This window comes from Centrocercus urophasianus, unplaced genomic scaffold, assembly GCF_019232065.1.
Source record: "Centrocercus urophasianus isolate 14NV4802_14NV808 unplaced genomic scaffold, USGS_Curo_1.0 seq_24, whole genome shotgun sequence".
NCBI classification, from domain to species: Eukaryota; Metazoa; Chordata; class Aves; order Galliformes; family Phasianidae; genus Centrocercus; species Centrocercus urophasianus.
Genome location: NW_024884800.1, coordinates 12,972,335 through 13,112,534, shown reverse-complemented (window position 1 = coordinate 13,112,534; position 140,200 = coordinate 12,972,335). Strand labels below are relative to the sequence as shown.

Below are 140,200 nucleotides of genomic sequence, written 5' to 3'. Positions count from 1 at the left end.
CAATTTGTGATTGAGTAAACAGACTAGAGTTTAAATCATAATAAAAACAATGTCCTCCTATATACGACATGCATGCTGTGATTCATCTGCATGGTTGAGGGAAGAACATGGAAAATCACATGGGTACAACAAAATTCTGCTATTTTCTGAGGTGATAATTTTCACAGCTTATATAGACATGTTCTTGTGTAACTGCCTTTTGATCCACCATGGAACAAAACTATGAGAACTTTTTTATGTATTAATCTAGTGCCATAATCCAAGAATTACATGCAATTTATCTGGGCTGAGGAGGAGCTTCTCCTGAGGTCTCATAAGAAATCCCCTTAGAAAGGAAGCAAGATGAGTCTCACAAGCAGGCAACCAAGGGCAGGCAGACAGCTGTGTACTCACTACAGAACCATGACCAAATAAAGCCCACCTTGTAATTCAGTAGGATTGCAACAAAGTACTCAGAAAGACACGCTCACATACACTGGCATGGTCTAGAAAGAGGTCTCACAAGCTGGGGACAACACGGCCTTTCAAACACAGTCCCTGAAGCTGTTGCCAGCAGCCTTTAGCCTGCCAGTGGAAGGTATTCTGAGCCCCATCATCACATGCTCTTCTAGGCTGCTTCGTACTGATGATTCAGCGTTGCTTCAGAACTCCTCGGTTTGCCAGCACAGACACAGGACTTGCTCCTCATCCCTGCAGCACACAGTTTTCCTGTGCTCCAAGACAGCATAGCCCAGACTGTGCACGTGGCCAGATTGGTGCTGTGCTGACCAGCAGCATCTCACCCAAGGCCCCTCACAGCTGCAGAGAGGACACAGCTGTGCTGCAGCAGGGTAGGACTGCTCATGACATGGCTGCCAATGACTACAAGGGATTGTTATCTAGAAGCAAGCACTGATTTTCTCTTCTCCACCCAACCCTGACTCAGGAGAGTTCCTCTTAGGGAAGGACTCTCTTCACAAAGAAGGACATGACAGCACAGTCATCTTCACTCCAGATTTGGGCTGTTTTGTACTGAGGCTGTTTTCATGCCTGTCAGAACTGCTACAACTGCACAGTGTCAGGGCAGCTTTGCCCAACTCACGACTTCACACCACAGACACCAGTCACCTTGCAATCACCTTGCACTGCCAGGTTCTTGTGTCCCACCAGAGTTACGCTCATCTATTATTCACCTAAATGCACAGGGCAATTTGTTAATAAAACATCAGGTGGTTTCCAGCAGAGATTCTCCTTAAAGCCTACGTGTTTATTCTACTCTTTAATTTAGGCTGCTCTGTAGAGAGGACCCCAAGAGGCAGAACTTGAAAACTAACCAAGCACACAAACAGCTTCCAGAGTTGCATATCCAGTTAAGGTCTGATTCTGCTCAACAGCAGCACTTTCAGTACCCAAAGGGCGGCTGTAAGAAAGGAGGAGGCAGTTTAGCAGATCTGTCGAGGTAGTGTAGGAATGGAATGTTGTTTCTGCATTAGATATTGAAAAGGGGAAACTGATCTGAAGAAGCAGAGCACAATGTATTTGTATTTTGTAGCTTGTCCTTAGAAATAGCTGATGTGAAAAAGTAAAAATACCATATGTTTTAGTGGCAGATTTTAAAATATAGTTGCTGAATTATGTGATAATTCTTGCTTGCAAAACTGCAATAGTTTTTAAATGTTGTGAATAGTAGGGGTATACTATTATAGACTAGTAAGGCTATTCTGTATAGATAAGAGATAGGAAGAGATAAGTGTATCATAATAGGGCATAGAAGATGTAATGCTGTTTTCGGTGAGCACTCCTGCTTGCAGGACGCCTGCCACTGCAATTGTGAATAAAATGTTTTCATCAGAGATACCATCCTGATAAATTATTTGGATGTTTCCAACATTAGGACAAGAAGAAATGGTTCCAAAATAAAAGAGGAGAGATTTAGACTGGAGATAAGGAAGAAGCTTTTTACAATAAGGGCGGTGAGGCACTGGCACAGGTTGCCCAGGGAGGTGGTGGAATGTCCTGGAGACACTCAAGGTCAGGCTGGACAGGCTGTGAGCACCTGATGGAGCTGTAGGTGTCCCTGCTCACTGCAGGGTGGTTGGACTGATAGCAAACAAGCGTCCCTTCCAACACAAACAGCTCTGTGATTCTAAGGGGCTGTGCTTTGCCTCGGACTGCAGCTCCCGGAAAAGCTCCGTGGCCACTCCAGGGTCTCAGTGCAAGTGTACAGGATTTATCCTCTAATTGCATTAACCACAGAATGTCCAAATCTTCAGAAATAAAGGACTTGATTTTACATTAAGAAACACTTATGATTTAAACAGAATTTGGGGGAAAGAAAAAACAAGTCAACACCGTCACTCCCTGAATTCCCTTCTAAAACAAGAGCTGAGACAGGTGTTTGCAATTATTCTTTGGGTAGGTCCATCATGGAGGAAACGGAGCCTGAAGCAGAGCAGAGGAAAATGGCTCCAGGACAGGCACAGCGTGAGGGAAAGTCCACAGCGCTTGACTGAATGGACATCAGCGGATCACCCGTGAGCCCCTCAGAGCACAGCCGCAGCACGGTGCCGGGCCCTGCGAGGAAACAAAGGCACAGTCTCCACAGAGACGCTCCCGCATTGCCTCGCAGCCGCTGCAGGCAGGCGCAGCACCGCGCACCTCCCCGCCGGGGCCCAGAGCACCCGGGAGCGGCTCGGGCGCGCGGCTCGCTCCTCCTTCCCCCGCTGCTCTCTCCACCGCCGCTCGCTAGGTGGCAGCCTCGCCCGACGGTCGCGGCCGTTCCTCAAGCCAGGCGCTCTCCTTCCCGCCTCGGGCGCCGCCCGCCGCCATCTTCCTCTGAGGCTCGCCCTTTAGCCGGAGGGCGCAGCGCGGACCGAGTTTGGGGGATTCGCCGCTTTGGCCCGTCTCGCGGAGAGCCGGGTGTCCTCCTGCAGCTTTGTGTTGAGGGAGGAAAGCGGCTCGGGGAGTGGCGATGAGCAGCTGGGTCCGCGTCCCCCCGTGCCCTTGGGCACGTCCTTCGGCCTTCGCATGGCCGCGTTGATGAGGCGCTCATCAAAGCACACGGCGTTGACGCCGCGCGCAGCCCTTTGCTGCTTGTGTAGGCAGGCGGCAGACAGGCTGAAAAACGCACATGAAGAGGAAACTCCCTGAGGCTCACAGTGAACACAGGATTCCCTTCTCTTTGAGTTGCCGTTGGTATTCTGAGCGTTGTGTAAACATTAAATATTTAAAACATTGCCTGTAGCGTTCTTGTTTCTCGGAGGGATTTGGATAAAGCCGTTGCTGACTCAGGGTCATGAGAACTTCTCTCGGATGGAACCGTTTTCCATTCCCTGTGCAGCTGAGACTTCCAGGAGCAATGCACCTCTGCAGTGGGATCAATTCATAGCCTCGTTTAACAGCAGGAGTTGGAAGGGGCTTTGGTCAGTTCCCACATCACTTATGGTCTCTGGGATGCTGCTGTGGAAGCACCATGTATAGGTTGAGCCATATATCGGTTTCATCACATCAGCCACGATGATAGGTAAAATACAAGGCGCCACGTTAAGGTGGAGTCTGACGATAGGTGGAACAAGCTATCTGCTGGAAATGGTTCCAAGCCTGTGCTCGTCAGATCCCAGCTATGCAGCTCATCTCACGTGCTGATAATGCAGCAGCTACCTTAGTTTCACATGTAAAACTCTTGGTTATTCATCCCCACCAGCACCTGAAGTAAGAAATTCCAAGTCCACTTTAGGCATCTGCCCTGTTTTGGCTCTGGCCCTAGGTGATGCTGCGGGTCACACAGAATGCTGTGGCTGTGTCAGTTGAAACCAGGTCTCCTGTGTCATAGCCCAGTGCACACTGTAATTACTCTTATTCTAGTGCAATTGCCCAATAGTTTTACTGACAACTGATTTAATGTTCTGATCAGCTGCAGAACATCTTGAGTCATTTAGATTTCAAGATTGAGGATATTCCGAGGAGACTTGTTTTTCTGTATCTAAATCTCCATCTCTAGTGTAATGGAATAAGCAATGACAGGGATGCTGTTCTTGTCCATGTGTGCCTGGGAATCTGTCCCAGACCTGCTCTGTCATGAAGTGGTAGCATAAACAATGTATCTTATAGAAAGAGCTGTGAGAAGGGCACAGGAGGACACGTTTCCCCTCATTTTTCTGGCACATAACTACACTGCCTCCCCTCTCTGTCCCATTTCGCACCCAAAGGACAACCCATTCATTTGCAGAGCTACAAAAGCTTGGCCTCATCTCACTGCATTTCACTCATCTTCCTGTTGTATGTGCACAGTAATACATGGGTGGGCGACCTCATTTGAGAGCTGATTTCATTATAAATCAAGTGTGTTCCTCCCCGCACATATCTCATAGTTATCTTCTTCCCTGATGAGGACTTCTTAATTAAAGCATGAACAATTTGTGATAGAACAGCATTTTCCAAAGATTTTCTTTCCTGGGCAAAAAGTCATTGTTCTCCAAAGACTAGGCTGGTAAACTATTTATCATGACTCTGTTAATGCATCCTGTTCTAGTTGTTGTTCAGCTTTCTAAGCACTATTGCAAGAATCATATTTTACTGGCTGGTCATAGATTTGGCTTGAACAGATGCAGTATTCCTACTTTGTAGGATTTTTTTCCTCTTTCTCTGTCAGGCTGCTGTACTGTATTAATACAAGCTCGGGTTAGCTTTACTGCCATACTTTACAACAAAACTGAAGCCATATATATCACCAAATTACATCTTTGCCCTGTTCCTGTTCCCAGGGAAGGGCAGTTGTATTTCCTGTTCCACCAGCAACTCCAGGAGATCATACTGTCTGTGGGGAGAAAGTCACTGATTGCTCCAGTGCGCTCTACCAAACCTTGGCAGTCTTACAGTGTCCCAAGAACACCCAGCCATGCAATGCCCTCATGCTGCCTTTGGGATCCAAGCTGGTGCTGCAGATCTGTACAGCTCAGCTCCCTGCACCACGTCCCACTGTCTGGTGCACACTGGAGGCTTTTAATCCTGCTTCCTACATCCACATTTTTTAAGCTTTTAAGGCAACTAGAGCTGCAGGTCAGCCTAATGGAACTGATAAAACACTGATATAATTGAAGTATTGCCACTGGGAAGTTCAGACCACTAATGTGTTTTTGCAGCTCTGTGGAGGACCTCCCTGTGGTGATGAATGCTCTTATCATTCGGATATCTCTGCTTTTGAAGGTGGACAAACACTGATTGATATGTTGTCTGAAGACCAGCAAACAGCAGGCCTGCAGTAGTAACGCCTGAGAGAATTTTTCAAAATTGCAAAATTTTATGACACACAGTAAAAGATCTGAGAAAGTGACCAGACTCATAATTTGTTGCCCAGGGCTCAAGAAGACCAAGATTTGAACACAGGCACAAAGCGTCATTTCCAGCGATCAAAAATCCTTCTCTGATTGACCCTCAGCCTCCACACTCTGTTAGAAGCAGTGAAGCTGCTGTGAAAAATTGGTGCTGTGTAAGTGGCAGCCTGAGTGCCACTGAACTGTTGTCAGGGACCTTCAGGAATAACGTTTTCTCCAGAGCTCCAGTTGCAATCCTAGCTGTCATTCTTGTGGTAACTAGAAGAACGGAGGTTTAATGATCTTGATGGCATTTCCCATGGCTGCATGTGGGTGCTAAAAGCATACTCTGCACACTTAAAGTAGAAGATGACACGTGCACCAGGGATAGAGCACAGTCGTCAGAAGAAACAACTCAAATCTGTTTCAAACAGCTGTTCAGCTGCCAGCATCCATTTGGGTGCACTGACTGGGAAGACCTATGCTTAAAATATATCAGCTTCCAGCAAAAGTGACTTATTTTTACACGTTTAGCATCCTTTACTGGCTCCTGTGTTTTCACTGTTTTATACCACATTGATGGTCCAGCTAGACACTGTCCTGAGCAAAACAGGAGAATGTCCTTGGGAGAAGATGCTTCTTTGCAATGACAAACCACTCCAGTAAAACCCAGCTATAGCTGGTGGCCTAGAAACTGGAGTTTGGATGAGAGCCAGGGGTGAGAGAGGCCAAGGGGAGTGGATGTCACTATAGGGCTAGCGCTGTGTCTCCTAAAAAGGGGAAATTTAGACTGGATATTTTATATGTTATTTTTTGCAATAAGGGCAATGAAGCACTGGCACATGTTGTCCAGAGACATGGTGGGTGCCCAGTCCCTGGAGACACTCAAGGTCAGGCTGGACACGGCTCTGAGAGCCTGATCAAGCTGTAGGTGTCCTTGTCCATTGCAGGGGAGCTGGAGTGATGATTTTCAAAGGTCCCTACCAAGTCATATGTTTCTATGATTCTACAGTGAGAGGTGCTTTGCAGGCTCCAGTTGTCCCACTGCTTGGACTGTGAGCATGTCACTGGTGTTCCTGATGGCTGCTTGCTCCATCCAGAGGTAAAATGTGTCTTGCAAAATCTTTCGTGCTCTTCACCTCAAGGCAGATCAATAGAATTTGAGGTACTCAGTGCCTTATTACACTCCAGTATAAACTCAAAGAGCAACGTAAACTGAACAAAAATGTTTGCATCACATATATGTGCTTCTTGCAGGTTTTGGAGGAATGGAGACACCCTGTGAAGTGGGATTTTTCTGGCATCTGAGGGGAACAGTTTTATGTAAAACATTGATGAGAACTTTGAAATTTGGTAGACCTACTTCTGAATAAAAATACAGATTAAAGATGAGTGATTGGTGTTATTTTCAGTCAGATATGTGTATATGGTGATTAAAACCATACAGCGTGTAACATTACTCCTACCCTCTCAAATGCACAGTTGATGTTGTAAGATTTAACACAAGGGCTCCAACTGTAATTCAGAGCATCACACAGAGACTGAGTGGGTGTTAGTCATGTTAACAATATTGCAAATACAGGGCTGAAAGCCTACAAATTTCAAGCCATTGGAGTTCTCTTACTTATTTTGGAACTGTAAAATTCAGTATTGCTGACCTGGTGCCTTAAAAAAAAAGAAAACCGAAAACAATATGGACTTGTTTTCTGGGTGGTTCACATCTGTTTGCAAGTGTGCAAGACCTGCATCATGGTAAAGGTGATGCTTTCATGGAAAACTATCCTTTTGAAGTTTCAGTGCACTTGGGAGAAAGACTGGGGCAGCAGAGCAGATGGCTGCTGTGGAAAACAAGGAACAGATCTGAGACTACCAAAGGAACTGTGCAGAGGATTTAGATTTGTTGACTCTTTTGAAGGTGGTTTATTTCCAGAAGAGATAAGATTATACTTCGCCACATAACAATGGAGCCAGAGAGTTGATGCTACAACCCTGTTCAGCATTTCATAGAGCTAAGCTGCCACAGCCCAGTTCTATTCCTCTTGGTCTGGCTGCCATATTTTGGGCTGGAATTTAAGGCCAGCAACCACAGAAAACTTGGATCATGTGCAGCTGGCAAGCCTGACAGGCAAAAAGTGTGTTTTCTTTGATTAGAACCATACTGTACAGCAAGCAATGGCTGAGCATCAAGTAATGGGGATTAGGTCTAGAGACCAGCCAGAGGTTTTCCAAGTGGGCCAAAATGTTTGTTTCTGTCCAAACAACTGACACCACGTAGGGCCAACATGCTTAGACCTACAGCTCTTGGAAACAAACACTATTTTGCTGCTCTGATGAGACTTTACATTCAGAAATACCTGACACGCATTTCTATATAAACCTGGGCTGATGTAACAGGAAGGCTGGACATCAGAAACTTAATTTTGTTCTTATTTATATGGCTGTTAATCTGGAATAATCCATACGTGTTGGTGGGATTTATATTAAGACAGCAGCAGCATTTCCACAGGTTTCCAGCGCCAGCTGTTGGTACACACTGTGCCCATATGGATTTCCAGTGACTACCTGTAGGCTCTGAAGTAGCTGTGATAGATGCACACAGTGGTGTGAGGGTTGATAACCTGCCATTTCCAGAATATTTTCCATAGGCACAAACACTAACTCTTATGGTTTTTTACTGATCTCATCTAATAAGCAGCTCCTCAAAAAGACAATAGAGTGTTTTGTTGGTACACAAAAAGACAGCAGAGTATTTTTTCCAGTACTTGTTCTGCCTTTCTGTTAACATTTGCTTCAGTTTCAATTCATGCACATTCAAATAAAGGCTGTTTTTCTTCTACTTGTTTTATTCTGGGAACTTTTTTTAGTGTGGTCTTTCACTGCAAACAGTGCTGTACTGTATGTGCTTTTTCTGTTCAGGCATGCCAAGATAATGACAAATGGGTGCCAGTAACTAGCCGCGTGGAGTGACATATTGGTAGCCCCAGTGCTGTCTGCTGCTTGGCATAGGGTCTCCTCTGGATCCAGACGGCAAAGAGCACAGCCCTCTTTGGACTGAAATGTGGTGACCACAGAAAAGGAAAGAATAAAGGGCTCCATCTGAGCGTGTCTCTTTGGGAAGAATTGGAGCTCTTTCGTCGCTGCCTGTTCTACAGCACGGATGAACAGAGGTGACTCAACCACCTTTACTTTTAATTCTGCAGGTGTCAAGTTGATAAAACACAAAGTGATTTGCACTATATAAGTAAATGCAGAGGTCTAAGCCTTATTTTTCAGGCTTACAAAGAAAAATGTCATTGTCTTCATTGTGGTTCTGATGAGGTAGCTGTGAAAACAGAACTTGAGACATTTTTTAAGCTTGTGTAGAAATACAGAACAAACACAGCATCTCAAATCTTACAAAGCCTCCCAAAGTGAACCGGGGACCAAAAACCCCATGCTGCTGAAACCTTGTTGCTAAGGAAGAGGTCAGGCTAAGGGCCAGATCCTGCTGGTTTGAATCCACAGTTTTGACTGAAGTGCTGCACATAAGGAAGAAGTTGCCCTTGGCTTCTGCAGATCTCCTACACTGGGTCCCTTTAGTGAGAAGGATGGGTCCTTTACAGCTCAAGGCTGTTTCAGACAGACAGATGTGGGTCATAATTAATTTAAGACAGTCACATTTCGTTGGTCTTTTTTCTGCATTTGTGCAAGTACAACCGGGATTCATTTGGGAAAGTCGACAAAGAAAACCGAACAAGTACCCCTGTAATTTGTAAGACATAGTGAACACACACTATGCAAATAAAAGCATCAGAAAGGTTTTGTCGGCCTAAATATTGAAACCAAATTTTATTTCTTGAAAATGACATTACACACATCTTGCAAATGTACATTTAGATGAGAAAACAATGAGTAACAAATATTGAGAGCAAAGCTAGAAAGTGGACAGGTTCTCTGCTGCATGGCATTGCATTACAAGAATACTCAGACCTGGGATGGTTCTTACAAGTGGTAAAAACAGTTCACAACACCTCACAAAAATGGATTTTTTTTTCTAGAAAGTCAAATCTTCTAACAAAAGGAAATTCTGCTAAGGGAGAAGAGGGGAATAAATGCATGGATCAAGGTAGACTTTGTGGTTTTGAGGCAGGGTTTTGCGGGGGATTTTTAAGTCCATTTCTTAAAAAATCCATCTTTATCTGTGACCCCCTGTCTTTTTCTAGCCTTTATTTCCTGTCCTCATCTGCCAACAGAACCACGGCTATACAATAATAGGCCCTGTGTACTCAACCCAGAGCTTGGGAGTGTGGAGAAGGAGCTGCCTGCAGAACCCATAACAACATAATTCCTATATATCATCCACTATCTCCCCTCTGCTGTGTATCCAGGAAAATCAAAAAGTGCGTGCAAACTCTGCAAATCAGGGGCCGTGGGACAAGTCCCATGTCAAACAACCAGGTGTGGAAGCCACGGCCAGTAGCCCACGTGCCACATGCCTCAGCTGCAATGGATCATCAAGATCTCATTGTTCACCCGTGGTGCAAACTTCCAAGGATTAACTTGTTCCCCAGTTCAAGCAGAGGCAACAGGTGATTGTTCTCCATCTGTTTTATCTTGAAAGAGTCTAACCAAAGTGCCAAGGCAGAGCGCAGTGAGAAGTTCCCCAAGAGAATCTGTTGAGAACTGCTTTTCAAACCTCATTGTATATCACTTTATTTATGCCCAAATCTGTACTTGACAACCACGAGAGAGACAAAGATAGAATAGAGAGAGAGGGGGAGAATCTTTCCAGGAGGAAAGGAAAAGCTAATTAAGTGAAGTACAAGACCATGCATTTACTCTCAAAAGCTTGTTCACAAGCAAGCTAACATTTCTAACACTACAACCACTCATCTACATCTGTTTGCTAAGTAATCGAGTTCTACCTACAACTAGGGAGCAGAAGGGTTTTTTCTTTTCTTCCCCCTCCCTTTAAAACGTCAATAAAAATGTTTTCTGTACAAGTTGAATGGCACAAAAGGTGGTCAAAATGCTAAATAACTCACCACAAATGGAGAATGCAAAATTAGTTCAAAACATGCATGGACTGTGTACAGGTAAGCAAGGAATCATTGGCATAAAGCTGCAATATATTACAAGATGATACAATTGAGATCTTTTGGCATAACCTCTGCTTGTTCCATCCCTTTAAGAGAACTTCACATGAAAATCTGGAGTAAAGGGAACTCAAGTTATATACCCAAGCAGAAGGTTAGCTATGGGCAACACTGTTTGAAGAGGAAAGCATTTCCCCTCCCCTTCCACTTACTCCCCCAGAGTACAAAAGTCAACATAATGCTATGTGTAGCATTGCTGCAGGCTTGCCAAAAAGAAAGTTTAGACACATCTGTTTTAGGAGAACAAATGCATCATTTAAATTAATAGCTCTTTGTACAGTGACATTAAATACCTTACTATTTAAATGAAATATGAAAACGAAATTTACCAATCCAAGAAAACAGTAACTCAACCCTTACCACCCATGTGTCCTCCAAGGTTATGTACACAGAGTTTAAAGTATACCAGCTAAACTTTAAACCCAGCTGCCCCTCCAACCCCCACCCACTGAATGGCAATAGAAAATACACTGTGGTCTCTCAGTCATACTATATTGCAGCTTTGTTGTTAATGATGAAATCATACAAACTCGATGAATGACCTAAGACAGTAATCCGTGATCAGGTTCCAGTTCAGCTGCATCTCCCTCCCTCCAAACCACCTGTGGGCAGACTGGCAGCTCACAGAGAGCTGCAGAGTGCAGGGCTATGAGTGAAGGCAGGTCACGCTCTTCACAGAAGACTGGCATGAAGAACGCTGGCTTATTTGATGAGAGCCACTTACCTTAGCTTGAAATTGTATTTGTCATTAAGAAAATAGGCAAAGGCTAGTAACAGCAAAGTCAACAAGCTGATACTCCTGTCCTGTGCTTCTAGACTAGACGGTGTCATAGAATACAGAATATCAAGGAGGGGAGTTTGTACAGGGAATAGATTCATCTACATTGGCATTTAGAAGACCCTGGATGTCTTCTAAATTGATCATCACAGCTGTACTAGTACTGCCACGGTGGTAAAACTGCTTGGATCACATGTAATTTAAATAAGAAGCAAACTAACAACAATTTTACATGTCAGAATTCAGCATGTAATTATAACTCACAGGCTTTCTTGTTCTTACATTCAATACTTCTGCTTCACCTTATCTCTAAACACCAATTAACAGTGCAATTAGTTCCCTAGACATTCTTCTTAAGGAGACACATTGTTAGATATCACACTAAATCTGGAAAAAGCTCTTCTGATGTAAAGAATGAAAAAAAAAAGAGAAAAAAAGCTGTTCTGCAACCTATCAGTGACTCTGGTCAGCACGACAGGGAGACAGAACATCACTCCATTCCAACTGCCACCTGCAAAGAGAAGAGTACTAAAGATCCATCTATACCTGCTGTGCAGAGGGTGGAAGCTGCTGGAGAAAGGCAGCCATGTTGGAATTTCCCAAAATGAAACAAAAACACAAAAACACTGAATGTTTCATAGGGATTCTCTGAAGGTAAAATTCTTCAGTTCTAGAACTGGGCCTGGAACCCAGCTAGGGCTCCATTTGGCTCATTACAGACATTTCTTCAGTATGATTCTACACATGGGTTCCTCAGAAAACTGGGCATTCGGAATGAGGATTTGGTTTGGGTCCACCCTTTCCAAGTGCCACCAACATGTTTCACCCTGACTTCATGTATCAGGCAAATCACTTTGCTCTGCAGCCACCTCACTGCTCAAATGTGACTCACATTAATATAACTTTCCTATATATAACTTAGGCATGTGTTAATTGCAAATAGAGATGGAAGAACCAGCTTGAATAAAATCAAAAGCAGCCATGAGCTTAGGTAAGTCACCTAAAACAGAACAGAACCTTCCTTTTATGTTCAGAGACATTTGGTAATACTTTTCTCTAAAAGCTGAGCCAACCATAAGCCTCTATTCTGCTTGGCACTGGATGGGATTAGGGTAGAAAAATACCAAAATAAATAGAAATGCTATTTTCTATAAGCCTGTCGGGCTTAGGGCATGTCTTGGTGGACTGAGGTGAGAAGGCAAGGTAGACTCTCTAGGACCAGAAAATGTAGAAGAGACCTTGATTTGCTATGCTGCTTGCTTCATTTTCAATCTTAAATGTTTTAAGATAATTAAACATGTGACATTATTTTAGCTTTATCATCAATTACAATAAAATTATCGAAAATATCTCCTATACATAACTTTCCATTAGAGGTTTATAAAAGAGATCACTTTCTAGCTGGGATAAATGTGATTTTTTCTGCAAAGTCTGCAGTTGTCAGCCAGGAAACTGAATCTGCACTTACCTAATGCATCACACAGTAATTACTAACAGTAATGAATCTCTGACATAGGAGACCAACCTTGGACCAAATGGATTCAATACCCATAATTACAGAGGAGCTTCTGCCTGTTTTAAACAATGAAGAATTAGGAGCTTTGGGTTTTGCTTGCTTACACTGAGTGTCAGAGAATCTACAGAAACCAAGAGCTGCAATCCTTATGAAAAAAAAAAATTGAAAGTCTGAGAACAAGCAGCAAAAAAACGTATTCAAATAAATCGCCTCTTCTGCCTTTTAGCATTAAATTCACCAGTATTGTAACTCCACTGAATTTAAAAGAAAGATTATCATGAGAAAATCAGTGTTGAACAGGGATCCTCTTGTTCACCATGGCCTTTCTACTGATTTATTGAATGCAACAGCTTTCGCATGTGTGGCTAGGGATTTCATGGACAAGATCATCATCAGCCCTTCTGCCTGCACAGCAATTCACGGTAACCTCTTCCAGAAGCCTGTCTGGACTTATCACCTTGGTGCAGCAGGGTTGATAGTTCTTCCAGTTTGCTGCACTCCACGGGAAGGGCCAGGAGGTTCCGAGTTGCCCTCATTATCCTTTCATACATGTCTTGCAATTCCCCAGTGTGCCAGACCTGCACTTTCCTGAGCCAGTGCATGCTGATGAAATTCTATTTCTGATCTAAAGGAAGGAATAAAAATAAAACCAAACTGTAGCTTGATGCTGTCATTCAGCGAAGAGCTGGATTTTCCCTTCACCCTTTTAGAGATGACACAGACATCCATATGCCAGCAGGAGAGCAAAACAGGGGCAGACAAAGAATTTCAAACCAAGTTCTTCAGCCTGAGGCCAAGCGTGACCTTATTTCTGCCAGTGGGAGCGGGACACATGCTGTTGTGGCAGATAGCCTGCATCCTAGCTCAGATACCTGCAGGGGCAATAACACTCTCAACATGCAGCCAGAAACCCCTGCTGCTTTTCCATCCAGACCCAAGCTGTAGATCCACAGCTTGCACTACCCCTTTTATTTCTCCTTGGAGTTTCTTGGCACTCATCTTTCTTTGTTCCCACACATCAATGCTGTTGATGTTTTCAGCGCACTGCCTCATGCTCTCCCTTCCATACGATTTTCTGTGATGTTCACGCTCATTTCATCACTCAGTAAAGATCTTGCAACAAATGCCCCCTACCATTCCTCTTGGAAACAAGTCTCTTTTCTTTGTTTACTGCGACAATAGCCATCATGGCATCTTTCTCCAGCAGTGCAGTTTTTTTTTTTTCAGTCGACAGACTCTAATTGCTGCAAAGATTTGTTAATTCCCTTTGGGAATCCTCCTGCTTCAATTGTTTGAGTGGCAAACTGTCAGACCTAGGCAAGCTCTAAACTGGCCAGTGAGTTACAGTTCACTGAGTGATAGAGCAAGAGCCAGAATAAGTTTGTTAAGCAATGAAGATTGAAAGGCAATTCTTTCCCATGAACACTTTCTGAACAAGCAAGCTTTCAACAACAGACCCACTGTTTTCTTGGTAGAAGGCCTCTGAAATCATTAGACTTACTCATTATTTAAAAATACATGGCCTCATTTTCAGACGGTAACCTGCGTTGCCCCCTGACACATACATGTACAGGTAACAAAAAGAGGGGCAGTTGGGGACTGTGTTCAGGCCAGATGTGGCAGCTCCAGATGAGAGAACTTGGTTGTTGGATGTGGCCTTGTGCTTAGAGGCACTGCTGGCTCCCCAATTGGTTTGGGGGAACTAGAAGTGGTGTGTCTGTTTTTCACCATTACTAAAATAATGAAGCATTTTTACATCTTGGTTTTTGGAGACTCCTGAAAAGTCGGGAGTTCCTCACTTGTCTAAGAGAGTGCACCATAATCTGCTTTTATAAGGCTTTCAAACTTCAGTAATAATGAATAAATCTTAAGAGCTAGCTCTTCTATAGCTCTGTATATCAGCTGATCTCAAAGCAGTTTATGGATAAAGATGAGTGTTATGGTCAGCTCTTTATGCACTGGGACAGTGTGGCACAGGGAGAACTGATCGGCTCACAGTTATACTAAAGACCAGTAGCTCTGAATTCCCACTGTTACGTTCACTAGGTTTGGTTCTCGTTTGCTCAGAAATTCACCTACTGGATGAACATTGGTGTCAGTGTTTCTGACCTTCTTTAAACAGTGTCCTGATGAAGGGATAGTGGTCTGTGACCCTAAAGCTCTGCATCTTCCCCAGAGGTAGTACTCCTACTCTGCCCTACAATTAGGAATCTGTTAGAGCAGCTATGCAATGACATTGCTGGAAAAAAAGCCTTTCCATCCCTCCACTTACTGTCTCTGAGCATCTCCCAAACAATAGGGATACTAACTTTTTTTTTTTTTTTGGTCAGCTTAGTCCCAGACCCGTGAACATCAAACAACTCAAACCTTTCCAGAGGGAAAAAAAAAAAATAACAACAGCAAAATAACACAGGGGTGGATGGACATGTCAATTCAGACTTTAAACTGGAGGCACCTAGGAGAGATACTAGATCTCAAGTCGGGGCAAAGAGGGAGGGTGAAGAATACCTGAATAACAGGGTTGATAGCTGACGCAGCAAGACCCAGCCCAGCCAACCTATTAATATTTAGTGGCTGCACTGTAAGACATAGAACTCAGTTTAACATTTCTTGAGATACTGCAGAGAGGCCTGCTCAGGTTCATAGGAATGGGACAGAGGCATCAACCAGAAGATGTCTGTGATCCTGGAGACAGTCACTTTCTAGAGCTGACTGCATAAAAGCAAGATGGGCTGATCATCTCAAGAGGCTCAAAAGCTAATCTGTCCTGCCCACTTTTGTCAAGGCCATTTAATCTAGGCCTTGTTGGATACGTGTAGTCCTGCTACTGAAGCCCAACACATGTTGGAAGGCACTTAAAGACTTAACCTGCTTTGCCTCAATAAACCAAAGTGGTGATGATTCAGCTGGATCTCCTCTAGAATCTTGTATAACATGCTAATCCTGTTGGCTGAGCTGCATCGTACTTTATCTACCTTAGCAGAAAAAGATATTTATTCTGTGCCATCCATTTGCTTCTACAACCAACATCACCAGTCCCAAATACCATTCTAATTTGCTTCTGTCAGTAACCAGAAAAATAATTTTGAGCCTAAATTACTATTAAAGAAAATATGTTTTTCTGTCTTGGTTGTGATCAGCACCTTCTGTGTGGTAAATACACCTCTATATAGCTTTTCTTTTGTGTATTGTCTTAGCTTGTGGAGAACTTTCTCGACTAACTTTGTACCTCTTTTACTTGGCTATCTTTTCCTCCTTTATCTAAAAACAATTGTTACTTTAGTGTTGCCAAAGATATCTCTCCAATTGCCTTGAATGGATGTGGGGTGCCACCGAGGTCATAGCAAAATACACATGCTTTTACTATGATAAAAAAGGCTCATACTTGCAAAATCCACAGCATACCCCTGCAGAGAAGGTGGAACTTCCAGGGATAACTGTCACTGGAATGGTGCTTTATTTTAGGGAGTCAGCTTGGTTTTACAGAGCAATTTCAAAAGGTTTTCTTTGCGTTTCCAATAAGATCAGCAGTCAGTGCAAAGACATGGAAAAGGAAACACAAGGCAGCCTAGAAAATATCAGTATCCACATCAATAAGTGGGAACTAACAAATTTATACCAGTATTTCCTATTAGAAATGCTTGGGTGTAACACTGTTTTGCTGTTAGCCAAAATTATGAGTCCTGTCTCTTTATTTTATTTTCAAGAGCACTATTCAGGGAAATGAGAGAAGTAACAGCTAGACTATGTGTGATTCTTTGCAAGCATATATGTATGCTAGCTAAATGAGAAAGAGAGATGTGGAAGTTCTTTTCTAAGCGGAATTATTCTTCTGTTGCCTATGAAAATAGGCTTTTCAGATTCTGATAATACTGTAAATAATATGCAGATGTGGGAAACACAGACAACAGAAGACAAAAGCTAATTCCATCTCCTGATGCAAAGTGGACCAAGGTAGAATTTCATTACCAAACTCTTCCAAAATTACTTCAAGGGGTAGAGTACTGGTTGGCTATCTAGTAGGTGGAAATGAACTAATTCCAAATCTGACATCAGATGGAGATTTAACTCAAAAGGTTCAGAATATAAATGCTTTACAAGTGACAAAACTCCCAAGGCTCAAGAACTTTGCTGCACAGCCCTGATATTCTACAGTTGAGACTGCTGTGGAAAGGTATGAAGACTAAATACGTTGGTCTTTCTATGGCTGAAGGATATTGCTCTAATTCCTTACTAATGATTATATGTGGAAATAGTTTTTTTTATATAATTTAATACGCAAATTTGCTAAAATATACTTGGTACTGAATAAGTAAAGGTGGATTTCAAAGAAACAAAGCTCTGTACCAGATTAAGAATCTCTCAAATTTGCTTTTAAATACTGAATTGTTTTAAATCAATATAGTGTTAATGATTCAATTAGTTTCTGAAAACACTAAAGGCAGCCTCATGGGGGAAATCAGATAGGGTTTTTACAGCAGAATTAATATGGCAAATCCTCACATCCTGCAGTGCTTTTTTTATGTGCCTGCAAATGTAGAAAATATATAAAACGTAAACTCTGGAGTGTATAACAGAATTGCAGTCACTTGCTCCAGGATCTCATAAGGTCTGGAATTACTACAGCACAGTGAAACTAATTCCTAATTCATTCTAATTCAGGAAAGCTTTCTGGCCAAACCCAGACTTACATCTCATGAAAAATCAACAGGAGTAAAGCACGTGTGAAAATATAAGCATACTTCTTTGCTGAATCAAGGCTGTTCCTCTATTTAAATGATACCTGTGCATTATTTCTCTTGGTAATCAAATCTATGTTAGGCATCTACAAAGCCAAAAATACCTAGTGTTGAATGTACAGTACATCCACATGCATTTCTGTACAAGACCTCATGCAGTAATAGCATTAATGCAGACTTAACAATATGTTACAGCTGAAATGCTCACTGACTTCTACTGCCTAAGCAGTTCTACCTAGAAAACTGCTTTTTAAAACTTTGAGTTGGACCTCATACCCTGTTTTCTTTGTGGCTTTTGCAGGTTCGAATGGCTATTCTTCCCACTGAAGATTTTTTCTTCTTCTTTTAGGCCTTTTCAGGTTCCCTTGGTACTGCCCTGAAGAAATTACTGGGCTCAGCCTCACCCAAGGATGATCCTAGTGCAAAAAAAAACTCCTAAGGAAGTACTTGCAGGATGAGGTTTTAGGTATATCACTAAGTACAGCACAGGAGGAAGGCCTAACTGATTTATTAGCATACTCTACAAGGAAGATCATATTTAAATAACCACTACTGTGGCAGGAAGGAAAGGAATCACCTCTCAACAACAACCTTCACCACCATCCATCCAAAGGTTTATTTGACCTTTGGCATCCTGCTTTGTCTCATACAAACTGAATTTGTGGGTACTGGATGGAAGCATATCTCTGACTCCTTTAACATCATCAGCAACTCTAGCACTTCAGTCTGCTTATGGGCATCACAGAATTAGGTATTCCTGGTGAAAAAGTGGTGAGAGTCTGAGGCTGAATTGCAAGAGAACCTAGATCTAATTTTATGGCTGGTCTCCTTGGTCTCCTTCAGATTTACATCAACAGAACAGAGAAGAGGGTAAAAGCAAGCCAAATATATCTCGCTAGAGCTTTTACTAAGATAAATGTTCTAATTAACAATATTGTTGGCATAACCATGGCCTTTGCTATCCTGATGCTTAAGAAAGCCCTGTTTTCTCAAGACTAGTCTCTACAGTAGCACCTAGTAGATTAAACAGCCAAAAATTAGCATCCACAGCCAAATCTGCACCCGGAACAGTTCAGTACTTTCTGTTAGAGGATCTGAAAGCACTTTACAAATGCTAACCAACATTTGGATTCACAACCCCCAGTGAGGTAGAACAGTGTTATCCACACAGGGATGGGTAGACCTATTGAGGCACAGTGTTACTAGCAGACCTGCTCCCCTTCAGACACTAAATCAGTGCCAAAAGACTGAATGAAGGTTTCCTGACTACACCTATGCTTCGTCCACAGTACTTTCCCCTATACTTCACAGCTTCAACATGAGCCTCTAGCCTTCTGAACTGAAACCAGGTTTCTATGTACAATAGGTGAAATGTTCATTTAGCAGTCACATAGTCAGCAAATTACTCAATTAAATGAAGTTATTTGTGGGCACAAATGATTTCTTTCACAAAACTCTGTGTAAAAGATCATGCACTAAGACTACAGGGTGCAAAACTGGTGCATAATTCTGACCCCTTGGCAATTCCCAATTCTGTCCTCTCTCAGATGCATCTTCTTAAAGTTGCATTATTTGTATCATCACATGAACCTCTAAAGACATAGCCTGCACAGATTGTTTCGTATCAGCAGTGCAAGCAAACAAAACATGGAGTGGCTTTCTGAACAACCCAGCATTCATATAGCATCAAACATCACATTATAATTCATTCTAATCACAAGGGGTTGCAAGAGAATAAGGAATAGGTGTATATGTTGAAACAAAGGCAAATAGAGCAAGAAAGAAATATTTGATTGCACAGATTTCCTTTAGGTAAAGTTCCGTAATAATCAGTTTCATCAAAAGCTTGTTCCATGAGAAAGAGAGGCAATGCCAGCTAGCCTATCACAAAATTGCGGCGTAGTAAAAACCACCAGCCCTGCGTGAGTAGATGAACTTTGCATTCCATAGGAGTCATTACTGATTAATAAAAGCAAAACGTTTCTCTAAATACAATAAGTTTGTTTTTGTCAGATAGAAGAGTTTCTTAAAATATGGGTTTTCAAACACACAAAGTTTCATTTGTTATAGAAGTAGAGAATCTGGCCATAGTTATGAATACAGAAGTGTAAAAAAACAAATACATATCTTAAACATTACAAAAACTATCAAAACATTCAATATTTTGAACTGACTTTTTTTTTCCCCTACAAGTGTCTGTTCTGGCAGTGATGACAAGATTTCTAAACTGATTCGTTGTTATTACTGTTCTGCAGTTGGTGGGGTTTTTTTTGTTCATTTTTCTGAATGTGTTTTTTTAAACAAAACAAAATTACCAGCTTTTATAAAAAAGAAGGAGCTTGAATCTTTACTCCAAAACACAGATACAAGGTTTTCCTTTATAAAAAGTGTATTGATTTTTTGCTATAAAAAGTGACCTGTAGGATGTCAGACCTGAAAACAAATTCTCACAGTGTTTTCAGTGTTGGCTGTTCACAAGGCATTACTTTTAAAAACAGAGATAGAGAGATACCATAGGGTGGTTGTAAAAGTTTGTTACCAGCTAGCAGTGTTCCTGGACCATATGTGAATCTGTTCAACTCTAGACAACTCAACTGACTTACATTATTTTGCTTAATTATTTAACAACTCCCAATATTTGAATATCTGAAAAATCACTATTGCACTAACCTTACTTAGCATCTCATGTTATCATTCCTAATCTTGTCCAAGCTTTTGCTGACATATTAAGCATCGAACTAATAAGTCATTTCCCTTCCTGCCCTGTAACAACAAAAACAGTACTAGTTAGTATGCAAGTGCTAAAATCAGGGCTGCAAATGAGGAACAAGCAAGAGTTGGCAGTTTGGAGGTAAAGAGTTGTCAGAATTTGTCAGCAACAGATTGATTCACACACTTCTGGGGGAGCTTTCCATTGCTGTCATAGGAAAATTACATATTTGCAGAAGAAGAAATAATAGAAGAATATGGGAAGTGCACAGGATCAGTGGCATAACGGCCCAAAATTGCTGGCAATGTCCATTTTGCATCCCTAAAACTCTGCTTAAAAGAATGGTATCCCTCTATCTCTATAGACTGGTAGGTGTTGATTTGTGGTAGAGAGGATAAATCACAGAAAAAAAATGACATATAACTGTGTGTCCTTTGTCTGATTTGAAAGCACCAGTCACCTATCTGCTTAGTTTGGCAGAAGTACTCTACTGTATCTTAAACATAGCTTGCAGTACGGACTATTAACGTCATGTCGCTTTACATGGAATCTCCAAGGGAATCAGAGTCATCCAAAGACAGAGGCAGATACAAGTCCTGTAGGAAGAAAGAAAAAAATGTTAACTCACACAATCAGTTTTCACCTTTGGTCATGCAAAAGGAGACAGTTGGATGGGTCCAGTTCTGTGCACCTCATAGGGATGGGGTGGAACTCTCATGCACTGGTTATTGGATGGTTGCCTGGTTACTTTGAGGCTAAAATAAGGTCCATTGCAGAGTGGAGGAATGTGCACCTTGGTACCAAAAGAAAGATGACTGTTCGGTGACAAGTTTGAGAAGAAATTTTTTATCACTTCTGGACCAGTGCATCCATTGCAGAACATGCATGAAAGAGCAGAAACTTTCCTTAAAGAGATCTTTCTGAACTTAAGTCTAATGAGTATTACCTTCATTTGACAGCTACCCTTAGGACAGATCTCTAGGAAAATCACCTCCCGTGATGTATACTTTATTTTAAGCCATTTTTGATCATTCAGAAAGCTGTTCAGAAGTTAAAAACATAATGCCTAGTTCATTTTTTGGACAAAATACTGAATACAAAGCCTTCCCAGGGCCTCTTTCTGAGTAACCATTTTATTTTGCTACTTTGAAGTCCTGCATGGATCTAGGTATACAAACCGTCTTAAGGACTAAAGCTCTCTTTGGGCTTTTATGAACTCTGACCCCCACATGGAATAACTGAGCAACATGAAGCAAAGCACAAATACACAGAAAGGGAGTTCACAAGCATCTTGACAGAAGAGGAGGGGAAAAAAAAGAGAAGTGATTTCATTTTAAGTGGGAAATTGCTCCTGGGAGGAAAACAACAATGCGTGAATGATCAGGAAACCTAAAATGCTACATTCACATTTTCTGATTGGCTTGAATTAGTGGAGAAGTTTGTAGCTGCCTTTAGCAGTCACCTTCTATTACGAATGTTCTAGGGCCTTCACTGGGAAAGTCATAAGTCAGCTAACTGAAAACATACATAAAACATAGCAGAAGGTGAGATTTACTTGTCTTCACCAGAAAACCAATCCTCAACTCCAAAGCCCTACATAAGATAGTGTTTGGAAGGTATTTTAGGTCCTTGGCTGCTGAAGCAACGAATGCAGTTTATAGCATTAATTTCATCGAAACACACACAAGCAACTGCCGAGAGCAGACTATGGGCCAGATCCTGTTCTCAAATAAAAGTTAAGAATACATTTGGAACCACTGTGCTACACTGGTGCATTTCCTTAGACTTTAAACTGAGCGACTGAGACCAGAGTGAAGTCCTGAGAAAAACACTGATTTCATCTGATTTAGCTATACCTCTGTTAAAGGACATGAAAACAAAGATGAATGACTACAGGATTTTCATATCTTGGAAATATTTTAAAGATCTGATTTTTGAGAAGCCAAATTCCACCCCAGGCTTCCCCAGTACCATTCAGTCCCATCTCCAATGTGGTTCAAAGTCTTACATACCAGAGTTATAATCCAAAGCTCATTGGACTTTCAGGAATACTTCACAGAGACTTTGCTACGCTTTCTTCCACCAACTAACAACAGCAGTCCAGCTACCACTCTTCTCTTTGAGATAAACCATAATCTTCCAGCAAAATCAGTTCCACTTGTGCAGTCAAGTCCACAGGAGATGACATGTGGCTAGCTAGCTGACTGCAAAACCTCACCATCATTAGAATTGTTTAATGAGGCTTCCAGTCTTCTACAATTTCAAGAGAATGCTTTCAATATCATATTTGGGCTGAGGTACATTCTGATTACTAAAGCAGAAATCCCACTGACCTTCACTCATACTTAAATTTACAAGCAAATTCCACTTTTATATCAAGCAAAAACTGTTCAAGGAAGAGAACAGCAACGCTATAGCTATTAGAGAAATGAGAAAGCCCACAGAAATGGTAAAGTGGATTCAGTATAATAATAACAGAACCATGAAAAGCTGTGCTACTTCTATACAGTTCAAATAAATCAATACATGAATAAACTATGAGACACCACAAAATTACTCATCTCTACTAGGATGCCAGGCTATATGTTAGATGCTCTGGATGTCACCAGGAAAAGTTACTGTATCAGAATACAATTACTACACTGGGAATAGAAAAACCACATTTCCTGCAAAACAGAACATTGCCTTAAATCATTTTAAAAATCCCTGAGAAGCTGCATTAAGGTGATGTCTTGGAGCTTCAGTTACATTTGCATTTCTCTGCTGTTTAATGAACTAGACTTGCCAACACCTATGGCTTTTCAAGAGATGAGCACTGAAATGAAGTTATCCATGACTTGTGAGCTTTTCCAAATGATACAAATTTAGGCCTAAGTTATTTTTTCTGATCCACACAGATAATCTTCAGCACACATTAATAACTCCAACAGGAGGAACAGTTCCATGACTGACTGTTCTTATCTTGCTATAGGCCAAAGTGGCAGTTCTTTCAGGTAACAAGAAAAATTCTCCACTGTTTCACTTGAAGATGTGTTTCAAGAAAATAAAGACTTCTTTAAAGTGCCTTGCACATTCAAGCAGACTAAGGAAGAAACAGATGTAGTAAGGTATAAGAAACATAATACCTTGTGCTTACGGAGGCTCCCTGGGCTGGTAGGTGTGGAGATGGGGGACTGCTTGGATTTGGGTGTAGACAGCTGACTGCTCGAGGTCCCATTTGCTGTCAGAAAACAAGACACAAGCTAGCAGTCAGACAAGAAAAAGGAAGATCATTTCTCTTCTTTGGGGAGATGGAAGACATCCAAACAGTCAATATAGAAACACTATAGTTTATTCATGCGAGACAGGAGGGGAAAAAAAAAACAAATGAACAACGTAACTATTCATCCAACTTAAGGCTTTCAGCTGTTCAGAATAGTTGGCTGTAAAAGACAGTGAAATACAAAATACATTGAAGAAGCAATATTTTACATTGCAAATATTTATCAAATTGATCCATGATATACATCAACAAAAAAACAGAAAGACAATTTCTGTGCTTTCAAACAGTTTAACACAATTGAAACCACATGGAAAAAGCATAAGAGGAAGCCAGAGGCTGCAGATATCCTGGATCCTACATAAGAAATGTTAAATGTCAAAGACACATATTAGAAATTCAACAAACAGCTGTCTGGAATGGCCTGGATGGATGTGGCAGAGATTAAATGAGTAGAAGAGCCCTTCTGAAGCACTGGTGTAACTTGGTGGGATCTCTTCACCTTGGTACCACTACTTGACACCAGAGCTGACCCTGCCACTCCTCCGCTGTCTGCACCAGCTTGTGAAGAAATGAGCACGGTCCATCAGGGGAGGAACGGGAAAATTGCATCAAGTGAAAATCCTCTTTCAAAGACCAAAATCTGGCCTTTAGGGGTGCTCTGTTTGTTCACTTTGTTTTGAAGAAAGCATAGCTAACCTCCATGGTTCTATTAAAAAACCAGTCCATTTAAGCTAAACAGCTCTACGAAGGGTTATTCCTTGGGGCCTAGTGGTCAAAGTGAAGAAGTGGAGGTCTGTCTCAGTCAGCTATTATCGACGTGCTGCACTAAAAAGGAACCGAAGTAAAGAGGGTATTTCACAGAAAAGTGAAGACAAACAAGATGTTATCAAGACAAATGATTATTTTGCTACCATCGATGTCCTCTGAAGAAAGCTAATGTCTTTGATAATTTCAAAGTGTCATGCTACATATTTCATAAAGACAGACTTGCTCCTAGAGAACTTCATCTGCTGCACATCAACTCCAGGGATACAGACCCTGCTCTTGTTACCAGGGCTGTAATCAAGTAGCTCCTTCGGCACAAGCAGTATTTCCTGAGGGAGGGAAATTCCAACTCATGCTGTCTGTGTCTAAGTATATCATTTTCTCTGGTCTTTTCTTTTTGCAATCCAATCTGCAGCAAGCCAGAAACCTTATGAGCATTAAACTACACATCTCAGTCAAGTGTACAGAAGTGACATTTGGAAACCTACTCCAGATGTTAACATATTCAGCACAAGCCACAAAACTAAACACCAAATACTCTGTTGTTTCCTTAAATGGCAATGATGCTGCCTACCTTCCAGATAAGTCTACGTGTCCCTACCGCTTTAAAGAAAGTATTTTTAATTGTGTAGATATTTCACACAGAAAGACAAGCCTATAATGGTCTTACTGTGCCGATTGCTAATTTCCCATTACCTCTGTGTATTATTACTCCAGCTGCAATGGCACATGCACAGGAAGATAGATGATTTCCACGTATAGGACTCACACTTTCAATTGTAATCACTGAATGTGTAATTACATACTTGCAATTAAACAAGCATTGGAGTGTAAGAAATGTATAAATATCATGCAGTAACAATGCTGTGTGCAAGTGTCGTATTTTAAAGAGTGAGATCAGAAAGAACTGATAGAAGTGTAACATCAGAAAGCGGGGCAGCAATAGGAACCTGCACCCACCTTGCAGCCTCTCATCATGTCCACTGTCACAGAAAGTGGACACAAGAATCAGGACATCTCTGAAGTGTTGGCTGGGAAGCCATCCTGAGTGGAGAAAGGTGAGCTAAGTCTCAGTGTGCAGCCCTGGCCTTAGTGATTCTATTGCATTTAATTCTTAAAAACAAAAGCAAATGCCCAACCTCCAGATCTACAGACATGCACAGCAGCCAGTGAGGCTAAAACATGTCTGGCCTTTATATCAGGACTTTTTTCAGAGTCTGGTCCCAACCAAGCAGACATATGTTTAACCTCAAGTGCGTTACTTTGGGGAACTGCTATATGGACACCGTTAAGCATAAGCTCTATTAATCACCTCCAGCACCCAATGACAGAACCTGGCTTGGCCTTGGGTTCAGACTCAGCTGGAGGTGCTCAACATGCTTACTCTTCCTATAAGAAAAGCTCCATCTTTTGTAGAACATTCAGTATGTAAAAAAATAAATAAATCACTGGAGCCAGGGCCAAATGGGTGTTTCATATACATCATGTGTTATGTTCCTTCTTCCTTCTCCACCCATGGGCAATTACACATTGGAATTGAGATATCTTTTGGCCACTACAGCTATAGACTTCCTGCTAAAACTTCTGGCTTCATTAAATCAAGTTTTTTCTCATTGTGAAAATATTCCTGAGAGACTAAAATCTATAACTTATAATTTTTTTAAACTCATTTGTGGTTGGCTCTTATGTCCTTGGTATCTACCTCATTATTCCCTGCTTTAATGCTCTGCTATCTTCCTGTGAGAAGGAGGGAAGCAGTGAAGGTTGTTAGTATACTGGTGCAAAAGCAGAAATCACACATCTGATTTTAAATAAGTGTAAAGAAATGTGCTGTCAGTCAAGGGACAAAGGAAGAGCTACAGGCATGTTAAAGCAGCTCAGATTTAACTGAAGCTTTGTGAAGTGAGACCTCTGTCTTCATATCCATTGCTTCTGTGTTTTAGGCACTAACGGGGAGAAACAGTTTTTTCTCCATTGCAAATGCACTTCATCAAGAAAACAGATATTCCTTAAAAGATGTTAGAAATAATGACTTATAGATAATTGGTTTATAGTTTGACCGTTCACCTACGTGTTCTACCCAGGCCATCCTCGTTCGGACGGAAGAAAAATTAGTTATAGAACCCCAGAAACTGTGACACGTTGTACCCTGAGCTGCCACATGGCACTTTTCACTTTGCTCTAGTTCTCTAAAGTGAATTGTCCTTGAGCTTGGAGGGGAAAAAAGTGGAGTTCACTATTTGCCATATAATGAAGGCAATTCAGAAAAAGAGCAAGTACTGTAGGTTTTCTACTGAATATAATGTGGGCTATAGTAGTACTAATATGATCTGTATTAGCTGGAATCCATCTCTACTTTCTAAAATCCCTTTCTTTATCACTCAACCCGAGGCAGGAAATAATCCTGTCTACGATGAAAAATGCCACAATTCTACAAAGAACCCGAATTTCCCCATCCACAAACAGGAAGACTGGGATAACAGCTAACAGTCACTGTGCAGCAAAAGGATGTAATTGCTGCAGGGAAGGACAGAAATTCTCTAATACAATGAGACTTTCAAGTGCTACAGCAGGAATATTAATATTTTATAAGCACGAATGAAAAAGCAGATGTGACATCCAAATCAGAAATCCAAAACAACAGATGCACAAGGGCTGCTCTGAAAGTAGTGCCTCCTAATTTACTACACTGGCCCATGACATCAGAGGTGGATGTTGGTGGTATGGCAGTAAAGGTTGAACCTTCCCACCAATATCCTGTTACATTTTGTTGCTGTGTGTGTGCCGCTGAATTCCTCTGTGTAGAAAAAATGGCACCCACTGACATTCATTGCTGAGTGAATTTATGGAGACACTCACTGAACATTTATAGAGACCAAGCAATGGATGTGAGCACAGTGAGGTGGTGGGTGGTGCATTTCAGCAGTAGTGACAGTGACAGCAGGGCACCTCTGCTGGAGCAGATTTTTAGATGTGCAGCCTGCAGGTGCTGGTTCACAGCTGGTGAAAATGCACAGCTAATAGTGGTGACTATGCTGAAAAAGAGTGTTTTGCAGCTAAGAATTTGCTTTATCAAATAGTGTTATTGTACTCTTTCTATCTGTTGTAGTTTCTATGGAAATAAATAGGCATTACTTTCAGAGTGACCTGTTCATATCTTTACAGATATTCACATGGAATTTTACAGCAGAAGGAGCAACAATTAAGAAGCTTGGTTTAATTTTCTTTGGATCTGCTAATGAAGAACAGTGCTCATAATCAAACTTGCATACACTTCTTTTGAACTCAAATGCAAGGAAATAAGATGAAAAGAGCAGATCCCAAGCGTTCCTCCACTGAACTCTGATGATGACTCACGGTAGCTAAGGATCTCACATAAGCTTGGCTGTTGGAAACCATTCTTTACAACTGGCTTTGACTTTTTTTCCTGTCACTATTGTTTGGATATTTTATCTTACTTATTTCATAGTATTTGCTTTGGAACCTCAATTTGCTTTAAAGCTCCTTTGAGCACATGACACTTCCTTTGATTGCAAAACTTGTGTTGTTTTTTTTTTTCCTGAATTTACAGCAACGGTAAAGTACCATGACCTCTAAATGAGCTTAGTGATGTTTCCATCAAAGAACAGAACTGGAGGTAGCAAGGACCAAAGATTACAATAAGGGTTAAAATCTGTGAAGATTTCGCCTCTTCTCCCAGCTTAGAAAACATGGCTAATGCTCCTTGCTCCACTGGGGTTCTCAGGGATGAATTGGGATTCATTCATCTGGGGATGAATTTCTGGTTTGGGGATCACATGCTCTTGTATCACAAGAGAAGAAGAACATGAAACACAGGGATAATTTTGTCCCAGTCATGTTTTGAAGAGTTGCCAAGGAAATAAGAGACAGAACAACCAGAACAAGGAGAGCACAAAACCAACGTAGAAATAACAGCGCTTTAGTGAGCACAAGCCATCCTGCCCTGCAGGGCAGAAGTATCTGGGAAACTTTGCAAGGACTCCATTGCAGCATTTATTTAGGAGTAGAAGAGTTTAGATTGCACAGGCATCCTTCTCTCAGTCACATTTGGTGAGGGTGATCTGTCCACTGGATGCGTACTGCAGATTGTCAGCTAGCAGAAAGTAAGTAAGCACAAGTGGGATTACAAGCTGCTCTATCTCATGTGTGATCCAAAAGACATCTGCTGCCTTTTTGACATATTCATAGATAATGACCCTGGGGAGCCAGATCTGCTCTCAGGACAGACTGACGTTCTGTATCTGTTTTGCTAATTGCTGCTGCATTGTGAATATGCTTCTCTCCCTCTGTCCAAACTCTCCCATTAGAGAAGTAAGAAATGAAAGTCCTTTAGCAGTGCCTCAGATCTCATAGGGACACTGAGGAAAATCAAGGCAAAAATGAGGAAAAGACATCTTCAAATTTCAGCTCAGGGACCTGCGGCTCTGCACTGCATGGAACTGAGATTCTGCTGGATTTAAAGCTCTCCTACCACAGAACATATACTTGTACAATGGAACTCTTTCTTGTTACGTGAGCTACTGTAAGATATTTGGGTTTTTAGAACAAAGAAGTAAGGGCAAATAGCATGATCATTTTTTACCACTGTATTCCTCACCCAACATTTAGCTTTGTCTTTTGTTTGATTTGACTTCTTATTGGAGTGGCCTGTTACTAAGAAATCCTTAGTACTGATCTTCCCAAATTCCATTTAAATTACATGGACCATATACAGTACCTTCATCCACCTTCCCACACAGTACTAGGGAGCTGCCTCATATCCACTATACCTTAGAATTAGGGTCTTCTCAATTACACCAGCACATAACATCTGTGAGCTGCAGGACAAAGCAGCATGAACACAGAGCTGTATCTTCTCGTAACAGTCATTCCATCTTCATTCATTTATTTAAATGACCATATAGTAAATAAAGTACTATACCAAGAAAACAGTGTTTAAGATGTTTCTGTGGATTGGCTGTCTCATTTTTTGAGTACCACTGGAGCTGAAGGCCTCCGGCTGCCTAGAGGGAATTGAGCTTTTCACAGCAAGGCACTGACACGTCTAGGCAGAAGGCAAATCGCCTCCAGCAGAAGGCAGCAACTCAGCCAGTGAACTTGCATCACTGCAGCTGGAGCTGGTACTCTGTGTAGCTCCACTTCTGTTCATAGCTTTTTGTCTTGATTATTTTTAACCAATGTTTTGCTTGTGTTTTGAGGAGAGCAGAGGAGAGGAGAGGAGAGGAGAGGAGAGGAGAGGAGAGGAGAGGAGACACAGTTATCACCATTAATTACACACTTTACCAGCCATTAACAAGAGCCTGCATGCTGCACTTGCAAAACTCTGCACTAGCACCCACAGCTCAGTGCTTCACCACCCATCAGCTCACTGTGCTCACACCCACTGTTTGGTCTCCAGAAACATTCAGCAAGCATCAAGGAATGGCAGTAGGTGCCATTTTTTTCACACAGTGGAATTCAGTTCCACCCCTTTGCTTCATCTGCACTTCAGCATCTCACACCATGCTGTCAGACTGCCCCATGGCTGCCATGAGTCACACGACAACAACGTCTAATGGGGTATTGGTGGGAAGGTTCAACCTTTACTGCCGTACCACCACCATCCATCACTGTGGGCCAACATTATAAAATAGGAGGCATTACTTTCAGAGCAGCCTTTGTAGAATGAGAAAATAAATAACACCTTTTTCTGCCACTATAATGTAATTTGTAATAAGGAAGGTTCAGCCTTCTTCCACTCAAGCAACTTAGAGATTCACCTCAGAATCTGTATTTACATTATTACCAATAGATTTCTCAAAGAATGAAAAATACTAAGAGATAACAACTGAAAATAACAAAATCTAATTATTAGAAACTAAGAAACTCCGAGGTCTGGCATGACAATCACAACAGAGTAAAAGACAGCAAAGACAAAAGTACAAATGCATGGGAGATCAAACACATGGGAAATATACTGAACATACTTGAAATAAAACTGCTTCAAAATCCTTTTACAGAAGAAATAGGTGAGAATTTTGAAGGAAAAAATAAGCATCAGATAATCTTTTATTAATCAAGCTTCATTCAGTATTCCCTGCCTTTTTCAATGTGATAACTTTAAAACTTAGCTAAGCCTGGTGTTTGTTTACATAAATATTGTCTCTCAGGTAACATGCACACCTGCTTTCTTTATTGCAAATTCAAGAGGAAACAACATAAGATGGTAGTATTCTTTTTTTGTCTCTGTCCCAAGAAAACAATTATCTTTTATTAACCTTCCAGCACAGAAAGAGTTCAGTCATTTCCTATTCTCTTTAAAAAAGACAGGCTGCCATTTTTCCTGTACTGAAATCACAGAAAAGTACGAAAGACCTTTGTCTAGATGAATTAAAGAAACCTGATTTGTCCTTCATTACAGGCCTTAATTCCAGGAGCTGGCTATTGTTTGACATTTCTGGTTATTTTAATCAATCTCCCTTTGAAAGGCTCAAACTAACTGTTCATTAGGCTTCATCAGATGACTCACCATTTTGTTCTGTGAGTCAAAATCAGGAACACAATAGTTGTCATTTCACATAAGGCTATACACTCATGTAATAAAGTCTTGTTCTGGTAGCAATTAGTACCTGATGCTTATGGAGTTTAAATGCTGTCTCAACTCATGCATGGCCTGACTCCCAGATTGCTGAATAGGAGATTATTTTTTTTAATTCTACAACAGATTTTCAGTTACATCTTAAATGCACCCAACACGACTCTACCATGCAACTTCTTCTCCATAAACTTCTTAGATCACAGTAAACTCAAGTTTAAGCAAATACTGGAATGTTGATGGAAAACTGTATGAGTGCAGAATCACCTTACAGAGAAGGAATTATTTAAAGCAGTCTTGGCACATGCCAGCAAATTTCACATTTTTTTCACATCATCTTTTTAAGTAGCTAAAGAACATCAAGAAACCCTAAACAAATCAACTGCTTACTGGGGAAAATCTTACTGAATACCATTAGGAGAATTTTACATCCAGTAATCCAATGTCTACTGAAGGGTCAGCTGTTTTGTGGTGTCCACGTGCAATATGCAGTGGGTGTCCATGAAGGTGAAAACAATTTCTGCTTTATTTTTAGCCTGTGATAATACTGTGGGTCACTTGCATTTTTAATTCAATTTATAAAGCTGTGTAGAATCTTGAAATGCGTATATAGGTGGTGATTTGGCCTTTTTAATGAACACCCATACCTGGCTCTCTTTTGGAAAGGACAGTGGAACAGATGACACACCTAGAGTCCCATTCTCTTCATTGTACAGTCTAAAAACTACCAATTACCAGCCAGGTTTCTAATCTACAGGCTCTGCAGCTCTCCATGTGTGCTATATTGCCAATCCAGTTGATACTGAAGAGGCAGGGCAGCATTTCAAATGGTGAAAGCTGCTGCAGTGAATGAGGATTACCATTTTCTTTCTCTTCTATTACTGAGTGAATGTCTCTATCACATCAATAAGCCCATCACCAGATCCTCAACTGCAAGGTCACTTGTCTTCTTTAAATGGTGATTAAGAGAGGATATTTCTGACTTGTGCAGTAATTAACATTTGCATTACACAAGAGGCTATTCCAAAACAGTCTGTAGCTACAGGGAACATACAATAGCACTGCAAATCTCAATTTCCTGTCTGTAAAATGGAAATGTTTCCTTTTAAATTTTTTTTAGGGCAAGAGGCTGTGAGACTGTGGGTGGTATGATCCCAAAGCCTGACTGCACTTAACTAACCAGAGATTTCCTCTCCGATATTTATTTAGTGATCCTGTATGCTAACAATATCATCTTGTGTTTAAAATATGCCAGAGTCTCAAATGCAAACATCCAAGGACAGTGTTCTCAAAGTCACACGCTACGTGTTTTCATCTCGAGCAGAGTTAAGATCCAGAAAACAATCACTCACCGTCTTGATGGTTACCTGAATCAGCTGGAGACTTGCTGCGGCGCATTGGGGCTGGACTCTTTGCTGAGCTCTTCTGAGGGGTGGGAGATGACTTACTGCCCGTGGCAGCTGCAGGGCTCCCTTTCATCACCCGGCACTCTAAGGAAAGAGACAGTAACCATGGTTATGTCCCTGCCTACTCTCACAACCTATGGGCGCTAGCTGTGAAACTCATGGGTGGCTTAGTGGCTTTCTATTTCCAAAAAGCTGTAAGAAAACTTCAACACTAAGAGGAAAACTGGCATTTCCAAGGTAAAAATGAGACATTTTAGGGACAGGTTAAAAAAAAGAGCCTCTAGAGGAGGCACTGAGACTGTACATTAAAATCAGGATTCTCTCCCTGGCAGGGAACATTTTTGTATATGTGCCCTACCAAGGGTATTCTGCCTTTTCCCTTGCCTTGATGCCCACGAACTAGAGACCAAAATGAAAATAGTCAGCATTTAGTGAGGAAAGAACAGGTCAAAAACCAGTTAATCTGCAAAACTCTCCCATGAAGACCTAGCAGAAGGAGCGATGAGTACTGTTTATGCAGGCACATAAAGCCAGCAAACAGCTGGTAGCATGACTTTAAGGTAAGTGGTGCATGGGACCTGTGACCTAGGAGGCCTTCAGCCCTTTCATTCTCTTTCTGTGTTTTCATCAAGCTGCCCTTTACAGATGTGGAAAGCAAAGACAACAAAATGGTTTTACAAAATACACCCTTTGTGCTGGTTGGTCATCTTTTTCAGAAAGGTTTACATAAACAAATGCAATAGATTCATGTGTTTAAATGCATGAGCAGATGAGAGCCCCAACTGTGTTTTGTAAAAAAAAAAAACGAGCCAGGAGGAGGGGAAAATGTAAACATGATCTACAGTGCTGTGCAGAAGGGAACTGAAACGCTAACAAATCTGTATGTGTTCCAGGATTTCAGGCATCTCAGGTCTTCACAACAAGGTTTATTGACATTCAGAACTGATAGAAAAAGTAGTTTGTCTTCCCAAAGTTAACTTATCTCAGTTAAGAATTGGCAATAAAAAAGGAATTCCCTCTCTGTCAAATTCTAACTGGTCTTATCTCCTATAAGCAATTGTCCTCACACGAAAAACAAGTATTTTTTAACGATGTAAATTAGATGTTCCACTTACAGGAAGATTTTTATAGAAAAGCTCAGCTCAGCATGCATGGGCTGCACTGAGAATCCCCTTGACCTGGCTTTTTTAATGGGAATTAACTGAAGCAGAATATAGTGGATGGATACATAATTGGTCAATTGAAAACAAGTAGGCTGACCAAAATGTATGTGTTATTTTATTTATATATCAGAATATATATGAAAATGTAATTGCCCTAAACCTTTTCCCCAGGCTTTCCTCATTCTCAGACAGTCAAGAGTCAGTCTCTTCTTCTTCCAGATGGGATGATTCCCTGTGCTCCAGGGATGATGCATGATAATAATTAAACCCATATTAAGTTTATTCTCTCTCCTAATAAATAGATTCTGGAAACTGTAAATTAGAGATATAAATTGTTTTGTTTTGTTTTCCTAAGGTACTTGACTTCTCACAGATGATGCCAGGTAGAAGAGAAGGAAAAGGCCTTGTAGGGCTTCAGAACAGAAACTTCCCCATTTTTTTATGTCCTTGGTTCTAAATAATAATGTTTGATGAGGCAGTCTGAGATAGAATCATAGAATCATAGAATTCCATGATAGCCACTTGGAAGAATGTGCAAATAACTGCTTCTGGTGTTAATCAGCCTAACCAAAACATGGGGGACAATCATCTTCAGGCACTACAAAAGTAATGTTTTTCAAGGCTTTTACGTGTAGCTGCTTGACAAAAGAGTGTAACACTTGGATCAGCAATGTCTGTGCACCAGATATGGGTTTCTCAGAAACCAAGGGAATTTAAAAGTGTGTTTTACAAGAGTGACATCAGTATTTAGTCATCCAAATTGCTCCCTAAAATATAAACCTAAAAAAGTTAAAATATTTTGTTGCCTTTTTAAAAAAGCTTATTCAAATTCATTTTCTCCCCAAAGGATAATTCCTTGCAGAGAAGCTTAGCTTTGCATTTACCAGCACAGAAATGCTGACTCTGATGAATTTCTCCAGCTCAGCCATCAGCAAGTGTCAGCACACCAAAGGCAATTACTGAGCATTTGTATGCCTTGCAACAAGGTAATAAATGTGGACATCTGATTGTGCTGACATCAGTATCAGCAGGCCTCTTAGCAGTGTGGGGTGTGACATTTCAGTGTGCTGATGCTGAAGCCAGCCAGTATGAATGAGACAGAGCAGCAACATCTGGAAGGTGCTTAGCAACAGGGATTATAGGGCAGAAGCTGTGGTGGGCAGTCAGAAAGAAAAAGATGACATAATCCTCTCATGGTATTTCTCTTTTTGTTTCCTGATGTCCTGCCAGAGCGAACATAATAGCCAGCAATTCAAGTATGTGTCATCCCAACAGGAAAGAGAAAGTATCCATGACAGAAGAGATTTTAATAAGTGACATTCATCCACAAGACTTCAGGTTCTCTTTGCAGCATCTGATCCATAACGAGGAAGGATGATGGGTGGATAATGGGAAAATGCTGCTGGCTAATAGCTCCCCATCTGTTTCTTGGGAAGGGCAGGGTATCCCCACTCTCCTGAAAATACAACAGAGAACTGCAGATGCTCAGTACCTGCCCAACAGCAAGCTTGCCTTATTTTTGTTAGAGAAACCCAAGCTGGAAAAAGTAGTAGAAACCAGGAGTGTAGGCAGAGAGCTGAGCTTCCCATGAAGTTGTTCTGCTAGGATTACGTGCAATTTGTTTTATATGTGGAAATCCCTGCGGAGCTGACTCAACTCCTGACTGTTAAAATAAAATATGAAGCTCACATTACAGATTGCTTCACCAGCCTGATGCAGGCTTTATCCTCTGTCTGCAAAGTTTCAGCTGACTCCTGGAAACTTTGAAATACCCAAGACCACCAAATGGGTTCATCTGGAGTACACAGGTCTGAAGTACCAGCATCAAATAAATCCAGCCTTGCTAAGGAGTCATAAAAATGCAGTGTTTGAATTTTAGAGGCTGCTTTGCCTCTTGGTAGACAGCAAAAATTCTCTTAAGTCTTCAACACTGAGCCAGTCTGTAGCATACAAGATAGCATGCAGTTTCTGTTCCTTACACAGTATACCTAAAAACTTTTGTAATTAATGTTTGGAAGCCATATTTTCTTCCAGTTTAAATGGTCACAACTGCATTCATGTACTCTTGCTGCACTTGCTGGCACCAGCAAACATCCTGTGCTGTTGGTATATACAGTTGCCAGGTAGGGTAACTCCTACAAGCAAGCTCTGCATATTCTGTGAAATCAGAGATTCTGTGGTTTAATTGATCAAAGAGACTCACATTGTTACAGATCTCTGGTTGCTATTATAACATGGACAAATGATGGTGCTCTCCAAATCCCACCTAACAAACATTGTCCTCCTTTTTTAATCAACAGAAGAAAGTAATAAAGGGAATGATTTTTCTTTTTAACTGTGCTCATTCCCATTTTTAATATTGACATGTGTACATAAGGACAAGAGTGACAAACTGTGTGTATTTGTGTTCTAAGTAGAAAAATAGAGATTAGTGTTCTACTGCTTAGTTCTCAAAAATGTTTCAATCTGACTGGAACTTGAACAAGTTTAAAGGATATATAGTACCAGATTTTCTCATTAATGTAAAAATGATGGTAGAGTGGAGGAGTCCATCTGTTTTGAAATGGGCTATCCCAGCCAGTGTTTGCCCAATTACAATATCCACTGACTGTACTTTGTGTCACCAAAGGATGATGAATTCCATGCACTGGGTCATACAGAAAAGAACAAAAGCATGCAGCACTTTTACCTATTACAAGCAAATGAATGGAAGTCAAGTAAGAACAGACTGAAGAACAGTGTGTGTTCAACATTACCACTTTCATCCAGAGAAAAGTCATCCTGTGCATAGCGGAATTTTTCGGGACCACAGGCAATAAACACATCATCATCCCCAAAGAAATCATGGAGACAGGTCACCTATAGAGAGAGCAAAGTCATTCATTTTATTTTTAATTAGCAATGTTCTGACATGGCTCAGTTTAAATTTAAACAGGAAGGCACTGCCTCTCTGCTGCTCCCCAATTCCATACCTACATGGTCCTGTTTCCTGCAAATCAAGTGGAACAGTGTAATTTAAAAAAAAAAAAATGCAGCTACCCTGCAAAATCCAATGAAGTATGGAATTTCCAATCCCTTCAGGAGCTGACAGGCTATGTTAGCCATCCTAATGAATGACACAGGCATTCCTGAGCTAATTCTAAAATAATAAGCAGGGTGCCCCCACGCTGGGTTGGTAAACATGGCTGTCACCACCACCCATGCTGACAAGTATTTCAGTACCAACAGAGCCTAGAAACTCAAGGACTGCTAAGAAGAGTGGCTGGGCACAGCATGTTCCTACAGAAAGTGTTTCCAAAACCATTAGCAGGTAATCCTGGTCTAGTGGTTGGCGACCCTGCCCATGGAAGGGTGGTTGAAACTAGATGGTGTTTGAGGTTCTTTTCAACCCAGGCCATTCTATGATTCTATGAATCCCTTTGGACCTGCAGAACAGGACAGAAAACCTTAATCCCACCTGCCTTCCCTCCTTTCCCATGTCCCCCCAGCACTTGTGCAGCAAGTTGGCCTGAAAAACTGGGAACGTTACTGTGGGATGTTTGTATCAGCAAGGACAGCACTGCTGGTGGCCATTCAACATTCATTCTTCTAGGTGCTACACTGTGAATAATGACATATTCTGATATTTACATAGGTACAGTCATGGCAATTTGCAGTTACCAGTGAAATAATGAATGCAATTACACAACAGCAGCAGGATAACTGTGCCACGGGTAATTCTGCTGGAACCAGTGGTAATTACACATTAACTCATGATAATGATTTTGTGCTATCTCCAGTACCTAAAGTTAATTCAAGTCTTCTCAGTGCAAGGACATGTGGAGAATGTGCACATCATTGCTCTTCAGGGAGAACCTTAAACACCCAGATTTGTCATCAGTATATTGCAGAAAATTAATCAGACTCCTGGCAAGCTGGCAGGTGCTCTTTTGAGGCAAAGGAAGATGATGTTTTTTCATCTTCACAGAATGCTCTGAAAACTTCCATGAAGTGCAAAGTAACACTTATTTTTAAGAGGGGAAAAAACACTTTGGAAAGTCCAACATCAAACCTTTTGTGTTCAAAACGCAAGTGTTCAGTACAGAAACAGGCTCAGAGGACACCAAAGTGCCTGTACACAACTGACTGCTGAGAGTTTATCCTAAGGTCCTGGCATCCCAGCCACCTACTGATTAAGTACTGTGTCAGGAGGAGAAAAACATGCTAGCACACGAGCATGAGACATCTCCAGCACCAGCCCAATGACAGCACAGCTGTGACCTAGGTGAGCCCAGCAGCACAGGGCTGCACCTGAAAGACATCAGTAAACAAAACAAAAAAATGCAGCTTTTTCACCAGACCACTGCAAGTGACTGCAGTACTGGCACCAACATTTGTAACAGAGGTCTCAGATTGTTGAGGTCCAGTGTTTTGCCATGCCTGGCCACTGGGGTCTTCACAGAGGTCAAACGCATCGCAAGGAACCGGAGGAAGCCCTGGAGACAGCAGTGGAGAAACTTACTGTAGACAGAGCTGAATTTCCATATCTACTGATCTATTGGAGCTGGACTGTGAAAAGTTAATTTCCAACTCTAATAAATAAAATATAAAGAAGGCTTTTGGCTGTCCAAAGAGGGCTCAGTATTTCACACTGATTAACATAATGCATAATTAAAGCACTGACTAGGATTGCCAGCTCTGTTTACAATGCCAAACATTAGTGAACAGCCTCCTTTTCACATCTGCACGACTTTCAAAATGGAGCAAGATGAAATCTGCAATGGCATCGATCAAAGACAGAATTTTCTTTACAAACTCAGCTGCAATTTCTGTTTGCCTGAAATTAGGATGCAAATAGTTAACACATCACTTATTGAGAATTCCCCCACAGAATGATGACATTTCAAATGAGCACTTGCTATTACAGTCCTCCCTGAGGGTGCGTGCCACTGATTCATTTGCAAATAATTGGGGTTGGCTCAATACCCACATTCCCATCTGAATTCTAAGTACCATACCTATTCCATGGAAAAGACTCGTGGTTTGCTTAGATCACTCTTCTGTATGGAAACTGCTGTGCAAACCTAGATCACAACGTAAGGGTTCAAAAAATCCACAGTCTTTTGGATGAAATCAGAAAGAACCCAGAGGGGCTTTCGCCCTCTCCAGGTTACAAGTCAAAGGGTATATTTTGTCCTTGAGCTCCCTGTTACCACAAGCAAAAAGAAAATCCAGGCAACCAAGGAGGCCTTCAGATCAAGTATCTAAGCGTGACAGATGCACAAGGACAAATATGATATCACGTCAAGCAGAGATACTTGCAATTCACCTTCTTGCATTCTTGCCCCTTCCAAGTAGTAGATAAATATGTATGTTTTATAATTGTGACCAGCAAACTGGCTGAGCACTGGAGGCTGATAGATAAAACCGTGAAACCCATTTGTTGTGCTCCTAATATTAAGGAAATAATAACTTCTGTATTTGTTTTATTCATTCTCTTTTGTTGTAAGGAAAGACAGACAAAATCCCACCCCTCTCTCACCAAACAATGGAAAACATTAAAAATTCAGAAAATAATGTCACTTCATGCAATTCTAAGTCAGACACATTGCTTTTCTTCACTGTGCATAGTATTTCCTATTTACCCTTTGTTTATTAAACTTAAATCCTTGGTCATCACTGTGTGTCCCTGAAGCATACCCCATATGCATCACTGTCTATATAAAGTTGCTAGAATAAACTTGCTTTGTGAAAACATGCGACTTAAGTGCTGGATCTTACTGCTCCCAAGCCTAAGCGTGGGCAGGAGATGAAAAACACCAGGAGAGCAGCCCCAGACATACACATCCCTGCAGGGCATGGAGCCGGGAAGAGGGACTGCGAGCTGCTCTGCTGGGACAGCTGCTTGGAAACCTCATCAGCCAGTATGGAAACTCACCAGGGGTGTCTGCCCAGCAGTACTGAACTTCTACCCTGCATTAGCTGGCTCAGGGGATTTTTGTGACTCCAGAATAACCTTAAGAATCTTCTGATCTCTACTCTTTGAAAGCCTTTTTTTCTCACATTTTCTCAAGAAGAAAAAAAAATACTACAAGTCTGTCCCCAGGCACTGTAGACTATTTTAAAAGTACATGTTCTGCTTTAGCTTACCCTAATCAACTGATCTAATTATATCCAATAATTAGTCTGGAGCACCATGAAAACCCTGGAAAGAAATTACCCCAGTGGACAACCTGAAAATCATTGTTTTAAATGCTTCCTTTTGCTGTTAGCTATCAACTCATTAAAGCGCAGGGCAGAAAAATGATAGCACTCTGCCAGTGCACAGACCTGTGCTGCTACCTGAAAATGGTGGCTGTGTTTATGGTTCTTATGCACAATTTGCAATGGCACTGGCATCCATGAAATTAGTAAGATGTTGTCTTTTTGAATCTGCAAATTTTATTAATTTTATCTATAATGGAAAATTAAACCTGTTGTATATAATTACAGTAGAGAGAATAAATAACATTGGTTTCCAAGCCTTTGTTTAAAGAAAGATAATATTTAATTTGAAATTCAAGACAGAAATGATAATATTGACATAGAAAAGATCACATTGCATGAAATGTTTTCTCTCCATTTCCTGCAGCTTAAGCAGAGCCAATAAAGGAAGTTAAATCTTCACACTCCAGTAGATGAGGCACAGATTTATTTCTTACAAAGTAATTCTTTCTAATAGATTAGCTGGTGACATTTTTCTTTGTGTCAAGTTTTGATGTTTTTTTAAAGTTTACAGCATATATTAGGGAAGAAACAGAAGTCAGTAGAGATCAAGAAATTCTAGGGAGCACAAGACCATTCACAGTTCCTTGGTTTTCTTTAAACGTGGTTTCTTTCCTCATTAAAATAAATCCTTCTGTGTGTATATTAGAAAAACCTTCTCTGAGAGAACAATGTAGTCAGGATTTCCAGGAGGGGATTTCTGCACTGACTCTCCATTAGTGTCTGCTGCAGCCATTTTATTTGTGGAAAGGAAGGATATGTCCTTTGGAGCGATGCTGAGCCTTCTAGTTCACTTTAACACAGCAGCTGTAGAACAAACCATTTCACAAAATGGAGCTAGAAGTGAGCTCACAGCTTGCTGAAATGTCTCCAATATAGATATTCTTAGGTTGCCTGGAAAAGGAGTGGTCAGTTTGCAGGATATAGGTGTGCAGCTGAATAACCACCTATTCCTACCATCCTCCACGAGGCAGCAGGAGCATTTCAAAATTGCAATTCAGTAATAAATGAAATAACTGAAAAGAATTACAGATCAAAAGACTGAAGACTTAGTCTATGTCACCTACCAGTGCAGAACCTCCTGAGCTCTATAAGGGTGTTACGCTAACCAAGCACTTTTTGTTCCCTTTCATAACCTGCAGAATGACAGTTTGCAGAGCACACATGGTTAACACGTTGCCTCTCTGTCACTCTACTGCTGGCAGTGTGAAGGTTGTCACTGCAGTAACAAAGGCTCCAGCCGCATTGTGGGTGCTGCCACTGCTGGACTGAGCTCTGCCACTTAGGCAGGAGACCTCCAGTAGCCTGGATTGGCCATCACCATTTGTCAAGCACACAGAGAGTGTCTATGAAGAGTGATACATCACCAGGGGGGTTAACTGAACTGTCTTCTTCACCTTTCTGAGAAATGCCTTTATTAAAGGTTCCTATTTTTAGCTTGACAGAGCCAGGTCAGGCTGACAGATAAATGGTCAGATGCTGTAGCTGGTGATTATTCAGAACAGTGATTTATGTACGTACTCCTGCCCTCCGATTTTCCATCTCTTCCTTATGTTGTGGAATGAGCAAAGACCTCTGCTTAAATGGCTAGCAGAGATCTGGCAAAGGTTATTTGGAATGACACAATCACAAGTCTGACTTAGGGGCTGACCATATCCCATCTCAGGACTTCTATCTTTAACCAACTGCTTGATTCTGTGTAAGTCTTAGGGTAAGAGAGCCAGGGCAAGATTTCTACTGTTCCTTTAGTCATAAAAAAAAATTAATTCTTCCCACTGTAATAACCTTCTTGTTGGGGATTTAGATGGCAGAACAGAAAGTGATAGCCATCTTCAAACTGTTCCTTAATTTTCTGCAGATCTAATAGTTGTGCTCAAAGAAAAGAGATGTCTATTGGATTTCTTAAAATCATCATACTAGCCGAGCTTAGAAGCCTCCAGAGTTGAGTGTGGGAAAATTGTCTTCAGAAGCAGTTTCTTTTAAGGCCAGAAAGGCTCTAGAATCCAATTTGCATGCTATGCACAAATAAAGCCTATTAAGAGCAGAATAAAGAGGAGAAATGCATTTTCCAAAGCATTTTTGACGGTACTTTCGTAACTGCTATAAAATTGTCAGCTGAAGACAATGCATTTCAGAAACTTGCTGATGTCCTTTCTCATTCAACACTCAAGTGCTAGGTGGAGCTAAAGAAGCAGGACTAGCAGCTAAACAGGCACTGGGAGTTTACTAAGGTGAGAACATGACTAAACCGTGCTTTAACTCAGTTTAAACTAAATGGGAAATCCAGTGGACTTACTTATACTCCAACACCTGCACTCAAGTCAAATTGGCAGTGGCATGCTTATTTCATGTCCGAATAACCACAACTCTAAATCACAAAGGCAGCCCTGCTGTACAATTAATCAGTTGTGCGCTCGCAATCAAAAAAGCATGGTACAGCAACCAAACATACACAGGCTTGTCCACAAGAAGACTCAGCAAGGTCATGTGTCAGAGTGAATATCAGGAATGAATGGACATGCTGAATGGATTTTAAATGAATTGCTTTCTCTTCTCTGACAAGCTTTTCACCACATGTCCAGAAAGAAAAAGATTTCAGACTTAATGGTTAAACAGACATAATGGAAAATAAAGATGCTAATACTGGAATGCACGGCACTTAATACAGGGTGTTTTTTTGTAACAGTCTGAAGACTGCTAGCCCAAAGCAGATGAATTGATTTACATTTTATTAGATTCGGGTTTCCTGAATTTAAAAATAAGGATTCAATTTGGATTCAATTACTTCTTTAAAGCATGCACACACCCACTCAATAGATTCCACATTTGCATTCACAGAAAGAATTACTTATCTGTTTTTAGGAAAAAATGCTGCTTAAAATGGATAAGTAATAGAAAGATGAGCAGAAAAAGTATGGATGTTGGTTTCCACAAATGGACTGGGAGCACTCCAGCATGCCAGCCCAGCCCAGGGATGCAAGTGCAGTTATAGTGCCTTGGGGGACCCTCTCTGAGGTACCCTGCAGTAAGGGAAGGGGACTTTGTCATCTGTTCCTCCATCTCTGCTCTGTGCCAGACACCCTTGTAGAAGCTCGTCACAAGCAGGGTCATGCTGGCCCTTCACAATGCAGTGCAGGTTGTGAGGGGAAGGAAAAATCATCTCCACCATCTATATCTCAGCACGCATCATTTGCTCGCTCTGCAAGAGCCTGACGTGAGACTTCCATCCTTTAAAATGTTAGTCAGAGACCTCAGCTTTCTCTTGTATTTATGGAGACCCATGGTTCACATTCAAACCTACATTTGTTTCAATCAACTATTTACTTTACTCTTTTATTGGAGGTTTTTTTTTTTTTTTTTTTTCCTTTTTCATCTTCAGGAGAGAAAATTCTGCACAAAACAGCAAGACCAATGTTTTCTTTGATGCATGAGGGAATTTTTACATCACTTTCCATCATTTCTCCTACTTAACATTTTTTTATCAATGAAAAATGTAGATTTTCTCCATTAGGCTGCATAGTACAGTACATTGATTATGAGAGCTTTATGGCCTCTTGGAATATTTTATTATATTGTGACTGAAGCAGAGTAGGGACACCAACTTCTAACCAATATGCACTATTTGGACTCATTTTGTGATGCTTACTCAAATGGAGTAAGAAATATTCACACATGTATATACAAAACAGCTTGTAATGCTTCAAGCAAGAAGAGCTGCTGCTCTCAAAAGGGCTGCAGCACAAAGTATGTATTTATTTAAGTGTTGGAAATAGAGCAGTTCAAAATAGAATAGGATAAAAAGTAGGGACAGGAAGGACAATAGCCAGACAAGCTACCCAGTAGGAACATTAAAAGTGAATTTAATATATCTGGTGAATCAGTGGTGCTTCCAAACCATGTGAAATCCAATTAGCCCCTGGTAGAAAGGTTAGTTTGTTATCCTCATTCTCTATACATATGGAGTGGACTATGAGACAGAAATTTGGGCTGTTCATTCTTTTTACCTAGAAGAAAGGCTTTTTCTTGCATTCATAATGGTATTACATGAAGGACAAATGTGCTGAGCAGGGCAGAGGCATGAGCAGCCCACCCATCAACATCAATATATTAAAAAATTACCCTTTCTCCACTCAGAGAACCATAAAATCAGACATCTAGTTAACAGATGAAGATAGCGAAGGATTTCTAACACAAGTTGCCCCCACGCAGAGAGCACTTAATAATCCAGAGAATTCTTAGAACTTTATTGTTAATCATTCCCTCTCATCACTTTTGAGAGGAAACCATACTTCTGGACTTAAAAAAGAACATCAAAGGTTTTGCATGTAGCACGACTATATGGCCAAAGTCAAGCAATGCTGCTCAAAATGGCATCCTTTGTCAGTCAGCCTACTCAAGGTCAGGCTGAAAAAACAATAGGCTGAAATTTCCAGTTAATGAGATTTCCAGCAACAAGCTCTTAAAAACCTACAGTTGTCACTGATCCTATTGTGCATATCTTCATAAAAGAGAAAGGCTGTTCAGCTTTGTGCAAGATTTCATTTGACTTTAACAATGGTACTGATTGTGGTGGAGAGATATTGGCAAATAGATCCTCACCCTGATTAAAAAACAAAAGACTCAAAAACCCCAGCAACATAAACCCATGTAGCAGGACTGAATGGGTTGGATGCATGCCCACAAGCAACTGCACCATCTTCAGAGAGCACAGAAATAATACTACCATTAGCCAACCAACAGGCCTAAGGGAGTGAAAAGCTTCACTAAGCACTTTCCACTTGTAAGCAAGATCTGAGGGGCTGGAGGAGACCAACAGCCAAGCCTTTACTTAGCCTTGCAGCTGAGCTCCTCCCCAAGGAGCTCTTTTCCCCATACACTCCCTTATACCCATGTCTACCTGGTGAATGAGGAGATCAGCATAAGCAGTTCCTTATCCACCCCTCTGCCTGCAGACTCATGTGGAAGCTGCATGGAACGGAGGAAGTACGACCATTTTTGCTGTTAAAGCTGTTCCCAAACACACATGCAGTGCACACTACCTGCTTAAAAGACTAGGATGACATCTCTGCTTTCCTTACCTGCTAGATGGATGCCCTAGGAAGGATGTCTTTTCTGACCCTCAATGTCATATAAATGTCCTTGCTCCTTTTCCTTTCTCTTACCAGCCAGCACTACATAAAAATACTTCCACTAGTTAGTTATTTCATGGTTAGGTACATCAAGAACTTAATTCTCAGCCCAAACATTTCAAAGTATAGTACACTGGCCAGATACAAAAAAGAGATTCCTTTGTGAAGTTTTACTCACCTGGATATAGTGAGGGACCTCACTGCAGCTATAGAGACTGCAGATGAACTTTCACAGGGGGACAGAACTGATTTATTCATGCATTTCCAATCTATGGGGATATGTCCATTGCTCTTGCAACCCCATTCTGCCTAACTATTGCCTACTGTATAGCCATGGAAGCAGGTGATGGCATTCCTGCACGATGCCTTCAGGCAGAATAAAGTTCTGGCAAAATGAAGGATTACACAGGTGTACAAAATAGAAGGATTTGTTCCTACAGCCACTCTGTGATGTGGTGTAAGATGACACAAGATAGGAAATTCTGTCTTTGATAATCACTCAGAGTGACAAAGGGAATCATATTTGATACAAACAGATTTGGTTTCCATGCAACAAGTGGATGTGCTTTTCTCACTGAGGCAGCCTGAGAACTGTAGTTATTTGACACTGTCGTGTGTCCTGCTGACATCAGTAGCCTCCTTCCAAAATAAGCACTACAGTAAAATCAGCATCAGACTTGCCATTATTATTAGCGCATCAGGAGAGCTTGAGGACACTTCAGTTCAAGTCAGTCATCACCACCGGCTTTAAAGGCAGCAGGTTTTAAGCTGGCTGCACTTTTCCCAGCACAGTGGCAGCAGCACACTAACACACTTCTCCGCAGATAACCTTGTCTTCCCTGGCACGTCGAGTAGAAAGCATGTATTGATTAGGACTATGGCAGTGTGGCTTTTTCCCAGGGGAAGATGAACTTTAACTCAGTCACAATTAAAATCTTTTTGTTCAGACAAGACTATTTTGTCAGTTTACCTCATGCACACACTTGTGTCTCAGCCTCTTTACTGAGTTGCTTGGTCTAGATCTCCAACTACAGTCTTTCAAAAGCATGTCTGCTGTTTTCATTGTATCTAAAGATACTTTGTCTATTAACTAATTTTTGGATGTGTCACTGAGCTTATATTTTATACAGGCCCCTCTCTGTTTTGTTCAACAATTGCAAAATCCAAAATACTTTCTCCTCAGAGGAGATATAAAAAAGCTAATATTTTTCACTGCAGACTACGTTAATGAAAAAGAGACACAAGTAAGAAGTATTGGACCTTCAACCCTTCCTAATACAGACCTCCAAAACCTGATAATAAATGAACTGTCCTGTCCTCCAGCTGCAACTTCATTTGCAGGCTATGGATCCAAGTCAACCCGATTCTTGAAGGGGATCAGAAGATGCAGCTGGTTCTGTATGTAGCTAAAACTGGCTCTGCATTTCACCCCACCTGTAAAGCATTGCTCAATAGTTAAAATATTTCAAAAAAGTTCCTTAGGACATTTTGACTTGTTAAAATCCAGTGCTTGCAAGGATCTGTATTACACTGCTAATTTTAGAGATTAATGGGAATTAAAAGTGCTGTCCTTTAAAAATTAAATTGTAACATGCTACATTCAAGCTAAGGGAAAGTAACAATTGCCATCAAGCTGTTCTTTCAGTGAGTTAGAATTCCATCCTTAATTACAATTCTAAACAGGTTCTTTGTGTTTTGGGAGATTTCCTGAATTTAATGCAAATGCATATGCCCCCTCTATCAGAACAATTTTGTTTTCACTCTAATTTCTGTTAATCTTTGGATAAAGCTATTATTTTTTTCTAATTAAACGGGTCTTTTCAATTCAGCTGACAGCTAAGAGAGTCATGGAAAATTCAGCATTATGTCTTGAATTAAACCATATCAGGGTAGAAATTAAAAATGTTAAGCAGGCTGAGAGATAAAAAGTACTTTGCACAGAACATACAGAGAGGCTGAAAATACTGAAATGAGTGTCCCAAAGCCTCTCAAATGAAAGTGCTAGTGCTTTTTTTTTTTTTTTAAATTTGAAATATGTCCCACCTCTTACAATTCTGTAGACCCATGGCAAATTCTAGCTTAGCATGCAGTAATGTTAAAGGAATAATTGATGCAGGAATACTGAAATAGATGGTGTGTAAAATGGCAGTCTGCATAATTGTCTGGAGTGAGTTCAAGCATTTCTGCAGTGAAAAAATAGTCCTGCTTTATAATCCTATCACGTCTCCTGGCTGCTGTGTAGCAGGCAAATTTCATTTGGAGATGATCCCAAGATGCCACTGATTTACCAAGGGGATTCCTAAAGGCAGAAGGTTAAAGCCGTCTTGCCCCAGCTGAACAGCACCTGGGAGAGCTATTAAAGGATCCACACTAATTTTGGCAGTAATGTTCAAATTGCATCAGTATAGTAAAGATATTGCACATCAAGCTGTTTCTTAGCATACGACAGTGGCAGGACACTGAGTGATAAAACACCTTCCTTTGTGATGTTCTATCTTTCTTTTCAAAATATAAGGTGTTATGTGATGGAGGAAAGGAGAGCAGGAAGAAGAGGGGATTAAAAATATTATGCAATTAATTTCTGCTCTGAAACATGCAAGAGCCATTACATTTGGATGGTATTTCTCATAAAATGAGCTGTAAGCTACTGAAGCAATTCGAAACTAATTGCTGGAAGATTCCCCCAAGAGACGACAAGAGAAGCGAGAGATGGCCAGAGACTTAGGAGCAAAACTGCATCTGTTTCCTTCCCAATCTGTAAGAAATAGCAAGTTCCTCCTCTGCAGGTGCTGGGTGACTGTATGAGCTCACACATCAGCTGGCTGCAGATGGTTATGCCCATTTACATTCCCTTTGTGCACTGGCACTGGGATAATTGGGTACTGCTCTTCTCATCTGAACTGCAGAAACACATCTGGACTTTTTCCTCTCTTCTCCTTTGCTGCATGAACTCATCAGCTCTTCACATATCATCCACTCTCCATCTCTTCCCCACCCCTCTAGACAGACTGTAATTTCCACGACAAATGGATCCTTTCTGCTGAGGCAAAGAACTCAGGCCCAGTATCCACACACGCAGGGCTTCTCCCTGCTGCCATTGCTACTAGCAGGGACTGTATGGAGCTTTTTCTTCTCTGCAGCACTGTGCTGTGAGACAGTCCTGAGCCCATAGAGTACCTTGCAGCAGCCTTTATGTTCCAGGGACAGATGTTACAAATATTTCCTCCTGGCAAGAGCCTTTCTTCATTCCTCCAGAAAATAAAGTATTTCTTCTTTCTTACAGATTTTAAGTCAGACACTGACGTCATGTGTGCAGCCAAGAGCCCTGGGTCAAAGCACCATTTCTTACCCCTCACTGTGACCGTGGAGATCAGTAACTTCACAACTATTACCTAAACAGAAGGACATTAAATAACCTCCTGTTAGAGCTGATATACCTTATATCAGCTAAAAGATGCAGATAGTTTGTCATTTGCTTGTTTTTGTTTTTAATTACTGCGGATGCCAAGAAAGAGGCAGTGCTTGCTGTCTGTTTATGGTGGACATGCTGCTCGCACATAAACTCATATGTAGACACTGCAAAAAACCTCAAGATACAGCTATGAAATGAAATGTAAACAAAAGGGCCAAATCTGTACTGCCAGAAAAGCCTCTTGATAAAAATCTACCAAAGTCAGAGGAATTACACAAGGCATCCATCTGACTTTATTCCTTGATTAAATATACCGACAGCACCTCCAGAACTTTGCATTTTATTTTTCTTTTTCCCCACCTCAAATGCTTTATAGCTTCCCTTTGCTCCCTTCTCCTTTCATCTCAGATCATTTCTGACAGGTAATCCAGCAATATCAGCCTCTCCTGAGGAGATCTCTATCCTCAGATAGAGTGGTGTGCTTTCCATTTGCTCCAGCACTCTAACACACATCCAGTTCAGACAGCGTGGGCTGGGCTTTTTTAAGAAACATCAAATGTCTGTAATTCCAGTCGGTTTCAAAATGAGCTACAGACACACAGCCGCTCAGACACACATGAGAGCAGAAATAAAAGCAGAGGTAATTGTAACAAGACCACTTCTCTGAGCTCTCCTACAATATATTTGCTATATTTTCCTTGGCATCTCTGAAGAAATGCTGTTCAGCCCAGAAAACACATTTCCATAGGGAATGTGGTGTCAGCCCACTAAGATATCACTGTACCACACCACCTGACCTTTTTCTTTTCCTTATTTATATCCTTTAAAAAATAATATCCTGACAATTAACACACAGATGCAGTCAATTCTTGGAAGACCAATCCACTATAATATTTGCATACTGGAGTGATTTAACAAGCATTTTTCTTTTACTGTCCTGTCTTGAGCTCAAGTATGCTGAAGTAATTTTAGAAGATTTTTGGTTTTTTTTAGTCAGTCTAAATATTTTGTTTCTTCTTCAACAGAACACATAATACATACCATTACATTGTTTTTGCTCCAAGGCAGCCTCTTGGATTAAAAAAAACCACTCTGAAGATTAGCCTTAGATGATAAGACATTTTTCACTGCTGCTACTCTACACTGTTCTATGTTACCTACGCAAGTAGCAAATTTGCTTTTCCAAGCTGACCTATCCATAAAAGGTTTTACTCAGAAGCATTTTCCCTGGCTATCTGACCTGGTTCTACAGCCACTGACCCTCCCCTGTGTTTCATGAAGTCACTTCTTTGGTTGGGACTTGATCAGTGAAATCACTGTTTGGCACCCAGAACCTGTTCTGCACGGGGCTCTTGTCAGCTGCAGGACCATGCTGCTGGGAAGCCACATTCCTGGGAGAGCAGCAGGCAGCTCTTTAATACAGACCATCCTGGTAGCAGCATGCAAACTGACCTCTCCTGGCTACTATCAGCTTAGAGAGATGCTATTTAACATCCAAACTTCTTTTGTTGGAAGCACACCCAGATTCTATCAAGGTACAATTATTTAAGGACTACCAAATGATCACATAACAAAGCATTTTTTCACAAGATGACATTGACTTCTAAGAAAAAAAGTAGGTTTGGGTGTTATTCTAGCTTCCAGATGTAAAATTTAGGCCAGCAGTTGGCAAATGAAAGTTCTGGTATTTTCCTGAACAGACTTTTATTCTTTTCAGAATGTAAATGGAAAAGAGAGAACTTAAATCTTACGGACCAAGTCATTATTCCTGTAATCCTCTTTAAGGTGCCTTGCTTATCTATATCAATGAAAAATAAGGCATCAACACTGCAAGCCTTTCCACCTTGCCCCACTGACGTACACTGATCCCGCCTTAGACATGTCTGCAGAAGCCCTAGCAGTGCTTATTCAGTACTTTGCATCTCCTCTAATAGTGATGATGGATGTCTCATCCATTGTAGTGTCAGAATTTGGTCTTTGAACTTACCTTTGATAATAACAGGCCCCATGAGATCATCAGGTCTGAGTCCCAGATATCATGCTATCAGAGGTTGATAGCTGCTGCAATAAGTGTACAGTTTAAACAGTGTGAAATGTGCTTTTAAATGAATAAGACAATGAGCTGCAAGGAGCAGTACTGTTACATATTGTGGTTCCTGGGGTAGAGTATTAACCTATAAGCATTATTAAGTATAATGTCATTCAATACAAACTTTCTTTGCACCAGATCTAATTTTGCACGTGCTGATGAGAACCTGGCCCTTTTCCAGCAGGTAGCATACAACACACATGAAGAGGGTTGTTTAGATTGTATATGTATTCATTTTATTCTTATTTTCCACTCACAGCTATCCACTATGAAGATGAATAATACTTTCTCAATTAGATGAGAAAGACCAACTTGCCATTTGAGGGTTAATGAATGGCAGCAAATGTAAGCATGACAATAAAATTGGCCATGCCCTGAGCAACTCACTTTATCAAAATCATGAGTTTATACGATTAGCAATGGATTCGGTGCAAATCTTTACTATGCTAATTAGAAGAAACACTATAGATTATTTGGGAAGAGCATTCCAACAGTTAGAAGTTTCTAATTTTAAACAATATTATTGAACATCCGTTTCAAGCATTCATGCCCACTTAAGACTATTTTTACTCCTCTCCCATGTGCTATTTAATTTCTTTCATGCATTTGTGGCATTGTATCCTGAGGCAGTGAAATAAATCATTCCTTTTTTAAGCTAAGTCTTGCAGTAACTGCTCTCAGTCTCTTTAGATTCAGGCCAGGTTGCTCTCAGCAGAATCCAACATGTACCACATCCTTCACTCCTCTGCAGCAGGTATGATTGTGACCACACAGAGGTCAGTGGGAAAATTCACCACTGACTTCAATATGCGTTGTATCAGACCCAAAATCCCCACAGCAATCAAGAGATCTGAAGGAAAGAATTACGGTAATTTATTGGTTGACACCACTTGACCATTGGAAGACATCATCCTGTCTCCACCAGAGAATTGTTGATGACAGGATATAGCTCCAGGCTTCTGCAACGTGCAGTTTTCCTATGGGCATCACAACAAAGTCCACACACAAATTTCATTGGTAACCTGATCAGAAAACAATGACTGTATGAAACCTAGACTTTTCCCATATATGCTCATGCCATAAGACAAGTATAAGGCTGAAACAGGTGCCATTTGGGACTAAAACACCTTTGTCCCTTGGAAATTGAATTCTGATTCATTTTGCGGGGCAAACCTTTGGCTCTGGTTCTCTACAACCATATTGTCATAAATTACTGAACATCAAGATAGTATCCACTCATCTCTGCACAAGGTCTTACTCGGAGCCATGGGGTATGTCTGAGCTGGTGCCAGTCTACAGTGTATGTGGGGACAAGAACAGCAAGTTCCATCTAATTCCATCCACATACATGTGACAGATACACAAATAGACACCCAGTTGATAATCTCCTAGACAGTTTGTCCCTGACAAAAAGCTGGTTAATTACTAAATAACTACTACACAGTTACTTACAACTGTGACAATTACACTGAAGCAATTTGTATGTGGACATAATGATGTTCCTAATGACGATTAACTTAAATTAAATGTTTTTAATTAGAATTTACACAGCCCTTAGCTGCTTTACAGACAGTATTCTGACATTCGTGCCTCACCAGATATGAGATTTATATTTTGCTTTGTCAAAGCTGACCATAATTATTTGCTGAATAATTGATGTCAGATGCTGACATTGCAAAATGTTGCAGCGCAGTAAACTAACACACAGAATGATTAGGGTTCAAATCTTTGTCAGTCACTCTCAAGCCATTTGTATGAGTGTCTGAGGTAGCAGCCTGTCTGATTTGCAAGTACTTCTACCTCATTGCTTCAACTTCCTCCAAAAGCAGAGAATCTTGCTTTTTATTTCAGTAGGTGCATGTGGAACCCTGAAGACCAATTCAATTTGTCAAAGTGTCTTTTTCTCGGTGTTCAATTAGGAGAAAAACAACTACAAGAGCCCAGAATACATACTGGATGCATACTTAAAACATTAACTCCAAAGGATCCTTAGAGGCAACATCTTCATTATTCAGAAAATCTTGGCATGTAAACTCCACCTACTGGCATTCAAAAGGAATGAGTGATCAAAGCTGGATTATAGATTCGTTAGTGGTTATTCTGTCTGGAAAATCTTCCCTGATGCTTTGCGAGAGTATGACTAATTAGTAATAGTTACAATAGGATTATGGTCAGAACTGTAAACAGCTACTGAGAAACATGACAACAGGAGCCTCGTGGTTTTACTCTCCAAGGGACCTTTTTGGTAGGGATAGCCCTGTCTTCTGAATGGCTGCAGCCCATTGTGCTGATAACAAGGGCCTCAGGACTGGACTCTCGTTGCATTCACGGAATTGCAGTGTGTTGAATGATTCAAAGATATGTTTCAGTTTCATGATTCAGTTATGCCCTAAGCAACTCTAGTAACTTTGGTGAAATGGAAGATTTTACATCTGTTCCTCTAATCTTTTAGTGGAAAACATTAAAGATGTTCCAAGATGTCTGGGGGTTGGCCTCTTTTCCCAGATAACTGGTGATAGGACAAGAGACAATGACCTTAAGTTGCACCAAGGGAGGTTCAGGTTGGATATTAGGAAAAATTTCTTTTCAGAAAGAGTGATGAGGTACTGGAACAGGCTGCCCAGGGAAGTGGTGGAGTCACCATCCTCAAAGGTGTTCACAAAGAGTAGATACAGCACTGAAAGACATGGGCTAGAGCGGTCACAGGTAAAGGATGATGGTTAGACCATCCTTCCAACATTAATGATTCTATGATTCTATGGTATAAGCCAGAGTAGAGCATGGCACTGAGCTCTTACGAGCAGGACAAGTTCTGGGCATGCCTTATTTTTTCTGCAGTTTCTTCTCAATGTGAGGGAATGGAAATGAGTTACAGAAAATATTTCTCCTTTCCTTCTGAAAAGACTGCCATAGTAAAGACCATCACAGTATGCAACATATTTTATGTCAAGGCCATTCACCCTTATGGCATAGAGTGTGCATGAGCACCTCCCCAGGAGACCAGTACAGCTTACTGTCTGCTTTCCTTTTGAAGAAGGAATCAAAGGCTGCTAAATTACCCTTTGAAGCACAGTGTCAACGTACAGGCAGAGCACTTTGTGTAGGCTTTCCAGCGTGGAAGCTCTCCAGCATCTGCACAGGGCTAGCATGCAATGGGGTTTCTCCAGAAGGCAAAGTTAGAGCCTACCAGATTTGTTTCACTTAAGAGTCATGCTTATCCCACTTAGCATTCGTTCCAATACATATTTCATCATGTTAATACATATTTTATTGCACTTTTTGTAGCAGCTCCTCTAGCATTTCGCTTTTGCAATGGTGCCTAATAACCCATGATTGCATATAGCCCTGAGTGCATGTTTGTGACTTGTGTGATTCCCTCCTGTCCCTAGGAAGGAGCAATTCTCCCAGACTCCTGCTGTGGCTATGCACTGTTTGCAATTTCACTCCATCTTTTCAGGTTTCTTAGCTTACGTATTCTACATGTAACAAAAGTTACTCCATATCATGTCTTCTCAACTCCTACAGCAACTCCTACAGCTTTCCACTGCTCAGCTTTTCTAAACATAACATCTAGGGCCAAACTGTGCAACCTACATATACAAACCAGGTCTTGTAATGTTTACTTCCAGCCAAAGTCTTCCTCGTTGCAGTAAGTTTTATTCATAGAAATACAAATTATTATTTGGTAAAATAGTAGAAAAAAATCATATTTGCACAAAAGATAAACCAAAGCTTACCATCATTCTTCTTTTGAACTGTTGCTCTGACGTAAGACAGGCCATGGAGTGGCCATTGTCAGTAGTGCACCATAGCATGAAGCCAGGCAATGAAAGCCACAAGCATTCATAAAGTACGTTCTTTGCAACACATTTTTTTAACACATCCAAGAATGTTCTAGCTTTTGAGAGTGCAGGAAGAATACATGGAGAAGTCAGATGTTTCAGCTGCCTTTTTTAAAATATTACTGAGGAACTGACTACAAGGTAACTTCACCATCTGACCTTCAAGACCAGAGGTCAAAGCAGCCATTTAAGTTGCTGTGCTATCAAATTAGTTCCTATCAGGAAGTGCTTAACTGTTTACAGATATCACTAGTGCTTTTAAAGACTTGTGTTATGATTTAAAGTACTTGGAAAAAAAAAATTAGAATTAACAAAAAAATTTCAAACTGTATACTTGCAGAGTTACATTTCTTTACTCAAATCCCATTTATAATATTTCACTCCAATTTAACTCATAACTTGTAGCCTGTTTTCCCTTAGAGAAATATAATATACAAATTTCAGACGTATTTACTTTTAGCTGTACAAAATGCATCCCCTTCCCAACACACCTCAAAGCTGACTTATGTAAACTAACAAAAAAAACCACACACGTACACTCATCTCTCTGCCTCCATGTAAGGGGAAAAGTTACCATCTTTGCAGTCACCACCAAACCATCCCAGGGAAACACAACAGACAGAACAGAAACAGAAAGCTATTGACAGTTCTTCAACATCAAGGCATCCAAGCATTGATAGGCCACTAGGGAAAGCTGCTCGTAAATGTGATGGCCCTCGGTGTGAGGTTATCACAAATATTAGATCTAGGCAGCACTCAGGACACCTAGCTGATCTCAGCCAGTGCCTCAGCACTCAAAGTAGAAGGACAGTTCATAGGAACTATCTGCAGATGTGCAAATCCAAGCCAGTAGGTCGAATTTGCACTCCAAAGAAGAAAAGGGGAAAAAAAATGAAAACAACACCAAAAAAAGGTGCAGTGGTGCTGCAGCTCGCACAAGCAACACTCTTATATCTTTTTCTTTTCTTTTTAATTCCCGACATTCCCTAAGCAGAACACAAGACAACAAAGATCAAATTCACAGGTTACAGAAGGATGGATTAGCATACAGAAACCCAGATCACCAGAAGCAGATGGCCACAAAAGTCCCTTGGGACGATGAATCACAGACTCTGAATCTCATGGGCAAAGTGAAGAACAAAGCCCATTCCACAGTGGTATCTGCAGACTGAGAATAGGCTCAAGATCTTTTCCACAGTCCTACTAGAAATCAGGACTATGCCTAGAAGAGCTCCAGCTGTCTGGCTGGAAGAGCACAGATACTAAACTAAGTTAAGATACAGCATTTCAATATCTTCCTGAAGGTAAGCCCAGCTTGTTCCCTGCCATCCACTGCTACAGCCATACACTGCTAAGGAACATAGACACAAAGTTCCATAGACCTACCACGAAAATGCAAAGATGTAGATATCCTCTCCCCACCTATTATGGGTGAGCAGACAGTGGCTCAGAAGACCAGCCAGGGCCATATAAACTGCAGAATCCAACCACTCCCACTGGCAGGAAGGTCAGGATATTCCCTTTGCATCCAAATGCCCCCAGAATCAGTCAAGGCCATCAAACTTACCTGCAAAAAAACGCTTGAAAAATATCTTCCATGACTCTTAATAATAGCTAATAGTGTAATAACTAATAAGCAGCTATGTTTGCAAAGGGTACTGAAAAAGCAGCAGTGTCTCTCTCTTTTAGCCCATTTCCTTCTTTCTCCTAGTCTTTCAAACTTTGACAGACTGATTATGCAGAAAAGAGGCTCTCCTACCTGACCACACTAGGGCAAATAGTGAACCCAGCTTTGAGGCCACCAGCCCATTTGCTCTTCTATTCTTTCCTCTTGTATTATTTTCTATGCATGCCTCTTTTCCATAAGGAATTCTTTGTTCATTTCAGAGCTGTGAAAAAATCAAGTTATTTCAGCTATTCACACCTTTAAACTTGCTTCCACCTCACAGTCCTCCAGGGATAAATTGAGATTAATTGCTCTTTCCCCAAAGTCCTTACATGATAAATGAAGTTTGCTTATATGCTTTATCCAGGAAGGACAATTTTGAAAAGGTATGGAATTCACATACTGCAGGAGTTTGACACAGTGCAGTTGGGAGTTTATTTTAATTGACAAGGAAAAATAGAAATAAACCTTCCATGTACTGTAGGTAACAACTCTACATTAGCAGGAAAAGAGAGAAAGATATGGGAAAGAATCACTGGAGAGTGGAGGATACTGAAGTCATCTCTAGCTGTCTTACCTGCTGAGTGACCTCAACAAGCCAAACAGACTGAGGGTGTTTGGAGATGAATGAGAGAAGGGCACTGGGACAACCTGAGAATCCACGTGAACACTTCCTATCTACACAAGGAGGACAACTACATATGCTTCTTTGTAACGCATCTGAGCAGTTCCAGAAATGTGCTTACTGAGGATGAAGCTTTACCCATCCAACACTGCAATCTTTGATGCTGTTCTCCAAATGTACTTGCTTTCCCTTGATTTTCAACTCTGTTGAATATCTTACCCAACCATGAGGGCCTGAAATACTCTTATGCTTGACTAATTATTTGTTCCGGAAGGGGCTATTTTTTCTCCCCTGAATTAAGAAGTCCATTTATCCAAAGTAATTCTACTTTGTTGAGGCATAAATCTATTTATGATAACTAGCAGCCATTTTTTGAGGACTAAAAAACTTGAGTGTCCTGTATTGGACTGAATTGGGAGTACTTCCCTTTTCAACATCTTGTGAAGTTTGTAGACTTCCTGCAGCAGAGAATGTCTTTCTCTATCACCATCCTCGTAGTAAAATTTTTAATCTTTTATGCTGCCTGCTGGGACAATCTGAACAAGGAACCCAGAATAACCACAGTAATCAAAACAATTCTTAACTTTTAACTTAAATTCATCCGCTTGGCACCCACGATTACTAAATCTGAGTTCAACTCGACACCACCTTTATTTTGATGCAAATCTGCCACAACACTTCTTTTGCCATATGCCAGTTCAATTACAAAGACTTTCCCACTGCACTGCTGCCTTCCAGATGCACTGAACTTCCCTCCTGCAGTCTACAAGAAAACCACTTGGCTCCTCTTCCACTGCTTTCTTTTTATTCCATTACTTCAGTCAAATAATTTGCATTAAGTTAGTGTATCACTTACATTCTCCCTGCATACCTTTCCTTTCTTCTGTGTAAATATATACAAAAAATCCAAGTCTCACGCTCTGGTAGACTGCATATCTATATGCATATATCTTTTGTTATTCCATGGGAAAAAGGGATGGATAGAGAGCAAGAGGAGTCATTTTAGCATCTCCACACAAAGCAAATATTTATTGTTTACACAGATTAATATTATTTTATGAATAATATAGTTGAATATACCTATTACTGGTGTACAAGGGCCAAATACTGTTTGAACTTATTCTTCAGTCTACCAATCTTATATAAATGGTGTAGTAAGAAGGAGAAAAAAAACGGCCAACTGCAGAGAACTCGGTGAATACAGCACTGGATGTTTGCCTCCTAGAGGTTTTTTTTAAGTTTCCAAGACCCAAAACATTTGTTATGATTCACCCTGTGACAATTCTTAGAGTAGCACAGCTGCAGCTGCCAAGCAAAAAGGCACTCATTACTTTTCGTACTCCTCAGTGCGTAAACCTCTGGTAAAGCAAGGGCAAGTTACCTCCTGTAAGCCTCTTCAAACTCAGGATCAACTCTAGCAAAGGCTGAAAAATTTAAATTAGATGTCTCTTATAACCAAGCAAATGAACTTCTGAGTTTTGCTGATAAAAACTGTGCAAAATAATAAGACAAACTTCTCTAGGTTAGAATACTGGCTGCAGGATTTGGCCTTTTACTGCAGTTTTCTAAAACCCTTTTGCCCACATTGGATATGTTTCTAAGCACAGCTACTCATTATAGAAGAAGTCTCAAAAGCATTTACATTTACAAGAGGGAGGCAGCATACCCCTCAGGCTCCTCTTTGCTCACCTGTGCTGATATGTGTTTTACTTCTGTGAGACTGACTTCCCTGCCCACTGGGTATGTAAACACATGTCCTTCCTTACCAGATCCTATGTCTGCACATGGGCTCTGCTGTTCATCACCTCTCAGGCAGCTGTACTAAAATGAGCCAGTGAAGCACTCTGAGAACAGCCTGTGTTAAACAAGGCCACCTCTGGTTGTGCTACCAAAGAAATGAGCCCTATCTTCCCTTCTGATGTTGTAGCTCTTGGGGACACACAATGTCCAGTCTCTCCATAGATCACACTGCCTACAGACATAGGCTCCACCCCAAAACTTTCATCAATAAAAAGTAAGTACAAACCACAGACAACGACAGAATGTCAGGATGTTTATGCCAAATCACAGGTGTGTTGTGTGTACAATGTGATCTCACTGGGGCCAGGATCTTGATCTGTGGCACTTGATGCTCTGAGGTCAGCTTACTAAGTATTTTGGTACAAGCATGTTCATGTTTTGAAGTTCAAGATGGGACATTTCTCTTCTCTGGTCAACCATTTCCCCATTTGCCTTTCATCGTGTGAAGCAGATTTCTACTTCACCTTTCTAAGACCAAGTCTGATTTCCTTATCACTTGCTACTGTGCTGAAGACATGTGCTTGCTAATGGCCTCCGCACAGCAGAAAAGCAGAGTGCAACATGGAGCAGATGCCTTCTGAGTAAGTAAAGTCTATTAATTACCTTTAGAGGAATGAAAGAAACCTGAATCTCTTCCTCAGAAGACTGTTTTGTCTCCTGTTGAGTAAAAAGATGCAAAGTCCAGTTTTGCATACCAGATTCTCTGCTGAGATTTGGAGACACTGGTCCCACCTCACTGATCTGGTCCATCTGTTTACTACATTTCCACACACACTGAGTAAATTATTGAGCCAGAGACAAATTTTTAAAGCTACTTCTTCTGTGCCTCGCTGATATAGTGGAGGAAAAGGGCTCTATCCTGGGATCTATTATGGAAAACTTTCAGCAACAGGATGGTTAACACAGTATTGGATGTATGTAAACAGCACAAACATTAAAAAAAAAAATAAAAAACCAAACAAGATAACTGGGAAAGCACCTCAGAGGAAAATTGCCTTTCCAAGGCAAAGGGTTAAGTTATTTCTCGGAGCTCCTTTCTTTCCCGTTCGATGCAGCTCTTTTTGCCGCAGCCCAAGAGGCTCAGAGCAGAAGCAATCGCTTAAACAAAGGATTTGCTGGGAGCTCGGTTACATCATTGCTGCTGGTTCTAGCAGACTGCTGAGGAGGATGTGATTAACATATCAACGGAGATGCTGAATGGACAGTACTAGGCAAACCGGCTGCATTAGCTCCTGCTCTGCTAAAAAATAAGACTGCTACATGGATGCAGTTACTTAAAAGCTATTCTGACCTCTTCAGGTCAGAGAAGTCAGGAAAATTTTTCTTCTGCATATATATTTTTCCCCTTGCCAGCAATGAAGCAGACAAATGCCTAACCTCCTGCCTGGAGCACCCTCAGATGCTGGGTGGGATTTGGCAGAGGAAATAGCAGTGTTGTTTCACAAGGTGGTAATCTCCTGCCCATGTGGATAAGACTGCAGATTTGCCCTGCAGAGGAAATCACGTAATTGCCAAGACTGATAGAACAATGCTCCTGTTAATGGTATCACGTTCAAAATCCACTGAACACTCCTTCCAAATACATTTTTAAATTGTCAGCACATTGAGCAAGTGACAGAAGTAACAACGTGAGAAAGGACAAGGGCAAGCAATAGGAAGTGTGTTGGTTTAAAAAGCAGCTTTAGGAACACATTATCAGCTAGCGTAAATCAATAATTCTGCACTGCTTTTAATGGTGCTTTCCAAGCTTATGTCAGCCTTGCTCTGCAAATAGCACCTCAGATCTTCCCATTTACAACATCTTAAAATCTTGCTTTGGGGTTACTCCATTGTCAAGAAGGATCTATTTTTTTCTAACAGGATTCTTGCAAACACAACCCATGTGACAGCCAGGCAACTCCCATACCAGCCCTGTTAATGGATTTCTGCAAGTTCAAGACCCACACACATTGTGCTTTGGGAATACATTTGCTCAGAGTGAAATAGCAGCTCTGCCACTGTGCCAGCTCAGGGCAGATTATACGGGTGCGACCCACAAGTAACTTTTCTCTAGCTCTCTATTGAGAGCTGGGCATCTTCCTCCCAACTATCCAGCTAAAAGGAGAATAAAAACGTTGAGTATCATGCCTTGCTGTTACAAATCCACTTAACTGGAAATTAATGTGAGGATACAGCTTCCTGTGCCTCACATGGAGCCTAGCCCTAACAGCAGCACACAAATAGCTGGCATTCTCAGGAAGGTTTTCAAGTACTTGAGGTGTGGTGCCCAAAGGACACCAGAGCCCAGTGCAACCTGACATTAACTCTACCGATGTGCAGGGACCAAGGGAATCAAGTCTCTCCCAAGCAGCAACTGGCAGCTGCAGACAAGACAGAGCAGTGAGGGCAAAGTGAAGGCCTCCCTGCACCATCTGGCAGGCATGCAAAGAGGTGCACTCTGTGTCCTACAGAATGGTGCAGCAATGGCTATTTGAGTATCTGCTCCCCCTGGGGTACCAGCAGCACACACCTGCCTCAGGCAGAATGCCCTGGGGAGCTGCTGTCAGCACACACCATTGCCAACTCCAGCAAGGATGATGTCTCAAAGTGCTTCACATTGAGCGAGGCCAACCAGGTCCACCTCCCTCAGCCCCTTTGCTCTCTCTACTCTCACTGCTCAGCATAGCCTGATGGAAACAATAAAAACTTTTAGGATACTTATGCTTATTATGTTCATTTCCCACATTTCTTTCCGAAAAAGCAACGCAACACATTAGTGAGCTGCTGCAGCAATTGGGTCTGTGCAAGTACACTTATAAACAAACAAATTCTATCATGCATTACCTGCTACCTCCTTTATATTCATCAGGACTTGCAGCTGGTGTAACTCCTCTGGATGTAGCAAACCTTAGCTATTTGTTTTGTGAGTTCAAAAAAGCTCAGCCTGTGGCACAGTTAAAATTCTGCGTTTGTGAACAGTGCAGCTGTCACAACTGCAGCAGTAGGGATGTCCTCAGTCTTGGTTTGCAAAGCTTTATGGAACTTAGTCTCTCTCAAAGCTTAAAGGCACTACACAGTATATCCTCTCTTGCAGATACCATAAATATAAATATAGTACAGTGTTATAGGGAAGACAACAGTCATACACTTTTTCGCAGTCAACAAGATGCAAGTAGAAATAGCTGAGATTGATAGCACAAAGCAATGCAAGACAACATCTGTGAAGTGCTTAGCGGGGATCAGAGCTGGAAAGGCCTGGAGGGAGTAAACATTCCTGTTTTCTCTCCTTCCTTGTGCTGGCAGGTTGGACACAGGTGCTGAATGTCTGTTTAAGACATGATCTAGTAAGGCTGGAAGAAATTTCTGGGTTTTGTAATTTGTGGCCTGAGCAGTAATGAGATACTTTTTCCTTCCTTATATTTTTTATACTAAATTATGTTAAATTCTTGGCTAAGGCATTTGTTAAACACAAGAGCGCAGTCAGCTTTGGCACTTTTGGGACTCTTGAGTACAAGAAAATGCTGGCAAAGGTCATCAAAACAGGAAATATAAAAATTGCTGTAGCCAGGCTGCAAAAATGACATCCGATTACCAAAATCATTACAAAAGTCCAGGAAAGGCTGCATTTGCAAGGGATCCACACTCAGACTTGATAATTGTCTCAGTTCCCTCTAGATTTCTCAGTGTTTCCTCAGTGTCACAAACTGAACCCAGCCAGGACAGAAAGCTGCATGAGGGCACAGCCCTTCTGTGGGGCTGAACACAGAGAAGCCACTTCAACTCCATGCTAGACATGGGTAAAAAGAAAGAATTTTGGGGAATGCTATGGCCTTTGTTGTTACAGATGGGTTTATCCTAAATGACAGAAGAATTTAAATAACTGGGTAGAAGCTACCCTCAAAACTGCATTTCTTGCTACATGAGACATTGCTGACTCTAAAATTACAGTTTTTCATGAAGTGGATTTTCCAATCCTTGCTCCACAGGATCTAACTGGGACAGTGATATCATTCCAAAGGAAAAGCCACAGATGTTTAAATGAGCTACAGTCAAATATCGTTTGAAACAACCCAAGTATTTAGAGTTGCAAAGAACAAAAGTTTCCACAGTCAGATGGCCTGGGAAAAAATCAAGGCTTAGTTTGTTCAGGCACTCTTGTGTAGTGGCAGATTTGACTCAGTGCACTGGTATTTTGCATGTAAATGCTCAAAGGGTGGCACAGTAGAACAAACTCTATAGAGAATAGATATAAAGGCCTGCCTTGTGGAGAGCCTCATTCGTGCACCGGTGAGAAGCAAGTCCAAACTGCAGTGTCTAGTAACAGCAGAGCAAACAAAGAGCAGCCAAGTAGGACTGGTGCTGCAACAAGAGAGTGGGACAAGGAATAAAAAGCTTCTGCAGTGAGAAATAAACTAAAATAAAAGGCTGATTTGGAAGAGCTTTGGCAGTGCAAATTACAGGACACATGTACACAGATTTCTTCCAAATGGCCAGCAAACCACAGTTGCTTGTAAAGCTGTGCACACATTGTGTTCTGTGTTAGTGGTTAATCCACAGCTGATTAAGATCCACCCTGCCTGTGCGTGCAGAAAAGGCATCTAGCAAACAGACTGGGGGAACTGTGCTTAATGTGATGGTTAGTAACAGCACATCCCGTTGCCTGATTTGCACCCACAATTATCTTTGTAACCAGGAATGTAAGAGGCACAGCCATGGTCCTTCTGAGACTGAGAAATGGATTGTCTGTGTGCAAAGCAATTACTTCTCAGCTGTGATAGGAGATGCACTGTTGCATCCTTCTTTTCCGAGGTGGCAATTTAGGAACAGTGCTGGTCTTCCCATCTGCTGGTCTTCTCATCTGGTTAAGAAATATTCTTCATGCCTGAGAGATTAACACACATCTATGCAGACAAAGCTGAGTTCAAGGCACTACCTAGCCCCACTGTGGGCTCCACTTCAGCCTTTGTGATACTTCTCTGAGGTTACATAATAAATTCACCTACGGGTTTATTCAGAGTGACACCACACGCGCTGACTGACACTTCTTTCAACTTGAGTAGTGCAAGCCCAGCACACCATGAGAGCTGCCAAGCTGTGAGGTATAACCTGGATTGCTGCAGAGGTCAGGAGAGAATTCTTTTCCTTCCACCCCTACAGACTCAGCTGTATCACCCAGGGAGCATTTCCATCTGAAGCAAGAAAAGATGGCCAGGGGCAAAATGAAGGACATGGCAGGCTAATGGTCTCATTTGGTGCAGCTAATCCCCCAGAATCCATCGACAATTTAGGAATATAATCCCCTCACTGTTATTAGAATGACATGCTTCAATCTTCTGTACAAATAGGAGAATACAGTTTCCCTACTGCCACGAACTTATACACGGTGATTTTTCTCAAAATAAGGTGCATCAAACTGCCTAGTAGGAATGCCCTTGCCCCTGCTCATTGTGAGGATTTAAGGTGTGAAATTCCTATTAGGACAGGGGGATTAGGCTGCTGCATTTACATAAGATTTGACACAGAGGATCGGTTCGTTGGTGTATGCAGGCTGATGCACAGCCCCTGCGACGGGCTAATAGCTGATGTTGCAGAGGAGGGGGAAAGCTCCCCCTTCACAAATAATGCACATTATCTTTTTGCGTTGTTCTGCTTGGAGAGGCAGGTCCAAAGAAACCCAGAATATCTTCTCTAACACTTGCTTACAGCTCTCTGAATGGGAGGCAGTGAAATTGAATCCTCATTTTCACAATTGGATCAGAAGATTTCACAAAACTTTGCTTTTCCCTCAGCAGTTCTGTATGATGGACTTAGCAGTGTTAAGCAGTTACATTCCCACTTCAGTTCATATTACTCTATCTTCCTTGACTTTAGCCCTAGGAACAGAGCAGCCCAAACTCTCCAAAGGTAGCTTTATTTCTTTGAACCTCAGGGCTTTTGATCAGGGAAGAAAATGCATGAACCTGTAGTGCTTTCTGCTCTTAGGAGTTTAAAGGCAGATCCTTTAGTTTATATAACTTCTTTATTCCATCTATTCAGTTTTACCACTGGACCGTAAATATTCAGTGTTAAAGTTTACTTGCCTAGCTACTGTATATTAATTTGCATAATCAGATTACCCCAAAGCATAAAATTAACAACTGATTGGAATCAGTTTTGATTTACACCCAAAATTACAAAAAAGTCTTGCAAAGTAGAGCTAAAAACAATCGGTAATTTAGGAATATATATATAGCGGTCCTTATTATTATAGTAGTAGAAGTATGGTGAGACCAGCTTCAGCCATGGTGGGTTTCCTTACTTTTCCCCTCTAAGAGCTGAATACTGCTTCTCAAACACTACAGTGCACCTCCACACAAGCTGACTTGCTGGAATTTCTTCACATGCCTAACTGCTCTGATGTATCTAAGCTGATGCCTCAGCTCTTGGTAGCACTCAGACCCATGTCTGAGAGGTCCTGCTACCCCAGAAGCACCAGCTGAGCAGTACTGATGTCCCCTCGTCACCACTCCCCCTGTACTTTCTTTTATCTACACAGTCTTTTATCTAGGCCAAACAGTCTGGCCTAAGTAGAAAGCCATCAGGTTCCCCCAACATTTCTTCAGAGACCATAGTATATCTTAGTATGTCAATGAAAAAGCTAATATATCAAATAACTTGGGATAATATAATCTGTGTAGGAGCAGAATTGAGAAACCACTGCTCATAATACCAGGGTCTTTTCCTGGGTCATTAAATCACAACACCGAATTCTTGGAGTTTTGTTTTTATCTTGCATGAAATCTGAGGGGCAGTACTTCCTTCTGAGGTGGAAGAAAGTCATTAACAGCTGTTTCAGGAAGGTGATCCACACAGTGTACGATCTGTACAATGAATGGGCACTCACACATCAAATCAAGGAATGATTTGTAAATCCAATACCCCATCTGACAACTTATTTTAAATACTGTCTGCCAAAACCTCACCAGAACCAGAAGTGTAACTCGTGCCTTTTGACTTTATTTCTACATCTCTGTAATAACAGACCACTACTGGTGTACAATGCTGCTTTCCTGACTCAGGGAGTAAAAGAGGGATGTTAAAGAAGCCATAAATAGTATCTGCTGGTACTCCCATTTATATTATAAGTTGACTTTGATTCAGCTCCCTGCAATTAACAGGATCAAGAGGAAGACAAATAAAATTACCCCAGCTGTTTGTGGCCAACAGACCTGGCCTCCCAGCTGAGAGCTCTTTGTGCTGCTGAGCACGTCACCAAGCAACCAGCCCTTGCAGCTGCCAGACTGCAAAAAAGAAGTGAAAGCATGACTTACGGAAAGGAATCACATGTGAAGGGGATGAAGGTTGGGACTGAATCAATCTCTGCTTTGTCTCCTGGCCTAAATGCAGCATTAGATACAAAAAAAGAGATCACTGTCAATGGGTTTCACCCGCTGAGGGGGCAGAGCCTGGACACTTATTTTGTGTTAGAAGACAGACCTTTGCGTATGAAACCCAGGTATCCCATACATTATATCTGGATGCAACAAAAAGAAGAGATTGAATCTGTTACAGTGCTATTAACATTCTTCACCAGACTTAGCTGGTGGCCCAAAAACCAGCAGAAAGGCGGTCCACAAAACATCTGCCAAAATGACTACATTGTCCCAGTTGTAGGTCAAACCCACATGTAAGTCAAGTGGAAGTGAAAAAAGATTGTTTGATAATTGAAACAATATGGCAAAGAAAGCAAAGCAAACAGGCAAATCCCTGTGCATGCAGGCAGGGAAGAAATAAGATCAGAGAAAAAATTGCTAGATTGCTAGAGTAATGTTAGCAGTAAGCAATACATAGTGGATGTTCTTATCCAATCCGGGAAGTCTTTTGATGAAAGAAAAATAAATAAATAAAGGACTTGAGAAACCCTGACCTATATCACACCCCTACAGCTCTCTGCATTATGAATCATAACTTACAGGTGAATCATCTTCTATTTTTCCTAAAAGAACAGCTAGGACACATGTGAAAACTTTTAGCCTCATTTTACCCCACCCCATCAGTTTAAATGAGGCAAAGCATACCCACCTGAAATTGCTAAATTAATTGCTTTAACCCAGGCCACAGCCTGCAGGTGACTCTAGGAGTAATGCCAGGAACCCCAAGACCAACTCTTGCTATTTGACTTTCTGAAGCACAATGCCTGTCACCTATCATAAAATATTTCCTGTAGCAACTGCCTTACTATCAAAAGTAAGAAAGTCTTAGGTGAGCTATGTTTATTAAAAAAAAAAAAAAAAGAAAAAATGTTGATTTTCACCAGTATTAAATATTATGAGATGTGTACAGTAGTTTTTCATGTATCCACTTTTGGGCTCAACTTTACTTTTTGTTGTTTACTGCCCATTTTACACTAAGCTGAATGCTTCACAGATACAACTGGAAACAACCCAAATAACGAATGTTAGAATCAGATGGGACTGTTTGTTACCAGCATCTGCTTTCTGGGAGAAAAAGCATTCTGCAGAAACTGTAAGATGGAGTAATTCTGCACAGCTTGGCACTAAATCACTACCTGGTGCCAACAGCAGTGTAAAACCTTTATGGAGATGTTTGTGAGGTGGATAAAAATTCAAAGAAAAGCAGACATTTTGGAAACTGCTCTCCATTTTAAAACTGCAAGAAACACCAAGGATGTAAAGATCTCTGTTGCCATAGAGAGCTAAAAATAACATTCACCAACAGTCTCCATTGAGAGTCTTACACAAAATCCAGGCAGCCTTATGGCTTTCATTTTGCGGGACACATTTTGCAACTCTCCAACTAGGGTTGTCTAAAATGACAGAAATTCCCAGTATCATTTACTCTGAAAGTATTAAAATTCACTAGAAGCAAAAGGATGCCTCAATTTTTTGCTGGTATTAAGAAATGTAAGTTCTTGTTTCTAATCCATTATGAAGGGCTTTCAACTAGGCAAGAATAGCATTCTTAGCTCCTAACGTTGGCTATCTACCCCGACTCTTTGATACACTTAATTTACATGTAATCCTGCAGTCTGCCAGCAGTTGATAAGGTTTCTGATACGTGCACATTTGAGGAAAAGAAGTTTAGTCCTCTTCCTGCCTTTCCAGAAAGCTGAGCTCCATGATGGAAGGCCTCTCAGGTTTAAGGTTTCAAACAGATTCAAACAGATTTCTTCTCAGCTTGATACATTTCTTTCCCAAGTAATTCATTTTCTAGGTTTCAAATTATTAGAATGTTGAAGTCACTGCATTGCAGTTTTGCTTCTGCTTCCGTTATTAAAATACTTCAGACTTTTAAAATATTACAAGGTAGGGAACCAGGATGAAGGGCGTAATTTCTCTCCATTTCAATGATACTATTTTGGAGAGAAACACAGTGTGAAAATTGGGGACATCAAAGAAATGGCTGAGTTAATAGCTACACAAATCGCATCTGAAGAATGAACTGAAGAATGTGTTAAAAGCAAAACTTCCACAAGCACTGTATTTTTGTGCCCCAAATGTAAAGAGTAGAATCCCTCCACGCAGCTTTTACAAAACCATTTCAAATGCTTCCTATCATGCAGATGTCACCTCTGTCTATAGAAAACGAGAGCATTCCCCATCTGTAAAGCCACACCTACAGCATCCCTCAGGCTCTTTACATAGCTAGACACCTCCAACCTACAAAGTAAATTGATGTCCAGGGTGCCACGTCATCCTGATAGCTCAGCCAGAGTCAGACTCCCAGACACGAAGAGGCACAAAACCATACCACAATGTAGAAACCATGGAGAGCAGTGGAAGCCTGGGTGATTTCGCACCGAACTCTTCACAGTACATGTTTTGACCATTGTAACTTACTTCACATTTCACCAGAATTCTGGTCTTACAAATACATTTACAAATGAGTTTCCAAGCATACGTGTAAGCTATTCCATCCTTTGTAGTGCAGATGGGAGTGCTGCAGAGGCCTACAGGTCAGCACAATCTCTGGAGAAATTATTTACTTATCTTCCAAGGCTCGCTTGTGAATGTGGAGAGATGAAGAGTTAAAGTAGAAGGGTAAAAGGACTACTGCAACATTTAAAACTGTTCCTTTCTAAATTTTGTATGTATACCATATGTTCCAGCATGTTATTTTGTTCTGAATCTGTGCTGAGACATTTGTACTAGCTGCTTCATCAAGACCAATCCTCTCAGCTGAACAGATACATCTAATTTAAAAGCTAAGAATGAGAGTAATTTATACCACTGTGCATTACTCTGCACTTATGATCTTCCTTTATACTGCCTATTCATCTTGGTATCCCAGTATCAGCATGGCTGGGGGTTTTGCATGGTGGCTTGAAGGGCTCCACCACAACCAGGGAGTGATGTTCACACCAGGCAGTGGCAGAGGCAGAGCTGTGGCCCCTGGTAGCTGTAGGCACAGAGCAGATGGGGAGGGCAGGAGAGCACAGGGAAGGAGCTCACAGACCTGCTTCTCCCCTGCTGCCCAGCAGGTTCACTGGCTACATAATTATTCCAGTGGAGCCAATAAAGCAAATTAAAAAAATAAAATGTTGTGTTCATTGTCCTCCAGATAACAGGGCTCAGACCTGGAATGATTGATCTCTCACATACCTTCTGACTGAAGCAAAATCCCCTGAAAAAAATGCTTTTAATGAATGATGCATATTGTCTTCACCACTAGTTTTGTTCATATAACTAGTTCCTCCCTTTGAGGAAGAAAAGAAAGAATTACTGGAGGAAGAAAAGAAAGAATTACTGAAAAACAGATTACAACTTAGTAGTTGAAAAATCCTATGCATTTTTCAAACTATTTTCCAAGATAGAAAGTAATAGTAAAGCATTGTGAACCAACACACAAAAGTTTCCTGTGCATTTTAAAATACGTGGATACATTTGAAACTGTTAATGAAAATGAGATTTGTATTTATCTCAAAGCATGATGGAGAAGTAATCAAATATATTTTCAAAGTAACATTAAAGACTCCAGCAAAATGCTCTTGGGTTTATTAAAGGAAAGGAAGAAAAAGCAATAACTAACACAACTCAAGGATCATGTTTTCAGAGGAAAATAGTGGCTTTTTACTGTAAGAGGAGAATTTAGGTTACCAAACAGCAAGCTGAGCTGCAGAGCTATGTCTGCAATATTTACTAAAACACACTTATACAGATAAGTACATGTGCATATACTCGCACACACCCTGTTTGGTTTAACAAGAAAACTAGAATTGTGTCTTAATTCAGAAAAGAGTGACTGTATGTTCACAGGGGAGAGGGTGTGTCTTTTGTCTCGGAGCAGCAAATGCTCAGTTTATTAGCCTTGCTCACTTTTCCCTATTGAGTTTAAATTCAGAGCTAAGCAAATTTCCAGGAGCAGTCCTGCAATTCCAGCTCTCTGTGCTAATCGATTTGCTGCAGCCTGGGAAGCCCTGAGCACAAACTGGAACAGCCCTTAGCTTTCATGGCTTGCCTTTGCACTTCCCACATATGCAAGCCTACCTTAGCCAATTCTGACAATCTGGATGGATTGGGTCCAGCTTTTTTTCTTCTAAACTCCTTTAGACATGCATTTATTACGTTTCTGTGGCAGTATCTTTCATCACCCCTGGCAGACCTGGGGGTGGATGGAAGCTGTTACCCTCTACACATAAGTAAAGGTATCACTTGGCCCACACAGACACGTTTGAATGACACCAGCATTATGTATAAAACACATGGCTGGAAGGCTTTGGAAAACCTCTCCAGCTCAGTATGGGCCCTTTGCAACATGGATTCATTTTCTAATGCTTCAGTTACATCAAGATGCACATACATATCAAAAATAAAAATCACTGGTTCCATTTTGTGCAGTTTCGGGGATAAGAAAGAAAGGAGATACTGTTGTGTTGGATGAGAGCACTATCACACACTCTTATCAGCCTCAATTATTTGGCAGCCTGTTTCTAGCCATATCTAGTGCAAGCTCTTCCTAAAGCAAAGCATGAGCTGTCGTAGCTCTCCACTACTGAGAGAAAACAGCCTTTTGATCAAAGGCCAAGAAGAGCTGTGAAGGGTATGGAAAGGAAGCACTGGAAGCAATGGATTCAGACAGACAAGAGGTGGAATTTACTATGGGATGTGGAATACAGGACCATCCACAATCAGATTCTGAAGTCTGGGTAAGGTCAGGAGAGTATTTCCTTGCTTGATGCACTAGAGCAGGTAGATAAACATGAGCAAATGTACCTAATATGACACCATTCAGAGCATAAGAAATGAGGACTCAGGCTTACCAGAATAAACAAGACATTCCCCCAGTACACAGGGGAAAAAAACTACATGTAATTTGTGTTTCTACTATGTCATCAAAATAAGGCATCTACTGAATGCCAAGTGTTGAGGTAGATGTTTGCTCAGAATAAATTCCAGATACCTGGTCCCTGTCAGAGCAGGTGGGACTCCTGTTCACAATTCTGAGATTTCTACTTGAGAAATAAAAGGAACCAGAAACTTCTGGCCTTTTCAGCCTGTCTCAGCTCCTGTTATTCAGCCTAATTTTCCCTTGCTCATTTTCAGCTTATTTATTCCTAGATAAACCCTCTGGCACTACAGTGAATAATCCTCTTCTCCCCTGGGATTCAGAGTGAAAAGGGAACATGTCACTCTCTATGACAGAAAGAACTGCTAAAATAAAGATGCTGGTGAGGATTGAATTTTTAACATCTCTCTTTTTCGGGGTGTGAATAGCACCAGGATTCAGTGATAGGGGCCATGTACTTCTAGGTCATCAGGTCAGATCTGACTGTGTCCTCCAATAATTTTGACAGCCTGCCATCTGTGATAGAAGGAACAGATGTTCACACGAATCTTGGTCAATACATGTCTGCTAGCAAGGCTTATATTTCCAGAAGACCAACAGTTTTCAGCAAGCAGCACTACAGCCTGCTTCTGGACTTTGAGACTCACTTCTTTAAGAATACTATCGATGCATGAGACCTTTAGCCAGAGTTTTCAGAACAACAAAATGCCAACAAACGGTGCCAGAGACCTGTTGGACGGCAAGTGTGAGCACACCACCTTCTAGAACCAGAGGCTGAGCTAAAGCAATGACAAAATATCTGCCAAACCTTGCAAGATGATAAGCTTCTTCACTGCCTCCCTCTGCCTCTGCACATGGCCTTGGCAGTTTTTTGGAGACACCACCAACTGCAATCACACCAGCTTCAAAGCTCTTGTGGGAACAAATGTCATCAAGACTTAAGCTGCTGAGATCAAACTGCTCCTGCTTTAATAAATACAGGAATTAGGACTCAGAGGCTGCACACAGGGCAGCCTCTCAGAAAACAAAGTCACCTTCTATCACCATTAAATTGCACACAACAGGGAAGGATAATGAAAACAAAAATATGTGAAACTGGAAAACTGACTAGAGTCTGTCCATAGACTGCAGCACTTCTGTCTGTCCTTGGAGGGGACATACTTAATTCAACACTTTATTTAACACTGCTCCAGAAGCAGCTTCCTCAGAGAGCTCCAGCCATGGACATCTAAGGCAAAATTTTGTTTATTCCCAGAGCCACCTCTGGCAAGGACTGATCCAAGGCCATATATGTCAGCTGGTATTTGTCAAAACCCTTGTGACACCATGATCAGCCAAATCCCTGAAGCTGGACATTCTTCGGTCATTCATTTTTAAACAGGCCACAATACAAATCAATTGATCAGCTATGAGGAAAAAAAGAGCTAGAACATAACAGCTTTTATAGGTATTCAGTAAACGTGTTTGAGTCAGTAATTCATTATGCTCACAAGGAGTGGAGGCACCATTCTCAGCTTGCTTGTTGGCAGAAGTTATCATAGCATCAGTACTACAGCTGTAGAGCATTTTTCACTACTGTCTGTGGTTGGCACAGTACTGAAGACACTAGCTAGGTACAATTTCAGCAACAGTGTCTGATGGGCACACTCTGGGGAAGCCATTAGTATCCTAGACAGGCTCTTTTATCCCTGATTCTGCGGCCCATAGACCAATGTAAACAGAAATTAAGAAGCATAAGGTTTCTGAATAATACCTTAAAAATCTTCTGAATATTTCATCATTAGTACTTAGATATGCGTTCATGGAAGCCTGGCTTATTCACTCTAGCATATAATAAAATCCTTAAGGGATACCTGAGGCCAAATTGGTTTTGTCTGCGTTAGCGTCTAGTCGTTGCATGAATCAGGCAAAGCTGAATTTCTAGCTTAGACTAAGAGCTCCCTAAAGATAGGGAACCAGGCTGCCTTGTCTGGCCATGTAAGTGGCTTGGGTTCAGAAGTTCTTAAGCCCATACATTATTACTTACTCTTCTTTGCATGACATGCATTTGCTAGTCATGTCACACAAACAACCTGATTCGGAGCAGCCTGCAAATGCAGTGAGAAGGCATGAAGCACAGAATTAATCCTAGAAAGAAGTGACCGGTGCTATGGGCAAAGCTGCCTGTGGTATTTCTCTGCTAGTCCTGAGCCAGACCTGTCCTGATATCACAATGGGAGGTTTATGAAAGGCCTGCCAAGTCTCAGCAGCCAACAAGAAGCCCTAAAAAGGTCTGAGAAGATGCAGAACAGATACAGTCTCATTGTTATGGCTTTAGACAGCAGGGAGGGAAGACAGGATTCACCTCTCCCCATTAGTGCCAGCTTTCGCAGATCCTTTTGCAGGACGCAGGATTAAGAAATAGACTCATCTCCTATTCCTCCCTCCCATTAGTTTTGAAGGTAAATCTTCCCCAGTTTTTCACAAGTGAATTAAACTACTTTGTTCTGGAACCTTTCAGAATCCAAATGGGCAGTTACAAAGTCTCACAAGGACAAGGTATTTCACATTCTAGTCTCAACATCACATCACCTCAACTTCTTTGCATGTTCCAACATGCAAACCAATTTGTTTGCTTTGTAGCCTTGAACCTCATGCCTCAGGGCACAAACTAACTCACTCCAGGGCTCTAGGGGGATTTCTTTATTTATTTTTACCCCTGATCTTTCAGCAATGCAGATGTTACTAGATACACCATGGGCTTATTCACCTTCTCGAGCATCAATTACAAATCACAGCAGTTGGAACCATTTGCATATTTTGGTACAAACCTCATTCTGTGTCATATTAATTAAAATTCATTAATACAATAATAGAACTACATTATCCTAGCAATAGAGTTTGGTCCATTGCTAGCAGTGGTACTTGAGTGGTGAAATTTTTACTGGTTTGTTTCCAAATCCCAGCTTAAAATCAGTGCAACAACTCCAAAGTTTGTTTGGTCTCTCCAGTGCAACTTATGTGGATGCACCCAGGGTACATTTTCACTAGTAGTGAAGCACCAGATGCTGCTTTACCAACTACTTTGTTAGCTGTTACGTGAAAGAATCAACTTTTAGCACGGTGTGAGCTTAGTCATCCTGCTTCTTTCTCCTTGCAGCTGCTGTCCTTCCTCAATGCAAATCATCTAAAATGAAATGGGAATTTCTCCTCTGAACAGGAAAGGTGGGCTGGTCTCCTGTGCATTTGCATCAGTTTTGCAATCAGATCAACTCCACTCATCACCTGCCGCAAGAAATCCTCATCAATAAAGACTGCCAGAAGGGATCATTTTATTAAGACTAGAAATTATTTTGAGAGTACGTTCACAAGTACCGTGACTTATAAAAGTATATAATTCCATTTGGTGAGACAGCTAACACTCAGATGGAATAGAAGCACTTTGTCTGGGCCAGATAAAAGCAAGTAAATAGTATATGCATGACCTCTCCCTGTGCTTGAAGATTTTAAAATCCAAAGCAGATCACTGTACGTTACTATGGCAAAAATGGCATTCAGTTGTCCTGATTGTTGACCAGAACATCTATGGGGAATTGGAGCCTACGAGCTCTCTCTCACCTGAGCAGTACATTTTTTCTTTACTCAGTGATGCTAACTGATGGAAAGGGGCATTTAGTTGATTAAGACATGGCAATACATCTGCTAAAGAAAAGACAGAAAGAATTCCATACCATTGAAAAGCGTCTTAATTATAAGATAGTACTGAACCTACTGCATACATTTTTGGCTCTTCTAGAGCTGCACACTCATCCCATAACAGTAATCCACATTAAAAAAAAAAAAAAACAAACAAACAGACTAGTTTCTTTTGTATAGACCTCTTTGTATGTATTCTGAATTACTAAGACTTTGGAATGCAAGACAGCTTAGGATAAAAGAAGTTCAGTATGGACAAAAGACATTAACTCTTTCAGTTAATTTCTTAAAGTAGGAATAAATGCTGACAGACACCACCTGCAAAGCAAGATACAGAAGGCAGAAGGTGGGCACAGGGCTGTTAGTCATGAAATTGCTTCCTCTGTCCTAAACATCTATTTATTGTACAGCACAGTGAAAGAAGCTCAAGCACAAATGGCACAGTATGTCTATACAACACTTGCAAGGTCTACTTAGACTACTGCATTCAAAATATTTGAATGCAACTTCATCCACTGTGTCAAATTCTGCTTTCTAATTCAGTTTAACTACATGAGGCAGGAACTGTCATCATGTATTTATAAAACAGTCGGTGCTCCCAGGAATCCAGACTTATTTGGGACACTGGATATAACTGTAACAGTTTAAAGAAAGAGAAAGAGTCTGCCAATACAACTGCTTTACGACATGACCCACAGGTCAGACCAAATTCAGTCCTGCACACACCCATGTATACATACACATTTATTACATTTATCTCAGCAGAATAGGAGCTGCAGTCATGAAACAAAGTGCTGAATTTAATCTATTGTCTTAAGTTTTTGTTTAATGCACTCAGTTCTTTGGCAGATACTACATTCTATGTAGCTGTGAGAGTTGAAAACAAATCTGTATTGTGATTCTGTTATGACTCTTCTTTGGTCAATAGTTTGAAGCTCCTTCTGAGTTCTGGGTTTTTTTTTTCAATAAGGCAGTGATATACTCCAAGGAGAGAAGCAGCAGACAGACTAGGCACAAAGCACTAAAAATGTATGCAAGAGCAAGTAAAGTAAGCTACTTAAACACGAGATTCTAATTTCAAAATGGTAGTAGTATTCCAAAGGGTAACAATCTGAGATGTAACAAGAAACAAACTTCCTTAAAAAAATCTAACCCACTGTTGTTTTAAGTGCTACATTCATTCAGATGTACCTCATCCCATCCAGCTCTCAATTAACTGCTTTCTCATTCCAAATGCAGGTCTGCAGTGCATAGAAATATAATTATTTACACACCAGTCTATCACTGCCACTACTGTCTGTACTTCTGAAGCATCTTGATTACTCTACTGATGAGCACCATGGAAATGCCTATAAATAAAATAATCAGCTCTCATTAAATTACAGTCCATGGAGCAGGGAAAGATGATTTTCCTTTGTACGTTCCTTTTGTAAATTTTATCATTTCACAGCAGAGAGTGTAATGTGCCTCTGATGACACTCAAAGAGACGGACTGTCAGGATTCTTGTCAGTATTTCAGCTTTGAGCAGCTTGCACATTTGTGTGAATATTTTCTCCTGAAAATAAAGTACTATTCATGAGAATTAGGCATTCAAGAATCTTTTTTCTAATGTCAGAATCAGACATGCAAAAACCTTTAATATCATATTGAAGGTCAGACTTTATGGAGCAGTATGTCACGAAACCCTAACAGCAAACACAGTGCTCAAAGCAGAAGCTTCTGGCTTTGGCTTGGAAAACTGCATTGTGAAAACACACATAGGTAGGAGATTTCAAATAAGCTTAGATTAAAATATAAGCATTCAAGGAAACTTCCCAGTAAGAACAAAGCATTGGTAAATCAGATTTGCTCCTCTGGGACCTCCAGCAATAATTGATGCCACAAATATCAAACATTGCATTACTGTCAAATTACAAAATCTTATTGCTCTCATTAACTGCAATACAAAATGTACATTTGCATGCAGTAAAACTGCTGGTGGTACCTAACAATGTAATATCACATTCCATAAAATGGTAAATTATAAAGCTAGTAAAACAAGTTAAATGTGGTAACTTAAATTAGACTTTACTGAAATCAGATTTCTGTGGTAAAAACAATGATGAAATTTTCAGGTTGCCCCAATGAACAAAGCACAAAATGTAGGCACCACTCTCTATGGATCTCTGAGGCTGACTTGAGGAAAGCAAGGCTGCTTTCCTTCAAGGTTCTTGAATTCCTTTTGGATATATAAGCATATGTTGTGGCTGCTATGCATTTGCAGTCGAAATTGCTAAATTACATAGATCTTAGTGCTCCATCCTCAGCCATGTCTCCACGAAAGGCAGCCACTCCAGCACCAGACTACACTCAGCCCCACAGCAGCACTACTCTAGGCAATCTGTAACTCGAAAGCAAGCAGCGTTTCCCAAATTTCTGCTTAACAACTAACAGAATTTCCCAAGGAGGTACAACCAACAGCCCATAAACATAGTCCAGCTTATGAGCTGATTCAGTCTTGCTTACCATCAGAGGTGGAGGGGAAAACACTGTTTATTCCTGCAAATAGTTTAAAAACAGAAAAGAAGATGGTATGCCAATGGGGCATGCGCCAAGAGTTTCCATGCTTCATCCAAACCTGCATCTGATCTCCAAACTGTCGGCTATTCTCAAAAAATAGAGGCAATCTACTCATCCAGATTAAGATTCTCATCCTCACAACTGTGAGTGCAACAAGACAGCAGGAGACAACTGGTTTTGGGTCAGATCCATCTATTAGGCCTTTTTTAAAGCTGCTGTGATTCAAGATGCACGGTCCTGTGGCCACATATGATTTTCCTCAGTGCGAAAGAATCATTTGTCCTTCCTCTCCCTATCCTCACAGCCACTTCCAGTGCTCCCAGTACATCACACATCCTGTATCACTACAACATGCTACTGTACAGTCAGCTTAGCTGGAAAATTGCCCACCCGTGTATGTCATATAAGCTGTATGACTTACAATGATACAAGAGCAGGGCTGAGGCAAGTGGAAAGAAAATCTTTGATGGGCAGTTGAGATTTCTTATCTTTGAAACTATAAACAGCCACTAACTGTTGTACAGGATGCAAAGATACTAACATGTATGGGCTGGGACAAAGCAAGAGCTACATTCAACTCACAGACACTGTATCTGGACTTGGACACTTAATGAGCCAATGTTGGGTGCTGAAAGGATAAACATTTTCATTTGTAAAGGCTGCATGTTGGTTGGTTGGATTCACTGCTTAGTGTTGGCAAGGTATTTGAATAATTTTCTCCAAAAATAGGAGAGTTAATTTAAAGCAACAGCATAAAATCCTAGAAGAGCCAGTGTCCAACTTTAACAAAAGAGCTGGAGTAAGAAAAACAGATACAAAAATAAGATTATCTCTTAATTACAGCAGACTCACAACTATTAAATCAAGATCAGAATTTTCCTTGAAGAAGAATCTAGTTCTTCCCAGTCCCCAGAGCTATCCTCCGCATTCTTTTAAAGGTTTTCATAGATATGGTAATATGAAATGCCTTATTGCTGTGTAGTTGCTAACAAGAGACAGATGTTTATTTCAGTCCTAGGAAAATGCAGACACGAAGCGCATTATGACCAGCACCTAAATATTTCTGCCCCTAGACCCATTCTGCACGTTATCTATTCATGTATTTAGTCAAGAAGATGCAACAGTTCCATACTTTTCCTCCTCATTATTGAGAGCATACATGGATCTTAGCAAGGCCACGGTGGGAGGCAGGGCAAGTCAAGCAACACATTTTCACTCAGCGAATCCAAAGCCTGAGAGCTCTTGTAATTACTTCAGAGGCAAATCAACTGGTGGCCATAAGCTGAACTCCCCACGTTATTTATTTAGCTGGCCCGAAAGACACACAATGCATGTTGGCGTGCAGGATGGAGCATCTGTTTCACTCAGATGGTTGGCTGCACTCTTCACTTGATATTGATATCAGTGAAAATTTAGTAACTTAACCACTGGCATGGGAAGTCTGACTTTAAGAGAACAGATGGCAGTGATCATCTCAGGTTAATTTTAGGCTTCAAAAATTGTTCTGAATCAGCAAAGCATCAAGATAAGAAAAAAAGAAAAAGGCAACATCTGTAAAATCTCCTACCTGCTTTCCATCCAGAGTATACAGCTTTTTGACCACTCCTGTCTCCAGCTTTATAGCTTCAGTGATATCAGTGAGAACTTGCTCAAACGAATGGGCCGTCTTCTTGTTCAAGAGCACACGGACTGCCTTCCGGGGCTTCACCCCGCTGCGGATGATGGTTACCAGCTTGGGACGCACAAAATCTTTGTTCTCCTTTGCCTGGGCGCTGTTGCTGCTGGCCAGAGACTGAGGTGCTTTCTGGTTGGCAGATGTCTTCACGTTGACAGACCAGTTGGGATTGACGTTCTTCGTGTATTCCACCTTCTTGAAGAAGTTGTCAGATGAGCATACGTAACTCTCTCCTTTCAAAAGAAACGAACACCAGTATAATACAGTTCTTACCCTAAGACTGATAAGAAACAGAAAGCACACATTTTCCCCCCATTAACTACATAAAACATTCATCACAGTTTTCATTAGAACTTCAAAGACATCTTATTCTTAAAACAGTGTGTGAGTTTTATATTTTAGATTTATGCTTATTTAAAACATGATTTAGCATTTCCCCAGTGTAAGCAAGTCAGACAACTTACATCAGCAAACACACACTGTCAGTCACATAAACCTGGGATTAAATAAGATTGAGATTTGTAAAGGTATTAGTTACCTGAAGATGCCACTAAGCTGTCTAAAAGTTCATAAACATTTAATTCATTTAATCACCCAAATTATTTTGCAAATCTGTGAGCTTCTTCTCCATCTTTACAGACCTAGTTACTACTTCAGCCCATCATCCCCTTCCTAGAGGATATCAACATCCATCCACAAAGTACCTGTTCTGTAAAGACTGAAGAATTATGAAAATCCAGTACTAAACAATCTTTGTCAAAAAGCATCTTTGATAAATCTAGCAGGCATAACAAATACACTTAGTGTCAGTGATTTATTAGTCAGATCTAATAGCAGCTAAGATAGAACACTATACCAAATATTACTGTTTGCCTCAAAATGGCTGGTACCAACCAAAAATATATTAAGTCCAAATATAGACATAGTAGAGAAGGGTGAAATGTTACATAATCCTAGTAGTAACTCATTGGAAAAAAAAGAAAAAAGAAATAAAGCCCTACCCTATCCCATCCAAAATTAGTTTCAAGCTTCATCTGTAATTTATAGGATTCTATCTACCTAAGGTTTTAAAATCACCTTAAAGAAGGATTTGTAGGAGCTTCTTTGGGGCCTGCAAGTCTGATGGATCCTAGAGGATTTATTACTAGAATGAGACTGTGAAGCAGTTTCCCTAAGGGAACGTAGCTGAGCTGTCTAGTCTGAAATGACTCAGGCTGCTGAGCATTTGAGGATGCACAGAAACAAAAACAACAACAAAAAAAAGACAAACAGTAAAACAGTGTTAAAGGAAAAAGCCTTTGCCCTTTGTCTCACCATTAGATAAAATTTTAATAGGAATTGAAGATATAAAATGGGTACCTGCAGGATCTTACAAAGTTTCTTTTTGTGCTTTGTTGGACTGATCCTACAGTTCTTTAGGTGTTGTGATAGTTAAATCTCTATTTTAATATCAAGGCCATTTTGAACAAGAAAAAAAATCCTTCTTCAGATACAGAAGCAGTTGCATTTCCTTATCTGTTACCTCCTACAAACTCCATGGCCTGGATGTCTTTGAAGAGCCTGCCCTGCATCTGAATCTGGCTTTTCAATATGGAATCTTTCCAGATAGGATTTTACATCTACTTGGCAAAGGTGTAAATATGGATTTCCAAAGAGCCCACCGATTTCCACAGAAAAATGTATGATCCAAGCATGAAACATACACCTTGTACACAGTGCTCCCACTGTTATCCTTCTGATGACTAAATGGCATTTTTTAGTGAATGCAGTGAGATGATCCTCACGGAACACATGGAGAGACCAACACCACACACATAGAGGCCTTACTAAAGGCTTAAAACAAAGGAGTGCACACTGTTTATATCCTTGCCACCGTTGGCGTTTGAATTCACAAAAATCCACTGAAAAGCTGCAGAATGTTTGGCTGTTCAATTGTTTGGATTTCTTTTTGCCCTGACTTTGTATTTCACTTGCCAGAAAGCAGTGTGTGTTCTCAGCAGTTGCATCCCCAACAGCAGCTTTTGTCTCCTGAACTGCAGAGCACCAAAGTCATTTACCACCAAGCAGCAGGTATTGTTGTCCCTTCTGAAGTAATGACAGAAACACAGAAGGCAGAAATCTAACAAGTCTCAAGATGGATACTATTTATTAACTAGCGCACTCCAGACTAGCAGAACCCCCAGCAGGAGGCTCTATTGGTGTGAACAATCAATCTATAGCATGCATACTCCAGCTATCAGCAGAACTCCTTGATAAACTGCTCATATAGCACTCATAAGTGAAGCTCCTTTAGTGCCTCACACTTCTTGAATTGGACCCAATAGAAGCAAAAACATCTCACAAAGTTCCATACGTTATGAAGGATCCTCGCTGGAGTTATTGATTGTTTTCCAGAAATGCTGTATTTGTTAAATCTTTCCGATTAATAAGCAATAAGCCGTTGTTTATCTGCTTCAGCCAAGCAACATCTGGTGCAGAGGAGGCCCATGCTTCTCAGCACTTTCATAACTGAGTACGAAGCACAGCAATGAGTCTGAGATGCTCAAACTGGGAATTAGCCCTCCTAAGAACCTGAGCTTCCTCAAGCGGATAATTCCCAAGCAGCAGAGCCTTTGGGAGCATGCTGAACAGAACAGTAACATTATGCTTTGGGAAAAGGGATTTCTGTACCTAAGTGCAATATGAAGTGACTTGAATCCTATTCTCACCACTGCTTTTCTGTGAAAGGTTCAGACCTGTGCCTTTGCTTCCACACCGGAAAAATAGTAGCAATCAGCTACCAAAGGGGTGCTGGGCTTGAATATAACTTGTTTTTACACAGTATTTTGGGAGACCACAACTAAATAAAGTATAGGCATATGCTGTGATTTTTAAAACATGAAGTCTTATTTATGGAAAATACACTAAGGTCCACATTTTAAAGTGAGTTTAAGATATTAATGGTCTGTTTAGGAGAGTGCTACTATTCTTAATTCCACGTGAATCCTTTGAAATTCTTCACTGCACTGTGTAGTTGCTTAGCGTACTTAGAACAGCTGGCTCCAAAGGCAATAATGGCATATTGCAACATGCCTATGCTTTGCTTCCACAAATGCAATGCTAGGTACTTGTGGATAAAACTTTCAGATTATGCTCACAGTCACAAGTGGAAAATATCATCTGTCCATTCTCACTTGGTTTTATTTAACCTGATCCCTAGCAGATATTTTATTGAATTCTAAAACTGACCAGAAATTTGCTTACAGTGACACTGCTCCACCCTTCAGAACAGTGGCTCTTCCTAGTATCACTTCCACAGTTATGGCTGTATAGCTCCCAGGAAAAGGCATTTCCATCTTCCTTGACCACAGAAGCATTAGTTTCAATTTAAATTAACTACAATTTATGTATTTCTAAACTCAGTTTTTGGCTGTCAAATCATAACCATGTCAATGAAATTTCCTCAGTAAGGCACATCCTCTTTACCATTTGCCAACCAGGAACATTTGCTATTTCACTTTATGCAGCTGAGTTTTACCCACATCTTACCATAAAGTAGTAGTGTAATCAAGCAAGAATGGTCTGAAGTCATTTGAACTTTCCAGTTTTGAGTATGTGCACTGTGGCCATAGGTTCACCAAGGAGAGAAATCTTACGGGGGAATATTTCTAGCAGAGAGGAGTGGTTTCTCTGCTACATCAATATGTAGATGAATCTTTAATGAGAATTCAAGGTGTGCATTTGTGCCAGAAGTATAACTGATAAGCACAACATGGTTGCAGAAGTGCACAGCATAACAGAGAAAGGGAGGAAGCAGATATGAGATTCAGTCAAAGGAATAACTCCAAGAGGTACATTACTCCCCAGCCCTGAACATAAAACCTGCACACAAATATTTTCAGGAACATATATTCAGACAATAAGCAGCTGTGTGCATGTGCAGAAACACAGCTGGAACCATGAGTACAATGAACAGCCATTTTGCTGCTTCCGAACAAAACCCCAAATGGCAGCACCAAAGAGAATTTCACATGGGGGTGGAGGCTTTGGTAAAGATGAGAAGTATCATCCCAGGCAACATCCAAACTGCTGCTCAATATGGCACTACAGGCATGAGAGCAGCAGTGCTAAGAACAGCATTTTTCCAGTGCAGTGCTAGGTCAGTGCAAGATGCCCTTTCTGGACTGCAAAGCCAAAGCCCTGCAGGATGTTGTGCACTTGGCGTCATGACAGCGTGCTCTGGAGGTATCACTGTTTCCCACTGTGCTGTCAGACCAGCTAGAGCTTTTATTTATTCTTTTCATCCTACTGTTAGCAATAGATGGACTGACTGTAGAGCTTTGACCATAAGCCAGCATTGTTTGCCACCTGAAGCCACAGCTTGTATCAGCTTGTACAACCGTATTGGCTATACCTGCATTACACATCACTGTGCTACTAATTTGATAGAAGCACAAGGCGATTAGATTATTCAGCTCCTAAAGAAGGGATGATCTCAGCAAAGATAAGGTTTGCCTTAGAGAAGGTTTCTCAGAGATTCTAAGCTCAAGACGAGTGCTAAGCCTTCAACCCTCTTAGAAGGGCTTCTTTTGACAATACTAAAAATGACAGGTTGTACTTTCAGGAAAAAAAAGTTATCCTTTATCAACATGCACCAGCAAGTTCTGCGTGCACCAGCAAGTTTTTAAGTATAATGAATTCCGTGCAGAAGTTGAGAAAAATTGGAAAAGCTGGATTGAGGCCATTTTGAAAGTCTAACTGCTAGTAGTTATTCCAAAAACTGTCTCTGTAGACTGCAGTCAATTATTTTGGTTATTAGCTCTACTGCCTCGAAGTTGAGACTTTGCTACTGTGCCCAGCTTTCATGTTTCATGGGATTTACTATGACTTCAGTAGGAATTAAGTGGACTTAACTCCTCACAGAGTTCATTATATATTGTGTTAAAGTAGGCCCTTGAATTCAAATGCGTGAATTTCCTGCTACTTTATGCACTGAAAATGATTGTCTTCTGCCTCAAGACCTACTTCACCACAGCAAAAGGAACAGTGGAAGAGCTTCCTTTGGCTCTTCCACGTGGAGCTTCCTCATGAGAGAAGCACTTCATGCTCTATTGGAAAACTAAAAAAAAAATTAAAAAAAGAAAGAGAAAATGAAATGCATGATTATCCAGTTGCCTTCACAACTATATGATAAAGATTCACCATGCCAGGTTACCTACTAATCTTGACTCCATACCAAGGGACCATACTAATCCTAGTGCGGCAGCTCAGATAATCAAGGAAATAAAACAGAACAACAATATGTATTGCTATACAGGATATAATTAACCAAGCTCTAGGGATAACAGTCACAGCAAACAATGCCAAGTTACCAAGGTTTCAATATTGGACTACAGGAGCTTCAGCTTTCCAGACAAACTGGAACATGCATGCATTGGGTGGAGACTTTGATGCACTTCCTACCAAGCCCTCATTCCCAACACGCACCAGGCTCTGTACAGCTCTAAGGTGGAGCCTCTCCTGTGACTACTTTAAACATTCCTGAACAAGACTCCAGAAAAGACTCTCCAGGGTATGACAAAAGCTTGGAAACACTTCCTCAAATATCATACATAACCCAAGAACATTTGCAATGAAACCCCACTGAACAAAACATAATTCCATTCAGATTTTTCTAATGTTTAAACTAAGGTAGGGGCTGATTTCAGACCAGAACAGCCCAGTACAGGACAAGAGTATAAATCCATTATATGATGGGCCTTCTGACCCTGCCTAATAGCTTTGGCACACCAGGAGCTCACAGAGGAGAAGCTCTGCAGCTTGAGAGACATACTGTCTCTCAAATATTGATTTTAATCCATAGTTTGCATTTTTGGCCTTACCTAGCATGCCTCATCTATACTGTATTTGTAGTCAATATAGGCTTATTTCATATTTATTTCTGACCCCCACCATGTGCTACAAAGAACTCTTTATTCACAAAAAATTGAACTCCAGAAATAGGACCAAAGTCCACTTTAAAACCAAACGCTTGATAGAAGTATGTACCTCCAGACCCCTGACCAGGCCCTGAAAAAGACTGAGGAATGGAATGAACTTGAAAGTCAAGGTTTGATCTTTCTTGTTCATTTTCTTCTGTCCTAAAAAATTAGGACAAACAAACCAGGCTGTCTACCGCTATCTCAGTTCCTCAATGGCAATATCTTCCTGCACCTTGACATATTCAGACTACCATTTCTCTGGGCAGGGAGTTTACTAAGCCTTGGTCACTAGAACTCATCATAAAATGAAAGGAATAAAATTCACGTGGTGCTCTTTCCCAAAACTCATTTATTGATTAGAACAACCACGATAGATAGCAACACTGGGGTGCAATATTCACTCCTGACTCAGTCAAAAGAACATGCAACTAGAGGACACTGTCAGCAATTTACGTATAGTCAGGATGAGGTGAACAGTGAATGGGATGCTCTACTGTATTAAATCAACATCTAGATAAAGAAAGACCACAGTTCTAAACAATGGCAGCATGCACTTTGCATATTTACAGATGCATTAAAATTGATGATGAAAACAAGGAGTCAAGATTAAGACGATGAATGCAGTGAATGAAGATGATCTGTATTAGTGATAGCAAGAGAGAAAAAATGATCAGAGAAGACGACTTTAAAAGTCATTGGCAGACATGAACATAGACAAGTCCAGCACAGGAGGCAGTACAGAATAAGTGGACAGTGCCAAGTTCAGTACAGATCAAGAGGCACATCCCAGCTGATAGATATGAGATGTGACCAGAAGAGTAGAAGAGACTTCACTTATTCCATCTTAGGCAGACTGGAAAGGAAAACATGCATTCATCAAGAACCTTAGGAGAATGGCCCCTAATTCCAGTGAAGGACGTCTACCAAGTCTGACCCTAGAGATCCAAAGGGTTACTTCAAGAACCATTAGTTAGTAGCTCACCAAGCATTTCTGTTCATGTGAAATACCTGCTGTCTTGAGGTTATTGGTATTGTGCAGTATCATTCTCTACCCTACAGAAGTACATTCAGACTATACCATATAAATACATTTTTAATCATGCAGAATAATCAAGTACCCAGAATGCGGTGCGAAAGACTAGTGGTAATTTACAAGCTACTGAAAATCAGACTGAAATTAGCCCCTCCAATAACTTCATTTCCTACGTTCTACTTATTTACTGGAAATTACAATAATGAATTAGTCACCTTTTAGCAACTAAAACTGCTTTAGTTGCTGTCAGTCTCTAACCAGAAAGCTAATTATATGGCAAACATACTGTCAAGTGTCTGTACTGTTTTGCATGCCACAGTGCAAATATGCTCAAGTTCTGTTTTTCTTCATGTGTACCTAGAACACAGTTACACAAACACACAGACCAGTAGCATAGTTTAACAAAGGATTGTCTGCAACCATGGTATTTGTGCCTCTCCAAGATTGCCTTTCTAAATTAGCACTATGGGAATATTATCATTAAACTGTTAATAACAGCAGATAGATCTCCTTTAGCATTTTAAGATGTTAGATTATCTTTTTTTTCATTTTGATCAGATTCTATTTTCCTACTAGCTAATGCTCTGCTGGGGATACTGCAACACAGTCAATCCCATTTTTGTTTCAGTGTCACATCTTCAGTGCTGTTTCCAGACACTGTTCTGGTAGAACAAAGCCAGAACCCAAATGTCAGTGTCCCCTGCTTACACCTCAATCAATAAAACAATGTATTTTGAAGAACTAGGTACTTTCTTATCTGCAGCACAAATTTCATTGTAAAACAAGTGTAATTATGAAAGTCTTGTTAACTTCTGACCAAAACAAAAGAAAAAAGGACTGAGAGCCGTCATTAGAGATAGGCTGTGGCCATATTAAAAGTGATGAGAAAAAGATGGCAGAATCTCTAAAATTAGGGAGGCCACACACCCATTTGACAGCTGTATGATAACTCAGCTGAGAATAACTCTACTAGGATTGCATCATCTCTGTGAAAAGCATTGACTTGTTCCCAGTGAAACTCTTCTGTGAAAAATGTTATTGTTCCATTGTGTTCTTTTCTCCACAAACTATTTTGGGGAAAGGAGCATCCCACTTGACAGATAAGGAAAAGAGGCTAAACTCAGGGTCACTTGATGATTCCCTGCTGAGGTTGCCCCAGCAGTTCAGGGGCTTACATTACTGTCCTATTAAAGCAGAAGCCTTGTGGCTTTTCTGAAGCCACCACATCCCTCAAACCATCTACTTGGAAGAAAACAAAGAAGAGAGGAAAGCACCTCTCCTTTTGCAATAAGATAATCAGGGTATTCCAGGCCCAAACAAAGGATGAAGTGTCTGAATTGGTCTGGAAAGAGAAAAGCAGAGCAAGAGAGAGGACGTTCTCCATGCACCCTGCTCAAGCTGTGCCACCAGCAGAGCTCACCTGTGGCCATGCCTCAGGCAAGGATGCAGGACTGGCTTTGCAGTGATTTTTGCCTTGGGCATCCTCCTAGCAGCACCCACAGCAGCAGCCCACCACTGCAGAGGCTGAACTTCATGGTAATTCCTTCATCCCACAGCCCAGGTGATGCTCAAAGGAACAGGCACACTGCCAGCCTCTCTAGAAACAGAGAGGCACTCTGACCTGCACCAAGCATCTCCTGCACACTCAGACCTTTTTTCCACACATGAGATGTCTTCCCACACTTTTCCACAAACTTATCGTAGCAGCCTGGCCCACATCAGCCCCCACCACACACAGTCTCTGTAGAAACACTCCCCAGATACACTTCCTTGCACACGCACACTCCATTTCAACATACCTACCTTCTGTACGTACCCCGCATGAACCCTACTCATACACAGCATATGAACCCCCCCAACACTCCTTCCTTACACATCACTGTGCAAGAATCCTCCACCACCTCTTACACACAAAGCCCAACATCCCTCTACAACATTCACTGAGCATAACCCTTCCAACACACCCCTGAGCATGAACCCCCTCTAGGAACCCTCCTTACAACTTCTTCCACATATCTCTACATATAAAACCTCAAATTTAACCAAGTGCAACCCCTCTCAACATCCTTTCCATGCACACACGTTGATCATTAACTGCCCCCAAACGCAATGCACGAGCTCCTGACACACCCCTCCGCACTCCTCAAATGCTTCCTGAACCGCTAACACACCTCCTTAAACACTCACCCCACATCCCAACATTCCATAATCCCCCGCACATCCCAGCCAGTGCTCCCATACACATTGTTCATGAGCCCCACACTGCACACCCTTAAACACTGCATAAATCCCTCCTACCCCCATCATACATTGTGCAGAAACCCTGTTACATACGCACTGCATGACCCCAACACACGTACAGTCATAGCATTTTCTACTCATATGCATCCAACCCCAGTGGGACCCTAGCCCAATTTGGACAGACACAGGGACGCCCTCAGACAGCCCCCTGAGCCATGCACACAGCCATGTCTAGTCCAGAGTAAGACACACCCCTCAAGCTCTGCATCTGCACTGGAGCGAGCATGCCAGAGGCACCTTGAGGGCTGCCACACTCCTCTGCATCTCTGTGCAGGGAAGGAGATAGGGCAGGTTCAACACAGAGGGGCAGAAGCATCCCTGGGCCTGCAGGAAATGTGACCTAAGGAAAAGGCCAAAGTGGTGCAGCCCCCTTCTCACCCCGCCTCCTCACTGCACCAGCCAGCAATGCCAATTACCTTCCTCCAGCTCATCCATGCTTCCAATCTTCCGCGATCCATCAATGGTGTAAATGTAACGGACTCCCTGAGGCAGATTGATGTTGTCAGACAGGGACCGGGTCAGGTCAGCCAGGAGAGCATCAAAACTTCGGAAGCGGTCGGAAGACACAGCATATACAATTCCCTTGAAGTAGCGGTCCCCGTTGCGATAGAAACGCACCTTCTTGGCTTTCTTCTCATTACTCAGTGCCTGTAAGGTCCTGGTTCTGTAGAAGCTACAATGAGCACTGTGAGTAGGACTGGGCAACCCATTCATACGTGAGCCTCGCATGTTTCTGGACGCCTTGTCTCGTTCGTCAAAGTGTCCAAAATCAAGTTCCATAGTTTGGTGAACCCTAAAGATTTGAAGCTGAGCAGGAAGACGGGAAGAAAAGGAGTGCGAAGAGGACAGGTTAGAGCCAAGCAGAGCCACAGTCCAGCAAGAAAAAAAAGACAGAGCTGCGTCTGGAGCAGGCCAGATTTATTTGAGAAGCATCCCCTCCCCTGACCCAGATTTGTATCGATTCTGGGGACTGAGGGTAGGAGGGGTCCGCGCTGTGAAAGGGATCCAATTACTGGGGGCAGGGAACATATTACTAGAGAACAGTCTGCTCCTACACCTGGGAGTTTTCGGAGTGTAGTAAATTGGGACTTGAAGCCAAAGGGAGTTGCATCTCAGCCCCCAAAAACTCATCCGAACACCAGTTGGCAGTGAATTAAACCTCTGAGCCCTGTGAGGTTTCCTTTGGCAACAGAAAACAAGGAGATCCCAGTGAGTCAGCCCTTCAATCTGTCGAATCACGGAAGGAATCAGAGCATCTGAATATTTAACATTAGAATAAACTGGCATTTATGAAAGAATGGTCACAGGGGACTAAGCAGTTTCTTTGTGACAGCCTGTTCAATAAGGGTTAACAATGAGATCCATCCCACCCTTCCCCCTATCCGCAGCCCCCTCCTAGCCCATCAATCAATTCCCAGGACCAGCCTACATCTCTAAGAAGAAATGACTGGAAAGAAAAATCTGTCATTGAAACGAGGCTTCTATGAGCCCTTTTCAGCAGCCTGAGCCTCCTCTGAATTGCATTTCAGCTCCCATTTAATGAGGAGGAGAAAATAAAGGAGCTATTTCCAACTCTTCCAACCTCCCCCCTCCTGGTCTTAAGTGATTTAATTGCTGGAAGTGCCCCTGCCCAAGGGACACGCCGCCCCTGCCAGCTCACCTTTCATTGTTCTGAGCACAGGGGGGCTCCTTGCGCAAGGGAAGAGCTCAGAAAAGCAGAGACTTGAGCTGACAGACAGTAATCAGCAATTTTCACATGGTCTTCAGTTTATGCTTAAGAACAACCTTTCCCCTGCACCAAACCCCAACACAAAAGGAGGAGAAATCCCCCCAGTCCTGCTCTTCCATTCCCTCTGTAAACTAGAAACATGCAACTCACGTATGTTGCTTGCATGTTAACACGAGGCAGAAATGGGATTTACATCCCACATTTGGCAGCCAGGTACAAATCTAGGAAAAGCTGTTGCTATCAGTTCCCCACCCCTCACGTTTGCCAGAACTGCTGCTTCGCTGTGTTTTACAATGTCACCGTGACCTGCACGAGAAAAATCATTGTCCTCAGCCTGCGGTAAAGCAGATGACAATGCAGGCAATCTGCAGAGAAAGCCCCAAGTTCGGAACGTTTTCCGCACAATGCCAGCTGGGGTACATGCAGTCGGGTGACATGTACTGAACAATGAAACATCCAAGCAACTTCGGGAATGAAACAGAGGATTCGGGGGTTTTGTTTAAAAATGAACTGCAGATGCTGTAAGGTACTAAAAGAAAGATTCCTCCTTCCATCTGACATCTGCTACTTTTCTGCATGCAAGTCACTCGAAAGAGCTCTACTCACCGGTTTTCAGCGCGCAGGGTGGAGATGCTGAGAGAAAGAAAACCAGGCTCGCTCTGCCTTTGTTGTCTGAGCTCCAAGCAAGAAATTCCTGCCAGGGTGGATGAGACGCCTCCTAGGTCCTAGTGCCTTGTTCGATCCCTTCATGGTAACTTTGCCTCAATGGTTTTTACTCTAATCATCATTCATCTTATTGTAATCTTCTCTGTATCTGAGTGGGAAAAAAAGGGTGTGGTCATTCTAGCTCTGGGTATGTTAATAGATGGTTAAGCAAAAGTTTAAAGGGGTAAGTTTGGGGCTTGTGTTCCGAAGGAAGTAAATTTCTCCTTGGCTTTAACTTCACCACTAAAGCATCTAGCCCCACTGAAAATAGAGCGTAATTAGACTGATGCACCAATTTTATAGGATTACAGTATAGGGAGGTCATGGCTACTAGCTTACTATGTCCTACAATACTGGCACAAGGCTGTAGTGTGTTAGTAAAGCAATTTAAGAAAAAAAAGTTAACAGTGGCACTGGGCCCAGTCCTGCTGCTGTACTGGTTTCACACAGCATTCATGGTTTACACTGGCAAGCAGGAAGGGACAATTGGCTTGGTGGTTACATATGCAGTGCACTTGAATAATTTTTCTCCACTAGCACTGGATATACGTCAAAACCAAAGCTCTGCATTCAAGTAGCCAAGGGGTTCAGGACGGAGTCAATCAACACAAACCTAACCCAACAGATTCAGTTTGGCTTATATACCAAACAAACAAAAGAGAATTCGGACTTAACAGGAGAATTCATCTGTTTCAAAATTGCACTAGCCTCTTTCCCTGAGACAACAAAATCTTTCATCTGCACTATAAGAGAGATTTCCATCCTACATGAAGGAGCAGCACTGCAAACCCCACTCCTAACCCTGCTGATGCTGGTATTATCTTTACTTTAAATAGGAATAAGGCTTGGAAATGGGAGGGTCTTCTCATCTGTAGAAGGAGATCTTTCCTAACAATGCTCTGTCTGTTTTGAATGAAAACATCAGATTTTCTTCATTCTGGCACATTATGCATTTAAACAGGAAAAAAAAATAGTATTTATTCCAGCTTTGTCTGTCCTGTAGATGATTGTCCAGGCAGTGCTGATGAATCCACTCAAAGCACCTCTTCCCAGCAACTTTCACACATAACATTTGTGAAAAGTTTTCTTCTTCCCCGAAATCTTTTCATTCATATAAGGTTCCCTTGTGTCCTCTGCAAAAGCTGTCATCTGCTCCCCTTGTGCTTCATGGAATCACTACAGAGGAAGCCAAAGATCTACTCTCCTTCCCATTCCCAAATCAGATATATGGACATTCATCACCATGCACATAATCTGTCCACGATAAACAATTCTTCCCTATACTATACAAGAGACTGTTTTAAGTTTTCATACTTTTAAAATGCAAAGACATAAATTATGATACATGTGCTCAGAGCAGCGACAGCAAAAATAGAGGAAAGGAAATAAAATTTAGTCTTCAGTCTTGCATGCCTGAGGCATTTGGATACTAGTTTGTGGCAAGGTGGAAGGGTGATGTAAATTCATGCCATACAAATTATCTCCCAAGTTTGACTCCTATGGAGTCTATGAGGAGGGCAAATAGTCTCGAACAGTATTAGAAGACAGCTCTTCTTTTTAACCCCCAAAATCTCATCCACCAATGAGAAAACGAAGCGTGTGTATATGACCATGCCTACTCAGGACACTATCATAAGCTTTTGAGCATGGGCACTTGCTTTTAAAATCATTCCGTGTTAAGCACATTGACAAGAAACCTGGTATTTGTTCTTGACTGAAGGATAAGGTCTCTACAGTCAGTGGTAACAATGTCCATCTTTGGTGTAACCACGTTATTTGTATAAGGTGCCCAAATCACAGGAAGTACTGTGTCCCCCTTTAATCCTGCCACAGGCAAGAAGAATCTCAGCAGCCAGAGCATCATTGGAGGTGAAGAGCCCTGAAGCCAGACTGATGTGACATTCCCAATGGAATCACACCACATTTGCTTCTCTGCAAGTGAAAGCAGAATCATCTCATTCTACAGACGCTGGCTGGGCAATATGGCATGGAAATAAACAACCCTTTCTTGATGAATACTTCTTCACTGGCCCCGAGGAGTTGATGTTGGTCAAAACCTATTTACTTCAGAAGAGAATCATTCCCTGAGACAAATCTAAACCATTTTAGGCAGCGTGAGGTACCAAGAATTGGAAAAATTCTTCTTCCCATCAATAGCCTCATCTTGCTAAAAAGCAAAGACAAATATAGCTTTTCAGATTAAAATATCTGCTTTAAATCAGGTGAATCATCTTTCCTCTGAGGAAGCTAGCATTTAGACTTCTGCCTATGTAACTAAATCTGGGAAAAGACATGTTTGTTGCCATTGCCAAGCAACTGTGATACTTCAGAGAAGAGCAGAGTGCAGATAAAAGAGATTCTGTGACTGTTTCTGTGCTAACTTCCCCATATGTACATACAAAACCCAGTTTCTATTATCAGGAGTCAATCTTAAGTACTTTCTATGTCGGCCTTCCATTGCCTTGCTAATAATATGTCCTGAACTCTATAAAAATTTTGTTTATTCATAGCACATCACAATGTAAGGGTGCTAATCAGCTGAATCTGGCTGCACCACAGATAAAGTTTTTGGAAAAAATTAAAATCAAGTGATCACTGCTTCTGTAGGAAAACTTGGATCATCATTGTCATGTCAGTCTATGCAGATGCATGTTTAATTTTATTTTCACCTCCACGCTTCTGGACTGCTTTGAAGATGTCGTATCTGATCACTCCTTTCAAAGCTTTGTTGGATGAGATCCTTGTGCCAAAGCACTCTGAGATCACAAATAACTATTTCAGGGCTCTGTCAAATGTGTTGAGGCAGTCAAAACCTAAGATCCATAAGGCCAGTAACTCACTCCTGAAACTATAGAGCAACAGCCTTTAAACCTGAGGAGCTGATAGTTCATTGAAGAACTATCCTATATTGGCCCATAGAGTTAAGTTTCTCCTACATAGTACTATAAGCAATGAGCACTTCACAGATTTTCACCACGCAGTGTTAGTTTCCTTTGAATACTTATTTTTATATGGACCACACACATCCGAAAGTCTTTTAAATACCAAAGCTTGTGAGCCAAATTCAGCTTACTGCCAGGAAAGTAGGAGGTTTACCTTCACAGCATAGCTGCCCCACTCCTTGCCTCGTAACCATCTGTAGAGGCCATACAGTCCCATCTGTAGCCTGAATCACTGAAAACCCCAGGAAACAGAAGGGACAGAGTTTTCTATCCAGGGAAGGAGGAAAGGTTGGAAGCTGTAGATTCCAAGTTTGGCTGGGCTCCAAGGCCACCTGCAGCAGCCAGAGAGTGTGAGGTTCTCACCTGCATCCCACAGCAACAACACCCTTTGGGTGGGACCTGTCACTCCTTTGGAGACAGCCTGCAGCTGTGCTGAATTAATGCTTCTGTGCTGCTGCAGCCCCACACCCTTGGCAGATAAACTTCTGCTGAAGTTTAGGAGAAAGGAGCTGTTCCTTCCTCTGAGGGATCAAAAAGAAGCATGCTACAAGTGAAAAGGCCATTCCCTGTGCTAATAAACCCTTTTTAAGTATCTGGAAACAATGCAGCCCAAAGAATTAATTCAGTGACGCAAAGACATTCCCAACACACCCAGATACAATAAAGCACTAAAAAGCACAACACTCATCCAAAAAATACCTTCAACATTACATTTCATCTGGCTTATTCCCTCCATTCTACAAAGCAACAAATCACATAGATGAATAAATATTCCACGGCTGAAAACAAATTCCCTGACAGAGAAAACAAGACACCCTCATCCAAGGTATTCTTTTATAAATCCTGCCACATCCAGTGGGTTCTACAAGGCAAATTTTGGTGGCAGTTCAGTGACACAGTTTCCCCGCAACAGAAATCTGCAAAGCTTGCAGAAAGACATGGAAACATCTGCCACATGCATTGCCTCTATGTTGGGGAACATGCAGAAGCTCACAGACGTTGTCAGTATGTTTCTGCTGACCAAACTAAGCATGATATATGGTCTGCAAGTCCCAGCCAAGGCCATGACAAATGAAACCACAAGGAATCTAGATCTCTCCTTCCTCAAAGGTTGTCTATGGGCCGCATTGTAGCACATAGGAGACTCATGATCAAGACTACTAATTTCTTGATAATTGACCTACAAGACTAAAACTTTCAATGGAAGATGAAAAATACCTTTAGTGGCTTTAGGAGACATCAGGAAGTTTGTTTTTTTTTTTTTTTTGTTTTGTTTTTTTTTTTTAAACTCTGCAGCATAGCACTGGAAAAGACTAGAGGTAATAAAAGGACAAATTACACCAGCCTGGAGCTCTCAACCTCTGAGGCAAATTGTGAAATTTGGAGTTGAAAGAAATCACGATCATCCTGTGTGATGGGCAGGGACTACACGAGTACAAAGGTCAGTGCTTTGATGCTGATCATTTTAGGAAACTTTAGTAGGTTTTAATTTGGGGTTTTCTTTGGCTAGTCCAGGGTGGGCTTTTTTGTTGATTTGTTTGTTTTAGGAATGTACAGCTTGCTGAAAACCAGATAATAGTTTAACATCTCAGGAATACCAGATGATTAGATTAGATATTAGGAGGAAATTCTTGACACAGAGGGTAGTGAGGCCTTGGCACTGCTGCCCAGAGAGCTGTGAGTGCCCCATCCCTGGAGGTGCTCAAGACTAGATGGGATGGGGCCTGAGCTGGTGGATGGCAACCAGCCCAGAGTGAGGTTTGGAACTAGATGGTCTTTAAGCTCCCTTCCAACTCAAGTCATTTTACGATTCAATAATGGTGATTTTACTGAGTGAGAAGCTGACACCAGAAACTCCAGTGCTGGTTCCAATGCTGTTTCCACATTATATATGTCCTTTTTATTGTGAACCTTCCCCCCAGTGTAAGATAAACAATTACTACACACTACTGTATGGGTATACTACCCATTATAAGAAACCCCTGGTCTGGAAAAGTTTGTAAACCACTGTTTGACTGAACAGAAGAACTGTACCAGAACATCAGGATTCACAGCCAATGTTTGGATCAAGAACCAGATTAGAAGATAGTCTTGATCTCTCATCTGAAGGTGTCCTTACCAGTATATTCAATCTAACAAGATCTCATAAAAGGTTACCCAGAACCAACTACGTAAACACTCCGAACAAGCAAAGATTATATGATTTCAGGCACCGGATAGAAAAGGCTTCCATTTTATACTCCACAATTCTTAACACTTATTAATCACTGGAGCTGGAGCCAAAAAGGGTCTACTCAGAAAGTATAAAGAAATACAGATATTTCCCATGAGCTCAACTCCAGAAAAATAAGCCCTAGCGTGTTCAAATGGGACCAGCTCTCTGCTCACTGTGAACTTGAGGGTGGTCTTTATGTCTAAAGGCAAGTTGGCTCAAGTCAGATAAATCAACTGATGAAACGCCGTAATAGTGCAAAACATCAGATTCGATCCTTGCTAGTTGTAATAAAAGAATATTAGTACCAGACTGGCTTTAATGAGAGTCCAGTTGGTCATAACCACTGTTCTCTCCTCTGTTAGCATCTGCTGAACTGCCAAGTGGAGGTACTCCTGCAACAACAGGTTTCAGTTCCTAGTGCTGAGTACACATCAAATCCCAACAGAATGTCACCATACCACCTTTATATCATGGGACATCCGTTTCAAGTCTCCTTCCCTGCCTTTTCTATTGAGGTGCGAAAGGGGAACCTGAAAGGAGATTAGTTTTACTTTCTACAGCGTTAATCACAAAGGAGTGGAATGTCACACCACACCCAGGCCATTCACAGAGAGAGCAACACCAGTGCAGAGTGGTTCCCTGTGAGGTTGGCAGATGTGACAGGAAACAGTAAGCCAGACGTGAGTCTGAATGCATAAGTTCAGTGCACAAAGGGTACCTCCACCGTGCCTCACAAAGCACCACGGAACCGCGTCGTACTCCTCAAGCACCCGCAGCAATCATCGTCGGGACGTCCGTGAAAACCTCGGTGCAAACCTCGTAGATCTTTGGGCTGATCCTCGGGCTGTAGGCATCAGTAAGACAGCAACGATGCCACCATGTGGTGAAATTGAGCATCGGAGTGCGAAGCGATCCTCGTTCGAGGACTCATCAGTTTGGAGGAAGTGCAACTCTCAAGCATATTATTTGCTCCCTAGAAAGGGAGGACATCATGCGCCCGTAAGCAGCACCGTGCTTCACTAGCAGTGCTGTAGTGTGTGCCGTGAGATGCTAAGAAGGATTTGCAGGCACAACAGTTAGTCCATCTGATGAATTGCTATGGCAAAAGAAACAGATGATCTCTCCTACACTTTGCACTTCCCACCTTCTTTCCTGCTTTGTGGAAAGGAGCAAGCAGACAGGCTTTTTGCCTTGATGACTTGCAAGGACACTGCCAGCTCTGGAACACGCTCACTTCCCTGCAACTTGGTGGGCTGGTGGGCAGTAGCATAGCCTGATTGCTACCCAGCTACTGAGAGCCATGTAACGATTATTCATCATCACAACAGGCAGTGTCTGTACAGCATGATGCTACTTCCTACTACAAGGGATCACTTCTGATCAGAATTTCAGGTAAAGCTGAACAATATAGTTAGTATTTAATGATAGTGATTTAATTCAAAGGAACGGATAGCTGATAGATTTGTTTAAACTTCCTCTTAGGAAATCAATTCCCATAACCTGGTTTTTCTTCCTACAAGTTTCAGCACACATTGACACTTACAAGAAGCTAACAACATCTCAGACATCTTGAATGGGTAGTCAGGGCTGGACTGCAGCTTCTTGACAATGACACAGCCAGATTTACACAAATCTTTCTCCATTTGCACAGTAGGATTCAATGATTTAGCATCCCTAAACTGAAAAAAGAACAGATTTGCTCTTGTTTTTGTTTGATTTTGCACTTTACAGGATCTTGAAAAGCAGAATGACCCTTGCTCAAGCTTGGGATTTGAGCTGTATACAGGGGGAAACAAATCCCAGAGATGGAGTCACAGCTTCGCACTGCATTGAAACAATCTGCGATGTGACTTGTTTGATTCACGTCAGACCAAAGGAAGGCTTTGCAGAAGCTAATTACTGTTTTGTTTCATGTAGCCCATTGGGTGATAAGAAATCATTTCAAATTACAACAGACACCAGGAACAGGCTCCTCATACAACAGCTTTCTTCCCCTTAATGCAAGGCCTGCTAAACCAACACAGACAATTGGTTAAAGGATTTAGAAAACACTTAAAGAAAACATTATCAGGCATTCACAAGTCAGACTTGCTTCCCCGTATTTTGTAAACGCCCTTCCCTTCGCTGCCCCAAGAGGAAGCAGTTAAAGGCAATGCCAGCAGATGGCAACCCGCTCAGGAGTTTGTAGTGGCTGTTGAGCCGTGCAGACCTGTAGTGTGGGTGGCAGCCAGAGGGTCAGAGAAGCTTCGTCCTTGCAATTAAAACTTCGAAGGAAGGGTAAAGGAGACATCCAGCTGTTTTAAACCCTACTGCAGCCACGCTGTATTAGTAACATCCCTGTGGCATTCCTTAACCCATTTTCATAGTTTAACTCGTTCTGTAAAATTCTTACTGGCTTCTCAATGCTAAAACATGGGAAGCTCACGCAACCTGCACATGGTCATACATTGCTGAGATTTAAGAGTCTCAGTTTTCTTTTATACTTCCAAAACCCCTGCAAAGGACCAGTTTCTTTTAAGCAACACTGTCTGAAGTATAGGTTTAAATTATACACTGCCAATTCAGACAGAATATAAACCCTCATGCCTAGATCACATTTTGAAATGTCCCTGTATAATCAAAGAATACTAGGATGGTATGATCATGAAATAAACAAGAGAGTTAGGCAAAGCAGACTATGACAACAAAAGAGAATAAATAGAAGGCTTACCCTTATCCTGGGCTCACCCACAAAACACCAGCAGAGGCAATCTCCAGAAGAGATCCTTCCCCACTGGTAGCCAGCTCTTCAATAGGTCTAGAAGGGGTGCAGCCTGGCTCCACCCCTTCTGGCAGCACAGTGAATTGCCTTCACCTGTGCTCCTCTGGCTGGCTCATGGCTCACCTCAGGTGATCAATCAGAGGTTCAGGCCATGACTCAGCAGTTCCCATACAGTCCCCGTGCTTGAGATTTCCTTCCGTCCAGCTGTATGATAACTTCTAATTTGCACTGTAAATTACCATTCAAATATTTCCCTCCCACCAACAATTCATGGAATTAGAGTGTTTAAGTTTTATGTGCAGTTAACATTTGGAAGGCTGTAAACATTTGGAGTCTCCCTAGATTTTTAAAAGCTGGAGGGCAGCAGGTTTGGCAGTCCTCAGAGTTCAAGTAAGAGCTTCCTCAGCAGGAGCAGTGCTTTGTTTCACACCATCAAAACACAGAACGAGGGTTTCCAGGCACCCAACAGAATCCAGAGGAATAGAGCCAGAACTCACATTCAGACAAGCCACAACCCACAATATGCACACTTTTCATCCTCAGCTGAGCTCTGTACTAAAAGCCATAAGAAGGATGCTGCTTGCTGACCAGGCCTTACCAGCCTGACCTACACAACATGAATGCACGCAGAGAATCTGTTCTCTTCAGAGCGGAGCCTAATCTTTCCTACAGCCTGTGCTTCTGCATATACAAAGGGAGAGTTTAGATCCGAAGCTGAAAACTGCTCAGTCTTCTTAGCTCTTCAACAAACCCATGCTTCAGGAATTTGAGTTTCCTTGAGAAGAGCTGAGGAATCAAGAAACATCAGTTTTCTCACATACAGAATGATCAGTACCAAGCAGAACACAGCAGGGAAAGACTACTGAAAAAGTTACCACTGTAGAGTCATTAAGGGGGGGATTTGAGTTATAGTGAGGGAAGAGATTACAGCAACATCCTGCTAATTATCCGGGGAGAAGACATTCACTGAACTATTGTTTTAAATTAGAATATGGAGTTATTTCATTGGAGGGCTGCTTTCTATCTTCTCTTCCAAAATAGAGATTAGCAGTAAGTTATTTAATTTACACTGGCCAAATAGCTATCAATTTCAAGGAGATGCAATTAGATTTCAGAAGACAGCTTTTTAATATTCATATCAGTTGCTGTAACTACCCCTTCAGTCCACTGCAGGATTTAGCAGGCTGTGGATGTCAGAGGTGTCGCTTGGTACGGAGCAGTAGGTTGTGGTAGGCCACTGGGGTGAGCTCATGCTGTGACAGGGATGGATGATAACTCACTGTTGCTGGTGTGTTCATGCTATAGGGAAAGGAACTCAACAAAACCCAGGACAAAGAATATTTGTTAACAGGAACCAATTGCCCATCAGTTTCAACTTCACTACTCTCTACCAAAGCTCTCCAGCTTAGCCACAGTCCAGCAGAGTATCAACATCCCAGAAGAGACAACTATTAATTATTGCTGCCCCCACCACATACACAACTTCTACCATGCAGTGACTATTCCACATGCTGTTACTCATTTTCCCATGGATCACAACTAGCTTCTAGGAAAAAAAATATATATACATTTTACTTGGCCTAAACCAGCTTCACAGCAGAAGCAAAATATTCACTGGTTTGGCTCATGAATTGAATTATCATGAAGTCTCTGCTGATTATAAAGCATGCAGAGACTGCACAATAGGATTCATGAGGAAAGTCTGCAGTATACAAAACCTAATGCCTTGAATCTAAGGAAGCAGGATTTTTTGGAGCACTGAAACATAGAATACAGTATGAGTAAATGCTACACCATCCTCAGCAAGTACCATTAATTTACTTGCATACTGGGATAGGCTGCATTACAGTCTAGCAAGAGAGCTCTTGTTCCCTTATGTTCTTCACACTAGCTGGAAAAAATACCTATGATGTGGATTACACTAAGGGTAAGCAGTCCTTAAGTAGAGGAGAGGTGCTACTATACCATCATTAGAAAACAGCCTGTTCCATACCGCAGTCAGGGAGTTATGGAGCAGATTTAGAGGAACCTTACTGAAAGAGATCTTAACTAGCAGGGAACACAGCCTTCAGAAATGAGGCATGTAATAACTTATTCTGGTGTCACCATTCCCTGAAGTAAATAGCATTGGATTTTTTTCTGAAATAACTAGCTCATTACCTCAGCCTGTGGCAGAAGCAGCAAGTGCCAGCCATCTGGAGTGCTAGATGGCCCACTGCCAACATAGCTGTGATGCTGTGGAAGAGGTGGAGAGCAGGGGTGAGTTAGAGCAACGAGAACAAGTATAGCTTAGACAGAAGGCTAAAGCAAGGGGAGGGACTTCCATGCAAGAAAAAAGAATTGCTCTTAAAAGATTTATTTGCTAGCGTAAGGTTAGGGAAAGAGATGATCCTAGCAATGAAGAATTATTAGAAATAAAATTATGAGATAAATAAAAAAAAGTAAAATAAAGTAGTGAAGAGCCAACCCATTATGCTGTGTTGGGAAATGTAAGTTCCCCGACTCGAACCCCTATCTCTACACAGGAGAACCATCACAACACAATTTACTGACAGATGGAGCTTATCTTTCTAAATAAAAAAAGTCCAGGCTCTGTGATACTTACACAGACCTCGTTTAGACTGGTTGAGTCTTTAGCTCAAGTGGCTCAAGCCATCACACTTTACCATTTTGTTACCTCATTGTGATGCTGTAATATGAAGAGCAGTCATGAGAAACTAGACCTTTTTCACACACAGATGTAGCAATTTACCATATACTAAAATATGATCCAAATTCCCAATTCTTGACAGCTGAATAGTACAGAAAATAACCTCCAGAATATACCAAGCAACACATCCCAAGTAAATGCTTACATACCATTTCAACAGATCTGTTGACGAGAATTGGTTAAAAGCAAAAACCAGGTGGGGCTGCTCACAGTTCTTAAAGGAAATTGGGTGAAGGAATTTGGTTGGTTGTTTGTTTTCCCCCCCCTTGTGTTTACCAGTAGCAAGTTACAGTAGAAAAATTGGGACACTTGAATATTAAGTGTTACAGCATTTTTCTGTATAGGAATGCTGTTTTTCTTTCCTACCATTGTGGGTTCTTAAGATCTGCACTCTTTGAGCTGTAAGGAATGGTAGTCAAAGTCTAATAAATATAGGAGTCAAGATAACTATGTTTGTCTTCTGTTGGCATAAGAAAATAAATCAAGCTCTATCTTTCTGGAAAGTTAAGGCCTTTAGCATCACTTCTATTTTTCCCTTTTTCCCCCTCAGGCTCCTTAAAAATTACTGTTCAGAAAACTACATGTGAGAGTCATGCCTGCAGAGGGCTGCAGATATTGCTGTGCCATAGAGCTGTGATCTCTTTCTCTGGAAGCAGGAGAACAAGTCTTTCTTTGTAAGGGATGGGCGAGCTGTCTTTTCGTGGAAACATGACAAAGATGTTTGTCCTTTTCCACAAAATTAAGATGTGCTACTAAAATGGGCTGATTTTAAGGAGGAAATGTTTTATCGCTAGACAATCAGAAGATCAACAAATAACACTGATTTAGCTGGCTATAAACTAGAAAATAGAAATAGGTCAGGTTAGAGATCCTCAGGTCTGTACCCCATACACAACAAGACAGATAGTTCTGAAGCCACTGTAAAATGTGTAAAATACTTGGGCACAAATGTACCCCTATTTTTTTGCCAACCCCTGATAGTGTTTGCCCCGTGCCGTGAAGTTTGGGTCATCTTTATACTCTATTTAAAAATGCTTCTTGTATAATGTTTACTGTCAGGTAACTTACAAAACGTTTTGGAGCCTTCAGATCCCTGACAGTACCCAGAAACAATGAATTTCTTAGGTTATTCAAAACTTCCAACTGGAATCCACTATATAAAGTGGTTGCCACTGGATACTCCCATTGATTACTGCCTATTAATGTTTACAAAGAGTACTGACACAAAATAAAACATAATGGGATATGCACTGAACACGTGGTTGATGTTTTTGGCTTCTAGCACATCAATCCATTCTTTCTCAGTGACAGAAATCTCAAAGTTAATGAAATTGTTACTGCTGAGAGTTTAAATGTGATAAATCCTTTATCACTGCAGGGATTACACACAAATGAAAATAGAAATGTGGTTCTACCTGCTGCACTTCAGGAACTCCTAAACACAGGGATGAGCAAGGAAAAAGGAGTCTTCTTATTCAGATGGAATCTCCTTGTGTGGTTGAGGAATCAGAAGCTTCTGGATACAGCTAAAGGAAACCTTCAATAAGAACTCAATGTTTCCATTGTGAATCCAAATGTACTTTGAATTCAGAGGCAATGGGTCTCTGGGAACAAGATGCTTCGCAGGCAATGTTAACTAAAGGGAAGCAGTACCCATAACACTTACAGATGAGGGAGGGGAATCTCTAGAGACTTGTTGTAGTTCATTGTATAGGTCATAGAGGTAATTTAGCAGAGATTTCTCAGGTTATCACAGGGGGAAGAGGGACAGGTTGACAAAAAAATTGTTCATTGCCATAAAAGGATGTAGCAGTTTTTTTCCTTGAGCTTTTGTATACAATCTTCCTTGCCCGCTCCTGCTCTCAGCCCACCAGCTGGCATAGCTGTCATAGTACTGATGAGCATCAGGTGCTGTTGCAGTGCAGATAATACAAAGCCTGCCCCAGCCCAGGTACAAAAGATGGCACAAGGTCTTCCGGTTAACATAGACCTGAAATCCTGGCTGTGTAGAATTTCTCTTCAATAGATTAATGGTTTCTGAAAAGCAAAAGGAACGATTAAATACTCAGGTCCCTAGTTGGATCCTTTTATAACATTTCAGTGGGGATTTGGAGCTAACAGCCATTATACCACTATGATTTTTAATGCAAAAATACCCAAGGTTAGACTAAAGACATAAACAATAGGAATCGTCATGTCTGTGGCTCTCTTTTCAAGTGGCACCCTACTTGCACATGCTATATCCCACTAGACTAACTGGATTATGCAGTGGGAAAAAGAATCTGCTTGCACTTACACAGGAACTTTTCAAGCTACGAAGGAAAATGTTATGCTTTGCAAACCAAACTTCACTGCTCTTTATGTCCAAGATGACATTAATTCAAACTTCACCCAGGTATTTAAAAAACCTACCAAAGCAAAGAGAAGTATAGCTGTGTGATGAGAAAAAAAGTAAGTAGTCAGGTTAAGGGGTCCCACAGTGCCACAGCTGAGCCCATCTTCTCTCTCTGCTGCCTGAGAACAGGAGACAATGCCTGTAGTTAGTGGCCACACAGCAATTATACATTCATATCTTCTTCCAGAAATGAATCTCAGTCTCTTCTTTATGGCAGGGATACCAGGACCTCTCCAATGAAGAGCTTTTTTGTTTCCCTAAGGTCATCTGTGGTGCAAAGAGGACCATGCTTTGATAGTTTCTGCCACCTAATTAAGAAAGGGTTGTGTGAGTAAGCAAGAAGCCTGGGAGCTGATCTTTTGTGAACAGGGCAAATTTCATTTGTGCAAAAAGAAATCTGGGGCTTACACTGAATTATTAAATGAATTCCAGCAACAGATCCCTTTCCTTTGGAGTGATTTAATAATCACAGATTTTCCAAATGAAGGGGAGGTACAGAACATTTCCTGAAGGAAGTGTCAGTTTGGCAGCTACACCCCTTACCTGGAGATGTCCAGTGAAGTTCATTAAGGACTGGTGATGTGTTGTGATCATTTGTGTTGCCAAGCACCAGCTTTTCCATGATGCAATACGCAGAAATAAATATGTAAGCCAAAGCATTCAAGAGAAAAAAAGAGCATGGAAGACCACATTTGTCCCTGAGAAAAAAGACAGGTGGCCATAATCACACATATTAAAAACCCATCAGTCAGAAAGGTGGGAGAGCAAAGAATTAAGTCAGTTGCACAGGTGGCAAACTGAGGCACAGAAAAATAAGACTGATCTTAGGATAGAACTAGGAGAGAAATCTAGGACAAAAGCTCAAAGCTATAACCAGAAACAGTGCAGATATTTGATTTAGCAGCAAGTAGGAACAATTTCTAGGAAAAAAATTATGCTATTATAGATATTTGCAAGATAAGATGGAAGACATCCAAACTTCCAGTTTAAACCATCAAGGGAAGACAAAGGCCACAGAAGACTGTTGTAGGCAAACTGGACTGGGCCAGCCTAACAGCAATGCAGAATACAAAAGCAGAGGAATCAAAAAATGCATTCAGATCTTTTAACCATAGCTGCATGAAAATTGGCAGCATCCCATTGTTTTCTGGAGGAAGCAGTGGTGCTAAGTAGATAATAGATGGAAACAATGGATATCCCAGCATTACCCATTTTCTTAGAATGTTGCAGTTACATCCCAGCTCCTTTCTGTCACTGAAGGGAAATGGATCACAAACTGACAGACCTTTGATATCCACTGACCAGATCTGCAGTATTTTTTGAGACAGTCATGTTATTTCACCCATACTCAGAGCTTTTCAGCCTCGTATTTTGTGTGCTGGGTGCATATCTTTATCTTTAAGACAGCAGTAATTGGCATACTGCCTAGATCTAAGCACAGCTTATTTCCATGTTTCACCATTTTAGAAAAACTTTCCTTCTGAAAAGTCCTTGGCTTTGCTTCACACCACTTCATGCTACTAAAGCATCTTTGGGTGAAAGTTAGGAGTAAAGTAAACCAAATAGCTGCTAAATTAAAGACTATGACTTTAGACATAGACAAACAGAAGGGCATTTCAATGGGTTTCTATCTTTATTGCCAAGTATTTTCAATAGGCATACTGCTTTAACCGCTTCATCCTCCCTAACAGACTGGTCGCCTTCAAGATTGAAATAGGGACAAAGAGGCTTCAATGGAGAAAATGAAAATCATGCTCAGGCTATCAGGAGTGTTGGGAGGTATTTCAGTGTACTGAGACCTAAACAAGATCAGACTGGAACAACTGAAATGCTTCTCTTGCTGCTTGAACAAAATGGCACTGGAATTTCTCTACTCCCATGCACCCTTCATTTGCCTCTTTGTAGTTCTTTAAGGCACATTAACATGTTTCCTGTGCAGGAAACTCACCCTCTTTCTCAGATGAATTACCTGAAGCACCTCAGACATTTGAACATTTCTTGTCAGATGCATAAAACAAGTCTTACCTCAAATGGCAGTGAATCTGATGTGCCCTGACGGTTACAAGCAAGGCAACAAAGAGAATCAGTACATGTTAGCAGAGCTGAGAAACTCAGTGTCCCACTACCAGAAAAAAATAGGATTTGTCTCCAAAAGTGACAGTCCTGACTGCTGAATATAGAGACACATGTTCCAAATTTTATTAACATGGGTTTCCTTTGAATTGAACTATTCATTTGTGGGCCTTATCTTACAAACGTCTGAGACTCTGTTTTTCTGTGACAAAGAGCAAAGAGTAAAGAAAACTGTTGTTTTTGTTTCTTTAAAAAATGCTGCCCTGTTTGGAGGAAATACTTGCTGGCAGAACACCCTGTATCACAGGCCACACATCACAAGCTATGAGTATATTTCATACAATATGAAGGTAGCTTGTAGTATTACAGCCACTGAAAATGAAATATCTCAAATTGTTGAAAGGTAAGATAAATTTTATGGCTAGAAAAGATAGCAGTACAAATCTTCCAGCTAATTTAAATAAGATCAGCTGGATCAGGAAGATTCAGAGACTTGAATTCCCTTTCAGAGAACATACACAAAGTAATAGAGTTTGTTACACTGCAAGGTGTTTAGATGCTTCCTCCTAGGGCTGGACTTGACTCACACAGTGGATTTTTAGCTACGTCACTGGAACTAACAGGAAAAGTTATCAGAGTAATTTTCCAAGCCAAAATTAGAGTATGGAAAATACATTTGACTTTTGCTATCTGCCCTCTTAATTCATGGCAACTGCTTTATTTAAAAGTAGCTTCCTGAATTATTTGCAAATATACTGCAGGAAAGAACCTCCACTACAACAGAGATAAAAGTATTGTTTTGTTGTTTGTTTTTTTGTGTGTGTGCTTGTTTTTCCTAACAACTGGCAGCATGAGACTATGTTCAACCAAGTTATGCTGGGAGGACACAAAACCAGGTGCAGAGAGAAAGCAAGACTCTAATTATAGGACTTGCAGGACTGCATCCATCCCTTCTGATGTGGTTTTTCCACCCACTTTTCCTTACTTCCAGCTGAATAGCCACTGCTTACTAGAATGTACAGTGGGTGAAAAAGCTGAGTGTGAATTCACTGACGTGAGGAAGCTTCAAGGAGCTTCAACTCACCACAGCAATCTTTTAGGATCTTCTTGGGGGTATACCTGAAACACATGCATGGGTACCTAGATGTCACTCCAGGCCAGCAAGAGTGAATCAGCCAATACATTTTTACACTGGGGACAGAAACTAAAGCTTCTTAGGTTGATAGTTTTTGTTTTTAACCAGGAAAAGGTGCATTCATTTTTTGTAAGTGTGACAATCTCTTTTCAACATGGTAGGGCCTAGAGCTTTCCTACAGTCCATGAAGAGAAGAGTCCATGGCAAAAGGAGTCACAGGAAGCAGATACTTGCAACCAACAACTGTGTTCTACAACTAAAAGCAGCTGAGGTTTTGCTGTGGCAGTGATTTGCTAACCTTGCTAATGAGACATGCAGACACTTTGTCTTGAAATTCAAGAGCAATTGGCTGATAATCAACCAACCAAAAAAGCAAATGCTAAAATCTTGTTTAGTATTCTGCTGACAGTGCTGTAGAGGTTACATATGAATAAATGGGAAACAGCTGCTGGCTGCTGCTTTTCTATTGCAGCCCTGCCCAATATGACCCACTCACTGAAATATGAACATTGCAATAAACTGACTCTGCTCATGTGAACTTTGTGTGAGCCTTAGGTGAGTGGGGGTGGAGGAGAACAGCTTAGAAAGAACAAGATGGACAATATGCAGAATCAGTTATAAGGAACAGAGAGGGAAACTAAGAGGGGCAGGATGGAGGTTGTAGATTGCAGACGTTAATACCGCAAAGCAATGAGTGCTAGCACAGACTTGAGGAACTAAGTTCTAGACCAGCCTCTCTCCATCCTTGTAAAAGCATTTATTTCAATAGTAGGTTTTGAACAAGACTTCTCCAGCATCATAAGCACAAATTGACATATTTTAAGCTTTAAAGTGAGGCTTGGTGAAATATGGATAACATGCGAATCTCTGCTCTGTGCTGAGTAACAAGAATTTGTCAGAGGACCATATCAGCCCATATCTGACTACAGACTCAGGACTTTGGTAACATTCCATATTGATAGAGTGAATTCCAGCAAGTCTGCCTCCTAATGATATTTGGAAGGCCAATACAGCCCTCAAGGAAACATGCACCTCTGGGTGCTACAAACTCTGTTAGCCTCCAGAACTCAACAATTCACCTTTCACAATCGAGAGGAATACATCAAACATAGGTGGACAAGTTAGTACTCAAAGAACCAAATCCAGAACTAATATCTGCCTAAATGGACAGGGGATGCTAAGAAAGGGTAGCTGTAGCACCTGCTGGTGATATTAAGACTGCAATATTTGCTCAGGACTGCACAGGCCAAATAAGGAGCCAGTTGCTTTGGTGATGATGCTGGCATCACATTCACAAACAGCTCTTCCAGGAAGCCCAACTCTGGGAACTGAAAACCACACAGGTGGTGGAAAAACGCCTAGGGAAACCATGGTTCCACTGAGGATTGGCTGTGGTGCAGCCCAACAGAGAGCACTGCTATCACAGTCTTTGGTCATCAGTACAGTGACTTCACACCTGAATGCGTGAATGATCTCTTCAGGTCTGATCTCTCACACTTCACTTTCATGGAAATGTACATGTATATTCTCAGGATAATTTCTGTAGGCCTCATCCCTGCTGAGAGACCCACAACATCACATACATTATATGTGGTCTAGTCACAGATTAAGAGATGAGAAGTTCATTGCATTATTTGTACACTTGTTACTTTTTTCTTGATTATTTTGAGCCTAGAAGAGCAGCTGAAGCGCAGCTGAAGCAGGAAGAAAAGTTAACAATAAACTGCATGCAGGTAGAGATTTTGTGCTTTTTGCTATTGCACAAGACTAAAATTCTATGAAGAAAGAGAGATTTTGTTGGCATTAGGAAGTAAAATAGAAAACTGCTATCTCTTCAAGAAGTAGAAATGAAGCATTTGCACTTTACAGAAGGCAGCATAGGCACATAACAGACACTGACACAAAGTAATATTTCCTAAAGCTATTGTCAGGGTAAGGGTTGAATGCTTCTGTCACCAGTGGAGTCACATAGATGTATAGAGAGCAGATCTAGCTCAGAATTGGCAGTTTCTTTAATCTTGGTACATGGAATGAGTACTGGAATAACAGGAACCTGCCAGAGAAAAAGCTAGTTTTCAGCATCAATTAAGTATTTCTTCAGTCTTCTCCCCTGTAGCAACGAACATCTTATTTGGCTGCTGCTTCCCAGGACAAGAAACCTCTTTAAGAGCATCACCTGAGCACGGCATAAGATCTCTACACAGTTGGTATTTTGAATCAATGCCTAGGCACTAGACAAGTCTGGCTTTAAGAAGCTGGGAGAGGTTAGCAATGTGAATCTGGAGGGTAATCGTACCTCCTATTTTTAGTGGGAACTAAGGAAGGCTGTGTGGAACGAGCAGGATGCAGTAGGTATTTTGGACCTAAAAAGAGAAGGACCAGATGACCAAGCAGCAGACTTCATGCTGTGTGCTATCAGGAGAAACATGTGGAAAACTTTTCTAGGTAGAACTGTTTATCTGTATTGTAAACATCTTCATTTATAAGCAGTGAAGCAATAAAGCAACTTTTGTTGATAATATGCTAAAAATAAAGGGAGAGATCAGTCTGCTGATAAAAAGGGAAATTCAATAAGGTCTTTGTCCAGACTTTTCACAGAACAGTGACTTACCAGACAACTTGATTCTGGAAATGGAAGGAAAACGTGGTTTTTTGTGACACAGATTTGGGGGGAAAAAACCAAACTGGCTATTAATATTCAGACACAGTAACTAAGCACACAGTCACACAGCAACTTTGCTTCACCGAAAATGAATAGTAATTAAGTGGAACCGGCCACTGAGTTTGTTCTGTAAAAGACCCAGAGGCTGAGGAAGAAGGAATTTGTGACTGCTATCAGACAAAGGAGACAAGTGGAAACACTCCCTGGCTGTGCCATAAATATACAGCAACAGCTGTTGCAACCGAGACTAAGAGAATGTCTAGGCTGACATCCTGTCTCGCTATTGCTGGAAAGAAATAGATGCTAAAAGCTGTCATACAAAGAGGCCTCCAGTAAACCAGGGGGAACTCAAACAGCCACACTGTGCAGTTTCCTCCATACTACTAGCTCTGCTCCTCTTCTGCATTCTAAGAGCATCCATTGGGGATTTAAATTCAGAACTAACCTGAAATCACTGATAATGTTTTACTCCTACTATTCTACCTCAGCTGAAAAACAGTAGTGTATTTTCATCCAGTCAAACATGATTTCAAAATTGCTTTATTTGACATAACTCTTCTTGCTCTTTCAGTGTAGTAGAATAAAGCGAGATACGGGGTCAGGGCAACATATGTTGTCTGTATCACAGCACAGATCTCTGGGGCTCTCCAGCCATAAATGACAAACATTAAGGTATAGATGTTTTCAGGCAGAGGCAAGAGAAGAACTTAGTCGTGGCAAGAAAGATTTCTATTACTGGGAAGGATCAACTCCTGGGAAGTGGATTAAAGAAAAATACCTGAGCAACTACTTTATGAAGTAAAAGCATGAGGCACAGGTACTATTCCCACTGATAACTTTGACTTTTTTCAGTTATAAGCACTGACCAATAGTTCCACATTAAATACAAGTCAAGCCTCACTACCAGACATCTGTGATCTTGACATTGGTCCCAGCAGGCATTATATCCCCCATGCATACAGAGGCCATAAGGAACACTTTAGTTTTAAGGTGAATTTCCCTGTGTTGTATGGGTATTCACAAGCAGACACATGGAGAAAATGGGGGTTGAGCAGCACTGATACCACTCACTTTCAGACCCATGGCACAGTTTATGAAGGCTAGACTGAATGTCTTCAGATGAAAGTACTTGAAACAGACACATACAGAATAATCTCAAATTTTAATCCCATGCCATGCCAGTCAGGTAATGCAGCAATGGCTTTCTTGTACACTTGATTTTGTATCATTTTAGCTTAAACTGTGATAACTATTAGTACATTTGACAGCAGCTAAGCTTTACTGCGCTTTTCTTTATCTTTGATACAAACTGAGTTTATTCAAAATCATGATGACACAACGTGGCAGAGCAGAGATGGCAACATTTGCATCCACCATTTTTTTTTTTTTCCTTCTCCTTGTGCAAAGATTACAACCATATTTACTCCAGACGGGTTTTGAAAGAGTTCATCCAGCTCTGGGTGGAAATGCTGATATCTGAAAAGTCAAATTGTGTGGGTGGGCAAAGTCCCCTTAACAGCAGATTTCATACATGAGAACTGAAAAAAAGGGATTTTCTTCAAGATCGGAATGAAAACAAACCCAAGAAATAAGAAATGATGTAATAGGGTCATCACAAAATTGTTTTCTTTACAGTATAAACTGTTGTAATTATTACTTAATGACTGGAACTGGAGAACAGTTCCCCCCTGCACATGGGCATAAACCCATCTGTTAACTGTGAATCATGCAAATAATGTGACATCTGAGATTTCAGAGAAGAGTTTAACTGTTTTGCAGCTAGCCTTCCCTATACTCTACCCACTGTGCATACAGCTTTATGGCCTGCCTGTGAGGATTTGGTCAGAATTCAAGATATCTGATCATATTTTAAAGGTTCTGAAAGTAGTGACTCATGGGTCCTTGCCAGTAGTGAGTTTATAAGTGCTTAAGTTCAAAAACGCTCAGCATTCAGACCAAAATAACACCCTGCATAACAGTGAACACCAGCTTTAGGGAAGTTTGCTCAGGATGAGCTCTAAAGAAAGTCCATTTGACTTTGCAATCACAGCACTGCCTGGCAAGCTCAGGTGGTACCCTGGACTGTAACAAGGGGAGAGGCACAGGTTGAGAAAAGTTTTAGATACAGTCACACATGTTGCAACATAGAATCATAGAATCACAAGGTTGGAAGCCACCTACAAAATCATCTAGTCCAACCGTCTCCTCATCACCATTGCCACCACAAGCACTAAACCACATCACACAGCACGTCATCCAGATGCCCCTTGAACACCGCCAGGGACGGCGACTCCACCACCTCCCCAGGCAGCCATTCCAGTGCCTGACCACTCTGAGAGGAAAAAGTTCTTCCTTATGTCTAACATCATCTGCTCTGTGAAGCACTTCTCAGGGAATCGCATCCTCAACCCTTCAAGCTGGTCCTGCAGGCAGAACACTGTGAAGCCCACAAGAGTCAAAGGGTTCCCTGCACAGAGAGGTCCTGCTCTTGGGGTACTGAGACAGACCTTGTAGTGACAGCAGGTCCAGCAGCTCGAGAGCAACTCACTCACTTGCCATAAAACAATACTAAGTGGCAATGAAGGCAATGCTAAGCTGTCCACAGCCTGAGCATGGGGCAAGACTGAAGGCAAAGAATGTAGAAATAAAAAAAAAATGAGCAAGTGTATTTTCAGGCTCCATCAAGAATATCTAGAATTTCAGGAAAACTACATAGAGCACCGAAATACAAAACATTCACATTTCATGTATATACACAGATCAGCTGTTGGCTTTGATGTATACATCCATGCCATGTCTCTGCTGGGGCACAAGTCCTACTATGGAAGTAGGAAGAATAGTTTCTGAGCTACCCAAATCCCAGCAAAACCTGCACTGCCCATGCAGACTTGTCCATCATCCAGAGGAACAACCTAGTCTCCTGGAAGCTCATTCTTTACCTTGCTGATAAAATAAGGCCCAGTTATGAACAATTATTGCACACAGTCATGTCAAGATCATCCAGTAAGTAGTGCAGTTGGGCCATAAGACAAGCTTGATGAGTGTTAAAAAAAAAAAAGTGACTTTAAACAACTGAAACAGTGACTCAACATCAAGCAAGGGCTACTCCGGTTGTATTTTAACAACTGGACAGGCAAAAATAGATGATCAGCACATCCAAAAGCTTCTCCAGACTTCCCTGAAGCTCTCTGGTCTAGAAATTGTGCTGAAGTCCCTAAGAATAAGTACTGCAAGAGCTGTCCTACTTAGGAATAATAGTAATGGTAATAATAATCTAGACCATGGGCTGGAGAACAGTATCTGGTTTGAGTTCTATCTCTGACTCATTTTTCAACTAATTTTTTTCAAGATCTGCAAGGACCTGTGTGGGACCTCAGTGGAAGGAGGCTGTTAGGCACTTGCATTTCGTGTGGAACCCAAGGGTTATTCATACAACACTGCTCTTTCTATCTTGCCCTACCAGAGCTAGACTGATCCCATTGACTTACCTAGAGAAAGGGGATCTGTAATGACAACCTTTACAAGCTCCCTGAGGAAAACAAAGCTTAGGACTGTTTCAGACAGAATTCAGTCTGGGGGACAACACAGTCCTTCACTGACAACAGTAAATCAGACTAGAAATGTTCCTTAAAACTACCAGTAGCATCATGCTAGGCTGAATTTCTTGAGTTATCTGTGGGAGAATGAATTTTTATAAACAAACAAAACCATTGCAGTATTTTTGAAGAATGAAGTTCAAAACAAAACCAAGTCGTCAAAATAGCCCAAAGCCTTTCAAAACAATAAAACTCAGTCCAAACACACGAGCGTTTTGAGGCACACTGTACTGGGCAAAACAAGATTGCATGGGAATGCACAGGAGAAAAAGGACTCAGCTCTACTGGAGCAGTGGGCACATGGCCACATGCATTTCTGTAGCACTTTGTATTGACAGACTGTTCATGAGGAAGTGGTGGTAATTTTTCCCTTTCTGTGAAGAAGAAATGAAGTAGAGACAAATCAGTACATTTACTTCAGATCCTTTGTGGTCTAAGAAAGAAACAAAACTCCAGGCAACTTCCTTTGCTTTCAGGGTTGCCATCCAATTGACTGCAGTGTTCTCCTCTAAAGTACAGCAATAACAGTGGAGTGGCACAATCCTAGGCTGCAGCAAATGAGAACAACGAAATGTAGCAGCCATGGATATGGAAGAAAAACTGCTTACTTTTGGAAGGCCTCTGGTAGGCAGGGATCTTGCTAGAAATCCCTCTCCTCTATTGCCAATCCTTAAATGAGGTCTGGGAGGTGGTTCCTGGTTCCACTCCTGGTCACTTAAGTACATTGCACACACCTGAGCTCCCCAGGTTGGCCCTGCCTTCTCACCAAGTGCACAACAGGTCAGCACAACAGCTCAGTCAGTCAAACTCTCCTACAGGGATTAACCACATAGGTGGAAAAGGGAAGCTGTTTTAACAAGAGAAAAGGTAAGGATAGCAACAAATACGTAAGTGATGAACTGGTATTGACTGTAACCTCAAAACAAGCAGAAAGTACATCCAAACGCAGAAAGCATTTCAGACGTGACATCTGAGTTTAATCTGCTCTAATTTAACACATTTTCCATCCCTAGAACTGAAAACTCAGACATTGTTTCTGTTTTCTGTCATCTTTGGCAAATGCACAGACACCTACCAAGTTGCACCTTTTTCCAGAGTTCAATAGATATCATCTACATTAGCAAAAGAGGCTTCCACTCAATGCTGGCCCTCCCACACACAGATCTGAATTATCAAAGGTCTCTGCAGATGACAGCTCAAATAACCTGGGATGTCTCAGCTGCAAAAACATGGGGAGAGAGGAGAGCCCAACTCTGTCTTCATTCTCCGCAGCTACACTGAAATAAATTTTGAAAGATCCAAAGTAATCTTTTGTCTGTTTATAGAATTCATAAATTTGGATAACAGAAGAATCCCTGAAGAAATAAACAGATTATAACCACTAATAATCACTCACATCTCCTTCGGCCTTGTTAAAACCAAATGTCACTAGCTGTGGGAGTGTTATGAGAAAGATATCTAAAACTAACTGATCAAAACTTGGTGCACAGGTCAAGCAATGTGAAGGAAGGAACCTAATAAGGACTCTACTCTTCACCCTCCAAATTTCTAATGGCTGCTTGAAAAATTATTTCCACTAGATTCTTATCTGTGTATTTCCAAGGTAATTTGGAAATTACCTTTATGTCACACAAATTTGTCATTGACTGTTCCAAAAATTTACGTAGAGAGAAAGCCTTACCTACTTCTGAACAACTCAGGAATTCAGCAATCAGTCAGTCAAGCAATTATTAGCTTCAGCTGGTATAAACTGTGATATTATCTAAAATTCATCTGTCTTTATTATACCCTGCTACAAAGGAAACAACAAATCCAAGTATGCCCATCCAGCAAAGAGCAGCTTGGTCCTACAAAAGGGAGAGAGAATTTCCTGCAACAACAACAAAGGGAAAAAGAGCTGAGCAGAGAAGCTGGGTTGCAGGGTGAGAGAGATCTTTTCATTTCAGCAACACTTGTTAGCATTACATAGAAAGCTGGCTTGCAGGATTTCAACACACGCCTGTCTGCCTCTTCTGAGTTTCATAACTCAACCCACAACATAATTTGTTTAAACAGTGCTCTCACTCATTTCTCCTTGAATAAAAGGACACGTTCCCAAGGTTTTGAGGTGTCATTGGATAGTTTGTTGCTAAAGGAGAAACTGGACTGATTCCAGTAAAAATACACATGCGGGGAATCATAGCACAAACAGCAAAATAAGGCAGTACATATAGGATTACAACAAAGAAAACATGTAGTAAGATCAGCAACACACCTGCCTTAGAAAACCTTGCTTTTCAGAGGGAAGAGTTGTAGTTTTTGATAAAGACTATCTTTTACCTATATAGTGCAGCACTGCAAGAATGCACTGTGCTTGTGAGTTCCAGATATTGATACCCAGAGAAGGATGGGTTTATAACATACTCCTTGACTCCAAAAAGGATAAAAGAGTTATGCAGCTGTTTTTCCATCATCCTGCGGGCAGTCTGCTCAGGCAGTTGAGATAGGGAACTTCCAGGAGAGAGCTGTTCTAAATGCTTGAAAGAAAAAATGAAATGCTCTTTCCCAAACTTGCATGGGATCTCCTTTCCAGAGGGAAACCTTGTCATCAGTGCCCAAAGCACAGGTTGAGAATGAATGACAGCCTCTGGTCACTGGAAGCTACCGCAAACCCACAGTAATTGTGGGCCTGTGGGTCAGGTTTAGCTAGGACACAAAGAACACGGGGAATGGATACTCAGGCTGCATGTGAAACCCAGCTACATGCAGTTCAGTGGTTGGCAATCACAAACTGCAGCTTCCCTGTCTACAACCTGGTCATCCCCAGCTGTGTTCCTCTGCTGGTGAAACCCATTGCACACATCCCAACTGACATCTGCTCCCCTGAAAACTGAGCCACCTTGTGTAAAGTAAGCAATCTTGATCCTTGTCACCTTCCTGAGATGTGCACACAATGAAAATTCTAATTTTCATACTGTTTGATTTGTATAGTAACTGGACAGGGACACAAAACCCCTGCATTTGTCAGCTTGGGGTAGGTAATAAATGCAGGTCAAGTGACGTGAGATCAGGACTGTTTAGGTTCCCACATCAACTTCAATTCCTCCTGCTTCTTTTCTGCAGGTAGATCTGAGCTTCAAGCAAAAAAAATTTTTTTAGCCACAAGGTATTCAAGCTGGGGGTACACTTCTTAACAGTTTCAAATACCTCAGGGGATAAATGAACTGTAAGCTAAAACAGCCACAGACACCTCCTCAGAACACCAGACACTAAGCACCAAAAACTAAAAAAAAAAACCCCAAAAAACAACAACATAAAAAGCAACAATCCCAAAGAGCAATGTTTGAGGGCCCCAGATGAAAAGTGACAGCTGCCCATGATTGCAAACAGGAGCCCAGCTGGGAGCTCTCCCCAACTAATCCCTCCCAAGAGGCAAAAAGCAAAACAAAACCTCTGCAATCTGCAGAAAACTAGAAAGAAATTGATACTGCTTCTTCCTGACTCACATCTTACTCCTCAACTACAAGGCAGCTCAGTCTTGTTTACCACTTGTAGCACGAAAGGGTTAAGAACCTTGCACAAACTTTGCTGTGTGATGAGCTGGCAGCCTCCCTCCTTTCCCTCCTCTCCTGCAGCCAAGATACAGCAGCGCTGGAGTGCTGCGATCCTCTCCGCTCTGCCTGTTGCCTACTGCTGCTGAGGGAGGGAACTGCTGGCTTATGCTGTTTCCATCCAAGCAGTGAAGCACACAAAGAGAAATCTCCTTATCTTCTGCTTCTATTGCCTACGAAGAACAGAGCACCAGCTCTGATGCTGTTGAGTCAGATTGTAAATTGACATCAAGACTTGGAATAAGAGCCATACCTGACATTAAACCACACGAATTCAAGAGCAAAGGAGAAGACAGCAACAGATATGCCAAATGCACTAAAAATGCACTGAATCCAACAGTAAGACTGCAAATCTTTTTTGTACTAATCCCACTACCTAGGAGGAGATATGCCTTGATACATCACCAGCAAGCTCATGGTCCGAACCAGCGGCTCTAGTGCCTAATCCCAAAACTCCTGCTTCTGAAAGGTAACTATGCTTTATTCTGTTCTCTCCCTGTGCGCTGTCACAGCTGAGACACTACCATACTATCTTGCACTTCAGCATAAGAACAAAAAACACCACCACTGAAATAAAAGACACTCCCCCTTTCCTCTCAGATACTCCCTGAAGAAAATGCAAGCCATAGATGGAACTGATACTTAAATGCCTTGTTTGCATTTCTTCAACACTGTCTTATCTCTAAAAGTCACCTAGACAGAATACACCTGGCAGTGTCTGTGCTCTAAAAGAAATGTTTCTGTGCTTGTCAGACAGCTCAGAGCACCTTAAACTGCTTTGGAATAACCATTCTCTTCTGTCCCACTTCACTCATTGCAGTGATGTTAGTATTGGCTGGAAAAGCAAAAGAACTCAAAAGTTGCCCTCACTTTCAGAGATGCGTTACTAGCAGGTGACACTTAAAGCAATCTGGGAGTAAAAGGAAATAAGTGAGATAAGACATGAGTTGCAAAACAAATTTCTGTTGTCTGTCTGCATTGTTGAGGGGGAGGGAGGAATCTTTTTTTCTGCTTCTCTGTGACCTACAAAGGTGCGAAGGGGCCATGCAAGCTTCCTAAGAATGGGGAAAATCTTGATAGTTCCTGAAGCTGCAGAAGGAGGGTGGTAATTGCAGCACTCATGAAGTTTTGGCTCAGATTTGCTCTCTTGTTAAGACATACTCCAAGAAGAAATTTTATTGGTGTTTTGTTCAGGGCATCTATTTTCATTACCGTTGTTTTGCTGTTGTCATTTTCTGTTACTAAATGAAATGTTCTGGTTTTGTTATTAATCCTTGCATAAAATGAGCACAAAGTGCTGAAAAGGAAGTGTCTGTTTGGAATCAGCCTGTATCCACTGAGCATTAGTGAGCATTAACGGTACTTGACACTCCTTAGAAACTGATACATTGTCCAGCCAGAGCAAAGCAACAAAGCCCTGATGAAGAACATAGATCACAGTGAAGTTTGGCACCACTTACGCTGCTCTGCTCTCTAATAAATCTCTACTTAATTTGTCCTCGTACTGCTGGTCTTCAAAGGGTAGCCAGGGAGGTTTTGTCTGTAGTACTGTGAGTTACACAAAGTTATACATACTAATCTGCTTTATGCACAGGTTTTGTAGAACCTCTGTGTACCCATTTACTTTCACATTACCTTGATCTCCACAGTTTTCAAGTTTGCATTCCTTAAATGAGGGAGTTCAAGCTGAATTTACTAACATCCAAAAAGATACATTCACTGAGATCACTGGCAAATTGAACAGCAGAAATCTTTAGTGCTGCCTGGGGCTACTGAATTATTTCTGGGGAAAAAAAAAAAAAAAAAAGAGATGTAGTTAAGTTTCAACAGCCTGAGTAGTTGGTTGCCCCTACAGTTCTATAGTTGAGACTACAAAAAAAATGAAAGCTGTGCCAAGCCTCTACTGCTAATATTTCTATTATTAATCTGCTCCTTTTATTAATTAGCAGAGCTTTCTCAATTCAAGGTCTTGGCTTATAGTTAATTATTGAACTTAAGATTAATGTCCTTAGCATTCTGCATTCTAATTTTATAAAGGAGGAAAGATCCTAATGGCTTAAGTAGAGAAACCAGCTCTGACTTTTGCTCTTAGTGAGGTAGCAGATGAGATGGGCATTGCTCTGCGCTTTAACGCATGCGTCAGATTCCAGATCGACTACATTTCATTATCAACAAGGAAATCTTACTTTAAATACAAAGGTTTAAAATGATACGAAGGTTACTGGCCATATTAATTTCCACTTGCTTTATGTCATGAGAATATTCCTCATGAGGGAATACTTGTCACTTATGTCTGAAGAACAGAGCTAAGATACATTGCCCTATAATTGGCTAAGTGCTTGGTTATAACACAGCCTTCACATCCCCTGCTCTTGCCTCAGCTCCAAACCTGCTCAAGTCACTGCCACAGACTATATAACAACGCTGCAATTTTTGCTCACTGCTAGAGACCTTGAAGGGTGCCCCAAGGCTGCCCTAAGACCAGACAACAAGATTAGTCCACAAGCTTGCATCTCTGGATGTTTAAGCATACTTAAGAGTTGCTTGTTCTGTCACTGGTACACTGGGGGGCAGAGCAATACAGCACCCACAAGGGTTGTGGAAGGCTGCTTGCTGTACCCATATCACCAAGAAGCAAAAGGGCTGCAGGAGTCCAGAATGTATGCTTCTGTTCAAGCTCATCCTCAGGGTTCAGCACAGACATTCCTCTGGGACCTCTAGACATGTGAAACATTCCTGCTCAGGGCATGTGCACCCAAAACGTACACTTCACCCTACCTCTCTCTCTCCATCTAAGCTGTGAATCCACTTCTGTGACCAACTGCCCCCATCTTCTGTTTCTTACATTAGGATCCTGTTGCATGTCTCCTCCAGTCAGAGAAAGATATTAAAATAGTCACCAAGTCCTTAATAGCATATCAGCACCATATTACTAACTAATGGCATTTTTATAGACAACTTTTCTGTTTACAACTTAGCAGCACAATGGAAGGCTTACACATACTAACATCTGCAAATCACAGGGAACTGGGTACTTTATTTTGGAGGTTGTAAATCAAAGAAGTAAAAATCTTGAAGGTATAGGAATACTCTCTTCTAGAGCTGAGAACATCTAATATACATCAAGTGTTTTATTCTAAAGAACCCAAATCACTTGTAATTATGAATCACCACAATCTGAAGTCTTTCTTAATTTGTTCCTTTTGATAGAGCTGTGGCTGCATTATTAATGTTTGCTTTTTCTCCTGAAGTCGGTTGCTCAGAGAACTCATAAAATGGAGTATGTATGGGAGGGAAACTCCAGATCAACCCCCACTACATCCTAACTGAAGCTTTCAAATCTTAAGTTCTCCCAAGCTGTTCAGCAGCAAACTGCATATTCTGAAAAACAAACATTTCTATACATACTCTAGCCTTGGACAGGGCTGAAAATTTCTTTCTAGTACCCTTTTTTTTTTTTTAACAGTAGTATTTTCTGCATTTGTTTGTGAGGATTTCTGGGTATACTGTAAACATTGTTGTCTGGGGAGATTTATGATCTGTACATAAATTCGTTCACCTCCGTTTGCAAGACTTGCTACAAAAATACAATGCAAATGCTTTACTTCAGTTATTCCAGCAAAAACAGGTGTTGCTGTTTATAGGTACCCTGACAACCCAGTTGTTACATGACCAAGAGAGTTCCAGGGGAATTTTTTTTCAACCATACCTAGTGGATACTGGACATATAAGCATACCCAGCAAAAGAAACAAGGGGTCCTAACAAATAAAAAACACGTGTAGGGCACTGGCTGGATTCTTGTTCCCTTCTTCTAAGATACCTAATGCCATAGACTGTGAAGCCTCCTCTTACCTTTAAAGTAAGAACCAGAGGAGACTAATATTTAGACTCGCATGGTCTTCCTCTAAACTTCATAGAATCATGTAATTATAGGGGTCAGAAGAGACCTCTGGAGATCATCCAACCCCCCGTTAAAGTAGATCTCCTAGAGTAGGTTACACAGGAAGGCATCCAGGCAAGTTTTAAACAACTCCAGAGAAGAAGACTCCACAGCCTCTCTGGGCAGGTTGTTCCAGTGCTTTGTAATCCTCAAAGTAAAGAAGTTTTTCCTCATGTTTGTATGTAATTTCCCATGCTCCCCTTTGTGCCCATTGCCCCTTGTTCTGTCACTGGGCATCACTGAGAAGAGCCTGGCCCCATGTACTTGATTCCTGCCCATTAGATATTTACAAGGTTTCTACTCAGTCTTTTCCAGGCTGAACAGCCACAAAACTTTCAGCCTTTCCTCAGTAGGAAGATGCTTCAGGCCCCGATGATCATTATGGCTGTCCACTGAACTCTCTCTAGAAGTTACCTGCAGAAAATGTTCTTGGTTTGGTGAGCTCAGAACTGGACACGGTGCTCCAGATGTGACCTCTCCTCCAAGGAAGGATCACCTCCCTTTGACCTGCTGGACACTTTTCTTGATGTACCCATTGGCCTTCTTGGTCACCAGGACACACTGCTGGCCCTTGGCCACCCTGTTGTCCACCAGCACACCCCAGTCCTTCTCCACAGATCGCCTTCCCAACAGGTCAGCCCTTAACCTGTACTGGCACATGCAGTTGTTACTCCATGGTTGTAGAACTCTGCACTTACCCTTGTTGAACCTCATAAGGTTCCTCTCTGCCCAAGTCTCCAGTTAAATAGATCAGAAGCAGCACTGAGCCAAATTGGCTCACAGGAGCACAACAAGGGATTAAACTCATTTCTTACCTAAAGCTATCACATACGCATTAGGCTATTTTTAAACTTGGTTTCATTTCTCTCATATTTCCCTCTAGACAGACAACTTTTCACAATGCGTTACAAGAAACTGGAAATTCTATATTCCAAGCAAGCATCAGTAACCCTGGATTAACACAGAAACTTCCCAACAGACACCAACATTCCCCATCTCATGCAGGGATAAACCACCTGCTGTTGGAAAAGCCAGCAGAAAACTTGCTCTTTTTGGAAAGCAGCACTTGCAAAGATTGAAATTATACAACCCCTTGCAGATCAATTTGGAAGGAGAACCAAAGCATCTCACCTTCCGAAGGAGGTGGCCTACTAGAAGCAGCAGCCAAGGATTTTGAGAACAAAATAGAAGATTGGTGGCCATGTAAAATACAAGTCTAGCGCTTGTTATCATTATAATAGCAACTATGGTTTACAAAGGCTTATTATTTGCAGTCTGCTAACTCTGTGAAACAGATAGAGGACAAGAGGATAGCATTTCCTCCTGAATTTTACACAGAAGTCATATCACCATCTGTCTTCTTTTGACCTACTTTTTGAGACCAGTGAGGTAAGACATTGAAGTTTTGAAAGTAAACAGAAAAAATGTAACGAAGTTGACAGCAATGACTGAGATTTCTTTCAAATTCCATGGAAACTTGACTGGACGCATTCACTATCCAACTCTGGCTACAGAAGTAGACAAAGCAGCAGATAAATATTCTGGTCTCTATGTGTATGTGGGATTGTTCTTAACAGTTCTGGCTATCCTTCTCATATTGCTTTTCACCTTGCTTTTGCGCCTGAAGCATGTTGTTTCCCCAGTCACCACACCTCCAGAGAGCACTGAGAATGTCCAGCAGTTCACAGATGTGGAAATGCACTTCAGGATTCCTACCACTTAGAGACCCCCGTGAAAAGATGTGGTGGAAGGAACTTCTGCCCAACTGTATGAGCCCTGTAACTTACTGCATAACCATCAACAGCAGCACAAAAGACCTGGTGTCATGAACTCAGACACTGACTGGCTGAGACCCACTGGCTGTTCACCAGGCAACGTGTGCAAGACCCTCAATAAAACTTACATTATGAAAATCATTGCTGTCAGACTCGTAATCCTCTAAAAACCCTTTCAGAATATGATGAGAAGTGTAACCAGGAAAGATAAAACAAAGAGGTGCATATCAGAACATGTACTGGAGTCTGTATTTGCTGTCCTATTGCTCTGCTTTTAAGTTCTTTACCTGAGAAGAGACTACTCAAAGTTATTTGACTAAGTGCAAAAAGCCTACAGGGCACATACAGAAATAACTGGTGGTCTGGAAATTCTCAGACATTTCTCCTATTTAAGAAAGATAATATTAAACATCTTTCCTAGTTGAATGGCATGTTTGTACAGCAGACTTTCAGTAGTAAACAAATGTTTCATCACCTGCTGGAACTATTGGTTTCTCACATTGAACTGTTTCCCATACAGATATCAGAAAGAGCACTTAAAAGAAAAAAAAAGTATAAAATAAAAACAAAACAGCAGGAAAGAAAATGTTAAGACACTACTTCTTTGTTGCTCTCTAAATTGACTGAGCAGATTACAGATGCAGTCATATCTTCCAGCCTTCCCAGTATCACTTGGTAACTAAAATGGATTGTAACATTTGGCAATCAGATGGATATTGGTTTCCTAACAGACAAATTCAGAATAATTTTCAATCTCATTCATGTTGGGTTTTCTTTAGAGAAAGACAGATGACTTCTTTCCAAGCTTTTCTAGTTCTTTTTCTCCTTTTTCTCTACTAAAGTAGAAAAAGCTAAAGAAATGCCAAAATCTGGCACTGCAATAATGAAGAGTGAACAGCTTTGGATATAGTCTAGTAGGGAACATGCAGATAGAACGCAAAACAGACTGAGCACTAAAAGACAGAACTGGATTCAAATATCCTGATGAATCAGTTAAAAGAATGAGGAGAAATGCTTACTTGAATTTATGAAGCAGCAACCTGACCCCAATCCTCTCACCTATGAAAGATACAGAAATAAGTTTATCTGTGTAAATGTGAAAAAAGGAATAAAATAAGGCATATCAATTTCACTGCATCTTAGAGGTAAACTTTGAACAATATTCTACTACACCTCTGAAGAGCATGGATTTCACCCAGCTTATCTTCTCTATTACAGAACATCTCTAACATGGTAATAAACTCCTCTGGTACTTTTCACTGTTTTCTGTATACACTTACTGTCAATTCACTTTGTCCTCTCAGGGCCTGAAAAGTGCATACTCCCCACGTAAAAACATCGCTACAAATAGAGATGACACTCCCTCCACAGTCAGTGCCAGAAACAGTAAATTGTTTCTCAGATGCTTCATGTTCACAGGTTCTTTACTTACACTTACAGGCCTGTGTATGGGTGAGCTGTTTTTATGAGAAATTGCTTTTTTAGCCAATTCTGTGGGGGAGAATAGAATAACAAATTACATCCATGCTAAGTATGGTTGGTCCACTGATGTATTTGGCACAAAGCTATTTAAAAACCCTGTTTTCTCATATTGAATAGCACCATTTATATAACATTAACCTAATCTAACATTTAGTCTGTAAAATAGCATGTTGACCGTGTAACAGGAATACAGCAGCCATATACATCTACCTGGAAAAGAAGGTAAAAAGCTAGATGTCCACAAGCTTTCTGCCATGAGCACAACACAGATCAGCAGGCAGGATGGTTGGGTCCTCCAGGAGTGCTACTTTCAGCACTGCAAGAGAGTCCAAATTCTATGTGATGACAATTTGAGCATTAACCCAGCTAAGACATGTGGCTGCTACATTAGTCAATGACACTTAAGTGTAATGAAAACCTATGCAGATTAAGTTGGCTTGGTACACATCATCCATTCAGCTATCAGGGTGCAGTCTAGCCCAGGGTCAGCATCCAGCTTGCTTTGTATGACTTCTCAGTTTACTTGATGCTCCATTTCAAACTTGTAATTCATTTACGATTCAAATAAACTATCATACCAAATCAGCAACTGAAACATTAACCTTCCAGCACACTATCTGTGGAAAAGCTTTCTTTATGAGAAGCAGTAGAAAATATTCAAATATTAACAAAAAAATATTAAGCCTACTAATGAAAAATGACAGTATCAGAATCTGAGCTTCCTCGTGGCTCTGATCACAACTGAAAAGCCACAAGAAATGAGTCAGGACTGGGTTTTTTGCCTTGTTAATTCAGAAGAGCCTTGTAACCCTTTAAAAGTTATTCAGTGTATAGTTTATACATCATTACATCATATCTTAGTGAAACTGTGCATTTGCATAACAGTACTAAACGCCATATTTTCTAATACAAAAAAAAACCACCAAGTCTTCCTTTAAATTTCCTTCCTTTCAAACAAAGTATCAGTCCGCTGAATCATCTACATTCTCAGAGAGACTGAGTGCATCATTCGTACAATGCCAGCAAATTTTAAAGCTTGCATTTCCTATTTAAAATAAAAATATGCTTTTTCTCCCCATTTCATTTTCATTTGTAAAATTCAAGACATGATGCCTGTAAGAAAAGAGACTGTTGAGGTGTTTTGACCTGGGTTTGCTGAGGAGACATGAGTCAGCTACTAGGAATGCTAACAGTAACATCCGCATGGATCTGCTGGATCTGAAAGCATCACATCCACACCACCTCCTTCTGTCAGTTTGTTTCCTTCTCATTTATTTACTACAAAAAAAGTTGTTTTAAAAAAAAAAAAATCAAAATTAAAGAGACATTACAATCAGTTGTGAGTCATTGATTGCTCTGTACTACTAGCAGAATGCTCTCAAGGTACGGATCTCAGAGGCAAGTTCATATGCAGAAATAGGTTCAGGTAGTGCCAATGGATTTCAAATTACTTGCTGGCCTCAGGAAAGCATCTCTGTAAGCAGAGCCCCAGCAGTATTTGTAAGTTTTGCTTGAACAATAGTTTGCTCCCATCTTTACTACAATTCAGAAGTTGGAAACATGGCTGTTTATTAAGTTCATCACCTCCATTCTGCAGTTGTGGACAAGACCAACAGTTGAAAACTTAGTTGCATGCTTCCTCTACACCAGAAAAAGAAATATGCCCTCATCCTGCACTAACATGTGGTAACACAGCAGTGCAGATAGACAGCTAAGCATTAAAGCACTTTGCAAGAAAGATGCAGGCTCCTCCTGCTGATGCCATGAGTGAAAAACAACCTTAAACTGATTTTGAATTTTGAGCCTTGGATTTTTTGGATTCATCCAGCCGTAGGTAATGCCAAGTTGTGAAAGCAGATCTTGATATTATATGGAAACATCTGTTCAATTCATACATAATTGTGAAATTACACTCTCTATACTCCCACTTGAATTTCATTTCTGTATAAACTTGTCAACTGAGAAACAAAGGATGAATAATTCAGAAGCCCTTTCCCTCCCTTCCCTCTCCTCTATATTTATTAACCCATTTTCAAACTATAATTCGATCCAGCTAATGGCCACATCTTCCAAAACTGACTCTCTCTACATTTATCCTGTCTCTAAGGTCAAAGTTCTACTCAGGAGTCCCATTTATCAGCAACCAATTAAGACACAGCATCCAGGCACATGCAAGTCAAATGAGACCTCATGCTTTGTTACTTGACATCTGTTCTTGTCTGCAAGCAAGCAATTCATATTTTTTAATCTAGACTATTGTCCTCAACCTGTTTTCTCTTCAAGTCCTGAAACACTTGTACATCAATAGCTACTGGCTGATATTTCCTTGTGGCTTTACAAAGAACAGACATACCTACCAGCATTACAGAAGGATGAGGCAGAAAGCAGGACCTATTTGGGATACTACTGCATATCACAGGCACCACTGTGAACTGACACTGGACAGACAAATTCTTCCTTAAAAAGCAGGGGACATTCAGAAGCAAGTTGTACTTGGGCTACCTTTGAAATTTGTTGGCAAGCAAGTGCTGGATCTACCTACAGGACAGCACAAACCCATGAGCTGGATTTGAACGTATTACAGGCTCAAGCACTCTGCACCTCCTACCCCATCATTCTTCACATGTCCCTTACACATCATATACACATCAGAATCCTTCATTTGTCTCAGAACTAATGAGGAGTTGTTTCTAATACTGTGGCACAGAGTGTAACTGGAGATGGCTTTTTAAGGCTATGTGAGCTTGTAATATTAGCTTGAAAGGCACAAACCTAGTTGCCATCTGCTGAAACTAAATTTAGGATAATCTCTGTTTTATACCTTATGCCTTAGCAACCCTAATTCATACTAATTCATGCTCATTGTAGTCAGTGTGCAGAACTTTTTATAATGTTACTCAATAATTCTCAGGTTACCAGGAACTTATCAAAATAGCTGAGGCATAATTAATACTTAATAGCCCAGGAAGCCAGTAGGAGGCTTCCACCAGCAAATCCTAGAGCTTGTCACAATATAATTAAACCGATTGTGAATTCACTGCACTTTACAGTTTTTTCATGCTACCAGCACCAGGAAAGTCTCAAAACAGTCCTTACAGTGCTGTATTTGTCAACATGGGAAGTCCAAGTGGTAACATCAGACCAGTTTGCACTTCGTACATATTGGTACCTGGTGGGAAAGAAATGTCATTCACTGTTGTTGAAAGCATCCTGCAAAGCAGGAGCATTCTGAATTGCCTTGGTTTTGCCCAATGTTGTACTACATTATATACTAAGTTTTGAAGCTATTTATTGTTGTGCAGCATAACAAACACCAAAGGGACAGCTGACAAATACAGCACATCAACATTCTCCATATGTGCAACTATAAGCTATTCTGGAAGGAGCCACTGAGATCAGAATACTGGGGCTGTTTTGCCTTCATTTGGCTTTTGTTTGCAAGTAGGCACCAGTTTGCTACCAGGCACATCATTGCCCCACTGTGCTATTTAATTCACATGCAGGCTGTTCAGAAAGGATTAGCATCTCCCATTGCAGGAGGTACAGCTAAGCATTCACAACAAGCACATCTACACTTGGCCTAGGTGAGAATTGGTGAAATTTCAACTTTTCCCATGAATTTTGCTAGACTTGGAAGCATTAAAATATCTCCAAATGGAGACATTAGTGGAAACTCAGTGCTTGCTGTGCCCATGCTAGACAATAACAAAGGGGTTAGGAAGAATTTATTATGCTTTGAGGTAGTGGGATGGACCAGATGTCCTCTTGAAGGCCTTCCCGTGAACAGCTGCCTTCCATATTCGTGAGCAAGTTGTTTGTTCAGACAGTGCTTATAGACAACTCTAAAGTTGATGGCACTCATGCCTATTAAAGGCAGGAACTCTATGAACACTGGTTAGTTTAGCAACTTTGCCTCTTTCCTTCCTTCTGCTGAGGAAGCCTGAGTACTAGCTTACAACTCAAAAGCAGCTGACAGAGAAGGCCACAGCAGATACAACTAAAACTTTACATCAGAATCCATTTTATGTAGGCACACACACAGTTACAACACAACAGTAATCCATACAGCAGGCCAGCAAAGCAAAGGAAGATCTGTTATTGTCAGATGCATACATAGGTATGTGGCATTAGCATTCTCCTACTCATGATTCAGCTCAGAATTTTAGAGCAGGCAGAAGGGCCATGCAGTATCAGACTCAAAGATGAAGACATCTACAGAATCAATTACTCTCTTGGGAAAGACAAACATGGCAAACAAGCGTCTCCATGGCCAGGAAGCAATGAGAGCTGTTACCTGTCTCTGAGGTGATTAATTCCAGCTCTACTGGTCTTTCACTTCCCCAGACTGATCTGCAAATAAAAGCAACATGCAGTCCTCCTCCTGGGATGGCTGCTTACTCTTTCTTGTAGGGTAGTTTGAAAGATCATCATTATGAAATATGTGAAACCCTTCAGTTGAATGAAACTAAGAGTTCGGACTCAATTTCACCAGGCAGCTGGGAAAGACATATTTTAGGCAAATTCATTGGTAAACACTGCCTTTTTATTAAATACTGCAGGTTTTAAAACTCAGAATAAACAGATGCCTCGTGACATGCATACATGCGGTCACCTCATTCCTGAGTGACTGTAGTCTATTCTTCGTCATTCTTATTTGTAACCACCCTCTATTGTGCTGAAGAAGCTTTACAGCCCTTCTCTCATCTGCTAACTTTTTTTGCTGTTCAGTTGTCTTTTGAACAACCCTCAGTAGAGCTTAATGAACCACCTCACATTTGCAGAAGCCCAACCAAATCTGTGCTGGAATTTAGTCTGAAAAATAGGTCTGGGAATGAGGAGTCAGAGGTTACCCTTTTTCTATCTCAAGCAACCCATTTCTTGTAATAACATGTCTGGTAACAAATTTACAGTACACAAAGCATTCCTGAGCAGTCTGGGTTACCCAAGTTAGTTTGGGGTGTCTCTGAACTTATTAGGAGTATAGCAGAAGATTGTTTTGGCCATTTTCTTGTCACATCCCTCTATTATTACCCAACAATTATTGTCCAACATTATTCATCAAGTAAATGTCAATAGATCTATCAACTTTCACTTGACAGTAAAGTTCCTTAGGCATAGAACAGGCAGCTCTTATATTAAATAAAGCTGAGATAAAGGTTGAGAGGAGTTTCTACTATTTCATATTCCCTCCTTGTCTCACAGGGTAATCCTTTATCTTTTTCTGTTGCTTTTTTTGTTGTTGTTGTTATTTTGTTGTTTATTTTTTCCCCTTCCACTCTGGTAAGAGGCTGGCACAGGTTCTCTCTGGCTCTTTATCTATTGAGAAATGGATGGAGTTCTTTAAGATTTTTTTGTATTTCTAGGGAAATTAGTTTTTTACAGAAGAAGGGTTTTTTCCATTGTAGAATTCATACCATAATTAGACAAAACGATGGGCTAAGTCCCAGTGGACAGAATACACTGTAATTGGTGTTCATTTTTGTTACATCACTCTAGAGAGATCATGCTGATTCCTCCTATTGTAGCCATTTCCACAGCAGTGCTCAATTTAAAGCTGATACATCTTTATTACTTGGTACCCGCAAACATCCTCAAGACTCAACTCATCCAAGAAGTCTGATGTAAAAAATAGAATGCCCCAAATTTAAAATAACTTGCATTTGTATTGCTTAGTTTCATAAGCAATAGATTCCAGCAACCCTGTGTTCCTTGCTCAGACACCTTTGAGCTCAAGTCAGAAAAAGAACACTCAACATGGCACAAAAAATGCGCATATGTCAAAGCAAAACACAAAAGACATTGTTCCAGACTACACAGTAAACAGTTGATCATTATCATAAGATACTGACCACTAGAAACAGATAGTGAGGTCAGACTTTGTGGAAAACAACAATATTTAAACAGTTTATTTTATCTAACAAATCAGTAACTATGACTAGTGATATTAACAATTAAAAAGTTACAAGTACTTGGTTAAAACTGAAAATACCACTCAAAAATATTTGCTATTAATCTGCTGTTTTCAGAAACCAAGGTTGCACACAATTAAGCTCGCAGTTAAATTCGCCTCACAGATTTATTTTTATGGAAGAAAACAGCATTCTATATATATGCAATTATTCTAGTTAATTAGCACCTTGGGTTAGACTGTTCACGAACAAAACATTAAGTGACTTGCATAATATCCCAGCAATACATTGTGTAATACAACCGGTCTCAAATTCTGAAATTTCACTTGAATCCTTACCAACTCACTGCCTTAGAAAGTAAAAAATAAATTTCCAGGTAAAGAGAACCCAAAGGGGATGATTTTGCCTATCATGACAGAAATCTAAGACCCTGGAGGGAAGTGGGACACTGTAGTTCAGAAAACATTTCCTTTTGATCTTAAACATGAATCATTTCAACAACAAAACTCATTATATTCAGAAAAATTAACTTATTTTTACTAATTATGCCAGAAGTGTCATTGTATCAACAGTGTGTGCTGCCAGACAATTATATCAATTTCATTAAGAAAAGAAAAATAACTTTATTTGCTTCATGGTGAAGGCATTGGGTCAAGTTCAACACACTGATAGGAACCCACTGCACTCCTGTGTAATGGTTGCCCAGCAGCCCACAAGCCCCTCAGTCACGTTTCTAATAGGCCACATCTTCACTGAAAGCTCAGTGCTGTTACCAGAAGTGGGCCATGCTGTGAAGTATGAAGAATTTCCTCAGCCTTACAGTTCCATCTCCCGGGCCAGCAGAGACCTACTTGTACTTCTGCCAGGTATGTTCTACCTCTTCTTTTGGATTGATTAAAGGCCTCAGTCTGCTCTCAGCTGCCAGCACAGCCTGTGATAAGCTTAAAAGTCAGATAAATCAAAGCCAAGGCCCTTCATTTGTGCTAATTTCTTTAACAATGGATCACTGTTTTAATATGAGCAGTAACAAGAACAGCACTCTGTAATGTCACTAACAGGAGACACTGGTATACAAAGCCTTACACAAATGAACAACCACTATCTGAATCTCTTATTTTCATGAAATAAATGAAGACAGTGTTACTGTAGATGGAAGTACAGGTGGTCATGCAAAAGCGTGCAATATGGTGGAGAAAATGGGATTACAATGAGTTCAGTAACACTTCCTTTAAGGACAAAATCCCAAACTGTCTTGCTTTGACATTAGTGCACACAGCAATAGTAACTCTCCCAAATACAACACTGAGATCCGTTTTAGATCCAAGTCCATACAATCACACCTAGGACTAATCTGGTCCAATATTTGAGTGCGTTCTAACAAAACAGTTTTATTTTAAACTGATCAATAGTATCTTGGAATTATGACACAAGAAATCCTGGAGGAAGATTCTAACATATTTTGATACCTAAATAAGAGTATATATTTGCACACTGCACTGGGATGCACACTCAAAAGTTGACCAGCCTTCAGTGTTAACAAATCTGTTACACCTCTCTACATACACCCTTAGCACATTAAAAAAAAGCATATTAACATCTCTGCGAAATTTACTGCATAATATAAATCTTTCTTTGCCTCTGCATCGAATGTTTGTAGCATTTCCAGTGGTATAAAAAAGGTCACAAATAAAGTGTGCATAACAAAAATTTTTCTTCAATACTCCTCAGCATGATTGTTACATAAACATACAGACAAAAGATGGTTCAACAGGACTTTAAGAATCTCCAAGTTGAACTCCACAGTTTCAGCAAGTATCTAGTGGCCACTTTGATCCCCAGTGCCAATAAAACTGAGATGTAAATAATAATATACCATCTTATTAATGCAAAAAATAAATGAATCAACTCTTTTGCTGCTTTTAGCACCCCTGCCTCTGGTGCAAAGGCTTGGGGAGGATGCAGGTGGTCCATTTTGAACAATTGCTTTCAAGATAAGCAGATTCTGTGCATGACATATTTTGGTATTTGAGGCCTCTTGCAGAACTGTGGTGGCCATCTCCATTGGTAGGCTTGGAAGTGCACATCATGTTTTCAGTTTTTCACTTTGGTTTTGACAGCCAATTTGAGAAGGAAGAAAAGTAATTGCAAATGTAAAAATACACAACACAATGGCAAAACACAAAAAGAGGCTACATGCTTGATGCCTCTTGATCAGAGCAGCATTTGCAGGCAGCCCTCTAGTGGTATGAATGCCACTGATCACGTTTGCACAGCTCCCGTGCTTTTCAGTTTTCTACTCACGCAGGATTAGAATACCGTATGGAATATTCAGCCTGTCTATATCCCTCCAAAGCTACTTTTTCAGTAGAGTGACTTCAGAATCCCTGAAGAATTCCAAAGAACATTTCAAAGTGCCTTCAAAAAGTACTGCTGCTGAGAGCCATCAGAAAATAATAAGCACGCAGAAGGCAAAACTTAGACAGGACTTCTCATTAATTTTTATGATGTGTAGTACATACAGATGCTGTTATGTACTTGTACAGTAGGGACTGGATGGGAAAAGGGAGGGACTCCATTCACACAAAGATCCTTACTAAAGATACAAAGATGTTCACTTGAGTGCAATCTTCTAATTCCCTTAAAAGTGAACATCAAAAAGAAAAATTGAAACACAGAGTGTATATTGATGCTTGTAGAACACATGCAAAGCCACCTCAGGATTTGATTACATGCACGCAAGCACAAGATGCTTTCAAAGAACAATGCTCAATTGATTTCAGGGAGTTGGATTCACCTGGATGAAAATGAATTTTAAAAGATTTGGTTGTCAGAGGGATTATGCAGAGATATAAAATAGCAAGGCATTCACAGAGTGTTTTGCTGTGGAGGTGCTCGCTGGTAGCCAGTAGGCAGGAATAGCAGCTCATGTTTTCCACAGACACCAGGGAGTAGCACTACACTGTCACCAGCAGATGTTCTCTGGGGAACTGAAGAGACCCGCTGCCAAGAGACATCACAATATCTAGTCAGGATAACACCTTGCTGTAGAGCTCAGACTGCCTCCTATGCCTGTACACCAGCCTGTATTGGAAATATTCTTCAAATTATTTATTTTACAGCCTCCCAACTTTCATTGGAAATGACCAACTTTGAGAAATTTTATTTCATATTAAGCCCATATTCAGGTTCTATAATGCAAGTACTTTGTCCATGACAGAAGCCTATCAGAGGCATCAAGTATCAGCTCAGTTGAGCCACACTTCCTATAGCAACAAGGATTCATACAGTACACACCATATCTGATTGTAAAGATGATCTGCTTTACATGTGGAGCAAAGTCCAGTAGGACTTAATCTCCACTGGCACAGGAATAGAAAGCCCAGAGCTTCCAAAAGTCAGGATTCAAAAAACCATGACACTGTTTAAATACAAAGTAAGCAGAAGCAATAAAAAGATACATAGTTACAGATATACAAGATGTATTATTTATTCCTTAGTCTTAAGGTCCTTAAGATTCACTTGAGTAATTTTCCCCCTCAATTTCCCCTCTGAAAGCGTACAGCCTTAAAAATCATGATCACAGCTCCAAAATCTGGAACTTTTAGGTGGTGCCACCAAATATTTTTAAAAAAGAACCCGAGAGAGCAGTCAGATCATGGACTGATACAATGCTCACTCTAGCTAAACCACATTCTCCCACCACAGAAGGGGGATATTTAGTATCTGCCTTCTCTTAGCCCTGAGGAAGAGGTTATTTAACACTCCCTTTACTGTCAACATTCAGTCACAGCTTTTGTGCATCTCCAGGCCTAAAAACCTCACTGTAAAATAACAAGCCCATAAAGTGACAATTCAAGTGTATGGAAGTGTTGTGACGAAATATTTCAAAGTATACAGTTTAACTCTGCTTGACAAATGTTCCTGTCATTTTCCCAGACCAGGCATCTCCGAATCACGTTAATATGAAGGAATAATTCCCTCAAGTATACTCCACAAAATTTTGACAGTTCCCTGCTGCAACAGAAATGTCCCTCACAGGAACCACATCACAGCTTGAGGAGAGAGGAAAAGTGAGCATTTTTTCAGTTTAAATGTATATGAAGTCAACAAGAAACACCAGTTCACCTTTACTTACCTTGCAGATTAACAAAGGTGCAAAAATAAATGAAACAATGTACCACCTCATGTGACCCACTGCAGCACTGCATCACAAGCCAAAAGGAGAAACGTACTGCACAAGAAATGCAAAGTAAAGGAAAGACAGGCTTGTGGTTTTAAGTAGTCATTAAAAATTCCCTTTCCTTCAAACAAAATCAGACATTACAGGCTTACAGGTTTCTTTACTTTTCTCCTGGCTAAGTTTAATTATAGCAGCTGTGAGTAGTCCTTAGACTCCAAGAGCAAACTGAAGGCAGATGTATTTTTCAGAAAGCAAGATGTGAACTAAGTAGTTTATTCTCATGCATTTTCTTATGCTTGAATTATGTAATTACGGAGCTTTCAGGGCAAACTATGGCAAGCTGAGCTGAATACAAAGAGACAGTGTTCAAAATTGAACCATCAAAAGAAAATCAGGAACATTTCAAAGAAAGGCTAAGGAGAAAGAAAGCAGCATACATAATCTTGCACCTAACAAAAACCAGCTTGCACTCAGTCTATCTTTAGCCTCTCGCCCAGATGTTGTCATGGGAAGATTATACTAGAATATAAATTATACCACATAAAGCACAGATGGACACAAGCTCTCACAGGATAATATCATCTATTTCATCCCTCTTCTAACTTTTCTTTTGGGCCTTGATTACATTGTGTCAGCTTGACCCCATACTTTTGAATAAACATATCTCACTCCCTCAACATAGCATAACACCATGTCTGGATTACCTGACTTTTACCTGCCTTAGAACTGTAAGGACCAGCTCCAAATAAATCATTCTGTGACTGATCTGCAGTTCTTACAGATAAATGAATCATACATAAGCACTCAGCCTGCTTGTTGGCCTACACTACAAATAAGGATGGGACTAAGTCCCTCAATGAATATTTCCCCCTTTCTTACCCATTTTAGTTTAAGTCTGCCTTAATGAGCCTAACTCAATGTGCAAGCAGAATGTATCTGCCATTACTCAGTGAAAACTCCAAAGCAAGTTTATATCACTGTAACATTATTTGTGAGGTTTTTTATCCCCTTCTAGTCCCTAAACAGCACAGTGTAGTGAGCATAAATTGCAGTGTGCTACTTTTCAGTAACACATTGAAAACATCAAGCTAGAATAAGATGGAATGGACCTTAAAGCCGATTTAGTCCCAACCTCCTGCTGTAGGCAGGGATGCCACTCACTAGATCAGGCTGACCAACCCCAGCCAACCTGGCCTTGAACACCTGCACAGACAGGGCATCCACTGCTTCTCTGGACAGCCTCTCCTAGTACCTCACCACTTTGAATAAAGAATTTTCTCTTAATATCTAATCTAAACTTCTCCTCCTTCAGTTTAATACCATTCCCCCTATCCTATTGCTACCTGTTCATGCTAGAAGTCAATCTTCCTCCTGTTGATAAGCCCCCTTTAAGTAGTAGAAGGCCACATTAAGTTAGACCAGAGCTTTCTGTTCTCCAGGTGGAAAAAGCCCACCTCCTTCAACCTCCTACTGTAGGCTCCAGCCCTCTGAAATCACACAGACACACTCTACACTTCAGAAATTTTTCAGAGATTTCTGAAAAATCCTCATTCCAGAAAACAAATGAAAAAAATAGAATTCTATAGAGGAAAAATTCAGCACTCTTACAATGCAAATGAACAAAATAGAATCCTATAGAGGAAGAATTCAGTACTCTTACAATAACAGCAATCACAAATGAACTAGACAAAACATAGTGAAACGTGATCCTAAATACACGATATCTTCACAGCTGTACTTTTAATCCTTATTTCAAGTGAAATCACACATAACATCAGCTACCCCTATGAAACAGTGAAACTGCTTCAAACAAAACATTTTCATAACATCAGGCAACACATTGTTAGGAAGACAAATAGACATATAAAGAAAAAAGTTGACTTACCCCACTAGCAGCAAGGATCTCCAGCCACAGAATGCTCTTAACAAAGTGACCTCCAGCCAGATAATCTCCTCTCAGAGGCTAACTCTTAAATGACTCTGGTTGGGGGTGGACCCATTCCACTGCCTGCACTCAGGTGGGAAGCACAGGTTAATTGTTTGCACCTGTACTTCCTGGGCCAGCCACACCCCTATACCGGGTGTCCAATCGTCAGTTCAGGCCACAGCCTAATAGTTTTCCCTACAAATGTTTTCCACAAGGTCTAAAAAAAATGATTACGTGTTCAGGATTCTCTGTTAATAGGTGCTGTATGTGAACTGTAGAGTCACAGCCTGAATCACTGATTGATCATCTGAGGCAAGGACTCAGTCAGCCATGGGAGCACAGGTGAAGGCAATTCAGCCTGGCTCCACCCCTCCTAGACCCCATTTAAGGGCTGACTGGCCCTAGAGAAGGGCTTCTTTCCAGAGGTTCCTCCTTTTTGGAGTTTTCTACTGTAAGCCTAGAATATAGGTGAACATTTCTTCTTTGGCTGGTTTGTTTGTTTGTTGGTTTTTAACTGATAATCTTTCCAACTATAATGCCTGTAAAGTGTAATCCTAATTGTGCTGCTCCTTCAACTGCACAGGTGCTTACTCGGATATTTTTGAATAAGCTGAAAGACTGCTGCTATTTGACTACTAACATTAGATCTGTTTTAGGAACCTGCTGAGTGTAGTTAAATGTCCTTCAAGTGTTATGCTCTTGTGCAATCAGATCTTCTACTTCTTAGAAGATGAAAAGCACTACTTCAATAATAAGAATTCTTCCAAAATTCTGAAGAAGAGGCAGTGATTGTTGTTTGTTTTTCCCTTGACCTGCCTGTGTTTATTGTTAGTTAAAACAGTATAAAATAGTAACTTTCAGTATTTCATTTAAATTGTGAGTCTCCCAAAGCATTGTTAAGAAAGTGGAATTTAACTTATGGTCATACTGGGCAGCCTTCAGTCCAATTTCTCACTTAAGCATCAGAAAGGCTAACTATTAAAAGCATCTTCATTTTACTTTATATTTGTGTTGAAATTTGAAGGAACAAATAGGAAAAGTATAAACAACTTGCTGCTCGTATACAGAATGTTTTCTGGGGAGTGCCTTAGTTCATAGGAACTTTAAGTTACTACTGGATAGCTGAAATCAAGATCATAGCTGAGGAACAGTGACAACCATTCTAAACTTGTTGTAACTGCAGAATGAATGCATGGATGTACCTCACCACGATGGATTTACATATCACTTGTGCAGAGCAAAAGCCTGCAACTGCTGAGTTATAGTATGTGTATGGGAACTGCTGAGTCATGGCCTGAACCTCTGATTGATCACCTGAGGTGAGCCATGAGCCAGCCAGAGGAGCACAGGTGAAGGCAATTCACTGTGCTGCCAGAAGGGGTGAAGCCAGGATGCACCCCTTCTAGACCTATTGAAGAGCTGGCTACCAGTGGAGAAGGATCTCTTCTGGAGATTGCCTCTGCTGGTGTTTTGTGGGTGAGCCCAGGATAAGGGTAAGCCTTCAATTTATTCTCTTTTTTTTATCTTAGTCTATTTCACCTAACTCTTTTGTTTATTTTGTGATTATAATATCTTAATATCCATTGATTATACAGTATGTTAATTACAAACAAGAAGTAACTTGCTAAACTACAGAAACCTAACCAAATATCAAATAATGCAGTAGAAAAGAAAGCATTTCAAAATATTTAAATTCTATCCTTATTGAAAAAAATTTCATTAACCCTTATCTTTTCTCAGAAGGGTTTATAGATGTGTTGGCACTCATTCCTGATGCACTTGCAAATTTAGTGTTCTTTCTATTGTTCTAGACTCTTACTTCCTATTAATCACTGTCAGGCCCTTAAATTACACTAATATGTTTTGACTGACTTGACCAGCCTCACCTGGAACCTTTATCCCACCACCTCTGATGGTTGTGGTGATGTGTAGGAGGACATACAATAGGTAGGAGAAGCTTTGCTTAAAGCTGTGGCTCTAAGTTAAGGGAGAAGTGAGACGGTTTCCCTCTTAGTTTTGTTTTTGAGTTGCTGTTTAGGTTTCCCAGTTTAACCTTGGAGATATCTTGTTACCTTATTTTCACCAATGGCTACTAAAGTGCTGACTGGACTTGTTGTAGCTGCTCTGGTTACCTTTCTCTGGAGCACCTGGGCTGCACCCTGTCGGGGAGGTTTTTGCCTAGCTTGTGTTGCATCTCTACTTAGCATCTGGCTTCCTTTGCCTGGGAGAGAGCATAAAGAGCAGCATGAGGCTGGTGGCTGTCACTAAGGCCCTGAGCACTCAGGACTGATATTGTTTTGCTTAACAACGTGTTTCTCAAGATAAAGTACCCTTTTCCTGTGTCTACCATTAGTACCATTTGCTTTAATCAAAAAGTAAATTTTAATGTAGCTTATTATGCTAAATGGAAACAACAGGGGGCTAATGAGCATTGTGAATGAGCCATTAACTTGGCAATCAGGTATCCTGAGGATTGGCTTGATCTTCTCTACATCCTTCTTGGAATGCTCAGCAATGCATACAGCTGTGACTGCATATATTAAACTTAATTCAGGGAATAAATAGATTTAGATATCTAACTTGAGTAGCTTTCTCTTCATAGGACTATATGCTGTGTTACACTTAAGAAAGCTGCTGGTTCCCTTTATGCAAGAGGATAACAGGAGTTATGTTTTAACACATTTTATGTTTGTTTTGTTGTATGTTTTGTTGTTTTCCTTCATTTGTGTGGAAAATAAGCATTTTCTCTCTTCACAACAGGATTTCATCAAAAAGGAAAATGTACCTGAGGTAATAAATCTACTATTGACTTCATCTTCACAACTGACTTAAAGCAGCTTAGCAATGAACAGTATGTTTTCCAAAAAAGGCTTCCATCTCCCTTCTCAGCTCCTTCTTGATTTCCTATTGCTGGCTCCTGGAATCACAGCCCAGAGGGAGCTGATATGCACTTGTTCAAGGGAGCACTTTCATCAGACTTCTTAAGAAGGCAGTAAGATCAGCCTGAAACATCAACAGAAAGAGGTGCACTTAGAGAAAAGGCAATAAGGAGTAAGAAAACCTACCTGTATTCAGATACCAATCATACATATTTCAAAAGGCCATTTTTAATGGGAAATAAGAGGGAAAAATAAATTAAATATAAGAATTTGATGCTTTTTAAAATGACTTAATTCTATGAGCATCGATCTAATCAGGGAGATAAGCTGCTAAATGCAACCTTGCAGATGCATAAAGATGAACACCTCCTCAAGGTGCTACCACTGGTCAGTGGCAAAGAGAGAAAAAGAAGTCGGGAGATTAGAACTCCTAGCCCTGATTTCCCTTTGTTTTCTCCTGAGCTGCAATCAGAACGTGTTATGCATTTTTATCTCCTCTGTCTATGACAGTATCTGATTTTTTTAAGAGGGGAGGGTCTGGGCACAGTACATAGCCAAAATTATTAAAAATCTTTATGCTGAGGAGACCAGTTCAGCAAAAGCCCACTGACATGAGCTCGTGACCTTAAGCAAATGTCAGTGGATGCTGGTGATTCCTTAGTTTCCTATTTTCTGTGTATGTCTTAGTCTACCTCACTTAGCTCGTGTTTTCTTCACTAACAACAAGCTCAGAGACTGTTTCCCTGAGAGCATTTCACTCTGTTAGCTTTCCAGTGTCTGATACCCAAGACTCCCCATGGTGCTTCAGCTCTCCAGCTGGGAAAGCATTCATCCTGTCACTGAAGTCCCTGCTGTGAGGCTCCAGACCTCACTTACACCGGTGTGCAGCAGCATCTGTGTGTTAGTGCTCTCAGCAAATTCAATTCTGAGAGTTGAACTCCTGGAGAAGGGGCAGTGGCATCTACAAAGGCAGCAATTCTCGAAGCAAGTCAGTGTCACAGGAGGGATGGGATAAACCCGGGGATCCCCTCCTGGCCCGGATCAGTTACAGCCATTAAAGAACGGGCAGCTGTGATGTGGGAGGGGCAGGTTGTGAGCGGTCCCACAGCTGGTTACCGCGGACCCCAAGTAATAAAATAACACGTGAAAAGTTCATAGAGCGGAATCCCTTTTTCAATGTACTTTTTTTTTCCTCTGTGAAAATCCGCACCTGCACTGCTCCTTCCCCCGCGCGGGACCGAGCGGAGCGCAGCGGGCGGAGCTGGAAAGCGGGAGCCGCCCCTCAGCCGGCCGCCATTTTGGGAAGCGCCGGAACGGGCCTGGAGCGCCCTCTGGCGCCCGTCTGCCCGCAGCCGAGGCGCAGCTCGACCGCCGGCGGAGCATGCTGTCGCCGGCCATGAAGTCCGTCTTCGTCACCGTGGGCACTACCAGTTTCGACGAGCTGATCGCGGCCGTTTCCTCCCCTGCGGCCGAGGAGGTGAGGAGGCGGAACGGCAGGAGGAGGAGAAGGAGGGTCCCAGCCCGCCCCTCACGGCCGTGCTTGAGCCGCGCGCCTGCGCGGGGCGGCTGTGGGGGAGAAGCGCGAAGCCGCGCGGAGGGCGGGAGATGGGAGTCGTTCCGCAGGGAACGGGAGGCGCTGGCAGTCCTGGGCCGTGGCCTATCCCCTGCTTCCGTTCCTCCGCCGCAGGTGCTGCGGAGCCGCGGCTGCCGACAGCTGGTGCTGCAGATCGGGCGGGGCGCGCTGGAGCCCGCCCCTCAGCACGGCCCGGCCTTCGTGCGGGAAGTGTTCCGCTTCAAGGAGTCGCTGGCTGAAGACCTGCGGAGCGCCGACCTGGTCATAAGCCACGCAGGTGGGGCCCGGCGGGTAGCCGAGGTGTGCTGCTCCTGGGGGCGGGCGGGGAGGTTGGTGGTGGCCCGCGCTGTGAGACACCGGGCTGAGCTGGCATTGGATGCTCGTGTC

At 41.2% G+C, this 140,200-nt stretch overlaps 3 protein-coding genes across 10 annotated transcripts in view; 2 read left to right on the top strand and 1 right to left on the bottom strand.

Annotated features, from left to right (window-relative positions):
• Nucleotides 1–19,615: 19,615 nt before the first annotated feature.
• DCX (doublecortin) lies at nt 19,616–97,975 on the bottom strand. 7 transcript variants are annotated; one of them, XM_042825126.1, is made up of 9 exons: nt 97,936–97,975; nt 95,944–96,069; nt 89,970–90,177; nt 88,051–88,441; nt 78,233–78,573; nt 36,117–36,219; nt 32,144–32,281; nt 23,292–23,389; nt 19,616–20,765 (listed from the first exon to the last, which is right to left on the bottom strand). In XM_042825126.1, the coding sequence occupies exons 4-9, from the start codon at nt 88,412–88,414 to the stop codon at nt 20,709–20,711; spliced, it is 1,101 nt and encodes a 366-aa protein (XP_042681060.1). In that variant the 5' UTR covers nt 88,415–88,441; nt 89,970–90,177; nt 95,944–96,069; nt 97,936–97,975; the 3' UTR covers nt 19,616–20,708. The 7 variants fall into 7 exon arrangements, with proteins under 7 accessions (XP_042681060.1, XP_042681061.1, XP_042681059.1 ...); XM_042825127.1 differs by lacking the exon at nt 95,944–96,069 and having other exon boundaries at nt 97,936–97,973; XM_042825125.1 differs by lacking the exon at nt 97,936–97,975 and having other exon boundaries at nt 95,944–96,089.
• Nucleotides 97,976–116,179: 18,204 nt separating this feature from the next.
• SERTM2 (serine rich and transmembrane domain containing 2) lies at nt 116,180–124,624 on the top strand. Of its 2 annotated transcripts, none has more exons than XM_042825491.1 (2): nt 116,180–116,616; nt 120,976–124,624. In XM_042825491.1, exon 2 carries the CDS (start codon nt 121,533–121,535, stop codon nt 121,809–121,811), a length of 279 nt encoding a protein of 92 aa, XP_042681425.1. In that variant the 5' UTR covers nt 116,180–116,616; nt 120,976–121,532; the 3' UTR covers nt 121,812–124,624. The 2 variants fall into 2 exon arrangements, with proteins under 2 accessions (XP_042681425.1, XP_042681424.1); XM_042825490.1 differs by having other exon boundaries at nt 120,972–124,624.
• Nucleotides 124,625–139,586: 14,962 nt separating this feature from the next.
• ALG13 (ALG13 UDP-N-acetylglucosaminyltransferase subunit) overlaps nt 139,587–140,200 on the top strand; it is a 29,257-nt gene continuing 28,643 nt past the window's right edge. The window contains exons 1-2 of the mRNA XM_042825391.1: nt 139,587–139,717; nt 139,928–140,090. Of these exons, the coding sequence (XP_042681325.1) occupies nt 139,622–139,717; nt 139,928–140,090 (259 nt within the window). The 5' untranslated portion in view covers nt 139,587–139,621. The remainder of the gene's footprint in view (nt 139,718–139,927; nt 140,091–140,200) is intronic.

Excerpts from the sequence above, each read along its gene's own strand:
- SERTM2 (XM_042825491.1), top strand. The coding sequence starts at position 121,533 with ATGACTGAGATTTCTTTCAAATTCCATGGAAACTTGACTGGACGCATT.
- DCX (XM_042825126.1), bottom strand. The coding sequence starts at position 88,414 with ATGGAACTTGATTTTGGACACTTTGACGAACGAGACAAGGCGTCCAGA. Across the intron at positions 36,220-78,232 it reads ATACTCTGGATGGAAAGCAG|GTGACCTGTCTCCATGATTT; the intron begins GTAGGAGATTTT and ends CTCTCTCTATAG. Across the intron at positions 32,282-36,116 it reads CTTTTCTCTGGATGAAAGTG|AGTGCCGGGTGATGAAAGGG; the intron begins GTAATGTTGAAC and ends CTCTTTCCTTAG.